This window comes from Pelodiscus sinensis, chromosome 17, assembly GCF_049634645.1.
Source record: "Pelodiscus sinensis isolate JC-2024 chromosome 17, ASM4963464v1, whole genome shotgun sequence".
Classification (NCBI taxonomy): Eukaryota; Metazoa; Chordata; order Testudines; family Trionychidae; genus Pelodiscus; species Pelodiscus sinensis.
Window position 1 is genome coordinate 4099105 of NC_134727.1, and position 144179 is coordinate 4243283.

General features: G+C 42.0%; 1 protein-coding gene across 4 annotated transcripts; it reads left to right on the top strand.

Moving 5' to 3' along the window:
* Positions 1-10550: 10550 nt before the first annotated feature.
* Positions 10551-110693, top strand: FBXW11 (F-box and WD repeat domain containing 11). Of its 4 annotated transcripts, XM_075900140.1 has the most exons (15): positions 10551-10725; positions 21579-21658; positions 31029-31130; positions 60394-60456; positions 62758-62983; positions 84537-84723; positions 85654-85744; positions 95560-95697; positions 96340-96458; positions 97335-97584; positions 98928-99046; positions 99506-99616; positions 100898-100976; positions 102805-102993; positions 108151-110693. In XM_075900140.1, exons 3-14 carry the CDS (start codon positions 31080-31082, stop codon positions 102964-102966), a joined length of 1596 nt encoding a protein of 531 aa, XP_075756255.1. In that variant the 5' UTR covers positions 10551-10725; positions 21579-21658; positions 31029-31079; the 3' UTR covers positions 102967-102993; positions 108151-110693. The 4 variants fall into 4 exon arrangements, with proteins under 4 accessions (XP_075756255.1, XP_075756256.1, XP_075756258.1 ...); XM_075900141.1 differs by lacking the exon at positions 31029-31130 and having other exon boundaries at positions 10552-10725; XM_075900142.1 differs by lacking the exon at positions 21579-21658 and having other exon boundaries at positions 10570-10725.
* Positions 110694-144179: the final 33486 nt, after the last annotated feature.

Genomic DNA, 144179 nt, shown 5'->3' on the forward strand with positions numbered 1-144179 from the left:
CTCTAATTATCTTACCCATTACAAAGATAGCTTCCCCAATTATCACCTCTAATATCATTAGCTCACAGACATTTATCTCCCCCCCCCCCCATCCCCCTTCTGTTCTGAAATTTGATTTGTCCTTTTCATGTGTGTTCATTTTTTTAATTGTATCCTTTGGTATATATGATTGTGACAATTTTCTTCCACTATTTGATCTGAGGAAGTGGGTCAGGCCCACAAAAGCTCATCACCTAATAAACCATCTTGTTAGTCTTTAAAGTGCTACATAGTCCTGTTTTTTGTTTCTTCATAATGCAGGTTATTACGGAAATTAAAGCGCTGCTATATATATGTACAAGTACACCCAAGTCTGCTAACAGAACTGGCGTTCCTTTCCAAAGTTGCCATCTGTTGGAAGGCAAGCCTTGTGGTTGCATGCCAAAAGAGGCAGCGGAGATCTGGTTTCTCAAACTGTTTTGGATTCACTTGACTCTGTGGGCATTGGGGGAAAAAATGCAATCCAGTTTACACTGGTTGGGACAGAAGCGATGTTTGATGGGTTTGGTTGAACATTGCTGGGGTCTGAGAGCAAATCCAGAGCAATCATCCATTAAGTTTGAAAAGGAGGCTGGTGGTTTCATCTCTCATTCTCCTCGTGCTCTAACTAAAGACGTTACGTGCTAAATTGCATTTGGTTTTCTTGTGTCATTTTTCTCTGGGCATCTGAGCTACTCCCATGAACTGTGACTGGCTTGCTCTGTAAGGTGAATATGCCTCATGTCGGGGAGATTGGCACATATTTTCCCAATCTCTCAAGAGGTGGGTTCCCTAAATATCCCAGCTGGCAGGAGGTCGTGTCCACCATGCACAGGTGTCAAACGGCAGTGTGTGGAGTAGAGGGAGGAATTCCCAGGGGGGCAGTAGGAAGGATTTATTACCCTTCAACTTTCTGGGGGTTCGTTGGCTGCAGTGGAATCATGCTGATGTATGCCAGCTGAAAACTGGCCTCTCTGTGGATTTCACAGGGGAGATCAGATTCCACAATCCATGATACGTTTTTAACGGCTGTAAATGTGGCACACAGAATGTGACCCCGTGGGTTCCACGCATCACAAGCTGATTAGCTATATGCTTGCCTCTTCCCTGCTTTCCAAATTCTCCGCCGTGCTTTTATCTGGAGCTGCTACTGAGCAGTATGCTGCGGTCTGCAAAGAGGACAACACACACCTGTGTGATCTCTTGATGTTGGAGCTACCTACACAGCACAAGGCACTGGATCTACTTATCCAGGCCTTCTGTGACCCTCAGGGATGCCATCAGACTTGCAGGTGGGAGGGGCCCCAGCTTTGCACTCTGGGAAAGGCCGGGGCCTCAGGCAGAAGGATGATGCTGTGGACAGCTAGTCCTCAGCGCTGCCCAGAGAGTACCACCCTGGCCCCCCTACATCTCAGGCAGGCCTGAGAGCTGCCCAGAGCATGCTGAGCAGCACTCTGGTGGTGATTTAAAGTGCCCAGGGCTCCCGGACGCTGCTATCACAGTGTGGCCAGGAGCCCCGGGCCCTCTTGAATCATTGGGCCCTGGTGGAACTGCCTCCTTTGTCCCCACTCCCCACCTCCCCCACTTGGTGGGGTAAGAAGCAGCAAGCCCCTTATCACACATGAGCTTTTGTTTTGCACCTTTCACCGGCAGTCTCTTCTCCATTACAGAAATCCTGTCTCTGTGCTGTAAATTCTTCCGGGTGGAGATGTCTTGTCAGAGAGGGACCAGTTAACCTGCAGGAGCTCCATTAGGCAGCCGATAATGTGACAACTTTGGAACTTGCTGGCACTGTTGCCTTGGCTATTGCATGCACTCTCCTATATTTTAGACACTTTCAATTCTGCCTCGTAGAGATAAGGAAAATATCAAACAACTGGTCACGATTCAGTTTCTGCCAGGCCTGAGCTTTACAGATTTATCCTAGGAAAGTAATCTGTCTCCTAATCTAGTTATCTTATGTCATATGAGATCTGTATGAGGAGTGGTTGTTTATCCCTTGGTGTGTGGCTGGAGTTACTGTGTCTATTATTAGTCACTAGGAAGAAGAGTTATTTAAAATCTGTTCTTTTTTCAGCCCAAGAATCATCACTTTTCAGATAAAACATTTTTACTCCAAAGGTGGGAATACACATTTTGATCCTCAGAATACACTTGTTTCTGCTGTTACAGTAACATTTATGATAGTGTCCTCACCAGCTTTATAAACAACAATTTTTAAAGGATCTGTATTTGCTATGTAGCTGCCTTTGTATTCTAGTGTGGCAACCTGTTACTGCTCATTTAATGACCTCTGGTCCACATCTGATCAGCGATACGTCCAGTACAAATATGGTGGGCAGAATTTCAATGTTGATTTTTGTATAATTTTGATGGATAGCTATATTTTCAAGTTTCAAAGAAGTAGAGGAAGTGAATCTGAGGAAGTGAGCTGTATCCCACAAAAGCTCATGCTGTGATACATTTAAGGTGTCAGTGGACTCTTTGCTGTTTTTATATTTTTAAGCTTTTTTTATTTTTATCACATTCGATTTTCACAGTGGGGAAAGTTCTGGGTGAGAAAATTATTTAATGAGAGTTAACATTGAGATTCAAAAAGTATACCTATGAACATACCAATTTTCACCATCACATTTGAAAATATTCAAAGTGAATATATTTAAACTAATTTTTCAACCACCTTTTTTTCTCTGGCTGTGTCCAGACTCAGGGGTTTTTTCGAAAAAAGTAGCCTTTTTTCGAAAAAACTTCACCTGCGTCTAGACTGCAGCCGCGTTCTTTCGAAATTAAATCGAAAGAACGTGGCTTTTCTTTTGACGGCGGTAAACCTCATTTCACGAGGAAGAACGCCTTTCACGAGGAAGTGCTCTTTCGAAAAAAGGCGTTCTTGAAAGCAAACAGCGCTTTTTAGAAAGAGAGCATCCAGACTCACTTGCTGCTTTCTTTCGAAAAAGCGGCTTGCTTTTTCGAAAGTTCCGCGTGCAGTCTAGACACTCTCTTTCGAAAGAGGCTTGCAGTCTAGACATAGCCTCTCTGCCTATCTATACATTTTTATTTTTATTGATGGAAATATTTTTTTCTTGTTTGTGTGTATAGTCATCAATGTTTGTTGCCATTTATTGATAATGATCTAATCCTTTCAAGCCTATGTAAATCAGAGGGTCTATATTTTAGAGGATAAAATAATTTGGCCTGGAGCCAAAAGAAGATATGTACCATACTCACTGAGTTTCTATGGGATGCTCCCAGATTAAGGAGGAAACTCCTAGCCAGTATGCTGTCCCCAAGTCCAGTAAAAGTTTCGGGAAGTTGAGAGGGCTTTGAAACAGCATTTCCTCCCTTAAACAGTTTGCAGTTTCAGTCAACGACAGCATGGAGTGTGGGGAGAGGGGTTGGAGATGAATATAGTGACTCATTCTGTGTGGTTAGCTGGGGATCTGCTGGTTTAACTTGAAACCACGAATGCCTGTGGGTCCCTTGCTTTCGCTACTTTTGCTGGTCTCCCTCCCACACTGCTTGCCTAGTTTCTGTTTTTGTTTATCCTCTCTGAATGTCTTTGTGAATGAGAGAAACACAGGTCCTTATGCTTATGCAGAGAGCAGACACAAATAATGACAGTTGATAACTGAGCTGGTAGAAAAACTGTCAGTACCCCAATTTGCCTCAAAATTGCTGATTTGACAAAATCCACCTTTTGTGGGAACATATGGATTTTGTCCACATTTTTGACAGTTACCCAAGCATTTTGTTGCGACGAGGTCAAAGTGCTGTGTTTTGCATTAGCACTTTGTGACGACGGCATTTCAGCTTTACTGTGATAAAGTCACTGGTTTGGCGCTCTCAAAACGTAACATTTTGATGTTGCTGAAACTATTTTTTTTCAAAATTTCAGTTTTGACTTTCTTGTTCTAAATTGGGATGAAAGGGAAATTTCAAAATGAGACGAGCTTCCTGAGTTTAGACTGATAAAAAGAGTAATCGAGTCCCGCCCAATCTGAAGTCACCACTTCTTATCCACATCACAATCTCAAAGTGGCTGGATGTTTCTGCTGCAATGATCAGCAGGAAAATGAGCTAACAATGTCGACGTTCAAATCGTCATTCTTGGACTCCAGTGTTATACATCCCATTAAGATGAATGGAGTGATTCAAATTTCATAATAGTTGTTTCTGTCTATTAGATTATTTAGACAATATTGCATTTGTGCATATCTAGAAGATTTTCTCTGACTGTGCAGTTGTATGCTGAAAAATAACTGTAAAATGGCATCTGCTTAGTCAGCAGCTCTGCTCTCAGCATGTATGAAGGATTAGATCTGCTGATTTTAGCTGCAAAAAATTAAGTATCTACTGACTCTTCCTTCTGTTAGCTGCGTAGAGTGAACACTGTACAGAGAGAGAGGAAATTCATTCCATCTTGTGCACCATAAGCAGCATCTCAGTCAATTACATCTTTGCAGACTTGCTGAAGTCAGGGGTCTTATGACACTGACAGTATAATTTGGTGTGCAAGTCCTTAGTTACTGATTGTAATGTGCAAGAAGGAAAAAATCTGGCTTGGCTGTCAGATTCCAAGCTGAGTTTCCAAATCTGCAGCTAGAACAAAACTCCCACATAGTTTGATTTGTAAACTGAGCACGCCTGGATTGTCGTCCGTGTGCCCTTATACTGCCACCGCTGACATCAGCAGAGGCATTGGAGCTGGAGTTTTGTTGGTATAAACGAGAGGGACTGCTGGCTGGCTGTCCTTTGTGTATGCCCCGCCATTTTGGAATTCGCTTCCAATTTGGTTTGAAAAAGCTCAAATCTGATGACCTTCAGGGAACATTGCTAGGCTCAGTTCTGTTCCCAGGCAGTTGAAAATAGGAGTGAGTGTGTGAATGTGTGTGTGAGATTACAATTGTAAAGATGGGAAGTTTTTGAAGGGGATTTTTTTGCTGAATTCAGGATGTATTTTTGTTGTGGCTGGCGTACATGGCGAGGCACCCTTAATAGCGTTTTATGCATCTAAATAAATAAATTCCTCTTGATCAGTGGGCCTGAAGCAAGCACTTACATCATTAAGGAAAAGAGACAGTACATGCTATTTTCATTTGTTCATACTCTTTTTCTTAGTCATTTAGAAAAAATGTTGCCCTGATAAAGCATACATTCTTCACTGAGGGTTCTGCACTGCACCAGCCAAGTGTTAGCTCCAATCTCTTTGGGGAGTTAGTCAAACAAAGCTAGGAGAGGATAAAAGCATCTGGAAAGAACCCTTGACACCCGTCCCGCCTCCCTCCTGCCAACTACTCAAAGAACATTGAACAGTTTTTGTTCAGCCTTTCTTCACCCATCCCACCAAAAGTTACATTCAGAATGAAAAATAAATATACAAAATTTCAGCCCCCCACATAATTGTTAGGCATGTACGTTAGTAACTTTCATTCAAAGTCAATTTTCACTGTAGCTGTGGGGTCATTACAGCTACACTGTTATAGCAGATGGTTGGTTGTGACATTTTTGCCCCTGATTTCCAGTGTCTACAGCGGCCCTGAGTCCCTGCTGCGTCATCAGATTTCAGCCTGTGTGACCTTGGTAACCCAAAGCACCTGAGATTTAATCAACACCGCTTTGTCTCCAGACTCATTAACATACTGTTGGCTCCAATAGCCTTTCCTCAGCCACAGGCTGCAGATGCTTGAGCGGAGTCTGTCACTCTGCATCACTGTGAAGGAGCTGGTAGAGCATGATCCTGGCTCTTTGCTAGCAGGCTGGCTGGCTGGCTGGAAATGGGATGCAGACACTAAAACGTCTGGCAAATGTCTAAAGAAGCAGCTCCCTGCTAAGAATGCAGTTTGCAATTATTTTGATGGAGCTGTCTGGGACATCATCCTGTGGTCAAGCAATGTAATAGTTCTTTGTATGTGCCATGGAACTGCCCTGCCTCTGTTTGGAACGGTTTGATCCCTTCTGTCTGCATCTAACCTAGACTGAAAGTTTCTCAGGGCAAAGACCATACATTGCCTTTAGAAGCACACTCTCAGTACTCACACTATTATTACTGGCTAATAAATCTGGGGCCACTTAGATCTTTATAGTTGTCGCTACGCTGCATAGGGCCACTCAGAACCAGAGCAGAATGGGAACAGAATTTAGATATAGCTGCTCCAAAAGACCAGACTACTGTCACTTGAGCTGAAGGAGACTCTTCACTGGATGTTAGCAAAATAAGACACACATTTAAGCATGCCTCATTTCATCCAGCAGAGGGCACTGGCATACACGCAGACAATTCACTCCTGCTACCCTAATCAGACCTTTTGTCTTAAAGAACAGGCCTTTCATAAGTTTCAGAGGGGTAGCTGAGTTAGTCTGTAACTGGGAAAATTTAAAAAGCAGCAAATAGTCTTGCAACTCATGATACCGTCTACAGGTTTTGTTAGTCTTTAAGGTGGTGCAAGACTGTTTGTTGTTTTTTAAGTTTTTCCAGGCATTTCATGGTTCATCTCAATTCTGACAAAAGTGTAATCAATTAATGTATTTAGGACTTTGAAAGCTATGGGGACTGGGAATTTCATGACAAAGGATATAATTCAGAATTTCCTCCTCCAAATGCATAGGTTGCTACAATTTGAAGAAGCAATCTATTAGCTTTCAGCAATCTAAAGTTTGACAGAAGCAAGCATTTCTAACTCCATCCAGGAGAAGGCAGTACTATACATACATACCAGCCTGTATATTACTATAGTAAAACTTGGGCTTTATCACTGTATGTCGTTCAGTTTATGGGGAATCATCTGTCACATGTTGCCACTAGGGTTGTTAAATATTGACTAATTGACTAATCAAATAGTCGATGCATTTTGCATCGACTATTCGATTAGTCGATAGGGCGCCTCCGTCTTTGAAGTATAGCAACAGAAGAGCCTGGGGTCAGCTGGGGACTCCCCCACTGACCCGAAGCTCTGTGCGGCGCTGCTGCTTTGAAACACCATGGGGAGCCCAGCATCAGGCTCCTCGTAGCATTTCAAAGTGGCAGCGCTGCATGGAGCCCGGGATCTCCAGCTGATCCTGGGCTTCACGCAGTGCTGCCTTTTTGAAACACTGCATGCAGACTAATGCTGGGCTCCCCATGGCGTTTCAAAGTGGCAGTACTGTACAGAGCCCGGGGTCAGTGGGAAGTCCCCAGCTGATCCTGGGCTCCATGCTACACTGCTGCTTTGAAATGCCGCATTCAGCCTGGGGACACCCCAGCTGGCCCCAGGCTGCATGTGGCATTTCAAAGCGGCAGCACCGCGTGGAGTCCAGGGTCTGAGCGGCACTGCTGCTTTGAAGTACCCTCTCCCTCCCCCCCTTGCTACCTCTTTCTGATAGAGGCAGCAAGGGGGAAGGAAGCGACTAATCGACTAGTCTTTCACACCCCTACTTGCCACTAGCCAACCAAAAGTAGAATTGTTTTGTTTTTTTAAATGAGAGAGGTTTTAGGAAATTTTTTGTTTTTGTTTCGACTTCTGAATTATGGCATGAACTGAAGGAAAAGCACTATTACTAACGAAGCAATAAAGGTTAAAAAGGTTAAAAGAATGTTGAGAACTTAAATGTGACACACACCCCCATTACATTTTGTAAAAATAATCTTTTATAAAATCTTATGCCAATAGATTTCTAGGGCCAGGTTCGAAACTTAGCATAGAAATGAGAGATCTCATTCATTACCACTACAGCGTTGTGGAGGAAATTCATCCCTAGTCAGAGGCCAGCAATATATCTTAGTCTAAATTAAACCTGATTTTGAGGGCTTAAGTGGTGTTTAGGCGATCCATAGGCCCTGTGCTAGCCCTCTGCACACAGATGAATTTCACTCACTGTTGGTAGGATGCCAGTATTGATAATACTGCAACAGGTATGAAAATGATGATAGGAACAAGTTTGCGCTCCTGGTCTGTGTCTACACTGGCGCGATCTCGCGCAAAAGCGGATGCTCTTGCGCAAAAACTTGCTGCCTGTCTACACTGGCCACATGTTCTTGTGCAAGTAAACTGACGTTCTAATGTGTAAAATCAGGGCTTCTTGCACCAGAACTCTGATGCTCCCGCTCAGGAAGAAGCCCTTTTGCGCAAGAGCTCTTCCAGAAGAGGCCAGTGTAGACAGGCAACATGAATTTCTTGCACAAGAAAGCCCTATGGTTAAAATGGCCATCAGAGCTTTCTTGCGCAAGAGAGCTTCTACACTGGCATGGATGCTCTTGCGCAAAAGCACATCTCTTCCGCAAAAGCGCATGCCAGTGTAGACGCTCTCTTCTGGAAGAATTTTTGCAGAAGAACTCTTCCGCAAAAGAGTTTTTGCGTGAGAACGTGCCAGTGTAGACGTAGCCCTGGTGAAAAAACTTTTCCTTAGTTTGAGAGTGGATTTCTAATGTGAGCACATATGTGACATCTGGAAACCTACTACTTGCAAGAATAACACATTTTATGCAGACTGTCTCCATCCTCAATCACTACTCGCTCTGTAAAACTATGCAATACTTGAATACATACTCAGGGGATGAATATAAAAACAAACAAAATAGGACATGCTTTCCATACCTATAATAGATTTAAAGGACATTTCCCATCACAATGTGGATCTATAAGGTAGACCACATTAACTATTCATAGCTTTTAGACCTTCATTCCTGACTCATAAATATTTCTGTATAGTTTTCATTGATTGTCACTTATAAAGGTTTCAAAGCTTGGCTACTACTAGCAACTATTGTGTAGTAGTATTGTTTCCTTATATATTCTGTCACTGCTTTCTCTCTCACCATAGGCTTTAGTTATTTTCCATGGTAAAAAAACAATTGACTTTAAATAAGCAAATAGTACACTTGAGAAACTGAAAGTGAAACTCACTATAAACAAAAAGTGAAATTGATTTTTAAAGGGATATAAAAGACAAGTAACATCCCTTTACCATATGTACAGATGGAGCTGGCAGAAACCTCAATTTTTTTAATCTCATATCTTAATATTGTCTAGCTGCACTGGAATGTGCTTACGTCTTTAAAGAATCTGGATGTAAAGCTCTGTTGTATTGTTTCAACTGTCATTTTGGATAGAACAGAGAACATTCAGTTGTGCCATTAAGATGAATATTAGTCAAAATCCTTGCCTAAAAGGATTGCAAGGAAGATAGTGCTAGAATCACAAAAAAGCAATGCCAGGAATGTTACAATTAATAAACTCTATGTGGTCAAAAGATACGGAAATGGTAAGTAAATTCAACAATTAGGGATAATGGGTCCAAAGGCTGCTTTTCATCCCTCTGGCAATGCAAAGGGGCTTTAAGTAGGAAGAAATGGCATCTAAAATCACTCCTTTGTTTTAGGGACTTTCCTAGCTGGCCTAAAGCTGCTTTCAGACCACAGTAAACTCTTCATTCTTCATCGCTGCCCCAAATACAAAAACAGGGAAACTGGGATTCAGACAAATATACCACAGTTCTGAATGAAATACTAGAATATTAAACCGTGTGCAATCATAAGGGCCTTATATCTCTGAGAGCGCTGATGATCTTTTCTGTCCTGCGGGTCTCGGTGGGACACGCCGTGGGGCCCGGCGTCCTGCCGGTCTCGGTGGGACACGCCGTGGGGCCCGGCGTCCTGCCGGTCTCGGTGGGACACGCCGTGGGGCCCGGCGTCCTGCCGGTCTCGGTGGGACACGCCGTGGGGCCCGGCGTCCTGCTGGTCTCGGTGGGACACGCCGTGGGGCCCGGCGTCCTGCCGGTCTCGGTGGGACACGCCGTGGGGCCCGGCGTCCTGCCGGTCTCGGTGGGACGCGCCGTGGGGCCCGGTGTCCTGCGGGTCTCGGTGGGACACGCCGTGGGGCTCGGCGTCCTGCGGGTCTCGGTGGGACGTGCCCTGGGGCCCGGTGTCCTGCTGGTCTCGGTGGGACGCGCCGTGGGGCCCGGCGTCCTGCTGGTCTCGGTGGGACACGCCGTGGGGCCCGGTGTCCTGCGGGTCTCGGTGGGACACGCCGTGGGGCTCAGAGTCTGGCCGGTCTCTGTGGGACGCGCCGTGGGGCCCGGCGTCCTGCCGGTCTCTGTGGGACGCGCCGTGGGGCTCAGCGTCCTGCTGGTCTCGGTGGGACGTGCCGTGGGGCTCAGAGTCTGGCCGGTCTCGGTGGGACGCGCCGTGGGGCCCAGCACCCTGCCGGTCTCTCGCCCCAGGCCAGGGCGGGAGGGCGTGTGGGTGCGCCAGGCCTGCCCTGGGCGGGGGGCCTTGCTGGCAGGTGGGATGGGAAGGTGCCATTGGCCTGGGCCTCAGTGGCCCGCCAGCCCCACTCAGCCTGGGGCTCTCCCTTCACAAGACTCCATCTCCCAGCATGCACTCCGAGGGCCGTTCCTGGCGCCTGGCCTGCTGGGCTTTGCAGTCCTCTCCGCGCCGTGCGGCGAAGGCGCCGCGGAGCCTGCCGGGAGTCGTAGGCCCTGCGGAGGCGAGGTGGGAAGCGGGGGGGCGTTGGCGGCGCTTCCTGTTCCGGGCGCGCGGCGGGCACCGCGAGCCTGCGTGCGTCCGGCGGGCGGGGGGCGGGAGCAGCTGGCGGCGGCGGCCCGAGGTCGGAGCCAGGCGGGGTTCGGTTCCGCGCTGCGGCCGGGCGGGAGGCAGGCGCGGGGGGGAGGGGCGCGGAGCCGCCCGCCGCGATGGAGCCCGACTCAGTGATCGAGGACAAGACCATCGAGCTGATGGTGAGTGCCCCCCCCCCCCCGCCGGAACCTCCCCTCCCCCACCCCAGAGTGCCCCCCCCGGCCGGGCAGGAGAGCGGCGGGGCGGGCCTCTGGTCCCACGCTGAGCCAGGAGTAGGCCCCGCCGCGGCCGGGGGAGGGGGAGCGGGCTCGGGCCTTGCGGGGGGGCTCCCCCCGCCCCCCACCCTGAGCGAAGGTGACATTTGAATCCGCCCGGGCTGCGTGGAAGGTGCGAGATCGGGATCATCCCCCCCCCCCCCCCCCCGCCGGCTGCTGGGTGAGCGGGGCTGGGCCCAGGGAGCCCCCCCCCTTTCCTGCCGCGAGACCTTCGGGCCCACGCGCGGGGCTCCCTCCCCCAGTCCAGCTCCTGCCCGCTGGCCCCCAAATCCGCCCCCTCCTCTTCATTGTTCCTCAGAATAACCTCGACCTGTCATTCAACAAACAAGCCACGCCCCTCCCGAAAATATGGACCCCCCCCCATCCAGGATCTCGTTTGGAAAGCCATTGAAAAGGGCCTGAGATTTTTTTTGTGCGGTGGGGAAGATTGGACAAGCAGGTTATTAATTATTTTTACAAATAATCACTGATCAGTGTGGATTATGTGGGCAATTAAACACACACTTTTTTTTTAAACAAGATGACATTCAGCATGTAGTCATTGTCCCCTTTTTGTTCATGGAGCTCTTCCTGAGATGCAGCATCTTGTTTTTTTAACTTTGAGTACAGATGATGATAAACATCCTCTGCAACCCAGTATTTTTGAATCACTTGGTTAAATTGATTACCAAATATGTAAAGGGGTTTGTCTTAGAAGGCAAAGAATTTGTAGCTTAGCATGTAGGTCTATTTTAATCAAATATATTTTGTAATTAATACTGTGTTTTTAAAGTGGCTAGTGTGTGTGTGTGTATATATATATATATATATATATATATATATATATATATAAAATATTTGGGAATTATTTTTACTCCTTATATTTGAGAATGTGTGTTTTATTTCAGTGAGTAAGCATTTACTGAATTGATTTATATCTCTCAGCAGAAGCAATAGGCCTTTTGTGAATTGTTCAGTGCAGTAAATAATTTTGCAAACTCTGTGTAACTTGAAACCTGGGTTCTATAGTTGATTTACTAAATGTTTATTGCACTAAACTTAGGTTGCCGGAAAGTTAGCTGTGGGACAGTGAGAGGGATTCTTTATAGAAATAGTAAGAGCAGTCACAAAATATTAGTAGAATTATGTTAAGATAACTTTAGGGGAAAAATGTTTTTTAAATTAATATCTGGGATAGATTAGAATTGGTGATCAAGTTTAATATTTTGTGTACTACTTTGCCTGCACTAACCATTGTTACCTATTAGATAGAAATGTAATGATGCACAGCTATCCTTGTTTTGTGTTTGTACAGTGCCTAGCACAATGGGATCTTGTCCATGAATGGGACTTCTATGTGCTACTCTCAATAATTATCTTGTTTGCTTCATTCTGTGTGAAGCATCTGGCACTGTCTACTGTTGAAAGACAGGATGCTGGAGTAGATGTACCATTGGCCTGAGGCAGTATGGCTAATTTTCTTTCAGTGATAAAAATAATGTAGATAACAAGATCTCATGCATGCTTTAACTGACCATTGGAAGTGTTCTAGGTGCTGGATAGGCATAAGATGACACAAATTGGCATTTTTAGGTATTTCCACATTCTTTTAGTAATATAGTCTGAGCAAACGACCAGGTTTGATGTTCTGTAAACTTCTTTTATAAAATTTTCATATCATTGGCTGAGCACTGTTAATCTTGTTCTTTTACTAAGCAGAAATTCATGTTATGCTTTCTGCATTTTCTTATCTCGTTGCTGATCACTGAGGTCTGTAGCTGTAGCTATTCTTAAGAGAGTCCTTTCTTGATCCTTATTGATTTAGTAACCCCATATTTTAATGTTGATGACCTCAGAATTGCTTTCATGTTAACAGCTTGTAATGTTGCAAACAATAGCTGGTGAAATCAACCAGTCAGACATCATCAGTTGAAGAAAAAAATTCTAGTTGTCCAGGAATGAGTTCTACAGGAACAAATATAATTGCATATACAATGCACAAGATGAATTTTAGTGGTGGTTTTGTGTCACATAATGAGTAGGTACTCATGGTGGCTGTGTACTAAAATTTAATGGGTGTTTAAGCCAGACAGGTGAAACAATGCTATCTAACTTTCTTGGCAGTCTTTTGACAGACTGACTTCCATTTTAGTATTTTCTGTTTTTTGGCTGTGTTGCTAACTAACAGAAGCAAATAATTGTTTGGAATAATTTAATTGCAACCGTGATCACTTCTGGGAAATGGTAAAAAAGCAACCAAGGGATTTTAATAAAACAACTTTAAAAGATTTTGGATCTCTTTAAAAAAATAAAAATCAAGGCTTCTTTGCATTATGCAATAGGAATCCAATAAAATGTACAGTTACTTTAGCTAATGTATATATGAACTGGCAGTGCTTGTAAAGAGTGAATGTGTGGGGCTGAAAACCAAGGCTGCTGCTTTCTATTAAATTAATACAAATAATAAGATCAAGAAAAAAGTATATTTTACAGATTATTACATAGAAAACAGTAGTTTGTAAATATGTCTACAATTTTACACTTATTTTTAATGCCAGTTAAGGCAGCATTAAAACATACTTTTGACCTGCGCTAAATGTTATACTGAATCTATACAGTCTTCATAAACAAATATTATTTAACAACTTGATCGTGTTTTGCCTCCTTCCTCAAAAGGGATATTTAAGATTCTGTGAAACTGGAAACAAATAAAAAGCAGCCTGTAATAAATAAATAAATAAATAAAAAATAGTGAAGGATATTTGAATAGAATATGCAAGCTATTCTGTCAACTGTTCTTAATGTTAGCCGGCATCTCTAAAATGGAGACCATTTTAAAACACAACCTTTATTTCAGTGCTTTTGTTTCAGAATGCTTCTTGTAAGTGAAATAAGATACAGTCATTAAGATTACAAGGGCAAGCTTTTTTGTGCCTCCATTTGGTATAGAAATTAGTGTTTTGGTTTTGGTTACTGCATCTTTTGTACCAAGGCTGGGAATGAATATGAATTTGATTATATGTGTGACTTTTGTTGTTGTTGAGCAAATGTGTGTTGTGTTCTCAGTAGCAACCGGAATGTAATTCTGAGTAACTGAATTCAGGGATAAAGTAAAAAGATAATGTATCAATATGCTAATTGCATAACAATTTCAGTACATGATGTTCTAGCTTTCAGTTGTTAGCTTGATTGCATTTATTTAAAAAAAATCTAACACTGGCGTGATAACATTGACTTTATTTGTAAAGCTAACTGTGAAATGGCTTATGGTTTCTAAGTTGCAATATTTATTTCAAATAAGCTTTATTTCAACATTCTATAGAACAGCATGGGTTTAAGATAATCTTATTTTACTTTTTTAAATCTTTCCACTTTGACTTATTAACTTTACTAGTACTTAATTGTCTTCACCAGAGATTATCTAGCAATGTCACTTTGGGGTTTTCATGTGGCAATGGTGGTAGTTAATGTTGAATAGCCTTTTTAAAGGCCTGGAGTACTTTGCTTGGAGAATATATTCTGGAAATATGAAACCTGGAAGTCTAACTTGTTTCTAGACTTCAGCAGATGTGCCATCTGGACTGTGAAAATGAAGCTGACACAAGTGCCATAACTTTAATATGAAAGACAGTAAAGTAGTAGTTACCCAGTTTTGGTGAAATGCATTATGTAGACTGGACACAACACTAGAAAATGCTCCGTAAGGTAGTAAGCAGAAGAGATAATTGACTAGAGTGGCCCAAAAGCTTTTTTTTTCAAACCCTGATTTTCACTGAGCACATAAAAATAACTCTTTTGGATTACACTTTGTAAAGTTAGATTACCTTACCTTCCTGTGCTTCCATCCTAAGAAGATATGAAAATGAGCACAGTTTTCGCCTGTCTGTTTTGATGAATTATATTTTTGGCTCCAAATTCTGAGTGGCATTTAAAAACAGTCTATAATGTAACATTCAGTTTCATTATCCTTTTAATAAAACCCATTCTGTGGTATTTGTCACTATTAGAAATGTTTATCAATAGCTATTGATAACTTGTGTATTTTATTTTCTGTTTAAAAGCGTCATCTTCAGTCTACTGCACTGTTTATTTTATCACCATGTTTCTTAATTGATAGCAGACAATTTATTGGCAACTCGTGATTTGCATAATGTGTGGTTATGAAGGAAAGCACTAGAGAGGAAAATGTTGTATATGTAATATAAAATGTGTTTGTAAGATTAATGGTGCACCGTAAGATCTGGTTAAGGGTGGAAACACAAACCTCTGTTCTCAAACCTTAGGTGTACTGATGGATCCATCAGTCCTGTTTATCAAGGTAGGAAGCCAAGCTCTGTCAAAGATTTTTTATTTTATTTTAAGTTTGCTGTCTTCAGGATTTCTTACAACACTCTTGGTGTGCATGTCTCTTTAAAAACATAGATCCCTGCCCTGCCCAAGACCTTATAGTCCAAATTAAACATACCGCAGTGAAATGGGAAGTTTATAGGGAAACAAAGGTGAAATGAAATTAATTTAAGGTTTGAAAAGCACCTGTTTATGCCCTTCCTAAGCATTCATTTTAAAAATGCAGCAGTGAAACACAGCCTTTTATTGCCCAGAGCTTCTGCCCATCTAATACAAACAGCCCAGCATTTAAGTTTTTCGGTTTAAATAATAAACAAAGAACTATAATTGAAGCATCTGCCAAAAAATCTCTCCCACTACTCTTGGCAAAGCCATGCAATGTGTGCTGAAGGTCTTCAATACAGAAGGCAACTGAATTCCAAAATCTAGTGTTTTCATCAGCATCTCCCTCCCTAGTAAATCAGGTGGGTGCTTTCTTAAACTCCCTGTCTGATCAGTTAGAGGAGGTAGCAATCACCCAAACAATTTAGGGTTTAAAAAATAACCCCCCTTCAAGATTCCCTGGGAAACTTATCTGCAACTCAGGCAGCAGCTCTCAGAGCACTGCTGTGATACACTGCTAAGCACATAGTCCATTCTTCAGCAGCTTAATGGTAATAAGGCACAGTCCAATGTATACTTTATTATAAATAGTCCGTCTTGGGGTCAAAGATATGGATAATGGGCATGTCTACATCTGTTCTGGCCAAGTGTAGCTGATAAAATAATCTTGGCAGCAGCTCTTTGGCGTCCTGAAGCAAATGTGGAACTGCCTAGATTTCTAGAGTGTGGACCTGAGTAATAACTAATGAGCGTGCTCTCTCACTGCGATTGATCTCAGTCTTGTCCATTGCTCTCACGACCTACAGTCATTACTTTAACTGAATTGGTGGGTCAGCTACGTGGAGATTAAAATTACTTGTGGTTCTGTCGTGGACTGGGATGAAAGGAAGGAGAACAACCAGATGCTGGGGAAGGAAAAGGCAAATAAGAAACTTGCTAGGAAAGTGGACGATCCGATGCAGCGGAAAGAAAAAGGTGAGATGGTGTGTGCTTTACTGGACGAAGTGATTGGAGAGGAATGACTTAAAGTTGCCAGGGAGAGGAGTTGTCTCTGGGGCAGGAGCTGTGAGAAGACTGCAGCTACAGAGGCTGCCAGAAAGAGTCACCTTTCAAAGACTGCTGGGAGGTGAAGATGAGTAGAGAGTAAATAGATCATTGTCACTTTCAGTGTCAGGAAGGGGAAGGACTGAGCTGGGAAGAAAATGAATAGAAATGAGACTACTTGATTGGAGTTAGCAGTGTGAGAGGTGATGATGGAGTGAAGGAAATGGACACAGAAGGGAGTAAGGTGAGATCTTGGGGAAAATGTCCGGCTCAAGTGAGGAAAAGGGTTTGCAAGCATAAGGAGGATAGAAGGTGTGCTGGGATTAGACATTTGGAGCTGGCGAGGGGACTTCAAGAGGGGAAAAGAAAGTATTAGGGACAGGGAAGAGTGAATCTTTAGACACTGACCTGTATTTGTATTGCAACAGCCATACAAGTTGTAGAGAAGAAGTAGTAACAGAGGCCCAATTCCAGTTGGTGGCAGCTTACAATGAAGAGCTTTGAGTGTATCAGGCAAGACTGAGGTAGTTGCCTGACAATAGATTTGAATTTCGATCCAGAATACTTTGAAACTTTAAGAATATTGGTTGTAGACCTGGTAGACAGCGGTATTGCTAGAACTAGGGAGTTACGTGCCAGTGCATTCCTGTGGTCATCATGCACTGGCATGATCTGAAACTTTCACTTGGGCCTCTCCTTGCTAAAACTGCTTGGAAGTGCATGCTACTGGCAAGGGTGGGCAGGGGTGGTGTCCCTAGTGTCTGCTTGTCAGATGCTGGGAGTGAGTGCCAGGGAATGGCTCGGTTGGTTGGTTGGTTGTTCTGTTCACTCCCTCTGGAGCTCTTGGCACTGTCAGAAGACAGAATACTGGGCTAGATGGAGCTTTGGTTTTATCCAGCATGGCCATTCTTATGTATATCCCTTGTACTTTCATTTTTCAGACAACGTTGATTGTGTCAGAATCTTTTAGAAGGATTCTTATAAGCATTACAGCCGGTCCCCAAGTTACAAACAGTCGATTTACGACCATTCGTACTTATGACCAAACCTCCCATTAAGCTTTCGTAAAGGCGGTCCCCGGGTTACGAACGCGATCATGCTTACGAACAGCGTGGTTGCATGTAAATTAATGGGGTCCGACTTATGAACACTTCGAGTTACGACCAAGTGTTTGGTCCGTAACTCGTTCATAAGTCGGGGAGCGGCTGTACTGCAGATTTGGGCTTCTGGGATTAAGGCGGAATTTTTCATGGCTACTTCAGTAAAACGGCTGAGTGTAGGTTGTGCCCTGGGTGAGACTTGGGGACATGTTGTGGAGGCTGGATGCAGTATCCTTTTCTCTTTCCTCCTTTCCTCCCCGTCTTCTGAAACACCCTTGCCACCTGCTATCTCACACTGGCATTTGTTCTTTGTTGTGTATCTGCAGTAGTGTTGTTGACTTCAGAAGTCACAAGTTGCTCTGGCATCTTGATTTTAATCTTAACCCTTTTTCCTACTGTGGTACATTTCGCACTACTTGTAAGCACGTGGCATAGCGCTTAAAGTGAAACTTATTGCTGCTTTGCAGCTCAGAAGTTCTAAATGGACTAGATGGTGTAATAAGGGTGCCAATCAGAGGGTAAAAAAAATTAGAGAGAATAAGGAAGCATATAAGGTAAGGGTTTGTTGCTCTAATGTTTTTTTTTTTTTTCCAAAGAAGGGATGAGGAAACAATGGAAAGGGAAAAATAGGAATGTATACAGAGTAATTTAAAATGAATGTTTATTAACACACTTCATTACGTTCCTGCCTTTTTCCTATAATGACATGTTCTTTTATACTGATGCTATCTGTTTTATTATTCTCTAGGTTCTCAGTCTGACATTTACCAATACTAGTATTGTTAGTGGTTCATTATTTGTAGAAAATTTCAGAAAAATTGATCTTTTCAAATTTAAATGGAGAAAATATTTTCTCAGTGAGCATGGGTGTACCTTTTCACTTCATTCTTTCTCTTTTTGGGTGATACACCTCTCAGATGCACTCATGTTAGCATTAGGGACATTTTATTGAACTATGGCAGGTGTAAACATTTGCAAGCCTGGGAACAGCAAAATCCTTCCTCCCAATTTGTGATCTCCCTCGTGTGACTCGCCTTTCCTGTATTATTCCATGTACTGTTTTCAACAAGTTATCTACCAGCGTTTGAGTAGAAGATGACCAATGCTTTCTGGTGCTAAAATGCTTGAATTCATGTCATAGTTGTAAAAAAAAATAGTTTGAGAGCAATAATTTTACTTTTATGAACTAAATTTGCTTCCAGTAGAAAGAGTTGGATTAACAGTGGGGGAAATTGAAGACCTCTCAACATCATGGGTTAAAAAGATATTTCTGTATGGGAAACCTGCATAATGTTAATTTACAGGTTGGACCTCCCTGGTCTGGCACCCCCGGGACCTAATTGGTCCCGACCCAGGGAAGTTGCTGGACTAGGGGAGGTCCCCTGGCACAGCCCCATCACCCTGACTATCCTCAGTGCTATCAGCTCTGGCGGGGGGGAGGGGCAATGGCCCACTGCCCCCCATCTCCTGGCTGGGCTGCCATTTGGGTTGTTGGTCCTGGTGCCTCTGCCCTGGCTGGGCTGCTGCGGCTCTGGCCCCAATCCCTGCTGCTGGGGGCTGGCCCCGGGCCCCGCCCCATGGCAGCCCACAGACTGGCCCCACTTCTGCGGGCTGCCCATTGCTCCAGCCCTGCATTGCCAAGGGCTGTTGCTTCCTGGTCCTGCACTGCTGGGGACTACTGTCAGCCATTGCTGCGGGCTGCCTGGGCCTGCTGCGGGCTTCAACCCAGCCCCGTTCCTGGTTGGCCACTAAGCTACCAGGGCGCTCTGATCAAGGAACATCTGTGGCCTTGCTGGATCAGAGATTCCTAGTTTTTAGGAGGTTCAACCTGTAATAATGAATGAAACCTATTCCCTGGGTGCAAACAGCTATAGCCCTCAGAATAGTAAAACAAGCTTCTCCACATATTTGCAGTCATGTGCTTCGACCTTCATCATTAGGAATTAAAAGGTATTTCAACTACTAAGGCCCATTTTCCACAAGTGAGGTTACAGACTGTGATGACGTTTTTGATAAATGGACATTGAGACGAAGGGTCTTTTTACATAAAATACTAATTTGCTGTTGGGGCCAATTTTAAATCACCGCTGACCTGATTTTTTTTTTTTTTGAACCAGTTGAAAGGCTCTCTATATAGTGTCAATTCTGTGAGCCATACAGTTGCATCAGCAATTCTAGTTTTGATACATTTTATCCTTGTATATTGAATTCTGGTCTTTGTGGAGCTTTACAACTTGTGTGTCACTTGTGAATTTGTGAAATGTACACTTTTCTGTGGTAATGGCTATAATGACTTCATTTCATTAACAAATTACTGAGCTTTTTAAAATACGTAGCAATGCCAATTGAAAATGGAATTTGTAGGCTGTAGCAGAAGTTTACACTACATTTTAGTTTAAATCCTCACTCCTTGTGTATGACGAATAGCTTAAGTTTGGTTCATTGACAGTTTATATATAGTTGATTAGAGTCCTTAAAAAGGAAGATTTCTCTGCCCAGATGACTATAACTTAACAAGGAAAATTTGACATTCAAGTTGGGTCTCCACAACACAGATTTTCAACGTCCAAAGAAACTGAGGCCTATGCTGTAGCATATTTCTGGGGAACTTTTAGGAGATGTCTTCATGGTGACTTGTTGCTTAGAGAAACAGGCTATTTAATTATTTTGGGTGGCTTGCTTGCTACCTGAGAAGCTGTGTTGTCCTCTTTACCTTTGAGTCATGTGCCTTGACAGCTTGTGGTTTGCTTAGTTGATGCATGTGGTAACTACTGAGGTCCCTTTAAAATCATAAATTGGACCTAATGTCAGTCTCTCAAATCCATTTATCATTTTGAAATGTTATTTTGCAGCAGACTTATCAGTATGCCTGCAATCAAGTAATGAAGGAACACACAGGTGCTGAAGATCCTTTTCCCAATTAGTTCCAGGCTGTATCAGATTTGAGAAATTAGTGGTACATATGTGTATGTGAATGGCAGTTGTTTTTTCTCCCATCCTTCTTCAAAATCCCTTTCTTTGAATGTGGCACTTCCTGAGGATCCTAGAACAATAAGTGCACTTTCTTGTGGGATGAGTTGATGAGGAAAGCAGAGGTTTTGGAACATGGGGACTTTCTGTGGTCATGAAAGTCTCTCTTCAAGTGCTAGAAAAAGTTTTATTTTCCTAATGTGAGGATGTATCACTTCATAGCATATCTGTTAGAAACTTTAGATTTTTTTTAGCAGTATGTAGGCATAGGGAATTCAGTCTCTTTAGGATTCACATCCATAATTAATGGTGCATGAGGCATAATAAGAGATCTGTAGGATCTGTCTTCAAGTGGTCATGTTCTTGAAGGCTTCCTCTAATAGGTTTGCCCCATAAACCCACTTTATAACCTGAATATCACACCTGAAGGTAGTATATGAACTGCCTTTGATTTTAGCCTTTGTCTTTGTTTTTTTAACAATGGAAAGGTCCTTTTTTTAATTATCTTGGCAAAGAGGATGGTTTATCTTGCACTCTTCCATGTTTTTCAGAAAGACAGAGGTACTACGAATACACTGAATTCTGGCATAATTCAGATTAGAAGAGCTGTAAAGGTTACTTGGTACTAAGGGCACTCAGGAAAAATTGAGTTTGTTTTGGTACTCAGAGGAAAAAGGCAAAACATCTTTGTAGTAAAATGGTTCAAAGGATGTGTGCAGAGGCTGTTTAGTAGAGCAATATCTTAATAGAGAATCTCAGCATTTTGGGTTAAGAAGGAATGTCTCTGCTTTGGAAACCTGTAAATTAACATTCTAGTAACTAATGAAATATATTCCCTGGGTGTAATCAGTGGTTGAGATAATAGTGCTTCATTCTTGTGAGTTGTAGTTTGTCCTCATTCCTCTTAATCTTGGTAAAGCAATTGGTTGAGTTAAAAGCACTTGTTCTGCATTGGTTGATTCAGGGTTGGTTTATTCAGGCCATGGGAAAGAGCAATTTCTTCTCTGTAAATGAGTTTCTTTGTCTTAGATCCACCAATCCGGTGACCCCCACTAAATTTAGTTGTTATTGGAGTCATGGTAAGCTGTATAGGTTGCCTTGTCTTTCTAACAGCATTAGGAGTACGTAATTGGGATTTCGTTCAAGAAAGAAGTAGGTACACCAAGCTGAAGATGATTGGCTGCTCTCTTTTGACAGACAAGTCTGAGAAGGAAACCCCATTCGAATCCCCATTCATTCTGGATTGGTGGATCTGGAGCTCAGAAACAAAGTTTCAGGTAAGAAATTACCCTGTACTATATTTTACTGCTTCTGCTTAGTTGCATTTGTCTGAAAATTCAACCCCTTGCTTTTTCTGCATTATCTCCCTGAAAAAATTAGAGTATGGAAAAAATCAGCAATTTTCCATGTATATTTAGTTTAAAAATGTTCACTGTATACACATATAACTTTTTTTTTACTTTTGCTCATGAATACGTTTTTAGAACAGACTACAGATCATAAAATGTGTAGCGCCCAGTGAATTAGAAAGCAATATGTAGGCACGCATGGATGTTGAAAAAATGTAGTTTATAAGACAACAGTGGAAGGCAAAAATAACTTAGTGGTCTTTCTGGAGGGGCTAAAGACATTCAGACTTTAAGGACCATTTTGGTTTGGCTCAGCATTGTAACACTTAAGGTTTATCTATACTATAATCTTGTGTTCTCTACAAATTAATTTATAAAGGAACAAATGTTTTTCTTTATAGTTGGCAATTGTACTAGAAATCCTAGTAGAGACAGCACTTGGGCTATGTCTAAACTACATTCTGCTTTCGAAAGAGGAATATAAATGAAGCTGATCAAAAATTCAAATGACGCACGGATTTACAAATGTCATGCTTCATTTGCATAATCACGAGAGTGCTTTTTCGAAAAAGGGTTTTTGGAAAAAGAAACTGCAGTCTAGACGGGGTTCTTTTGGGGGGGAACCCTTTTTCGAAAGAATCAGTATACCTCATTTTTTTCAGGAGTATGGGTTCTTTTGAAAAAAATGTTTTTCAAAAGAACCCCGTCTAGACTGCGGTCTCTTTTTTTTTTTTTTGAAAAACCCTTTTTCGAAAAAGCGCTCTCATGATTATTCAAATGAAGCGCGAGATTTGTAAATCTGCGCTTTATTTGAATTTGTGATTGGCTTCATTTACATTCCTCTTTCGAAAGAGGAATGTAGTTTAGACGTGCCTTTGGTGTGTAACATTTTTAAACCTGTGATGAAAGTCTGTGTTAGAGTGTAGGGTGGTTAAAAACACAAATGAGCCAGTTTTAGTGATTGGCTTCTATGAACAGTTTTTGATGAGCTGTAGCAGGTTGATCTTACAGTTAGATTGGTATATATACAATGCTTTTGCTCGGTTGTAGTTTTCAAGTGACCAAGAACAGATTTCTCTGAGAGACTGACATATCTCTGAAAGACTACAGTGTTAGTAATAGGGACGTGAAAGGTGAACCGATTAACTAGCATTGCTCTTAACGGGTGATGCTTACCATTTCCAGTTAATCGGTGGGGGCTGGAGCAGCTCTCCACCAACTGTGGGCAAGGAGCTGCTCTGGGCATCCTGAGTGCTGCTTCAGGGCATCATAGGCAGGGGCTGCTCCAGGTGGGGATGGTGGTCGAGCCAAACTGGGCTGGAATGATCCCTTACCCCCTTCCAATCGGTTAACTGGTTAAACGTCATGTTTTACTGGTTAATCAGTGAAATGGAGTTTTACATCCCTAGAACTTACATATGCTTTTTAAAAAACCGCTCTGAAAAGTATTTGTGTGTAGTAGAGCAGTGGGGGGGGGGGGGGGGGGGGGGGGGGGATCTGTTTTAATGACACTGGAGATTGCTGGACAGAAAAAAGGGTACTTATGTTAGCAGAGAGCCATCTCGGCTTTCTACCTGGTCTGGCATCTAGCTTTACATTACTGTAATGGACTTCTCTTAATAAGATACTCCATATGTTATCAATGCATCCTTTGTCCCCTCGTGCATATTTCGTGACGGTGGTAACATTGAACTCTGTATATATCTCTTGTTAGCTTTTCAGGAGTCTCCCATTTCCTGTATTTTTAGGTTTGTCTGATTTAACATGAGCTGCCATCCAGTTTTGATACTTCTGGGACATCTCTGTGTTCTCTTCTAAAGAGAATCATTTCTTGTATTTAAAACAAAGATCCTTAAGAGAATCAATTTTTAATACAGAAATAACTTTTGTGTTTAGGTCATGTGCTCTTATGTGATCTTTGTTTTGATGAATTATACACTCATTTCCTTGACCTGTAATCATATAAAATTCTAGTTAGGTTTAACAGATCAAAACATAAATTCATGATTTTCCTCAAAATGGTGTCTGCAGCTCTTGGGTTTTTTTTTCTTATTTTTTTGGCTGTCTAAGGTCTTAGTTCTGGAAATGCTTCTTTCTATTGTATCTTTAGTTTCCGAACTGAGGAGGATAAGTTTAACTTTCAGGCTACCATTATTAATTGAAGAAATATTTGCCATTCTTTGAAATTGGAGATCATCACATTTTTTGGGTCCCATTCCCTTGCGTGGCTGAGTCTCTAGTTCTGGAATTACAGTTGGGAATAGGCTAGTCATGGTGTATGCGGTAGCCATTATGTTTTTTTTTTTTTTAAAGCATAATTCAGAAGTGAGCCGAATGTGGTTTTTGAAAAATGAAGAAATCAGAAGGGGGGAAACTACATTTCTGAAAGCCTTATGCAAGCCATTTAAAATACAAATTAAAAATTGAATCAGAAAACAAAGCTACACTTGGAACTCGAATACGTTAATCACTTTAATTTATTCAATTTCAATACATGTTGGTTTGTATGAAATTGTATTCACTTTTTGAAAGCTAATAAAGGTCTATTCATATTGAAGTGAGTGTATCTATGTGTTTGTAAAGTTAGCCTCGTATGCAAGTATTCAAAGCTTCAAGGTCTACATTTTGCTTGATATTTAAAACTTGCAAAAATAAGCTTTTATAAAACACAACACCAGTGAAAGTGCTTTCACAACTTTTTAAAATTAAAATGTGTTTACATTTTTTCCTGCAATATTTGAAACCTGAAAGTGAAAACCCTACTTCATATTACGTTATGCAGAGGCTTTAGTTTGATCAATTTTGCGTATGTTAAATTACACAGTTCCTTGTCTGCAAGACTATTAGAACATGTTAGTTATCGAATGTTAGCTAGTACAACTAGCACACTTTAAATGCTAACAGACAAGTCCACTGATATGAGACCCGAGCCTGCTCTTTAACTTGTACCATAACTTCTAAGATGGTTTCCAACCATAATTTTCTAGTTGTCTAACTGCTGTGCAGTAAGCCTTTGCGATTCCCTACTTTGATTTTTCCATCTGTCATCTTATTTCTCAGGCCTAATACACTGTTAGCATGATCTGCTAGTGTTTCTAGACAAATAGATGATACCACTCTTTCTAGTGTATATGAGAGTAGAAGGTAAGGCTATTTTAATGTAACACAACCTATGTGATATAACACAGCTGATTTGCCAGTCTGGAATGGAACGTGCCTTTTTAAAAATTTTAGAACACCATTGGAGTGTGTGTGTGAGAGAGGTAAGTAAGTTAAATGTAGACATATGCTAGAAAATACAACTTTGTCTGAAAAATCAGTTAATACCACTTCGGGACATGGATGTTATTGTATTAGTAGTATTTTCTCTGGAAGTCCTCTTGGATCTTCATCAAAACAAGATATTGCATCTCAGGAGTCTTATACCGATGAACAAATTAAAATGGAGTAAAAAAATTTTTATGCTCAAGGAAAAGCACTCTCTTCCACTGCACCCATACTGTTTTTGTAACAAATACATACTTTGATCTTCAGGAGCAAAGAGGGACTGCATTATTGAGTCCTGTGCAGAAGATCCCTTTGGAGTAGGGAGATACCAAACAGATTTAGAACTATTAAAACTTGTAAATAATCTACTTTCCATTTATGGCTTACTTTAAACTAACGTAATGTCTTTGTACGTGCAAGGAAATTCTACTCAATTTGAGTGACAGTTGGGAAGCTGTATTACTGGACTGATTTTTGAATGCCAGTCATTTGGTTTAGCTGGGCAATTAACTAATGAAGAGACTCACATCAGTTTCTTCATTGGTTTTTTTTTAGCACTTTAAACAAAAAAGAAATGACCAAAACTTTTTTACAAAAATCTTTAAGATGAATTTAATTTTAACAGAGCGGATATGGACTGACTTCTGAGAGAATCAATTTTAAGTATTTTACTTAATCTCAAGTACTAAAATGGAAAAGTGAATTGACTTGGTACAAAGAAAGCTTTCTTTACTTGTGGAATAAAAGGAGAAAGTAACTAAATGCCCTTCCTGAGTTGAACTAGATCTTTGATTTTATAGCATGCATTTGGTACTTCATGTTGTTTGGAAATATTGTGAACATACTAGTCAAGCTATATTTGATTTCGGACTTAGAACTCAATATACGAGTTGCATTTTGCTTAGGAATTGGTGGTTATGTGATGCCAGTATTCAAAAAATACTTTCTGGGAACTATGCATACGTTGCACAAGCACAGGAGAATTTGGTTTTGATATTAAAAGGGAAAGATCAACTTTTGGTACCAAAGTTCTGTTGGTCTGACATAAGTTGACTTGCATTTTAGAAGATTTTAATAGAAATAGGTTGCACAAGACATCTTGAGTTTTGTGTGTGTATTTAAGTGCACAGAATGAAAGAACGCATCATCATCATTAAAAGATGAGTAGACCATGTCCATATTGGCTTGAGTCAGTACAATCTCATTTTGAAAGACAAAGCTGTTCTTTTTGCCATAGAAACAAATGTCCAAATATTTTCTGCTCTCTCGGATCTTGAGAGCTTAATTGATTTACAATATGTGTAGTTGAAAAAAATCATTCCAAGGTTGGGACCGTCAATGCCAAGTTTATAATAAGTCTTAAATTAAAAGGAATGATAATAAAAATGTCGGTACCCTTAATTATAGCAGCATGTTACCATGGCTGGATACAGAATAAGCATTGGTTCCACTTTGGGGGACACTTTTATGTAGAGCTTTCCTTGAATATTGTAGGGGATGTTCTAAAACAATCTGATCTTAGTCAGAATTGAATGACAGAAGTTTAGAAACATTCTGATCTCCCACTTTTAGAATATATATTTTTTAACTTTTGAAATAGGTTTCTTGATTTAGGCTATTTTTGTTAAAGAATTCTCCAACTCAGAATTAAAGCAACAGTGTTTGCATATAACCAGCTGCTCTAGAACTGTTGATGTTCTGCATACAAAGGTTATGTGGGAAGCTGTGTTTTATCCTCTCCTTTAAGGGTGACCCAGATCAATTCTGGTATATATGGAAAGAAAGAAAATTCCCACAAGAAGGCCTAACTGCCCGTCTTTCACAAGATGTTCCACTACTGTTTGCTGTGATGGGCCATAGGGCAGCAAACACTTCTACAGGTGGCCTTATTTTGTATTTAAAAAAATAAATATTAGAATCTTGAAGTGCCCCTTCTGGTGACAGGCAAATTAATTTGTTTGTAGGAGGTTAACTGATTTTTATCACAGTGAAATTAATGTAGCTAATCATAGGAACTTCTTAAAGACGAGAGCCCCAGTTCGTTGAACAATGCATTTTTCTGTCTTGGTTATTGATTTATACCTTCATGTTTGAAGGATAGTATTGAAAAGAGACCAATGCTTAAGCCCTATTACCCCAAATAAAATAATTCACCTGGAAAATTGTGTGGAACTATGTAGTGTTCCCTGTAAGCTGAGCACATGGATGGCTACCCAGGGGAGATTGATATGCTGCCGAGCTGATTAGCAGAGCCCACACAGCCGGCGGCATATGTTTCTACTGGTGAAACACATCTGCATGTGCTTTGGTATCCATAACAAAATTTATTCCACACAGGAATGAAAAAAATAAGAGGGAACATAGCTTAGGAGTGTGTGACTTCCTGACCAACCATTCCATAACAAGGTTATTTTTTTATGCCTTGAAGCATGCAATTTGATTAGCCTTCCATTAGTCTTCTTACCTCCAGATGTTGGTTATCACATCATTTTCACTTACAAGAGCATTTACAATTTGATTGTGACCATCTGTCAGTGAATTATCCAAAGGGCCTGTACACTGTCAAGTATTACCTTGAGCTTTACATTTTTCAGCCACCAACTTTGAGTGACTTCTAAGCATAAAAGTGTCTGACCAAGTTGTGATGTTGCTTCATAATAAATTTCTCTGTTAAAACCTGTCAAACTGGTCTCTTTGCAGTCTCGTATCCTTAGCTTTTCCAGTCTCTTCTTTTGTAAGTCTTGCCAAACTTTTCACCCTTTTTGTTGTTCTCTAGAGCTTTGGAATGGCTGTGCTAGTAGCTAGGAGTATGAAACTATATTTTATGCAGGAAGAAACATAGGTTGCCTCGGTTGTGGAAATTTTCCCCACGCACTCGGGCCAATGATCTTGTTTTGATATACTGCAGCCCTGCTCTAATGTTTAGTGTGTTTCATGTAGGGATGTAAAATTCCTTTTAATCAGTTAACCAATTAAGCATAACATTTGTCCGGTTAACTGCTTAACCGGGATCCTGCTCCAGCCTACCCAGTTTGTCGGTTAACCAGTTACTGGTATGCATCACCCAGTAAAGGTGATGCTTACCAGTTAACTGGTTACATACCTAGTTTCGTTTATAGATGGCTCATTGCTGCAGATTTTGGGGTGCGTTTAACTATTAGAGGAGTTTTTAATAGGTACTATCTGGGTATCAAATGTCTAAGATGAACTCTGCTCCTGATACCAGAAAGGAATGATTAATTCTCCTTTTTTTTTCCTGTAGTGGACAAATATGACAGTCTGAGAGAAAGTAAATTCACTTTTACTTTCATTTGTGTGCCTTCCTCTTCACTCCTCCCTTTCTCCATCTTGATTTGAAACGTCAGGTTGTGGGCCATCACAAATGTCTAAAGTCCTGTTGAACTGAAATGTGGAACCTGCCAAATTAAATCCAAATTATTAAAAAGCAAGAAGTCAAACAGCTTCATGTTCGTTACATTAACTGATAGGCCTATTTGTAGCTAGCAGGTCACTGCACCTGATCAAAATCAATCCTTTTTTGTTCTTTACCAAAGAAGTGCATCGATATTTCGTTTGCATTTTCCTGTTGTGCGTTATTGGAAACTGTTTCATGTTTAGTAACTCATAATACTGCCATAGCTAAGAGTCTTAGTTTTTCTTTCATAAATCCCTTAATTCTGGAGTTTGTAACACTGGAAGAAAAGGTTCCCATCTGGTTTAAACGTGGCATGAAAATAAGCAATGTTTCTGCCCAATTGTTTAGCTAAATTGAACATTTATAAATTGCACGTGGGTCTCCAAAGCTTTATAGTCTTTCAGTCGTTTTGTTTTTACATACATAAAATGTAGCAAATGGGCAAGACACAGGACTTTGCTCAAGTTGAGCCTAAAATGACCAAAATATTTAAAAACTTTGTAATATACCTAAGATGTTTACAAACTTTCGTCAATCACTGACATATAGGAAAAAATCAACATTTGAATTGGTTCCCTCCCCACATCATATATGATCAGATAAGCAAACCACTAAGCATGTTCACACAGTGATTTAAAAAAAACAACCTGGCACCAAGTCTCAGGGCTGTGGGTCAGCTAGCTCAGGGTCACAGGGCTTTCCCTTGGGGAGCTATAAAATTCGGTGGAGAATCGAAGGGTCTGAGAGCCTGGTTTCCCAACTGAACCTGAACATCTATCCTAGTCTTACACAGCCTCGCAGTTAGAGCCAGCTGACATGGGCCAGTTGTGGTTGTGTGCAAAGTTCTCAGAAAAATCTCCGGTAGCTTGGTGAAATCACTAGGCAAGAGGCTAGAGTTTCAGGAGAACTGCAAACATTGTGTATTCAATTTAATATCTTATCTTTTTATTAGAATTAATGTTTAGATTTAAAGGTTACACATTTCTAGTCTAAATTATTTTTGAAAATTTTCACTCACTTGCTAGTATTTCCTGAGATTAGGCATCTAAACTCCCTCTGCTATAGCCAGTGAATTCACTTTTTTAGATTAGTAATGTTTGTAGTCTTACTTCTATTAAATGAGATGTATACATCTACTCAGTTGTATCTTTACAGCCCAAATACATCCAGGATCATAGAATAGAAGAGAGAATTTTGGTAATTTCTGAAATTGGCCACAATCATGGTATTTTTGGCTTAATAGTTTTTGTTTTTTAGCAGTGTTAAGAATTTTAATTTGAATGGAAAAAATAAGAGAACTTAGAAAATATGGCCTTAACTTCTCTTGCTTTGGATTCCCACTCTCCTCCCCGCAAATTTTGGCACAGTAACTGCTTTTCAGATGTTTTCGTCTGTGGCCCCGGACCCCTTTAATTTTGATGTACTAATTTGGGAAGTTATAAATTCAATTTGACTTGGTGTTTGTAATAAAAGATAAATAGGGCACTTGTGAATGTGAAAAGTCATTGAAAACTAGGACGCTGCCAAGCTTGGAGTTGGGTTTACCAGCTGCTTAGTGATGAATAACTGAATCCATTTTGATTACTTTATCTGAATCTAAAGTGTACTGCTAAATCCTGAAAATTGACTCTGTGGAATACTGCATCATGAAATGCCAAACTTTTGTGTGACTTCCAGATCACACATGCCCCAGTTTGCAAGTACACAATTCTTTTTCTAATCACCAGTGCCAACAGCTTGCAGTCTGGTAGTTGAACTCTTTTCTTTCTGATTTGTCATTACTAGTCATCTTCCCTTGCTTATGCCTATGGTGGAACACTATTTTTTGTCAATAACTCATTGAATGATAATAGCAACACATGTATAACTGAGGGTTGAATTTTGCACTATAGAATTTGTACTTTTGTTAAAAATTGTAGTTGAAGAAGAAGATTAAAATCTTTTCTTATGCTTCTTTTTATTAGAAAATGTGGTCAAATTACAATGACCATGAGTGGCTGCATTAATGCACATGATGCTAACGTGCATGATGCAGTCCAGTATAGACAGGGGCAAGCTATGTTTGACCTAGGTACATGATTCATGGCTGAACCTGAAGTCTGACTTAAGTTTTGTGTAATACTATGTTAGTTTAATCCAGCTCCTCAAGTTTATATTTTATTAAAATATCCTTTTCTAGCATATCCTAGGAGAATGCAAAAATAAAATAAATAGAACAAATTGACACTAAAACTGGCAATTATGACGGAATACACACACAAAGCAAATTAAACAGGTGCCACTTTTCTGTAGTCACTTTTCTGACTATAACAACACTTATTCAAGAGCAGAATATATTGAACGTGAATTACAAAAAATTGAATACTGTGTCCCCTCAGCTATAATATTCAAGTAGGCGCTAGGGGTAAGCAGTTGGGAAAATCACCTTATCCTTCATGTGACAGAGTTTGCATATTTTAAAATCTTAAGTAGTTGTTTTACTGTTGGCCCCTAATAATTAACACAGAAGTAAGCACGTACATATCCACTTTAACATACTAATGAGTTGCCTGCATTAAGTGATTTGTTGTGGCATCTAACTGCTTCTTCTCTTCCTTCCTTTTTGTCACCCTGCAGTGTTCTGTGCCAAGGTCTTTGTGGCTAGGCTGCTCCAACCTGGTAGAGAGCATGTGCGCACTGAGATGCCTGCAGAGCATGCCCAGTGTCAGATGTCTCCAGGTGCCTTTCTTCTTTCTTGTTGTAAATGTGTTATGCGTAAACTGTGAACATTGTTAAACTCAGGGCTCTGTTTAATCAAATTGTTAAGTCTGCTAAATGTTTCTTTTGTGTGCATCCTTCTCTGAAATCTTCTACTTAACTATTTTGTAGAAGTCATTAAGAGAGCCCTGTATGAACTTGATCATTTTTTCATGGGGGGTGATGAGCTTTTATGTTCATTGCTTGAAGTTGTGATACAAATAGCATAGTTGTGCATGTTGCCTGTTGCATTTTGCTTTTTCATTTTTGGTTTTAAAACTTGTTTTAATTAGTTTTGCCAGTTCTTTAAAAACTAATTGCAATGTCCTACATGGTTTAGAGTACAAGTTTTGATTTTTCATTGAGAGGAAGAGATTTTTTTACTAGTGTGGTCTTAGTTACATCATTAAGTTACTATCATTGTGCATGTTTGAATACAGAACAGTTTTGTTAGCAGTGTGTTCTAGATCTCTTTTGACTTCTTTATCTAACTTTAATAAAAAGTAATCTGGTAAAGATGTGAGTTTCCTTAAATACAAATTCCATTGCTCTTAATTTGTAGTAAATTGCATAAATCAAAGCTGCCTAATTTATAGGCAGTGATGGGGCTGGGGGAAGGGATTGAGGGGAAAGAGTTTGTTTCTGACTGGTTAGAGCTAGTTTACAAAATAGGAAATTTAAATAGTCTATTTTTGGTCTGAGTGAAATGTTTTGAATCCCTAAGAAACATAGTTTGGAAAGTTATACAGAGCATGTGTAGTAATTATTTGTATAATATTTTCTTAAATACTCTATACTAATGCATACAATATTTAACAGAGCACACATATACTCGGTATATCTCTCCTCTTTCTGTATTTGTGGAAATTTATAGCAGCGTTCAGTGGTGCAGCATTGTTTCGTGTGCACAGGAATTTAAGCATGGAAGGAATTGCTTTTGTGAATGGAAGTCTTAGCAGTTCAGATTCTGTTTGAATGTAAGTGAATCAACCAACTATAAACACCCTTCAGTGAAATAAGAGTATCTAACTAAACATGACCTCTGAGTTCAAGAAACTACTTTTTTTAGTTAGGGCGGATTTGGAAGGTTCTCATTTTAAAGTTTCATAGTGCTTCTATCTCAATACAAATGTAAACAATACCAGGAAAACTGTAATATTACTTTGTTTCAGAAGACTTATGTTTGAAAACATTGCTAAGAAACCAAAAATAAGAGAATTTTCTTCCCTGTAATGTGTCTAGGGATGGATAGCGTAATCCAAGATGAATCAACGTTGTAAAACCTAACCAAAGCTTGAGGGAAGTGGAAATTCCAATCTGTAGAGAGATAGTTCTTGGGTTGTTTGATTAATGATTTGGCTTTACTACAAGCCAATCTCCACCTTATCTCATGCTTGTGACACACCCAGAAGTAGGCAGAAATACATTTTGTACTTAAAATGAGAGATTAACAGCAGGGGTTCTCAGTTTTCCATGTGGGACTCCAAAATCAGTTCCAGGCTTTTGTCATGACTATAGTCCGTTAGTTACCGCCACAATCCTTTGTGAAGCAGCGTGGAATTTGATTCACAGCAAGAAATCATGCTTGGTTTGTGAAGGGTCTGCTGGGAAATGCTAAAAGAGATGACATCTGCTGTGTGATGTGTCCTGTGGCCTAGCGTGTTGTTTGAAGGCCTGTTAGAAGGTGGTACTGAGTGGGGTTTAGGAAGTTCTTGACCGCTGGGAGCTGTGTGGGTGGAGGAGCTGCTTATGTACCACATTTACGTGGTATTCCTCGGAGCACAACACCGTGTGGGAGAGGAGACGGTGGGTAGAGCTTCTCTTCCCTTAGTTCCTGTGTGTCTGAGAGGCCTTTGATGTTATCACAGCCGTCCTCCACTCTTGTGACCCTGCTTGAGACGAGACGTTTGGGTTTCAGAATGGGATGATTTTCTAGAGCAGTGATTTGCAAGCAGGTTTCAGGGGTTCTGCCAAACTAAACCAGAGAGCGGGGCCTGTGTTAGACACTGGAGCACGAGCCTCCCACCTTCAGCTTAGCTTTGTGGGGTCCCTGTGGTGTGCGTCCCAGGCAGCTACCCTAATGACAGCCCTGCCTTTTAATGTAGTGGAGATGCAGGAAAAGAGGAGTTTTAGAACAGGAAGGCTGTGGAATTATCATCAAATGTTAGGGGAGAGCTCAAAGAGAAAAGCTGGGGGCCCCTCCTCTAAAGCTACACTTATTTCTGAACCCTTCAGCATGTCCGATCTCAAGGATAAACTGTTGCAGGATCCCCACATAGTTGCAGAAGTCAACTCTCAGAAACACAGCCGACCTAGCTCATAAGTTCTCACTGCATGTTATTCCACACACAAGTTACACTAGGGATGTAAACTCCCATTGAAATGGTTAACCGGTTTAACATATTGTTTAACCAGTTAACCCCAATTAAAGCAGGGGAGTGCTCCAGAGGTAGCTGCAGCGGCCTCTCCTCGCGCCGCTGGGCTAGAGCATCCCCCAGGGATTAATCTTAACTGGTAAGCCTCACCCATCAAGTTAAATGTACATAACCAGTTAATTCACACCCCTCATTTACGCTCATCATTTGTAGCATCCATAATATTCAGATATTGCTAGACCTCTTTTACCATTGAATCTCAAATAGCTTCAAAACTATCACAACCTCTTTTGAAATCAACTCAGAAATTTCAGTCATCGGTATGTTCAAAAAATCATTAGCCCTCTGGTATTCCCCTCCCCCTCCCATGAATTTTTATCAAAGCGATTCACAGTATCAACACGGGTACAGATGGGATGTGCAATGGATATCTTTACTAGTAAATAGGGAAAAGATGGAAAATCAGAGCTATTACCAAGCAACCTTTCGTAGTGTCATCTGACATTGAGATGCTATTGGTCTCTATACATTGTAAAGATAGAAGATAAGACTAGAGGAAAAGATATATATTCCCTTGTGTGCGGTACATTTATTATATTGGACGCTGACTTTGGCCATATTTCTTTTTTTGCTATAGTTCACAACTAAAGGAGCAAGTTAAGAAATACACTGTGTTTTGTCACAGTGGAATCTGGAAATGTGCTATAACGTTGATGTGATGTACAAGTATAATTCTGCAGTAACCTAGCTAGTGATTCTTTGATGCCTGGCCATACATCATGAAGCACTAAAAAAAAAAATCTCAATTTGTGATATTTAATGTTTGTGAGCTCTCATCCGAGTTTGCTTTAATTCAGGGGTCATAAGTTCCTGGCCCGTGAGTCATCCCAGAGCAGTTGCACAATCCAGCCCAGGACTCCCAGAGGCCTGTCAGTTACTGGCCCCCAACTCCTGCCCCTCTTTGCCATTTCCCAGTCCTCTCCCCCCCATGTCACCCCTTCCCTTGAGGATGTCCAGTGTGCTCCGTTTCCCCAGGGCTCCTGCCGCCATAACTGCTGCTGTGGCCCAATGCCAGGCCTCCCAGTGATCTTTGAAGCCACATCCTCGGGGACAGGATGCCATGGAGGTGGAGAGGGTGGGGCTTTGGGGACCAGTAATGGATAGGCCTTCCTGGCCCACCAGAAATCCTAGGCCAGATTGGGCAATTGTTCTGGCTGGGGATGGTCTACTGGCTGGGAGTTTGAGACCCTGCTTTAGTTTTGGCTGCCTTGCCAAATAGTAACTGAAGTCATTATATGTAATTGACGTGAAATATTCATGTCAGAGTGTAGCACGCGCAGGATATGTTCAGTATCAGTCTTAACAGATGCCAATAATGGGTGCATGTGATGGGATTATTGTGAAATTGATCAGAATGGATTCAGCTTTGTTTGCAAGGATAAAAATGTTTTAACAGTCTCTGACTCGCATTTGAACTCTGAGATGTACTTTGTAGAAATTCCTCCCTGGTATTAATCTTGTATGTTTCAACTCCTGTTCTGGGTGAGCTCTGCTGACAATTTGCATGGAAAGTGTAGGCTGAAATTTAGTGGGAGCTGTAAATGGCATAAGATTTGCCACGATCCTCTTTAAGATTCACTGACAATTCATATTTGACTCGAAACATAAATGTCTGTTACAAAATCATGAATTCACAATTAAAAGATATAATTTCCCTCTGCTGTCTTCCACACTGGGAATCTGCACACTGGGATACTGCAAGTGAACCTGACTTTTTGTTCATTCTTAGGTAATAGCAGACACATTACTTGTCCTTCACATTTTCTAGGCTAGATGCCTAAAAATCATGTTTAGGTAAAAATAATAGAATATAAACAGTGGCAGTGCTTCATGCTCAGTGCGACAAATAAAACAGGGTATGACTAACTGCAGTTTCAGAAGGGAATTAAAAGGGGCCCCTTCATTCGCTGATGCACATAGGAATTACCTATGTAAATCCTATTTGATTTATGGGCACAAATACCTAGAATGAGGAAGATGTGAAGACTGCAGTGAGCCTTGGTTGAATCATGACCTTTTCCAGCTTGTGTAATTCTTCAAGAGTAAAGTATGAGCAGCTTAAAAGATGAATCCTGAGATGAGCTTTACTCTTACCTTAGTGTGCATAATGAAAAATGTCATTAGCATGCATGCAATTAAGAGACCCTTGTAAAATCTAGCAACCGGATTTGACGAAATGTCCTCAGAAGCAAGTAAATTGAATATTGTACTCCAAATGAGAGCTGGCCACTGTTCATTTATTTGCTGTGCTTTTTTAATGCAGGGAAATTACTTGTTTTTAATTGCTGCTGCATGCTAATCAGGCATCTTCAGTCTGTCATGGATTTTCCACGTTGAATCAATTCAGTATATGAAAAAATTCATTTTTTTTGTCTACATGCATTACTTCATATTTCTGCAAGCTCAATTTTGTACCATGCTACTCTGTTGCTCAGTACATTTAAAATCATTTGGAGATGCTCAGTTATATTTACTGATTGAAATAGTGTAATTGGGGTTTATTGTTAGATGGTTGTAGTTGAAATGCTTTATGTAAGTATTTGCTCTTCATGCCTTTATAAATATGGGAGTCCCATTTTCTTAGTCACTCTACAAGCTTAAATTAGACTGCCCCAAAGGTTTACCACATTGGTGAATCCTTGCACCTGTGTGCAAAAGACAAATAAATTGACTTCTATTGTTCTTCTGGCATGGATCAGATTGCAATATCCAGGACCTAAATGAGAGAGCAGTAAACTTGACCTACTTGTGTTGAGCCACTGGTTCTATTTCTGGTTGTGAAACATAGTAGTTGATGTAGGAACATCCATAATTTTGGGAATTTATCGTAGTCCTGCAGCAGAATAAAACTGACTCAGTTCTGCTTAGTTTCATTGCTGCCCAAAGGGATTCTGAATAGGGATGTTAAATATCAGTTAACTGAATAGTCGATTAACCTCATGAATTTTTATCAGTCGACTATTCTAGTTCTGAATATCCATGAACACTGACAAGGCCTGTTGGCAAGTTAAGAGCAGCGGCAGGGTAATGGAAAAATTTAGGTGTAGTGATAAGATGATGATGCTACATTGTTTTACACCTCAGTTCACATTTGGATGTTTTCTTCACAGTAGTACAGTCTAGAAACAAATGGGCTCTTGAATTCTGTAGAAGTTGTTACTTGCCAGGTAAAACTTCCTACTTACCCTGCGTAACACAAGATTTTTTTTTTTCGTATTTAATACTAACACTAGTGTATTTTGTAAAGGAAACGAAAGCTTAGTGTGAAACTTCAGTCTTAAAACAAAGTGGAGTCTGCTTTTTTGTGAATGACCGAAGTGCATTTAAATATTTGATTGCCTAAACTCCATTTTGGTATTCTTTCATAACAAAAATAGCTTTCCACAATCTTAATATGGTATTTCAGGCTATCATTCAACCATCAAATACCAGTATAGTTTTAACCTCTCAGGTCTAGCACCCTTGGGACTTTTGCCCAGTCCTGAACCAGGAAATTTACCAGACCAGGGGAGGTCAATACTGACGCCTCTGCTTCTGCAGCTGTGGGGCTCTGCTGTGGTGGCAGCAGAGGGGCTGACACTGATGGAGCGAGGGTGGGAGAAAGGTGCTTGGGCAAAGAGGCACCGGCTGTGCTCCCAGCATCTAGCTGCAGGGTTCCACAGCTGCCCTACCTCTTCCCAAATGCGACTCCTCATCCCTGCTCCTCTCCCTCCCTCCCTGCATTTGGACACTGCAAATAAGCTATTTGCTGCTCTCCTGAAGGTCTGTGAGGGTAGGGGGGGGGAGTTGCTCCATGTGGCCCTCCTGCCATGGCGCGCCCCTGGATGCTCGACTACGGATTTTGTTGGACGAGGAAAGTCGGTTTATATCAGTCTAACCTGTATGCAAATGGAGGCTTTTCACACATGAATCATAACACACATTCTTTCAGTTAAAGACTAAATACCGATAGGCTTTCGTTTGTGGCTTTCAGAGTTTTATGATCATTAAATCTCACTACGTACCTTTTGAGCAAGAGAGATGTTATCTGACAGATTTTAGATGGACCAGCTGAGGTACAGAGAGGCTAGGTGGCTTGCCTAAAGATACAGTGAGCTAATGATAGGCGGGGAACAGAAACCAGCTCTCTTGACTCAGTCCCTTGATGTATCATTAGGCTGCTTGCCTACAAACCCTCTTTAACATCTTAACATCACAAGTTGGAATGTGATAACTGGTGGTCTCTCCAAGCCCAGTGAGCAGGCTTTTTCCTGTGCTGTTTTTGTGGGGGTGCAGTTTTAAGAAACAGGTGATTTACAGCAACTGAAGGAAAAGTTCCTAGAAACTGCCAGAGGCAGTTTCATGTTTAGATACTGAGTTAGGACATTCAGTTCAATTCATGTCATCGCTCAGCATTACGTATCCTGGCAACCTATCCTGAGGCCAGTTGATCAAGAACCAGTCTTGTAGCAGCCACAAACCAAATCTAACCCCCTCCACCTGCAGCTTAACCTGTGAGTAGTAATTTTGGCTCTGTTAACGATTTCCTCGATGGCCTTGGGTAGACCCTAAAAATATTTTTCTCATTCTGAGAGGTAAGAATTATCATTCATTTTTCACATTGAGGGTTTTGTGCGAATTAGTACTGAAATGCTGATAGATTAATATTGATCTCAGGAAGAGGAAATCAAATCTGACACGCATGCTCAAATATCAATCTTAATTAGAAGGCCAAACCTGCAGGATCCTCCTACAGTTGATGTAATTGTTGCCTTGTTAAAGGCAGTTATTCCTTCAAAAGGCAGATTATTAGATTTTGTGACTGTAGTGGCTCTCTTGCATACACCTGCTTTCTATCTGAGCCTGGATGGACAGTATTTAAACACCTACCTATCAGTAAGAATCAGAATTACAGGCTGCTGCTTTTGTATCCAACTTATTCCTAAATTCTGTTTCATTTCCAGACCAAGAGCAGCCAATGAAGTAGCCAGAGACCTTTCTGAGAGGAGGTCCTGATAGGTATGCATCCAGGCAAAATGTCTGCTTTTTTAAAAATAGGCTGAGGATAAGATTACCAGGAAAACTCTTTGACACAGTAGTGATTTTCCCCATCTTCCCAGATCAGTATTTCCAAAGGTTTAAATTGATCTATCTTGAAGAGGAAATGCTACCAAGGGAACATTTCAGCTTTCTTTTGGTACCCAAGCAGTCTGCCAGAATTGAGCACTTGTGATCCTGAAGTCAATGAACAATATTGCAGGAAACTAAAATTTAGAATCAAGTCTCTGAAATTCTGGACTGGCTGTTGTTTCTCAAGACACATGTATAACTTCTGTCAGTATAGGAGAAACACATTTTCACAGACTACAGGTGGTAAGATTTTTACAGCCAAAATGACAAACCAAGTTTGTCTCCAATCCCTTTCCTCCCTCCAAGTGCAAGCCTGCTGGGTATTCATGTCTCCTGCATAGGTGTATTAACATAGATCAGAGTCCCCTGATGATCTTCACTATTGTGGGCAGGAAAAATCTTTGCAGACCCCTCTTCACATTTTCAGTGCAAGATTTGACTTGACTTGCAATTATCTCCTGATATCTTCCAAGGAACTTTTCAAGTCAGGACTTCTAATTGGAGTCTGTTCACATCTGGCCAGCACACTTGATTGGGAAGCTCATTTTTCTTAATTTATACTGCTGGATTTAGCAAGAGGCATATGGAATATAGTCGCTGGATTTTGGAACCATCTGTCTGGCATTCTTTGAAAGATCATTTGAAACATCACCATCTTTTGGTGATAATGGCTAATCCTTCCTTATGGCCTTTGAATGAATGAGGGCTTTAGATACTCTTGTCTGCACAAGACAGCAGCTTTTCTGCTCAAATGTGCTAAAAGATTTTTCCTCCCTGGGAAAGAAAAGCTCAGCTCTACAGATGATTGCTAAATAGGCAGGAGGTGGAACTATCTGAGCCTTTCCTAGTGATATTTGAAATTGCTAACGTAGGAATTCTGAGCTCCCAGTTATGCACCTGCTCATATCCAAGCAGTCCACCATAATTCACAGGTTCTACTCCATGCACAAGGGCAAAGGAGGTGGTAGCACTGTATCCTTTCTTAATGCTGGCCCAACCGCACTGCTATATGCTTCTCTTCCATTTGCTTTCCTGTCCAGAATAGCGTGGAAAAAAAGTTAGCCTTGGTGATTATGGTAATTATCAGGGCTCGCCGAGCCGCGGCGATCCCTGCTCACCAGCTGCGCTGTCCGGCGTTCTGCATGTGCGAGGATTGCCCGGACCCGACTCGTCTGGGATGTAATCTACTCACCACTGGTTGAGCCCTGGTAATTATAGTGTGCTTGGGTTTCAGGCATCTTGTTCTTCCAGCCAGTCTTTGAAAGGATGCTTTTGAAGGCCTTCCACAAGGAAGCAGGGGCTACTGTTACAGTAGCTGTCAGCTCATTAGGTGAAATAAGGAGCAAGTTAGTGAGCATAGTGTACAGTTTTCTCAAAATTATAATTTACTTAATCTCAGGTCTTCCTATGAGAACCATTTTGACTGCAACTGTTATGCTGAAGGAATAGCACGTGGGACTAGATTATCCGTGTGTCTTTAGTACGATTTCTAGCATGTTGCCCAATTGCCATAATGATGGGCATCTATAATTTCTTTTGAGAAACTGGTCAACAGTATCTCACTAAGGATATTTTCTGTTTTTATTTAGTTGGATTTCAGAATTTCTCCTACTTTCTCCAGGGACTGACTTCAATAATTCTTCCTTCTTGGCGTAAATACCCTTCAAATAAATGACTATATTTCTATCCCATAATAATTGTTTAGTCAGAATCTGTGCTCTCTGAATCCTTCTGCCTCAGTTACTTATAGTTCTTTGAACTCATGTAATTTGCATCTTTCTAGCACAGAGGGATGTAGAACTAAATGCAATGCAGTATCAGCAGAGTTGTGTATAGACTATTTGACATGTCTTTATTTATATGGTCCCAAATTGCTTTGGTTTGTTTTTGGCTAGATTAGGTTTCAAGCTCATGTCTAATTGGACTACTGTTGTTTGCCAGGTCTTCAGCATTATTACTTTCTAGTTCTCTTACTTTCTGCTGTAGCTGTTTCATTTGTTCCCCCCACCTCTGCATCTGTATTTGCTTACCTTATTCTGAGCAAAAGCTTCAGACGGGGTAGCCGAGTAAGTCCATAACTGGAAAAACTTAAACAACGAATAGTCTAGCAGCACCTTAAAGGCTAACAACACATGGAGATGGTATCATGAGCTTTTTTTATACCTGTATTTCTGATCTCAATAAGCCTCTCTTGTACTGTGTCCTCACCAAGTTTGCAATAAAGATTTCATTCGCACGCATTCCATTTTTTAAATTGTTACCGAAGATCTCAATGATCTCTGATAAAATACTAGACCGCTCTGCCAGATTTGGGGTGTTACCACTACTGCTGTATGTTTACGGACCGTCAGCCAGTTTCCAATTCATGAGTATGTTTGCAAATGTCAGTTCAAACTAACTTTGCGCATAAGATTTAATGAGCTACCACAGGCTTTATGCTGACTTAGTTTTCTTGGAGATGGATAATTCACTTTTAGCGATTTTGTATATATGGATTTGGAGAAGATACAAGTGACTAAACATCCGATTATTCTGGAATTAGGGTTTCTGTAATAAAACATGTTGCAATTTTGCATCTTCTGACAGCAGCTTTTTATTTATTAAAATGTTGCAATAGTCTAATTGTAGTCTTCGCAATTTTCTGTTACTTTTGCAACCTCTTGGGAGGGAGGTAGAGGAAGTGCTTCCTGATGTGTACTGGAACTGTATTGAGCTTACTCTTACTGTGTGTTGATACTTATTTAATAAACAAATGTATAATGTAAGACTAAGGCTTATACTCTTCCTTTGCCCTTCGTTTCAGACAGTATATCATAATAAACTTTGTGAAAGCACTTCCTTAATTGTTCCTTGAAATGTGTGATTCTATTTGCTTAAGATTTGAAATAAATGTGTTTTATTGTTAAGTAGAGGAGACTGTTTATTTGCTCTCCTTGTTTCAACATGTAGCGAGTGTGTTCTCCTGCCCTACCATCCTTGTATGAACTAAAGCATCCTCTTCATCTTCCTGACCAAAAGAGCACAGGTGTCAATCTGTGATTTTTATCTTATAACTAGGAAGCCTTTTGCATTAACATTTGTATAAATCTTATCTGAGTGTTTTTCCCGATGCATTTTACGTTTACAAAAATTTTTACTAAGACAGTGGCCAAATTTTGACTGTTTGTGGGGGACTTTACCTGTAACTTAGGCAGCTGAAAATTCTTCCTAACTTGTATTAAGTGGAACAGTTTATATTCATTACAGTCTGTGGCGCACAGGTGCAGTTGGTAGAGACTGCACACTGAGATTATTCATTAGGTTATTCATATATAAATATGAGCATTTCCAGATGACCTGTAACCTTCACTTGTAGTGAAGTCTTTATCTTTCAAGTGGGGATAATTGCAATGGCCTTTTTTAGGAGGTTGGGGCTTTTGGCTTCCTGGCAGACTCTGCTAATTTGTAAATTTCTGATCCTAGTCTCCCAATTGCACCTGATGTAAGTGGTTGTAACTTGACACAGAGTAATACTTGCACAGGCAGATCTAAGGATTTTTCAGTGGCTCTTCAACCTGCTTGTGGTTTGCAAAGTAGAAGAGTCCTGTCAAGGACTGCAGTGTCTCCCTCTAAACTGCTTTCCAGTTTGCTCTGCCTTTGCAGGTATGCGTGCAGAGAGAGACCTCTTTGCTACCTTTGAGTTGTTTAAAAACTTTACTAAATTCATTTATTAGCTGTTTTGTCATCTATTTGCACGTGGGGCTGCTTTGTGTGTTGTGTACCAAGGGCAAGACTGTTTCTTTGCGTACTGAGAAACTTCACTCAACTTCTCCCTTCTGCACCAGCCATTTTCAATGTGCCTAGCCAAATAGACGATAAAAATAACCAGCTCAGGAGGCTTAACTCTTAGCTCTGTCAAGTGTAGTAAAGTGAAAAAGTCTTTGGGGGTACTGCTTGACAAACTGATGGTGGAATTCTTCAGTAAATTCAGAGATCTCTCTCAGCCTCATAGAATGTTCCAGATTTTTGTGGAAACCCATCAGCCAAGTATGGGAAAGCATCGCAGAGGCCGATGATACTGGAGCCAAAGCACATGGCTCTAGATGTAAATTTTCTGGACAAAGCACTTTCCTGACTAAATAGTTTGACTCCCAGAATCTTTACTAAAAGTGTCTGATAGCTTGTTCTGCATGGTAAAATGGTGGCTTCTTGCCACATGAGGCAAGTGAGTTAAAGCAATCGAGAAAGTTTGAATAAAAGTGGTCAAGATCCTTAGCACAAATTGGTTCCTGTCTCCACCCTAAAAAAATAAAAACCCACAGAGGTGATTAGATGTGCATCAGTTTCCTTCGCAAACGTAGATGAGTTTTCTCGGCATGGGCTAGGCTGTGATCTCCCTCGCATCCTGTTTTAGTACCCTAGTGATCAGTAGAGTAGTTCAGTACCTTAAATAAGCATGACCCAAACTGGTGAAAAGCAAGAGAGAAATACTTCAGGCTATCCTGACACCCGTTGATCAGGAATTTTCACTCCTCCTTGAGTCTGTAGCAGGGGTGTCCAGCCTGTGGCTCTTCTGAAGTTACTATGCGGCTCCTTGCTCAGGCACTGACTCCAGGGCTGCAGTTACAGGTGCCAACTTTCCAGTGCTCAACTCCTGGCTCCACCACCACCTCCAAGTGTATTGCGCCCTTGCCCCTCTGAGCCTCCTGAGTTCCATGAAACAGCTGATTGCAGTGGGGAAGGAAGAGGAGGCACTGATTGGTGGAGCTGCTGGTGGGCAAAAGATACTGGAGAAAGGAGAGGAGGCACCCAATGGAGACTGCTGACAAATTACTGTAGCTCTTTGGCAATGTACATTGGTAAACTGGCTCCTTCTCAGGCTCAGGTTGGCCACATCTGGTCTATAGTATCTTAGCTTCTATGGATTTCCGCCATATGCCTTCAGTAAAATGCATTTTAGGGCTGGGGCGTTACCTTTTGGACTAATTCTTTATGCCAAAACTTGTATCATAAGTGTCTTCATTGCTGTAGTGGCATTTCATGAGAGGATTGGTTGTTAAACCTCCACTGGTTGAGGAAAAGCGAAGTGTGTAAATGCGAACATGATCCACACTTCGGAAAGTAATTGCTTTCTAATAAAAGTCAATTCATGCCCTTTCAGTCATCCATCTGGAAGTCTGGACAGACGTGATCATTCCATCATAATGTAAGCACATGTGCAAACGAAGGCTGAGAGCTACATCTCCTCCTGTTTTTAGTGACTTTCTGTTGGGCCAACTTCTGTTAGTAGCCTTTATAGACATTCCTTCCATTATTATCCAAGAGTGTGCTAGCTTAGCCCATAGACAGGGTTACAATTTTTGAAAGAGTAGCTGTATCCCAGTGCTAGTGGTCATGACTTGTCCAGTCACTCTGATAGCAGCTTATAGGACTGGGGAGCTTGATATTTTTATGGAGCAGGACAGGAGACATGCCTCCCTGAAAGAGAAAATGCTGGGTATTGATGTACACTGTTAATAAAATCCCTTTTTAGGACTTGTGTGCTTGCTTGTGTTGAAGAAAGACAGTTTTAATTTTCAGTAGATATTGGGGAGGAGAGAAAATAATTGTTTCACATGTATATCGTTTCTTGAGTAACTTCAAAAACAAGGAATTCCGTTGTGGTAGGCTGTCGTAATAGTCATCACAGAAACACTTTGTAGAAATTCATGGTTTTTTCCTTGTGATTTGTAATGAAATGTTTTTCTAGCTGTAATTTTACACGTTTGGAAATGTATGTTAATAGAGAGAGACCTACTAATAAAAATAATAGAAGAACTTGTCTGCCCAGGAGTGCTTTTTAAAGAATTCCTTATCTAGTCAGCTACTTGTAGAGAGGAAACAATGAGTAAAAATTTAGTTAATAGGGAAAAAATTCTACTCTTTAAAATCAATATATTTTTGTTTGGAAAAACGGAGATAATTTGTGACGTGTCAGTTGGAAATATGTCTATGTTGAGGGAAAGATTGTGTTGCTCTTGGGCTGGGATATTGAACACAGTTTTATTAATGACAAATAATACATAAAGTTTAAAGAAATGGATCTGATCTTCCTTGCTTTTGACATTGCAATGGAATTTTTAATTGTAGGTTTGTGACATGGTAGTTGGAGGTTAATGCATACCGTATATTCCGGCGTACAAGACGACCTCTGATGTTAAAAAACATCCCCCCAAAATCGGGGGTCGTCTTGTACGCCGGATGCACCGCCGCCGGAGCCCCTCCGCGGCTTTGAAAGCCTCGGGGGAAGCCGGCGGGGGGGCATCCCAGGCGCGCATGGGCTGCCCCCCCGCCGGAGCCCCTCCGCGGCTTTGAAAGCCTCGGGGGAAGCCGGCGGCGGGGCATCCCAGGCGCGCATGGGCTGCCCCCCTGCCGGAGCCCCTCCGCGGCTTTGAAAGCCTCGGGGGAAGCCGGCGGCGGGGCATCCCAGGCGCGCATGGGGTGCCCCCCCCCCGGAGCCCCTCCGCGGCTTTGAAAGCCTCGGGGGAAGCCGGCGGCGGGGCATCCCAGGCGCGCATGGGCTGCCCCCCCGCCGGAGCCCCTCCGCGGCTTTGAAAGCCTCGGGGGAAGCCGGCGGCGGGGCATCCCAGGCGCGCATGGGCTGCCCCCCCGCCGGAGCCCCTCCGCGGCTTTGAAAGCCTCGGGGGAAGCCGGCGGGGGGGCAGCCCATGCGCGCCTGGGATGCCCCGCCGCTGGCTTCCCCCGAGGCTTTCAAAGCCGCGGAGGGGCTCCGGCGGGGGGGCACCCCATGCGCGCCTGGGATGCCCTGCCGCCGGCTTCCCCCGAGGCTTTCAAAGCCGCGGAGGGGCTCCGGCGGGGGGGCAGCCCATGCGCGCCTGGGATGCCCCGCCGCCGGCTTCCCCCGAGGCTTTCAAAGCCGCGGAGGGGCTCCGGCGGGGGGGCAGCCCATGCGCGCCTGGGATGCCCCGCCGCCGGCTTCCCCCGAGGCTTTCAAAGCCGCGGAGGGGCTCCGGCGGGGGGGCAGCCCATGCGCGCCTGGGATGCCCCGCCGCCGGCTTCCCCCGAGGCTTTCAAAGCCGCGGAGGGGCTCCGGCGGGGGGGCAGCCCATGCGCGCCTGGGATGCCCCGCCGCCGGCTTCCCCCGAGGCTTTCAAAGCCGCGGAGGGGCTCCGGCGGGGGGGCAGCCCATGCGCGCCTGGGATGCCCCGCCGCCGGCTTCCCCCGAGGCTTTCAAAGCCTCGGAGGGGCTCCGGCGGGGGGGGCAGCCCAGGCGCTCCTGGCGGCTTTGCTCCCGGTGCCTCTGGTCTGCTGGGGACCATCTCCAGCAGACCAGGGACACCGGGAGCAAAGGAGGCGGAGGGGCGCTGGGGTATAAGATGAAACCCTATCTTTTAATTAAAAAGATAGGGGGTCGTCTTATACACCCAGTCGCCCTATACGCCGGAAAATACGGTAGATTAGGGATGTTAAAAGTAGTTTAAAATGGTAACCATATAACCGTTGAAAACTTCAGTGACACAATTGGGACAACCACCTGTGACTTCTGGCTTTGTTAGCCCTGGATGGTATGAGTATAGACAATAAATATAGTAAAACCTGTGTTATCCGGCACGCTTAGGGCTTTGTCTAAAAATTTCAGTTATCTGAGGGTCCCATCAACCTAGGAAAAACCAATGGACAATAATAGTAAAACTCAAATTTTTAATATTGGTAGTTTTGTAGTGTGAGACAGTTGGTCTCACATGTCTGTTTTGAGTCAAAGATGATTAGTACTTCTTAAATAAAAAATTGTTAAGCCAATCATGGTAAACCAAGCCAGGCCTGTGGGCCTGAAGATGTGACAGTATTGTGGCTGGGGGCAATGCTGGTTAACAAAGTTTTCTGGTTAACGGAGTGCCAGATGACAAATGTTTCACTGCACCTGGAACTCCTAACAGGTAGTCAATACATCCTAGGAACTGCCTTTCACTCTTAAATGTGCAGTTCAGTCATTCAACACAAGAGACTTTTGCAGACCACCCTGCAGTCACTTTCCTTCCTTTTCTAAGTTTGCTGATAAAGAAGCTGGCAAAAATGCTGGATTTCAAACTACTAGTGCAGCTGCTATTTTGGATCTCTGTCAGGCTCCAGCTCAGGGCCTGGCACAGACAGCAGTTACTCATCTAAATCATGTTCTGTTCATAGATAAGGTAACTTCTTCCCTTTTCATCTTTTTGGACCTCTGTGGCATTTGATTGCATTGATCTCCAAAAAACTCTGTGATGAATACAAGCCCCTTAACATGACTCAGACTGAATGCAGAGATTGTCTAACTGTTCCTCTATCTCCAGAGCCTTCATCTCCAGAGTCCCACAGTTCTTACTCTTTCCCGTATTATTCAACATTTTTTTTGAAGCTGATGTGGAAAATTGGTGGACTGACTAGACCCCTTCATCTAGTTCCTATTAAATCTAGAGAGTCCCATCATTCAGCATTAATGCCACGCAAAACCTTGCAGGAAGAAAAGCCAGTGAAAGCTGAACCCAAGCAAGATTGAAAAAAGCAGTATGAAGAATCAGGACCCGTTAGCACCTGCCACTCCTTAATTGTGGCTTTTAAAGTTCTTTAGGAATTCTCAGTGTTTTTGAATGTCCAACTACCATGAGTACAGAAGTACATTTACTTTGGTGACTGACCAGGAGGCTGTGATTAGGAGGAATCTCATGGACTGATATAACTCTGTGAGTGAACTGTCAAATCTATAATAGTGTAAATCAGTAAAAGAATATTTTCAGTAACCTGACTGCAAGAATTGGAAGAACCTTACTGGAAGCGAAGTTGGGTCTTTAGAAAAAAATGGGCTGTATAGGAGAGAGAGCCCTGTTTTTGGAACAGCCAACTGTTTTTAGTCTTTTTTTATTGTTATTCATATTTCACTATTGAAACTGTTGCATCTTTATATAGACTTCCATGCCCACCCTTGTTTGTGCTTACAAAAGAAAATTTTAAAATGAACAAATTAAAATGAGAGCTACCAAAGAAGATTTGCATTCTGGAATTTGGTTAATTGTATTGATTTCCCCAGTTTCCACAGTGCACCCTAATAGTTGAAGTAATTATAGATTTAGTCTTCTTTACATTAACAATTAAAACTGCCAATCACTGGGAGGAGGGGAAAAAACAAGGAAAATATATTTTAAAAAAAGGGGGAGGGTTTGCTTCATAGGGAGAGTGAAAGGGATTGTGGAGGAAAGGAGTGCAAATATCTGAGTCGGAAAGCTGGGAAGAACAATGTGTGGTGTCTGTAAAGAAAACCGTCTTGAATATATGGTTAAAACTCTAGCTTCTTTGATGTTTCAGTCCATGCGCATTAAATACTGCATGAAATTTTGGCACTGCAGACAAGCGGTAGTTTTGATGTGACTGTGAATCACTTAAATTATCTTTTGTTCAGCTCTTTTTTTTCAGAATGCAGTGTGTGTATTTGTCAGTTCATTTGCTTAGTACTCCTCTTTGATTTGTATTTTCCTTCCCTACAGCACCATTTTGGTGATGGACATAATACTAAAACGGCTTCAGAGATTTTAGCTTGTAGTAAATTGCATAAAATGGAGGAATATGATTAAAAAAGCATTGGTCAAATATTTTAATAGTATACAGAGATTAGGAGACTCATAAATTGGGAAGAAGGAGCTGTTTAGTGATCTGGTACAATTTTTTTGAAGTTAGGTGAATTTGGTGCATATATAATTGGGACATGCATAGCTCTAACTTAATACAGGCAACCACTGTTCAGTCTTCGTTGCACAGCATTTCTGAGCATTCCTGCGCTCTGTTGTGGGCCATTCTTGATTATTGTCGGCCAGTTGTCAGACTGGTGGTTTTGTGGACAAATGGGGTTTAAAATGAGGTCAGCTAAACTTCTTTTCACACTGAACTCTGGATTCTGCCCGTCTCTCACAAGGAGCTTTGAAACAATGCTTACATCTTCAGCTAAGGCCTCTTAGATTTCAAATATATTTACCTCCATCCAGAGTAATGTATTTTCTAAATTAAAGGAGTTATGTGCCTCTGTGCCTTCAAGAGCGTATTAGGAGTGTTTTAACTGCACTTTGCTTCAACACGTTTACATATTTCATAGGCAGGGCTGCCTGTCTTTTTCTGTCTCCTTGAATTTAGATATGTCTTAATATGGTAGTTCTGATAGAATATAGAAAATATTCCTCCATTTTATATCTAATAAAGAGATATTTTGAAAAGCGCAATAATATGTCTACTCTGCTCTTGATTTGTTCATAGGGAAATTAAAAGGGTTCTGAAAAACCTTAGCAGACTTTCTTTTGCTAGTCAGAAAGCATTTATTATAAAATGCTATTTTTAAAAAAGTCCATTTAATTTTTACATCTTTTTTGAAAGAATCATTTTACTCTCATCACACAGAATGCCTTTAATTTCAAATTAGTATTTTAAATAGATGTATATAAATGGGTCTGAAACTAGGAGGAAGAAAAGTGTGCTTATAGGAAGGAGACATAAATGGCAATCTACTGTAATACTTTGCTTAATACTTAGAAGGCCTGTATTTTCTGTTTCCAAAGCTTATTGGAAATTGGATGGAAAAATTAATTAAGTGAACCACAGGAAGCCAGGTTATCGGATTCTTTTCACATGGGGGGACTGGGAATAGCATTTTGAATCCAATAAAAATAATTCAGAGAACTAAATCTTGAAATAACTTTGTTTTTTTGTAAATTGTGAAGTTCTATCCTGAAGTTGTACCTATGTGGTGTGCGAAGGCAGAAAAATCGATGACTAAATAGTCCATTAAACTCAGTATCCTGGATATTTATTCTCAATTCTGAAGCTAATGCTCTGTTTTAAAACATTTTATTTTAAGTGAAATATGATACATTTTCCATTCCAGACAGCAGTGGGGAATTATTAGTATATTGCACATCATTTTACAGAGCCCTTTCTACGTGGTTTTGTGGTGTCCATATATCTAGACATAAGGAATTGGATTCCAGAGGGAGCTTGATTATCTGTCATTAGACAATAGTACTAAAATGTTCACAGGGTGAGGTTCTGGTTAAATGTCTTGTTTGGGTAGCTGATTAGGAAATAATGTTTATCGTTCTTTGGAAGTGTGCATCTTCTGTATGTGACAGGCTTTATTCACAAAAACAAAGGGAGAGTCTCTGAATGTGATAACAGTAAATCATTGCTTAGAGTTGTACTGGAGAGAAACTGCAGTGGTAGCTGCTGATGCAGAGCAAATGTGACCTACTGAGATTCTGATACAGTATTGTCGGAGAGTTTCAGAGACTGGCCATTTACAGCTTGACACTGTTAGTATTTTAAGAGTTTTCTGTGTGGATTCAGCTCTTTTTAACCTTCAGTTAGAGCTGGAGATCAGGCACTATGAAAAATGTTTGCACTAAGCTTAAAAAATGGACTGTAGCTATCTGGTAGATTTTAAAATAATTTCCCCTTTGGGAATAAGGTGATTCTCCATGAGACTAATGCTTTTGTTTTGAGAGGCCAGGATGGAAAAATACATTTTAAAAGGTAAATTTGTGGTCAGATGTAGGCAGTATACCAGAAAGTATGTAGTGTGCAGGCCTCAATGGTTCAGTAATCAGAATGGTGCAGGGATGACTCACCAGCTGCTACGGTTATATAGTACAGTACTGACTGTCCTTGTGCAAGATAACACCATATTCATGTGATAGGAACCAGCAGTTTGAGCCCTGATCTTTCTACTCCCGTCACCTTGAATATCATGTGTGCTAAGCCACAATTCTTGTATATCTCAAATACTGTGATGCATTGAATGTTTCAGGCTTGGTGCCACAGATTATATTCAGATGGATCCCTCGTGGGAAGTAATCAGGAGACCATTTTTAATATATTTAAAGGGACACTATCAACTTGAATTCAGATTTTTTAAAAAAGTAAAGTACTTTCAGTAACTATCCCTGCTTTTGGAACCACCTCTGGCTTCCTGTGATTTTAATACATCTGTTTCTCCATCTTCTGAAATCCTCTCTCGTTGTTGTTACTGAGTGAAAAATACAGGCAAGCTAAAAACTAACTGAATTTATAGGGGAAAGAATGCAACTGACAGTATAAAGTGCTGTAAAAAGTGGTGTTAAAAAATCGCATCTATTAAAAGTAATCATAAAATTGTAATCCACAGATATCTGATTTATATCTGCAGGTATCCATGGCTCATTTTTGCAGATTTTTGTATCCGCACAGGGCTCTATCCATCTTAATATTTGTAGCAATAGTAGACATAAATAAATTTATTTCAAGTTGACTGTGCCCCTATTTAAAGCCATTTACCCATTCTGTTCCTAGTCTAGACTAAGGGTCTGTATTTTGACATGCTCCCCATTTCTGAAGTTCCATAATTAGTAAAGTTCATTTTATCATTAAAAATGTTACTGTGTGTTAGTATGCTCTTTAGCTTTTAGAATTCATCATACTCCAAAATCTAGGGGTTCCATTTAAACCCACAGTAAATGTAATACAGAGTGTGGTAACTGTGATCTTTTGTGAGAGTTTTCTCGATCTGGAAATATAATGAATACTTTTACTGAGAATTTCTTAGATAAAGTGAATGTAGCAGTAGAGGTTCAGCCGATGGATGCATCTTTAAAAATAAAATAAATACAATTGTGTCTTTTACCACCAAACATTTCTGCAGTAATTAGTTGCTCAGTATATCTGAAACTGGGGGCAAAATTTGAAAACTTTCAACTCAGATTTTTAAAACACTGGATTTTTCTGTTCTTTAGTACAGTAACTGAAGCTTACATGTGGCAAGAAAAGATAAAGTATATTGTAAATGGTTTTTAATACATTATATTTGGCATGTTTGAGTCTATTGCTGGCAGCAGCAATTCTTCTAACAAGGGGAAAAATGCAGTGTCCTGTGTATAGGACTTCTCAAATAGACAGTGAAGCATCAAACTTATTACATATTGAATCTAATCTGCAGTCAAATTAATATATTGACAGAAAATATGCGTATTAAATTTAGTGACATATGGCAAGTGCTGGTATTCTAGAAACAAAGTTAAAACACATACAGTGCTAATTACCAAATATTACATCACAGTGAAATGAAACCGATAACTTGTTTAAAAATGTAAGATATCTGTCTGCATCCCTTTGACTCTCTGGGTATGGTAGCATGAAGAGAGATGCTTGAAGGTATCAGACTCAGATGAGCTCAGTTCAGACAAACTTTTTTAGTGGAGAAACACAATGGCCACTATTTTGAAGTGCATGCTGATTTTGAGACCATGTGCCCGCCTTGATGTTCCCTAAAAAGGTCTAGTTTCTGATGGCTGAATTTTCAGCAGAACTTTCTGGAAATGAGGCCCTGTTTAGATATCTCAGATTTGTCACCCCAAATCACTAGTCATTTCTGAAAATGTCAACGAGTGTGTTTTTTAAAATAAGTTCATTAGCATTGATAGTTAAGCCCAGAAGGGACTATTACGTTCCTTAAGTCTGACCTGTATCACACAGAATGTAAAATCATTACCTAACAACTCACGCGCACTGAGCCCACAATTCTGGCTGAATTAGAGCACTGGTTTTCAACCCGTGGTGTGTGGGCCCTAAGGTTGCTGTGGGCTATGACTTAGGTTTCCAAAGGGATCTGCACCTTCATTTGAAAAAAATTAGGAGGCTGCAAATGGCTGAGGTTTGAAAACCAACCACTGACTTAGACTATTGCCTTTGGACAGGCCCCCAGCTCCTAATATAAAATGTCATGTGGCAGTGAATCCCTTGGTGGACTTTCTCACTGGCTGTTAAAAACATAAGATAAAAAACGATGCCTTGTTTTCATTTTGTTTGTCTAGCTTTCACTTCCAGCCCTTGGCTCTTGCTATGCCCTTGTGTGCTACATGGAAGAGCCCTATAGTTTCACATGCCTTCTGCTTTGCAAAGTGCCAGTCTGAAGTCTTAACATTTTTGCTTGGCCCTCCTTTGGGACAGATTGTATTGTTGCTGTAAGTTAAGGATCTGACAACTATACCGAAACAGACGTCTGCCAACCAATGCTATAGGATGTTACACGTTTGCTCCTGAGGAAATACTGTTTCAAAACATTAAAATTTCTGCACCAAAAATCAAAATGTGAACACGCTGTTCTATAATTTTGCAAATGTTGTCGGTCAATAAATAAATGTGGAAGCTCCAGTGTGGCAGTGGGGAGCACAGGCAACTGGCTGCGTGGATGTTGGAAGTCACCCTGCAGTCATTTTTATCCTTTCCCCTCAACGCCAGCTGCCTTGGGAGAGACAGACCCACAGTGAGGCTGCACATAAGAGCTGCCTTATTGGGTCAGCATGGCCTAGGAGAGGTCAAATTTGACTTGGCTACGTTGCTATAAAAACTGCTTGCACCTTGTCGCCTCTAGATTTTACAGCAAGTTAGCTAATGTGTATTGGTGGTTAAATGCCTTTTTTGGTAGTGAAGATAGTCTTCTGATTTCATTATTGATTATTGCTAATGGGAACAGAAAAGGAATGATCCAATCTCTACCTATAACCAGGGTGGAATCTCTGCCCACTTCCTTCTGCTGTAGCTTGCTAGCAAATGCACGAACAAAATTCTTTCTGACGAGAGCGAGTGAATCTCTTCATTGATTGATACAACCAAATACTGGCAGATCTCCATTGATGCCTGTAGGTACCTGGAGTTACTGCAATAGTAGCATTTCTCTGCAGGGTGGCATCTGTGGACTTTCCTGCAGGCATTTACTCTAAACAGTATTTGTTGTAAGAAAAGTGAGTTGAGTTAGCATCTCCTTATATAGTCTAAAACTTGTGGTTCTTCAATTTTTTTTATAATGCAGACCGTTTCTTACTAATGTCTTATAGAATCATAGACTCTCAGAGCTGGAAGAGACCTCAGGAGGTCATCAAGTCCAGCCCGCTGCCCAAGGCAGGACCAATCCCAGCTAAATCAACCCAGCCAGGGCTTTTGTCAAACCTTTATAGACACCTTCACAGTTGTAAGACTGTCTCCCATTCACACTCACAAAATGTCTGTTCTTATCAGGATGTCATTCCTGAACTCTGCTTAGCAAATTATCAAGTTGGAAAATTCTGACCGCTGCTTTTGAAACATTTTGTTAATTTTCATGGTTGCTTGAATCCACCCACCGTTCTTTTTTCTCTAATACATTACAACCAAAAGCCATGGAAGGGCGTTGACATATTTTTTCAGTATAATTTTCATTGCATAGAGGCTACGTGCTGGGGAGTTAACTAGTTTTCTGTAGGATCGCTTTTCTGATTTGGTCTGGAGAGAGCTGTTACAAAGTTGTCTCTTTAAATCTAATTGTAATTAGCAGGGCTCGCCGAACCGTGGCAAGTCCTGCTTGCCAGCCACGCTGTCCAGCGATCACACATGTACAGATCGTTCTGCGCGTGCGCAGATCGCCCGAACCCGGCTCTTCCTGGTTGCAGTCTACTCGCCATGGGCGAGTGGATTGCATTATTTGTCAAGCCCTGGTAATTAGAATGATATACTACTCAGGGAAGTCAAGAATTTCCCACTTACTGGTTTGTTGTTATGGCTGGATTCTGATTCAGGTTGAGTTAGTGTAGCTTTTTCATTAGTTGCCTGGTAGCAAATAAAAACTGCTCACTCTGCTGCTGTTCAGAAGCTGAGAAACAGTGAAACAGATGAGATTCTAGTCAATTTCACTCTGCTGCTGCTTAGGAAAAATAAGTGCCACAGATGGTAACAATGGGAATTTCTGCTGGGGAGGAATACCAAAAATGGAAGTTGGGGGGAAAAGTACTGAAGCAGCTTCCTTTCGCTTTGGTCGGATGCTCTGGGCTGCAGTTAGGTTGGGAACAGAATGTTTGTTCTCCCTTCCAGCAGTCGAAGGGGAATAGGCTGGAGGGGAGCTTTTAATTTCAGACACCTAAATGCAGTTTTATAAAAAGGGTGGAGTCCTTACTAAGTAAGGTCCAGGAACCAATAGGAAGGAGTTCCATGAGCCGCCTTTTGTCCAGTAGCTCAGTTATGTTTCTATAGGAAAAGTTGGCTTCTTCCTTGTTAGAATTGTGATTTTGATGCACAATATAGGGGAAGTAATAGAGCAGTATCTTTTTTACGTATTATTTGTATGGTAGGCCCAAGGAACCTTAATCTGATATAGAAAGGGAGAGAATGAAAAGAAGCCAGAAGGGAAATAAGTTACAAAAGCAAGAGATGTTCGGGTTGAACCTCTCTAGTCTGGCACACTCTGGTCTGGCAACTTCTGTGGTCCGGCATGATTTTAGTTAGCTGGATGTCTACTTTATCATGGGTGTGCCCAAGTTTCTTGTGGTCCCATAGAGTCAGTTTACAGGCACCAGTTCTGGCTCTGTGTGCTGTACTGTTATTCAGCTCTAGCTGACCAGTTAATGTCTCCTACGAGCCCTGTAAGCAGTAGAGGTATTGATAATGCTGCTAGACAATATTGACCTCCCATGGTCTGGCAAATTCTTTGGTTTGGCACCGGTCAGGTCCCAAGGGTGCCGGATTAGAGAGGTTCAACCTGTGCTAAATTGTACATGAAGAATATACTAAATACTTAAAACCTTGTTCCTTTCACAAACAGGAGTTGGTCCAATAAAAGATATATCCTCACCCATATTGTGTCTCTTATGTCTTGGGACCAACATGACAACATGTCAAAATAATAAAATATATTGTCAATTGCCCTTTGAATTTAAATGTAACGTTTTTTAAATTGCTGGTGATATGGAGATAGTGATTAGTCTTAATCCTCAGATTAGGTGGTGAAGTAAAACTTTTCATGTCCAGAGTTATCAGCTCTTGTAGTCTGGTATAATTTTTTTTCCTCAGGAAGGAATTAAGCTATTAAACATGAATAGAGTTACGGGATATCTGTTGCCTATGGGCCAAGAAGCTTTTATTGTCCAGACATAAAAAGCAGCATTTGTCAGTTATACCATATGACTTGACAATGGTTAAACTTACACAGTTTAATTATACACATTCTACTCCTGTGTACAGATAATTAAATCTCCCTTTTAAAATTTTTAATGTCTCTTCTCTTGGTCAGTATTTTTGCTAAATGGGACTCATTAAAGCAGGGAGTGCCATGCAAATCTAGCTCCCTCAGGCAATGGCAGTGGCTTATATAACGCAAAACACAAAAACAAAATTAAAGCCAGCCAGCCACCCACCAAATAAATAAAAATAGGCCATTTCCCCTTCCCTTGTTCACACACTTTTGAATTAAGACTTGTGAAGAATGTAGGGTTGCCTTCGTCATCCAAAAAGTAAATGTCTGGGGCCTTGTGGGCCTATTTTCCTTTGCCTGAGGGAGCTCATGTCTGTGATCTTAGAATAGTTAGGATTACTCACCAAACCCTCCTAAAAGCTTAATTTTATTTTTTTTATTGACAGCTAAAAGACCATACTAAATCAGTGACGGAATTTATAAATGCAAAGTATCTTGCAGAAATAAACCTTTTATCTGGCATAGATATTTAGTGTCTTCTATATGAATACATGAACCAGCATATTGTTCGTGGGTCACACAAATAACACGAGATCGTTTGAATAGTTTCTCCCATCTTTAAAGCATCAACGACCAAAGCTATGAGTATGCATAACTGAAGTGATGGGCTCTGCATCTCTGGCTTTAAAAATATATATCTTGCTGTTGTGTTCTTTCCTAGAAAAAGCGAATATTAAAGTTGCAAAGTCAAGTGCTCTAAAGAGGAAATGTCAGAAGTAAGATTGCCTTGGAAGTAAGTTGTTACTATCCTTGTTTACAGATGGAGACCCAAGGCACAGAGACAAAGGTTAAATTAGTACCTTTGAAATATTTGTTGGTAGCTTTCCAGCATCTTACCGAAGTGCTGTGGCAGAGAAAGGATTAGAATTCAGTCTCAGGTTACATTTTAACTGCTTTAATTAGAAAATGATCCTTTCTTTTCTAGCATTCCCCTGCCTTGTTCCCACACCCATCATACATCAGTTCTGCTTTTCAACTCAATAACTCTTCCATTTCACCTGCCTCTCTTGTTCGTTTCATACAGTTTGATCCTTACTGCTTAGCTATGTGGAGCTCAGAACCCAAACAATGAAAGCATGCTCTTAAGATATATGCATGCTGTTTGCATTAGGAGCTAAAGGGTCCATCTGAGGTCTCAAGGCTCCACAAAGTTTTTCTGCGAAGGTTAAAGACCATTGGGATTACAGGGATAGATTGAAAAATTGGAAGTCAAAGCAGGTCAAGGAAGATCAAGGCAGGATGCAAGTATATGCGTTAACTCCCTATTGCATTTTCCACACACATTCTAATAATTTTCCTAGAAGATTCTTGGATGATAATATGCATATAGTAATACTGGAATATCCTTTATATCCCAAAGGAGCTCAGTTTTATCATTATCACTACCTACTGGTTCAGTTAGTTAACACATTTCAGTAGCCATCATCTATGGATATATGGTAGAACATATTACCCAGCTCATTCTAAACCTCTCCTCTAATAGATCAGGCATTTTTTTTAACGTGTGCTAGCTGATTGAGTTGAATCCTAGAAATTTCAGTGTAATCAGCTAGCACAAATTACAGCTGTACTCTCCCGGTCTTCCACTAAACTTTATAACATGTTAGCGTTCCTATAACACACTCTCATTTGTCTTAGATAAACTCTCTGATGGTATATAGGCTGAAAAGTAAACAAACTGGTGGTATCTCACAAAGAGGGGAAAGGCTAAATGTTTGCCAAGTAAAAACACAAGTCAGGGAGAGGCTCAAAACTTGACTTTTTTAAAGACAATATTACAGACTAAGTGTGTTGAAGGCAGCAGTGTCTTTGAAAATGATCTGCAAATTTAGTATAGCACTGCAAGCATGCTCCTCACTATGCAAGATGCAGGTGTCAAGACAATCTGTGCTCTGGACAGTAGGGATGTAAAATCCTGTTTAGTTAACCAGTTAAACTTTGCTTAACCATTTAACTGATCAAATGGGGGGAGGGAAAAAGGGGCGTTCTAGTCTTCCCCCTCCCCACTGGTTAATCGTAACTAGTAAGCCATACCTGCTGAGGGGGAGGCTTACCAGTTAACCGGCTAACTATTCACGTCCCTACTGGGGTGTATCCAATCTAGAAGATTTATTGTAGGTCTAATAGTTTTGTTGCTTGATTAGACTGGGCTGAGGAGCGACTGGTTCTCTTTATGGAAGACAAGGAGTGAGTGAGCAGAGCATCCTTTTAGTCACTGCTCATTTTTCTTAGTGGTGAGGGAAATGAAGACAAAAGACCTCTGAGCCCTTTGTGTTGAGGAGGGGAAGGAGCAAGAAGCAGGAAAGTAGCGGGCATGGAGTCCAGGTAGAATGGCAGCTCAGAATTGTATTATTTGGGGGAAATGAGAATTATTTAAATAAGCTGGACTTTTTGAGGGGACTGGCATGCAGAATACGCCAACCCCAAGACAGCAGATTAAAAGAGCCTTTGACAGACTTTTCATTCCAGTGGTCTTTTACCTGTGAGTTTCTATGTTAGTATGTAAAACTAAGGCTATTTTTTAAATTTATACTTCACATTTAAAAAGGAGATGATCAATATTCTTTAAACAGGTACAGCTGATTTATTCCATTGTTAGTAGTTCTTGGGTATTGCACCTGTACTTCCTGAAAATTTATCACTTCCTGAGATGTTTTTGGCTTTGTGTCATTATCCTTGACAACTCATTGAGCTTGTTTTAGTCTTCCAGTACCACTTGATTGGTATGGATGAACAGTATACCAGTAATTATCAATTTGTTTGTGCTCCTTCTGGATGGCTGTGCAGTAGCAAACAGAATCATGCATAAGAAGAGGTCTTAACGTTGGTGACAGTGCTGCTGCATTTAAAAACCAGATACAGGTCTAACAAACAATACATTTCAAAACAAGAGACACAAGTGTGTAGCTTTGTCAAGTGTAATTGTGTTAAAAATGTCACTTCCATGAAGTATATTCATATGTTTAATGGATATAAATAGGATTGCCTTTGCCCGTGTTTGGACTCTCCTCCACTTTTTGCTGTACAGTACATGTCTCTGCTGCTTACATCATAAGCAGATGAATTTTCTTTTTTTCTTCCAGGCAAATTCTTCTTGCTGGTTCCCAATGTAATTCTTTAATTATGCCATTTCTCGGTAACAGGAAACCAGGCAGGAGGGACTTAAATAGGTAAAAAGGAAGCTCTACAATTAAGAAGGGGAGTGTGGAGTGGATAGGGTCAGTGAGTGTAGCTTTATGGGTATTGGTGCCTTATTTTTCCAGTAAGCTTCCTCCTTTGGTGTTGAAATAAAGGTGCTCTCTGTGAATCACTTATCACATGACAAAAACTGCGTGGAGGAGGTGGTAAATGTGTTCAGAACACAGCTAGTACTCTGGAAGGAGGAGTGGCTCCTTAAGCAATTGTGTGCACAGTTTCTATTGAAGAGAGAGGACTTCCTGCATCCCTGCCTTCCAAAAACCAAGGCAGGGAAGCAGGATAAAATACACAAGTGGAAGTGCATATAGGACCCCTCTTAATTCCACCTTTTCCCCTGGAACAAGTGAGGAGAAGGGTTTTATAACATCAAAATATACGTATCTGTATACATCTCTTATTTTAATTTAAAAATACAACATTTTTCCTGATAGCCCCTTTACCAATCCATTATCAGTTGGCCATTTTCTTGTAGGTACAAGTGATGGAGGGGAAGAGAGGGAATGGGTGTGAAAGGTGAGTCCAGTGATGAGTGATTGCATAGGCTGGGGGGGGCGGGGAGAGTCATGACTAAGTCTGGATTAAAGAGTGCGATTGGTGGAGTGAGTGCATGACTGGTGGTTTCAGTGACAGAACAGAGTGAATGTGAACAGGTAGTGGAGAAGAGGAGTGAACTGAGGGAAAAGCAGAGTTAGAGGGCAGAACAGAGTATGGGCATCGGAGGAGGCAGATGGCAAGTTTTCCATAAAAAATAAAAGGGAAGAAAAAAGGAGAAAGTGGAGGGAGAAGAGAAGTTTGGAAAGAGATGTATACTGGTAAAAATGGAAGGGGAAAAGTTGCAGCATTTCTTTAAAGAAAAATAGAAGTAAAGGGAAATGATAGCTGCCAAATATTTTTGGATATTAAAAACTATAAATGGTGATCTATGATAAAATATTCTGTAGAGAACAGTCCTCTCTGTTTCATTGGGCTGGCTGATCTCTGATGGCTGTTCATTCTAATACATGATCCTATTACATGTGTAAGAGTCTACGCACTGGATTTTTTTCTGCCTTAATGTATGTATTTTAATTTCACATCAGAAACTGTGTGTTTAACCACTCCAGAGATTTTGCTTATTTCCTGAGGGAGCTTAATTGTCATTCATAAATAGATTTATTTCCCATTGAGCTGATCATTTAAATGGCTAGATGAGACCCTATTGATGGACGTTGAAGAAGGATCAGAAATTGAATTATCTTCCCTGTAAATTGTATCCGAGAATACATGCTAGTTCATGGAAAACCTAAATATTTATGCTATCTAGGTTTTATGTGACTAGAAATCTCTCCTAATTTAATATTCTTTAGGAAAATATGGTTTTTATTTTTTTCTGGATATGCGTCTCAAAATGTTTGCACAGGCATGGAATTGCCACAAAATTGAAATGCATGTGACGGAATATGTATATAATATTTGTTTTTCTCCCTCCCCCCCCCAGAACACATCAGTAATGGAGGATCAGAATGAAGATGAATCTCCAAAGAAAAATACCCTATGGCAGGTACGACTGAGGCTCCCAAGGGAAGGCAGTAAATGGTAGATAGTTGCCGTTATTTTTAATGTTTCTTTGAGAGAGCTTCTGAATGATCGTCTCCTGCAAATTGAATGTCCTTGTTACTTAATGCCCTTGTATAATTAGCTCAGAGTGGGGTCTTCAGGTAGAAGATGTCACTGATGGACAATATATTCATGACTTGTTCTTTTGAGATTTTAAGAACTTTCTTCTCTCTACCTTGAAATGAGACAATTGCAGCATCAAAGCATATATTACAGTACAAATTCATAAAATAGAGGCAAAGTGCAATGGCCATAAATGGAAAGAACAAGGTGTAGCACTCTCCTACCAGTGCAGGAAAACCGACTATGGTGAAATATGCACACTAGATATTGGTCTCTTGGGGAAGGTGAGTGTTTATTCCAAGTTGGTTTCAGTTCTTGATGGTATCATAGTTGCTTCCTTACTTTGGATTTAATTGGATCAATTATTGCCAGATAGTAATCACTCATCTCTCCTGAGACATTCATCCTGCTGTATGGAATGCAGCATAGACTAGAGTTGACTCTAAAACAAGGAGGAAGTCTTGTGTAAAGGCAATCAAATGGTCTCGGCCTGAAACTCCAGCCATCACTAAATCTATAGTTTGTTTCTGTAAAATAACCTGTCAAAATTGCCTGTCCATAAAATCTTGTCCTTTTTAAAAAGCAGATTGTAGGATAACTTCTCCTTGTATGCTGACATTTTTATATTTAAATGAATTTAAAAGCTGTGAAGTTTACTCCCTGTATAAGAGGAATAATCCGAAAGATGGTATAGTGCGTAACTATTGTCAGATATAAAGAGGTAGATGAATAAAATACAGAATGTCAGTAATAAATGCTTCTTGAGATATATTTGTTCAAACCTTACCCTTGCAGACCTGGTAACAAATCATGTGCAGAAATGGCTACGCTTTTTTCTGTGAAAAGTAAAGGGAAGAGGAGGAAAATCTCGGATGTGTGGGTTCTTGGTTACGTGCTCACCTTCAATTCTGTTCTTTTTGTTTTCCTTTTCTTTATGGTGTTTCTAGCCATGTTTGTTTCTTCCCAGAAAGTAGTGAGGGCAACAAGCATTTCCTTGCTTATTGTTGAATTTTGCTTTACACAATAGCAACACCCAGCAAAGAAAGGCACAAAACAGCCACTCTGCTTGTTTAAAGGGTGTTTATTCTTTAGTTTGGAGACGCTTTGGAAATGTAAGGAATCTTAAAGCAAACTGAAATTAGCAAGTCTCACTGCTTTTCTTACAGACTCTACATGCATACCTAAAATGTTCGGAGGATCACTTTTCACATCTAAGTGCCTGCAGATATCACAGTGGATTAATGCATAACTCGTTTACATCTAGATGCTCTAGTTTCACATTTTTAGGGCACAAATGAAGATTAGCCTGTTGTCGATACACTATAGTTCCTAATGGAGCTGTCCTATTTCTTGTGATCATTCTTCCTGCCTTAATGCCAGGATGTCATCCTATAATAATGCTTGTTGTGTGATTCAAACACTAGGTGGCAGTGTATGCATCATGATGGTTAGAAATTCTTACCAAATATTGGGACTGTTTAGAACCAAGTATCAAGTAGACAGTGTTGCCTTGAACTTTTTCTTTTACTCGAGTCAAAAATGTAACATCTTTATTCTGTAGTGTATCATCCATGACAAAATCTATTGTGGCACCCCACTGGAAACTTAAAATCCTAGGTCCCGTTTAATGGTCTTAGGCATTTCCACACCCTTAGGTGACAGTAGTATCCTTAGGCAAGGAGCTATAATTTACAAATTTGTCAGTTTTCACTGATGGAATATGAAATGGGAGGCACAACTTTTAATTTTATCCTTCTGTTTGTTATCAGCAATTCATATTTTTTTATGATTTAGTGTTGTATAATTACATCCTTTGAAACCAGTGGATGTTGTGGAAGGAATACACCAGTAGACAGTAATGGTGTGAATAGGAGAACTTTTCCCCTATGTTGAATGAGCATTTCATTGTGTCTTTAAAGAATCATAAATGGGAAGAGATTTTTAGTTTTTCGGTGTAATTGATACTTCATAAGAGAAAATTTTCATTAATCCCATCTATGAAAGCAGAATGTCCAAGTTAATCTTTTTGCATAGAAGATTGCTTTAATTATAGACTTGAAAATGTCATTCAGTTAAGATGCACTACCTTGCATTCTTGCTCCTTTTTTACAGTTCCAGTTACTCTTACGTGGCTATGCATACTGATATTGAAGCATTACCTTTTATCTCTTTTCTAAAATAGATAAGTAATGGAACTTCATCCGTGATAGTCTCAAGGAAACGACCATCGGAAGGAAACTACGAAAAGGAAAAAGACTTGTGTATTAAATATTTTGACCAGTGGTCTGAATCAGATCAGGTTGAATTTGTGGAACACCTTATTTCACGAATGTGTCACTATCAGCATGGACATATTAACTCTTATTTGAAGCCCATGTTACAACGGGACTTCATCACTGCTTTACCAGGTAACACATCTTGTATTTATAAGAACTTGGAGAGAAGTGCATATTTTGCTATAGATAAATGTACATTACAAATGGTACACATTTTTCTGGACAGCCACCATATTATTTTCTTCTATAAATAAGTTTCGCAATTGGGTAAATATATAGTGAAATAACTTGTCAGACATTTCTGTGATTAATTGAACTGGCCACTGGATGCCAGTATTGTTCCACACAAATACATTTTAACTAGTATGTTTTAAAGAACAGTCTGTGTTTAACTTGGATCTGAATTGTTGTAAAAGTTGCTTCTCAACTGCAAACTTTATCCTAGCTTTCTTTTCCATGCCAAACCCTATAATGTAGAAAATACCATTAGATTGCATGGCTTTGGTTTGTGAAGATTATACTGCATTTTTTGTTTTGTGCTAGGTTTCTCAAATCCTTTTTTAAAACTGGACTCAAATCTTAAAGCTGTCTGCTTTGATGAATTAGTCTAGACATCTGGGCTTTCTTGCTACTGACTCTTAATCAGAAAAGTTAATTGTAAAATTTTTGTACAGTTCAAGTTTAGTTCCTTTCTTCATATGCTCAATCTCTGAACTGTGTCTGGGCAGCAGAGATGTAGCCTTAATATCTTGTATGTTAGCAGACTGTTCAGACCTCTGCATGTTCTATACAAGTCCACAAAGAGAATGGAGTACTGCTGTTCCAGGTGCACATAATCTCTCTAGCTTTAGATTTGTTTCTGCTTGGCAGGCAATTAGTATTTCATAGTAGCCTGAGCAGGACGAGGAAGGAGTTGGTTCCCTGGGTTTTGTTCTGATTTCTGATAGTGAGAGGCAGCTATTATTTTTTAAAAGTATGAATTCAGCATGCGGTGCCTTAATTCAAGTAGATACAATAGAACCACTGCAGGAAATGTGAGAGATGAGAAAAACCACCTGTTTGTTAGGAATTCAAGAAACCACCTGATGGAAGGGTCCCTAATCATTGATGTAGTTTAACAGTAGCTAATGAAAAATTGAGACACTGTTTTGAACTTGGTTTAACTAGTCATTGGAAAAACCTGCTAATTTAAATCCATGTGGTTATGGTGAAAGTGGAATGAGTCAGTTAAGGAAAATTGCTTCAAATGCTCTGGTAGTGTAAGGTAAGAAGTTGCTCTGCTTAATAGTTGTCGGTTTTCTTTTACGTTCTTTTTCCCATGTATTTTATATTTTGAACAATTTGTGCAAAATTAAGTCATACTTTGCAATTACCTACAGATACCAAATTTTGCATAAACCATCCTGCTACTTAAATTAGTTGAATGCACTACTTCTTACATTGGAATATGCGGGGTGAAAGGTTTAAATAATCATGTTTTGGTTTTCATTGGAAAAACTTCATGACTATTCCGATTAGAGATCATAAAAATATTTGCTAACAAAACTAAAATCGAGTTGCCTATTCAACTGTCATTTTAGTGCAAAGAAAACTTGTACTGTTACAAATCACAAAATAATTCACATTAGTCACGGAAAGACTAATGGAAGCGTTACGAGTTTCTGATTCGTATTTGCTATGCATGATAATTATTCAATAAAATGAATGTTTGCGGTTGTAATCCTACAAATTTAAACTGTTTTTTACTTCCCTTTTGCAAGCACAGTAATAAAAAATTCTATTACATATATTTAATAGCTTGAACTTTCCTATAAATGTAATGTACGCAAAATGACTTTACCCAATCAATGATGGGCCTTATCTGCTAATATATGTATATTTTCTCTCCCTTGTTTTCTTTGACCATCTCTTGCCCTGTCTTCTGCACGGAGCAGTTCTAAAAACAAATCTAGAATACCAAATGGCTGTGCACATCATTGTACTTATTTGTTAGATGAAACCAGCACAACACACCATTATTTCTGATGTTTGAGTCAAACAGGCCTGAGCTACTGAGAAACTCAGATAGTGAGACGCAGCAGAAGGAACTGATGCCATGCTGAGGGGGTGAATCTGTCAGCTGGATAACTATAAGAATGCAAGCGGTGCTATTGTTTTCTACCTGTCTATCTTTTTTTCTTAATTAAAATTGTAACTGCTTCCCTCTAGGCATGTAGAGTATTGTTAAGACCTCAGCCCCTCTGGGAAACCTGAAAACCCAGTAAGGGACACCATAAGAACTGAAAAAAGGAGAAAACCAAAGATGCCCGCAGCTAGTGATATATTATGAGATGTGGTCTAGTTTTGATTATAAACATACATGTTGGTATTTTATTTAAAAAGTTACTTACACATAATTCACCTCAGTTCAAGTCTTCATGGAAGAATTCACTACTCAAGGGGTGTTTTGTGTTGCATAGTGGATAACAGTCCCATTTAAGATGGATGCCTCATTGTACGTGCACAGCAGTAAAAAACACTTCCTATACTAAATCACTTGCAGTCTTAGGAGATAAGATGAACAAAGTAATGGAAAAATCAAGTATTATCCCCATTTGTATAATGAGGACAAAGTAGTGAAACCAACCGGGAACTCACCAGTTTCACTCTGCCGTTTCCTGCACTTTTTTCATTGGGCAGAGAGAACGTTCTAGTTCTCCTGGCAAGTGTAGACGTGCCAGCTCAAAAGGAGGTGCCATTCCCCTAGAGCAAAGGTGAGGGGCTGGGCTTCGGTCATTGCTGACAGAGCAGGAATGAAGGAAAGAGAAATAGACCAGGAAAAAATGCAGAAAGAACAAAGGTAGAAATATGGAGGGAAGGGGGAGAGGTGAGATCAGTTTTATGAGACGTTACCTTTTAGATAGGATTTTTCAATCTGATTTAATTTTGGGTTGCGTCTTTCTGGCAAAAAAGTGAATTTTCTAGTTGTTTTGAAGAAATGACACCACACTGCTTTTAGATACCATAGATTTCCTGCCCCAGCCTCCTTAAAAATGAGGCATGCCCGGTCAAGGAAGGGTCTCTTCAACAGGGTCTGGGAAGAAGAGAGGGTACCGGAGGCCTGGAAGAAAGGTATGATTGTGAAGTTACCCAAAAAGGCGATCTGTCCATCTGCGGGAATTGGAGAGGCATTAATCTGCTGTCTGTGCCGGGAAAGATTTTCTGTAGAATCCTGCTACAGAGAATGCAAAAGGGCATTGAGAAAATCCTCAGGGAAGAACAGGCTGGCTTCAGAAGTGGAAGGTTGTGCACGGACCAGATCTTTGTCCTACGCACCATAGTGGAGCAGGCAATAGAGTGGAACTCTTCGCTCTACGTTAACTTCATCAATTTTGAGAAGTCGTTGGATAGCATCCACCACCCCTCACTCTGGAGGATTCTACAAGCATATGGGTTCCCTGAGAAGGTCATTAATACCCTGAAGGGCCTGTATGCTGAGAATCAATGTTGTGTGTGACATGAAACCAGTCACTCTGCTGTTCTTCACGTGAAGACAGGGGTCAGACAGGGCTGTGTAATCTCACCTGTTATCTTCCTTGTGGTCATTGACTGGGTGATGCGCAGAGCCACTGAGGGTAGATCAAGGGGAGTGCTATGGGGACCGACTGCTCAGCTTGAGGACTGCGACTTCGCAGATAACCTGGCGCTTCTCGCGCATGATCAGCAGGACATCCAAGAAAAGACCGACATTGTTGTCCGGACAGCCAGAAGCGTTGGGCTCAGAATTCACCCTGGCAAGTCCAAAGTGATGAAACTGAGGACAACTTACACCGATAAAACCACCATCATGGGTGAAGAGTTAGAGGAAGTAAATGACTTGAGGTATCTCGGCAGTTACATCTCGGCAGACAGCAACATCGACAAAGAGATTTCCGTTAGAATTGCCCTGGCAGCGCAATCCTTCAAAAGCTTAACAACATTTGAAAGTTGTGTCTGTTGCAGACCAGGACTAAACTGAAGATCTATAGGTTGAATGTGTGCTTAGTCCTGCTGTATGCCGTAGAGACTTGGAGGACTAACAGGAAGATTGAGAGCAGACTCAGAGGCTTTGAAGGATGGTGCCTTTGTCGTATCCTCAGAGTCCGCTGGGAACAGCATGTTACCAACAAGGAGATAAGCCAACGCACTGGCATCAACAATGTTGTGGACGAGATCAAGCAGAGACGCCGGAGATGGCTGGGGCATGTCCTTTGGATGAGCGAAACAAGACTCCCTCATATGGCACTCAGATGGACTCCACCTGGAAAGCATAAAAGAGGGAGGCCATTGGGCACCTGGAGGAGGACTGTAGAGGAGGACATAAAAAGGAAGGGCATGACCTGGGAAGAAGTCAGCTGGCTTTCTCAGGACTGTGAAGGCTGGCGAAGATTCGTTGGCGCCTTATGCTCCATCAGGAGCGAAGAGGACTAATAATAATAAATATTAATGCCCGGTCAAGGCATCTATACCATGTGGTATTCAATTCAGAAAGTTGTTTTTTGAACGCATCCTTGAGTTTGCAGCTGCTGTACTTTTAATTTCAGTGTGGAATCTAGATTCCAAGATTTAAAATGATCCGGATCACTTATTCATATAAAAGGGAGCCATTTAAGTCTTCATATATAAATACACACACATATTATGTGTATATGTAAATAGATACATTAAACTGTATCCTCCAAAGTTTGCCTTTCTGTTTCTCATTCTCTCCCTTTGCCCCGCCCCATCTTTGCAAAGAGGGCATTCCAAGGCAAATGCTTATGTTTTCTGGTCAATTGCAGCCAAAGTTATTCTGTAAGTTTGTTTGCTGGATTGTAGTAAGAAGATTTAAAATGTTAGCTGCAAGGAACTTTGAGGCTATGTCTACACTCGCGGCTTCTTGCACAAGTACGGCTGTTCTTGCGCAAGAATCTGCAGAGCGTCCACACTGCCCGCCTGCTCTTGCACAAGAAAATTTACAGTACGGCGTGGTAAGAGAGGGCTCCTTGCGCAAGAGCTACACTCTTTTTTAATAGGTGTAAGCCCTCTTGCTCAGGAGCTCTTGTGCAAGAGGGCAGTGTGGACTCTCGGCAGGGATTTCTAGAAAGCCCTATGGCTAAAATGGCCATCAGAGCTTTCTTGCGTAAAAGAGCATCCACACTGCCATGGGCGCTCTTGCGCAGAAGCACAGCTCGCACATGGCAGTGTGGACGTTTTCTTCCGCAAGACTTCTTGCACAAGAAGCCGTGAGTGTAGGCATAGCCTTACTGTCAATAAAACTTTAAAGAAATATTCTGAACAAATATTTACCTTGTATTAAAATTAATGTACATTTTGAATTTAGACTTCTGAAAATAAAGGGGGCCCTTACATTAAAAAATGTTTATAAAATGCTAAGTTCAAGTCCCTGTATGTTTGAAGGTAACATTCCTCTAAGGAGTTCAGTGTCTTCGTACTCACACTGATCAGTTTTGCATGGTTGCTCTTTTGTTAAAGAAAGATTGATGATGATTCTGACAGCTGTAGTGCAGATGTGACATTGACTGAAGCAACCTTATAGTATTAATTGGGCTTATCCTAGCCTTTAGCTTTTTTTAGTATGATTGGAGAAAATCTCATGTTCTATTTATTTATTTTTAGATAAAGCATAAATACTGAGAGTTTAATGAAGGAAAAATAGGGTTGCTTTCCTTCTTGACCTTGGATTTGTCCTTCCTTTCGTCCTGTCAAACCATTTTTTGTGTATTGCCTTCTTTATGAGCGTCTTATACAAAGTGTGTTTTGTCGTGCACAGGAAAACACTATCTTTTTAATTTAGCAAATATTCCTTTTTTGGAAGGATTTGGAACAAATATTGGGGGCATACTAGAAGAAATAGTATTTATATTAAACATGAGGGGGTCACTGGGCTAATCTCCACTTAGAGGACTCTGATGATTCTCTTGCTTTGTAAAAGGCAAGTTTGACGTAATCCAGACCATGAATTGGTAAAGGTCTGGTTATACTTAATCAGTGTTTCTTAAACTGTGTTCTGTGGCACACCGATGTGCTGTAGAGAACAACAGAATTCAAAATGGTTCCTCTTAAAGGGGCAGGCGACCTTTTTTTCTCAATAACTCCCCCCCCCAACCTTTTTTTTTTTAATGAAAAAGATACATGTCAACAAGATTGCTGGCACAATATAATCCTTGGTGTTCTCATAAAAAAATTGTTTGGTGTTCCTTGGTCTTAAAAAGTTTAAGAAACACTGTACTAAAGGTATTTAAGCACTGTACCTATATACCTTTAAAAAACTGGTCTTAATTTCTTTTGGAGTGTTTTAACTTTATCTTGTAGAAAAGTATTCTCTTTATGTAAAAATGTATTTCTAGCAAATTAAATACATAATTTTGTTCTTTAATCATGATTTAAACTTAGATTTACTTCTATGTATTGTGAAAATGCCTCACATTATGATGCTTATTTTACCCTGCTCTTCTGGAGATTTTAAAAATTGTGTATTAAGTGTGTATGGTATTTGTCTTGGGTCTGTGCAAGCATACTTTCTTACTGTCATATTGCTGTGTGAAGGTTCTTATCCACTCATTCAGAATAGCTTGCCATTTTAAAAGTGGTACATTTTGCTTATTGGAGCCCCAAACTTGTTGACTTCAGTGACTAAACAGATCCCTTCATCCACAGAGATCCCCACTGAAAGCTGTGGAACACATTGATCACAAGAGTTTGTTTTATGCATTTCAACTTGCAGAATTCATTATTCATGAATTGATAAAAAGGGGTGACATTATTCGTGCTGTTTTTCAGTTGCAACATTTTATGTTGCTTATGCATTATTGTTAGAGGTGAGGTTGTTAAGAGAGCTGCAATTATGAGATCTTACTGTGCCTGAACTTGTAGCATGTGAAAGCTATTGATTCAAACCATTTTAACACTTTCTTCAAGATATAAACTGTATGGCATTGTTCAGTGCTAGGGCATATATATTTTTTCCAACTTTGACACATTTCATTTTAGCCTCATTGTTGGAGATGGATTAATTCCATAAGAATTTAAGAAAGGCGTTAATTCCTTTATTTCTGTAATTATTTTGAGAGAAAGTTAGTGTAGAGTACCTGTCATTAACACACAAAGTCTTCAGCTTTTTGCAGTGTAATAGAATAAAAATCAGAAATAACAAAAAAAACAAAATATCCATTTTTATCTAGTTGAATTTACCCAAACAAGTCAAGTTTAAGCCTCTTTGAAACGTTCAGTTTTTGTAATCACATATCAGAGAATTTTGTAGTAGAAGTTGATCAGATCAATTGCAAATATTGCCATTTTGGTTTCAATTGTTTATAGGAAATGGATTAAAAATGGAGGAATTGAGTAGGAGATTTAGAGGAATTGAAATTTATTATGAGTTTCTCTTGTACCTAGCTGCCAGTATATGAGTGAGTGACTTGAAATAAGTATTATTCTGGATCTATGATGTGCCTGTTCAGATCTTCAAAACATAGTTGGCAGTGCACGGCATCTTTTGTAAACCTTAGATTTCTGAGAAGAGCTGTAGCAAAAGGCTCACTGAAAGTTAAGCATATCAAAAGGACAAGCATATCAAAAGCATATCAAAAGGGAAGGTTGTCTTGCACTAGGGTTTGGACTAAAATTAATATATTTAACAAAATTAGGGTTTTAGGATGTCATTGAACATTCATGTGGAGTGGAATAGTTTGCTTTATAGGTGCTTTTTTTTTTTTTTTTTAAGGGACCAGGACATAAGGTTGGGGGAGAAAGGGGACTGGGTTACAGTAGGGAGTGGAGGTGTTTGACTCTGGGGAAGGGAAGGGGATTGGGTTGGGAGTATGCCCCTGTGACGGGTCTGCCGGGATCCTCACTGCGTCTGGCGAGGGGGAAGGTTTGGCGGGGAACGGTGCGGCGAGCGGCGAACACTCTGCCACTTAGCAGGGAGGCGGGAGAAGCCCTGCACAGCCGCCGGCAACAGGCCAGCTGGGGAAACCCAGCTATTGGCCTGCAAGCAGGGGCGGAGGAGAGGGGGCAAGGTATCCGGCGGGGGGGAGTCAGTGGGGAACTGCGCGGCGAGCAGCGAACCCTCCGCCGCTTTGCAGGGGAAGCCCCGTGCAGCCGCCAGCGACGGGCCAGCTGGGGAAATTGTGTTATTCCGGGGACGGTCGTGTAATTCAGAAAACATTCCCTAAAAAAAAAAAAATCGTGCTATCGCGAAAACGTGTTAAGTGGGCATGTGCTAAATGAGGAATTACTGTACCCGTCATAACCTATCGTGGATGTGAGCAAGATAGAAATTCTCCAGGTTCAAGATTCTAAAGCTGTAGGCTCAAGGAGAGGTCTTAAAGCAGCCCAGCACTGGAAGGTAGAAACTCACCGTGCTCCAACTTGATATTAGAAAATCACTAGGGATACTTACATTTCAATTGGCTATTTGTGCCTGTTTGAAATCTGAGCCTGCTGTAAGTCATTGTGATCTACAGTTGGGACCATTTTGCTCTTGTATTATGTATCCATTATATTTAATGAGCAAGTGCAAAAATCTAAATTTCCTAGCTTTTAAGAAATTACTAAAAATCCTACAGATTCTAACTGCAGATGCTACCTAAACCTGTGATCAGTCTCTCTCCCCCCCCCCCCCCCCCCCAATTTTTTCATCTACCACTGCTTTTCCTGCCTTTTCTGTTCAGATGGTGTTTCACTGAAATGCTGTATAGAGCCTTACACTTCAGTATAGCTTTTTGTGTGGGTGTTGGTGGGGTTAACCAAATGCTTATCATAAAAGCTAAATTTTATTAATCTGAAATTAAATGCTACTAAATGGGAAGAAGGTGTCAATTGTGAAAAGCAGAAATGGTGGGAGAGTTCAAACTACTCTTTTGATTGAAAAAGTGATTCCCTTTAAAATATAATTTAAAAATATCCCTGATTGCAGTCACCTTTTCAAACCCAGAGAGTTGCTTGGGTTTAGTAATCCCTGAGTTGCTTCTGCTCTTAGAAACAATGCTGAAGAATCTAAAGCAATTTCAGGTTTTCAGCAAATAAATTGTGTCCTAATGTGGATTACTGTCTACAAATCCTCCTTTAATATTTCAACGGGGAAAAGTGTGGAAGAGATTGTAAGCCTTGGCCTGCACAATTTAGCTGAAATATTGTAATTCTTCAAACTCTGTTGTGATTTAAGATAATCCACCCTGAATGGATGTGGGAGGGGGCGGGGGAGAATGAGTGGCTGGCTTTGGAGGAATGAGAGGTTGAAAGCAGCAGTTTTAAATTGCCCCCTCACCCTCAGGAGCTAAGCTGCATTGTGGCTATTTCAGTCTCTTTACTTGGGAGCTGTATTCCAAATGTAACTCACTTTCTTTATCTGCAAATTGACTGCTGGTTGATAAACTGCTACTGAAAGATTAGTGGGGCTCCAATAATTCACAGAACTCTATTTGAAAGAGTGAAGGTGGAATGCAAGCAAAAATAGCATGCTGATTGGTTGAGAGAGTATTTAACCTTTTCTCTTTTCTCATTGTACTAGGCGGTATCCATAGAGAAAGGAGATATTTGATATATTCCCATAAACAGGGCTCGACAAACCGCTGAATCTACTCGCCTGGGGCTAGTAGATTTCATCCGGTCGCTCCGTGCGCCCCATTCACCAGCACTTCGCACATGCGCGGTGCGGAGCTGGCGAGTGGCGCTCTCAGGGTTTGTCAAGCCCTGCCCATAAAAGTACTTTATACACATTTTATGAAAAACAAATGAGCCATGTTGGCACATGGGTGTTCTGCAGTGGCAAGAAATACCTTTGTTCTCTGGGGAAGCTCATATGTATTTGCTTCATTACTTCTAGCTTTCGGAGTCCTGACTAAGGCCTTGTCTATACTAACCTCCACCAGAGATCTAATGGCCATGACTTCAGCTATGAAAATAGCATAGCTGAAGTCAACATATTTACCGTGGCATCTTGTGTGTGGTAAGGTCGGCATGTGCTGCTCTCATGTCAGCGTCAGCTACTCTTCTCCTCCTGGTGGAGTACCAGCATCAAGAAGACACACATTTATCACGTCTAACAGACATGATAAATCGGCAGCCGGTGAATCGATTGCTGCAGCTATCAATCCCTGGCATAGTCGAGAAAACCCCTAAGCTGAACAGAAGAAAAGAATTCTGCAGTCTCATTAGTCTCCTGCTGACCAAAATGCATGTTTAGCCAGATCTGATCACATAGAACTGGGGGACTTTTCTCCATGCCAGCCTGGTATTGCTCTCCTTTTGGCATGGCCTCTGAGAGTGAAAGCTGGCTTGTTTCTGAGCAGATGGCTTGAGTTCTTGCAGCCAAGGAGCTGATAAGGAGATGTATAAATTCAAGTGGAAAAGCCAAAGATAAGTTTGTGCCCCAATAAACTGCTTGACTATGTTCCTCACCCCTTATCCTGAGAGAGGTTCTATCTTTTTATTGTACCAGCCTTTGTTGGTGAGACACACAGAAACTGTCGAGGCACATGGAGCTCTTCTTCAGGCCTCTGCCATCAATAGATTTTTCTCCAATAAAAGATATTATCTCCCCCGCTTTGTGTGTCTCCTGTCCTGGGACTGACACTGCTATAACTTTCAGTTGCATTCTTCAGTGAGTGTCCTCTTACCCTTTCATGAATATATCAAGAGAGTTGAATTAAAAATATCTAAACAACCTGTCAGTGATGAGATCTTTACTACATTTATAAAGGCAACATTTTGGCGATGGTGCTTGTGAACTCAGTTTTTGGACATGGAAGACCATTTTCCAGGTGATAGTGGCAAATATTCTCCATCTTTATGCTAAGCAGTGATCATCAATTCAAGTGACATTAGTCCCTGCTGATATTTTCTTATGCTTGCAGTCCTGTTCTAGCTTCAGCAACAATCTAATCTATTTTCATTCAGGGAGTGAAATTCACCCCATTCTGGTGTAAATTCATTTAATACAATTCCCTCCTGCACAAATCTTTATTTTTGCTAGCCATGGTATATACATTTTGTGTACACTTCATACTGCTTGTATTTTCTCATTGATTTTGTGCGCGTGGTTTCCCAGACACATCATTAGAGCTTTGTCATTTGTTGAGTATCTTTAGAGAAGACAGTTGTAATTTTTCTGCTTAACACACACAGTCTAAAAGACTATCCTCTCCCACCCACCTTTCTGTAGAACTGAAGAATTGTCGTTTCGTTGTTGTGAAGAGGCTGGTACTTCACACCCCCTGCTGGATGCAGAGTGGCTTTTTAGTACTTTGAAGTTCTTAAATTTCATTTGTATGCAGGTGCACACAGTGATCTACATGAGGTAGATCTTCAGAGTACAAATCTTTCTTGAAAGAAGTGCATTGTGTCCTACAGGATCATGCAATTAAAGTAGAAACCGTAGGCTTGCTTTTTAGATCTTAACTAAGCTGTGCTAAGGCTTGACTAATTTCTCTGAGTAAAGAGGGTAGTGAGTGTGGTGCTGCCGCAGTGATGAACATTTAGAAATATCAGGAAAACGTCTAGCTAAGTATATAGTGCATGAATAACTTGTGTGTACAAGTTCCAGGCATCTTACTCTAAGCTGTAATAAATTAATCCCATATTTGGCTAAAACTGTGTTAAAAGCTAACTGTCAAGTTATTGTTTTTTCAACCAGGTAATTTTGTCTGAAATAATTAAGCTTCCTTTTTCAGACTTCAAAGGGAAAAGTTTTAATAGTCCTTGCTAGGAATAGTGTCCATTCTGAATTTTTACACCTGTGTGAACTCAAGGAAAATGGAAAATGTTTGTGGTCTCTGGCTTCCTTTTTCTCTTCAGTGGAAAAAGTGATAATTATGGTATGCTTTTCTAAGAGCACTGGTCGAATGTTTAGTCTACAGGGTTTGTTCTTACAGGGTTAGGTTGTGGTTAGTAAGTACTGTTGTTAAAGGAAAAATGGTATAGCATTCCAGCCATAGAGGCAAATCTTTACTGCTTCACAAAGGTGATAGGGTATTGCCAGAGACTGTCAAATCAGTTTTGTTGCAAATACCATGTTGTTTGCCCTACAGTTCTCACTGATTCTTTTAAATATGCTGACCATGTTTCTTTTAATATGTCAAATATTATTTGGACTAAAAAAACACTAATTCTTAATAAAAAATGGTGTAATTGTCAGAGTAACTGATTTCACCTTTGTGCTGTATTCATTTAAAATTAAATGAAAGTTAAATGGATTTTACAATACTTAGCATGTTCTTATGCAAATCATAGGTTTGTAGTCCACTTACTTCAGTCTTTGTAATAATATCGGAGATGTCCTTTGCCTAGAAAAATAAGGTCCCTCCTTCAGCTGTTTTGCATGTACTGAAGCTATGCAAAGCTGTACACTATATTGAGCAAGTACAATCCTGCCAAAGTTCTTTTGAAATTTGTTTCTAAAATAACAAAAATCTGTGCAGTACAAGCTACTGTTTCGTATCCAGCTTGAATCAGTTGCATGGAATTGACATCCCGCATTTGGGTTTCATTTTCCTACAAAGTGATATTTACACATTGAGCTTTGAAATCTCTCTGGATTTTAATTGTTTTAATTTATTACTGAAATTAAACCAAACCTTCATATGGTACCTATAATCAACAGCAGCTGCACTTTTTCACTGGTTTATATAAAACAACCAGAACACTCTCTGAGGGGAGTAATGTTGTTGTTTTGTTTCTCTGAAAAGTATACTAATAAAGGCTCGACACCTTTATTAAGGAAAATGTTTAATTTATGGCCTCTTTCAGTTCCAAATGTGCCTTTTCTAAAATACAGCTGTGAAACACAAAATGTGTATTTGTAGCCTTTTGATTGTATTTTGGATCTGAACTGAAATATGTTTTAAAATATGAGCTGAATGAGAAATTCCTGCTTGCTCTTGGCGGTAATTGAGAGTCTGTAGTAGTATGTAGGCATGTTACAGTTGGATTTATTGGGATAAAGCACATGTCCATATTTTAGGTGGATATGATAAAACTAAATGTGGACATCACATTTATCATGTTAACTACTACGTGTAGCAAAGTTGAATGAAAAAGGTATTCTGGGCAAAATATTTCCAAGTACTTGTACTCTACAGGTGGCTTTCAAAAGTGAAAGCTTGGTGCATTTCAGTCACACCAAAGAGATGCTGCAATTCCTTCCTCCTTAAAAAGGAACATTTTTTTCTTAATGAAAGTTAATTGAGTTTCATTGTGTGTAACATCCGTGACAATCAACAAACTCTAATTTGTCTAGTTTTATTTCACAGTAGATCCATAGGACACAACAGCATGTTTTATTGTTATTGGCCCATTAATATACACCTCCGGTGTGTTGCAGCTGTGTGCTTTGTCACCCAAGATGTGTACTAATGGACCATAAACAATATCAATGTCTAATAGTGCTATTGGAGAAATGGTGGTCGGACCTAGCTTCCATTCTAGCACTTTATTTTAACCTCTTTTGCTTGAAAAATAGTTTTGACCTAATAAATACCACAACTACCTTTCAAGCAGTGAAGAATTCTCATTAAGCCTGAACAGAATTAATCTACTATGTGGTTTCAAGTGCAAGTTAGTAACTTTAAAAAAAAATGTTACTAACATTTGTGTTTTAGCGCCAAAATAACTTTTCTTCCTCCTCAAACTTTTTATGTAGTCCAACCTTCAGGAAGACTCATGCTGCCCAGGGTTATGATTGAGTTAAAATATTTAAAACTTATAGATAGTTTGGATCCTACTTGTATTGAGATAAATAGCAGTTTTTTGCCTCTGACTTTAGTGGTAGCAGGATTGCATGCTGGATGCAAGAGCATCTTCCCTGAGCTGCATTTTTCAGTATAGATAACATGGCCTTGAAGAGACATTACTGCAGGGATTTATCAGATAATCAATTCATGTCTGGAAAGCGCTCTCTCCGCTATAATGGCTAGAAATTTATTTGTTTAAAATGAGCTGTAGATCTTGCAGAAGATGAAGACACTAGCTTGGTGGTGTACCCGTCTGAGGTTGCAAGGTGGGGTGCCATAAAAAGACTGGCTGCTGTTTTTTTCTTTGGAATTCAAAACTTAAAATATCAGGCTGTCAGATTTTTAGGGTTTTATTTCTTTGACAAGTGGAGTGCATTGTAGCTTTTGAATAATACAAGTGTTTTTGAGAATAAGACATGAAAACTTCAGGAAAGAGCCTTTTTAAATGACGCTTATGATGACTTTTTCTTTTTCTACCCATTGAAATCTCATTACTCTACCAAATTTGAAAACATAGATAACTTCGGACACTGACTTGTCCCAATTTTCATAGGTTCATATTTTTGAAATCATCATTATTTGTAAACTAGGCATGAGTTTCCGTCATTCAAGCTGATGCATGGAAGATGGCGATGTTAGTTTCATCCACTCATTTCACTCTGATTTTAATCATCGAATGATCTCTTCATCACTCTTAGGGTTGCCAGGTGTCCGGAATTGACCCGCACAGTCCGGTATTTTTGGCTCCTGTCTGGTAAAAAAAAATTCAGAAAATACCGGACATCTGAAATGTCCAGTATTTTCTGAACCCCCCCCCCCCGGCCAGGGGTCAGAAATACCAGACTGTCTGGGTCAATACCGGACACCTGGCAACCCTACACGCACTCAGCAATTGGGCCCAGTTCTTTCCCCCTGCCCTCCTCCCCGCACGCCGCTTACCTGGTTCTGCAGGGGAGCTGTCTGGCCCGGAGAGGGAAGGAGGAAGCTTTTTTTCGAGCTCAGTTTTAAAATGTGTTAATGTGTTAGTGCCATTGAGAGTAACAAAAGTGGCACTGACTCCTTACCCATGGAAGGGGCTTCAAAATTAATTCGTACTTAATTTCAGTGCTTTTATGTACAAGACAACGCAAGGAATTTGGACTAGAAATTAAGCATTTGCACATTTATTGAGCTCATGCTATTAAAATGTAATTTATTTAGGTAGCAAAAACATCTAACTGTTGTTCTCCAGAACATAAAATAACCAAGGCAAGTGTTCTAGTTTATTTCAGGCAGGATAATTATTTTATTTATTGCCAGGAGATGGCAGTAAGAGATAAATTTACACAATTTAGTTTTTGGGCTAACTTGGTGTGAACTTTTGTAGTATATAAGTCCTGTCACTTCTGTCCATTTGGAATTATTTCTCTACGTTTGACATTCTGAAGGAAGATACATTTCACACCCTGTTTGAAAGACCGGCACTTGATTACATTGCTCAGAAGTGTTAAGAAAATCAATGCCTGCTCTTAACTTTCTTCAAGTATATGATTGGATAATTACTGGATTAACTTGAATTATACATGTTAGTTTAAGGTTAGTCGTAAAGTTACTAGCACCCCTATATCTCAAACAGAAAAATGCAATGTTCAGATTAAACCTTTATCTTTTTATTGGGCTAATTTATAAAATACTGCCTTTTTTCTTAAACATTCATTCAGGAGAGAAATTCTGACCCATATCTGGTCCTGCTTGCATGTAAGTTTGGTCCCCACCCCCCACCATAACGTTTGAAGTCAATGTAAGTGTTGTTCTGCAGGGAAAAACATTTTAAAAATGTACCTGCTTGATCTCTAACCTAGAAGTGTCCCCATTAACTTGTTTCAATCTCTTGTTCTTATGTGATAGTCATTGGTCACTTGCACTGTGCATGTAGCTGCCTTGCATGATTTTCTATTCACCCACCTGTTAGTATTTGTTCTCATGGGTGAATGCAATATGGTTGCCTGGTGATTGAAGGGCTGTCATGTTTAAAAGAGCAGGTAGCTTTTGTGGTAAACTTTATTAACCAGGCTTTGAAAAAACCCACTTGTCAGTGACAAGTTGGAAACGTTCTCATCTATTTCTTCAGTCTCCTAAGCCTTCATTTAAAAAGAAGTTCTAGTTCTTGCAGCTGTGTAGCAAGCACCCTTGTGGCAGAAGGGAAAGATAAAATTTCTGTAGTTAACTGGAGTTTTGGAGTTGTGGGCTGACAAATACAGACTTTGCAGATCTAAAAAAAAAAGCTAATTATGTGGGCACCAGAATATTGTAGCTCATTTTACAAATGAGTTCTAGAAGTGAGAGTACCTCCTAGTCCAGTCCAGCAGTTAAATGTACGCTTATGTTGTAAATTATATTTAGTTCCTTCAGTACACTAGGTTATGCTCTTTGTGATCGATTACAAAGAATGTTCTTTAGACTTGAGTTTTTACAGTTAATCCCAAAGTTTGTATTTAGTGATGTGGCAGGGTGTAATACAACTAAATTATCAGCTAAACTGTGCTAGAACACTTACATTGTATATGGATTTGTTACTTGTCTAATCATTTATCTAAATACTCTCATTGTTAGGTACATTCACATTTTTAGCTTGTATTTTTGTTGAATTACAGGAATAGAGTAAACTAAGCAAGTCATTTGAAGAGGCAGGTGGGTGGGCGAGTTGGAGTTGGGGCTATGTATTGGCTCTTGAGATGAGAATGATACAGCAGAATGGGAGTTTGGGAACTTCTGTTTATACCGTTACCTCTACATTCCACTACAATGTTACATTATTGGGGTAAAAGGATTAATTGCCATATCCAGTGCTTCATTCACTTTTGGAGCTTGAATGCTAATGTAACAGGGATTTTATTTGTCCTTTGTCAAATGTGTGATCGGTTTGTCCTATGTATTGGGGGTGATTAGTATCCTGCATTGAGAATGTGGCATTGCATTAATTTTTTGGACACTAGATGTAGTTGTTGTTCTGTATAAGTACTGTTAAGACTGTTGATCTGAGCTTAAGTTAAAAAGTTGACTTAAGCAGTGGTGTTGAGCATTTTTCTACTGAAATCTTTTTTAAAAAAATTTACAAGTATTTTAAATGTTCCCCAAGACACAAGTGTATTTTCCCTTTTCTCCTCCACCCTCACAACCTCAAAATCTGAAAACTGCCCCATCGGTACAGCTTTATTGCCTTCTTTTATTTTTAGCCTTTGAAGGTGTTCTGTTTGCCACAAATTGATACATTTGACAGCACTAATCAAATAATCAGTTCTTTTAAAGTAACTGAAAATGACCACTTCATGACTTAATGTTCTCAAAAAACTAATGAAATAAGAGCACAATCAAGTGAGAGAAGGATCTTTTGGCAAAATTGTCCCGAAGAAAAGCAGAATGTAGAACATTAGAAGTGCAATATATGCTAGAATTAGTGGAATTGTCACATGGATTTGTTGAGAACAAATCATGTCAAACCAGCCTTACTGCTTTCTTTGACAGAGTTACTGACCTAGACGATGGAGGAGAATCAGGCATGCTATCTTGACACATTCTTTTGACACATTCCCACATGAGTGTCATAAGCAAGCTAGGAAAATGTACTCTAAATTACAATACCAATAGGTAGGTGTACAATCGCTTGAAAGACTATAATCAGAGAGTAGTTATCACTGGTTCATATCTAGTGGGGTATTACTATGGCATCACTCCTGCGTCCAGTACCATTCTGTATTTCTGTTAATGACTTTTTGGGGAATGGAGTGGAGCATATGCTTATAAAATTTGTGGATGCACTAGGCTGGGAGGGTTGCAAGCACTTTTCAGGACAAAGTCAGAATTCAAAAAGACCTATGCTAATTGAAGAATTTATCTGAAATCAACCAGCGAAAATTTAATGAAGACAAGTACAAAGTACTGTACTTACAGAAAAATAAAGTGCACCTAGAGAATAAAATAGAAAATAGGGCATTATTGGCTAGGTGGTAGTATTGCTAGAAAGGATCTGGGGGGGTATAGTGAATCGCAACTTGAATGTGAGCCACCAGGGTGGCGTAGTTGTGAAAAAGGCCAATAGCATTCTGTGGTATTAACAGGAGTGTCATGTGTGTGACACAAGAGGTGATTATCCTGCTCTACTTAGCACTAGGGAGTCCTTGGCTGGAGTACTGTGTCCGGGTCTGGGGATGATGCTTTAGGAAATATGTGGATAAATTGGAGGAAGCCCAAAGGTGGGTAACAAAAATGGTAAAAGGTTTGGAAAACTTGACCTATGCGGAAGAGTGGGAAAATGAGGTGTTTTTAATCTGGATAGGTGATATTGGGGGGGGGGGGGGGGGGGGTCTTAACGTCTGCAGATTTGTAAACCTCTGTTTTAAAGAAGATGGTGATGAATCATTCTGCATGTCCAGGGAAGGTGGGTCAAAAAGTAATAAATGTTAGATATTAAGAAAAACTTGTAGCAATTATTAAATTTTCTTCTGAGGATTCCATGTGAGGCTGTGGAATCCCCTCACTGGAAGTTTAAGAGCAGGTTGGACACACTGTGCCAAGCATGGCCCAAAGGTGTTAGTCTTGCCTCAGCTAACTGGCTGGGCTCAACTTCCGTTTGTTCCTTCCAGCCCTACAGTTCTGTGAGACTGTAATTTATATAGAAGGCCTAATTTGACATGGTTGTTGAAAAATGCATATTATTATCTGTAGGAAGTGCTGTTTGTTGCATGAATATCAATTAAAACTGCTTAATAGTCATTTACTCTGCAATTTCCTCTCTTCCCATCACCGTTCATTGATTTCCACAAAGCTTGCCTAATTAATATGCAATTCAGTTAAGGACTCTAAAAAACATTCTTAAATAGATCTGTCTTCCAAATTAATACTGTTTTCTTTGCTCTTCTGCACTGCTAGATCTAAACCAGACCATTAGGTACAGTAGCAAGAGAATAGAGTTGTCGTAGCTTTGACCCAGAAGTTTTTCTTTTATACTTGGCAAAAAACTCTTCAGGAGAATTTGCATCCTAATTTGAAATGCAACTCGAAATATACATCTTTGACCTTCTGTTTAAATTCTTTCTTACATGCATCTGACGAAGTGGATCTTTGCCCACGAAAGCTTATGCTCCAACACTTCAGTTAGTCTATAAGGTGCCACAGGACTCCTCGTCGCTTTCTTCCTTTATTCACCTTTAAATGAGCACAATCTGCTTATTATATAGTACTCTCAATTAGGGATGTTAATTTTCGAATCCTCAGCTAATCAAGTAGCTGATGGAATTTCAGCTACTTGATTAGTCAATGGAGGGGGTGCTTGCTGCGCCTCTGCCTTTTAAATGTACTCAGAGCCTTGCGGGCCATTTCCCCTACTGCACCTTTGCCTCCCCTACCTCCCTGTTGAGAGGCTGCAGAGGGGGCGGGAAGTGACTAGTGGAGTAGTGATTCGACTACGTGATAAGCCCAGGCTTATCGGTAAATCGACTAGTTGCTTACAGCTCTACTCTCAATAGAAGTTAATATTTAGACTAGAGATAAGATGTATAAAGGGATGCTTGTAGCACCTCATCTAAATAATCAAATACATGGACGGATTGGGTGCATCTTCACTGACTTGAGAGGAGTTTTAGCTGTGTACCGCTAATTAGCAAAAACACCTGAAAGTTTAACATTGTAGTCCACCTGTTCAATAAAAAGTACATTATCTAATGGTTTCTGAGACAGGTACAGAACAGTAATCTGTATCTGCCTGAGTAGATGGGCTAAATTCTGGACTTTTGTGTGTTTGGATTTAGGTAAACGATTCTAAAAAGCAGCTATTGCAATATGCCTCTCCCAGTAATCAGACCTTTCAAGCTAGAAACTAACATTCTTTGAATATATTTACATCTGCTGCAGTGTAAATTTACACCTGCAAGGGTAGTTAGAAAAGAACAACCTCCTGGAAGAATGTCTTCTCTCCGTTGCTGAACAAATGCATTAACTTCTTTGGGTAAGCCAGTGTTTAAGAAACTGAGATGGAAACTTGGAACTCCTGGGAACAGACCGAGAAATACAGAGCTAAATGGCTTTATGCTTTTTTGGGGGAAGGGGGCATAGCTTCTGGCATCTCTTGCAACCAACAAGGGAGGTCTGGTATAATTTTACTCGTTTGGTATAATTTTACTTTGCTTGTGAGTCTCTTGTGATTCGGTTGTCACACAGATGGCATCGTTAAAGTCGTTTCGACCCGGAAGTTTAGGTTTGTCGGAATCTGATGGTAAAGTGTGTGATTTAGTCATGGATCCTGTTAGGTATCTTCTTTGGTTTCATCCCCTTCCAGAATGGCTGCAGCCAGGGCTGAAACTCCTTTCTACACATGCACAGCTGTGAGTTTGTGTCAGATCTGTGGTGTATGTGTCTGCCCTCGACGTGGCTGGGGCCTGGGCCCAGAGCTGTCATGTCTCTCCCCCTTCCCACCCCCCCACGTACACTAAAATGACTGGAACTCTTCCCCCCCCCCCCCCGCCCCCAGTAACGAGGGCTGGAGTTGGAATTGTTCTCTCCCCTGTAGCAGCAGAAACTGTCAATTGTTCCCCGTCTAGCTTGGGCTCCGAGTCCCCCTGGTAGTTAGCTCTGGTCATTTTTAGTAAAAGCCATGGAGAGGTCGCCAGTTTCTGTGAACTTTTGTTTACTGCCTGTAACCTGTCCATGACTTGCACTAACAATAATCATGATGCAGTAGTAACGTTACTGATGGAGTGCCATTTTTGCCATCAGGAGCACTGGTGCAAACTTATTGTATCATGTGCAGCTGTTATTGTCCTGTATTTTAAATGTCATTCAGATGAATGGAGTAGGATAACTGATTCTCTTTTTACCTTTTCTTAATTTACAAGGACTTATCTACGCTGCAGCTTAAGTGGATGTAACTTATGTTACTCCAAGATGTGAAAAAACACCTGCCTGAATGATGCCAGTTGAATTGTCTTAAGCAGTGTCTCCGCTGCGCAATGTCAGAGGGAGACGCTCTCCTATACACCTAGGGTTCTGCCTTTTGTTGAGGTGGAGTAATTAGTCAACAGGAGAGTGCTCACTTCACATTGGCACTGCTGCAGTGCGGTAGTGAAGCCAAGGTCTCGTGTGGTCTCTTTAGTATACGGTTAAGAACCTTTAGCTTCTGAAGTAAGTTCAGTATGTTCTCAGCTTATGGTAACAGCTTAATGGAAGAGACTTGTTTAACCTTGACATTAAAAGATTTCTTTGCAGCATCCTTTCCAGTACATCATCTTACCACCTCCCAAAGATGTCTGCATTTGTTCAAGAGGGATCTGATCATATACTGTGTTCACTTGCTCTACATTGCCAGGGTAGGAGTTAATCATGAAAAGAAAGAATGGTAAGAGAAGAGAAATACGAAATGTTTCATTTGTTTTGCCATGTAGCAAACTGTAATGTTCTGAAGGAGTTCAGCCCATGGTTTGAAGTCTAGAAGCCACACAAAAATTGGACGAGTCATGCACTGTGTTTAATTCTGGTTTACTCTCATAGCCCTGCTTTCAGAGAGTATGCAAAAGATGCTGGAATAAAAAAATTAGAAACTTGCTCAAAATGTTGGTTCTTGTGTCAGTTTGAATTTAGTGCTTCTTTACTAGTCTTTGCATTTTCTTATCTAATTCCTAAGCTTTGATTTTCAGTGCAGTTGGAATGTTTTCCCTCAGGTTATTAGTACTTCAAGTTTGATTTATTAGATCATAATGTCTCTATTTTTTTGTGCAGTGTAAGGTACTTTGTCCATAACGATGCAGCACTAAACCTTTCTATAAAATAAATATTTGTGTTAGTCCTTCTCTAGTGCCTTAAGTAGAGCCATGTTATCTTTTTCCTGAGTGTACCACACAAGCGGAGATCATTTAGTGCTTTACTGTCAAGTCTGACGTTTTGATTGTTCTTGTTTTTTGTAGAGCAAGGCTTAGATCACATAGCAGAAAATATCCTTTCCTATCTTGATGCCAGATCACTCTGTGCAGCAGAGCTGGTGTGTAAGGAATGGCAGAGAGTCATCTCTGAGGGAATGCTATGGAAGAAATTGATTGAGAGAATGGTGCGCACCGATCCACTGTGGAAAGGGCTCTCTGAAAGAAGGGGTTGGTAAGTACCACTGCCATATGTAAATGATTTCACCCAACTTTGTAGGTTATCGCTAACAAGTATCCTTCATTCAGGGTTCTGCCAAAAGGCAAATGTATATGGTATTGCTGGTCCTCTTAAATCTTCCATGGAAAAGTGTGAGGGGTGGAGCGAGGGAGGGCATTACGATAGAAGGGCACATAAATTGTATTAAAAATCTGTTTAATGAGCTCCCTTTTTTCTTCAGATCTCTTGCTTGGTTTCCCTCACCATGCAACTTATTGAGTTTTTATGGTAAATTTTACTCTGCAAAGTCTCAGTGTAGCAGGTTTTTTAATATTTATCCATATTTCCTCTGAACTGTAATGTGTCATACTGAGTATAGAAAGCTACTACTCTGTATGCTTAAGTACTTTCTCAAATGACATCTTGCCACTTAAACTTTTGTGTAATGGCTAATAAGAAATCAAAATTTCATTTCTTTCTTAGTAATACTTGGTTCCAGATTTGGGAAAACTGTTTTTCCCCATCTTTTGCAAGTGTCTGACAGTATAGGGAGAGTTTCCTTAATGTGTTTTCCTCTCTCGCATCTTGATTTACTGCATGCTGTAATAGCATGCTTATGAAATTGCAGACTGACTCAAGAACTGGCCAAGGTGGGAAATCCAGCAATCTAAAAAAAGCTTGTCAGAATAGCAAATTCCTATTTATAGAACACAATGAAAGATAACTATTTTCTTCTTTGAACATTTTTAAAGTACAGTTGTTGTTGAGGTGTATAGCCTGTTAGATATTATTTTGTATATGGATTAAATGACTTTATAGTATCAATAGTAATGTTTGAAAATGGATCTCCATCATTTTAGTTTAGTGCAGAGTTATCCATCTAGCAGGGAGTTTTGGTTTAACATATCACAATGGGAAATATAACCTTTTTTTCTTCTTTGTTAGGGATCAGTACCTGTTTAAAAACAGACCCACAGATGGCCCCCCAAATTCATTTTACAGGTCATTATACCCAAAGATAATACAGGACATAGAGGTATGTTTTCTAACACAACTTTTGCTATGCAAATAACTTTTTAAAGTTAGTACATTTTCTTGATAGCTTGTTTATTACTCTGATCTTTTTCTGAACATGTTTTTAAATATAATGCATTATGTAATTGATTACACAGTTTCTAGCACTAATTCTGGTCTGTCAGGAAAATGAGGCAAACATGTATAGTAATTTATTGGCTACAAAATGAAGGTAACTTGTTAATGACAACATTGGAAGCATGCTTCTTTCTGAAAGGTTTCAGGACATTTCAAAAATTAACTGTGAAGTCTAACTTAACAGTATTATAATATTTAATGGTCCCTTGCGGCCCCAGATAATGACACGTGTTCTGAAGAACCAGATTTTCTATATAATTTCATTATCCTAAATTTTAAAAAGCCTAGATTTAAACTTTTAATATTAAACATTCAAATACCAAGATCTGTTGAATATTTTCATTCCTCCTTCCCCAATTTTCACCAACTCATGATAACAAATACAGCTTTCCTTACAAGGGGTGCCAAATGACTCTTAAGAGTTTATAGTATGGTTACAACAATAAAAAGTGTGTTTTAGGGGTAAAGAAGAGGCAGATACGACTTTGGTTTGACAATGTGATTTTGCTTACCTTGTGAAAGTTAAGGCTCGTTTACTTTTCAGCATATATTTGATAGATCAGGGTCATTGGTGTTCACTTAATAGAAGCAAAGCTTAGTCTTATTCCATTAGCTATGTATCCACCATAAAAATGTGTTACTTAGACCAAAAACTGCAGTGCATTTATTTCAGCCAGGTGATGGACATAAAAGTTATTCGTCCAAAATGTAATTAGTGAAGAACCACGTGTTTGGTTAAGGCAGATGTGAACTAATGGAATCATTCTGTTATGGCAAATGTGAGTTTGTGAAGCTGGCATTTCATGAACAAAATTATTCAAAGCTACAACCTGTCTGTAAAATGTAGCTGCCTCACAAATCAACTCTGACCCTCATTTTTAAATATATTTGTATAAGCTACTGTTAGCAAGTTAAATGGTATGTTTCAAGTATAGATCTGAACATAAAATTAGCTGTGATATTAGCACTTATTAGTTGTGCACCACACACCTTGACCTACTTGATCAAGCAGAGGGGCTTCCTTCTGGTACTGGTTAACTTTTGCTTTAGTGTGATTGGCACCTGGCTTAGGTTGTAGGCTTTCCTCGGTTGTTTCAGTTTTGTTTTTTGCTGGAGGCTGTCTCCTCCAGTAAGAGCCAGATCCTGTTCCTAATTGAAGTAGCAAAAATAGGAGGATTTGGGCCTTAAATCCTGTAAGTGATTATTCAAGTGGAGTCATCTTAAGATTTGAGCTCATGTACCGATTCATATTTGAGGTAGAGTGTACTCTAGTCAAACACCTAGGGGTGATAGAGATAAACACTGAGAACACATTTGGAAGTGTACTCTTTGTTGAGCTCCTGCTAACAGGCAAAGGAAGAGTTTCCTTCTCTCCACTCCCGCCTCTCCCCCCCCCAAAAAAAGATTGGGGTCTGTAAAGGAAGAAACTTTTGGAGTAGGTCTCTGGTGACCCTATTGGAGCAACCAGGTAAGGAGGAGAAACACTCCACTGCCTGTCTGCTTATCCATCACTCAACAAACAGGCCACTTTCAAATGTGATTTCAGGTTTGTCCCCATCTTCTCCCCCCTCCCCCAAATCAATTCAAGGGGTTCTGGTGTTTAGAGCACTGACACAAGATCCACCCTCACTTCTTCCAACTAAGATCTATACATGGGCCCAAATCTTGAGATGACTCCACTGATATAATCACTTAAAGAAATGCTGTTGGTTGCTCTTTACTAACATCCATTGAAATCTATGGAATGGTTTTTTATTTATATGTAATTTTTCTCTAGATTCATTCGATTTTAGTTGATAAATCAACAAAAGCAGTGTGAAAATACAGAGTGATTTGAGATGATTTCTGGTTGCCCCCTTAGCCTTGTTTTTATTACTTGCAACCTTTGTAAATCTTTGTTCATTGGTCGGAGTTAGAGAGATGAAAGTTTTTAAGCTGATTACCCTAACTGATGGGAAACGAAAGGCCATAAAAGTGCCCAAACCCTACACTGACATTTTTGATTAAAATTGTCATTTAACATTGGCTTTTCTCTGGGGCTCCCTAAGGTTTTGAAGAGGTGGTTAGGTTAGCACAGAAAGATACACCAAGGTCCAGGGACTGGCAGTCGAAGCTGCATAGTGTCAGACTTCAAAATAAGGAATACTGAGAGTCAAGGCAATTAACCATTGAAACAGCTTTCGTAGGGATTTTGACTTTATCTCCTGGACTCTCTAAATCAAGATTAGAGGTCTCTAAAAGAGATGCTCCACCTCAGTCAGAGAATATGGGCTTGCTGTAGAAATCGCTGGGTGGAATACTAAGGCATAATGTTTATTCAGGTGCTCAGTCTAGATGAAGGTAGTTGTCCTCTCTGGCTTTAAAATCTGAGGGAGTTGAGGGTGCGAGGTCTCGGCAGGAGGGTGAGCGGGATGGGGGTGGGAGGTGACTGAGGGGGTGGGGGTGCGAGTGCTCGGCGGGGGGGTGTGTGTGAGGGGGCTGGGGGTGCGAAGTCTCAGCTTGGGGGTATATTAGTGAGCATCTTCAAGAGATTATGCAGAAGACTGCTATCTGAACACCTTTCTCTCAAAAACCACACACACACACACACACACACACACACACACACACACACACTTGGTTTTAGGGGGCTATTCAGGGTCTGAAGAATTTTCTGTCTTTGCTGATTATTAAAAGCATTTGTTACTCTTACTTCAAACTTTGTTCTGTAATATCTGCCTACAATATTCTTTGTGAGATTTGTGATGCTTACCTTTCCACAGGCCTTCAGAATTCAGTATTCATATTTTTGGATCGCTACTTGTTTTCCTGTTGACTGTGTGGAGGCAGGAAAAGAGAATAAGGGAATTTGTATGCAGCCATCTTGGTCTTGTTAACAAGAGAGCAAGAGTCAGGCTAAGTCTGTGGCCTGACAACGCGAGATCTGTAATTAGACGCTGCCTTTGCCTCTCGCCTCCATACGGAGATAAGGATAGAACGCTGACTCTAGCAGGGACCTTGAGATAAGGAGCATCTGGGTGGAACTAAATAACTGTTAGCCATTGGTGTTTGTAATGGGAAGGAGACTAATTGTTATTGTTATTATATCTAATAGACAGTTTATAAACTGCTTCATAATTGCTTGTATTTGAAGATCTGCCTCGGGGGGGCTCCCCCCCGTCCGAACCAGTTTTTCCCTTGCTGCAACCCGTAATAAAACTGCCTCTGGCTACTTGTTGCTTACTAACTCAGAGTGAGGACAATGTTTTCTTCCACGCTGTCATGTTAGCTCTCAGAAGGCATATTTTTTATAAGTCATTTGCATAAAGACTACATTTAAGTATTACAAAATGTACATGTGGTGATTTAAGAAGTCCTCATTAGTCAGTATTTGACATTTAAGGTTCAGGGATAAACCAGACCCATTGTTAAACTATTTCTAAGGGGATTTCATTAATTTATGTAGCTGGTACTAAATTGGGTTGTAAATGAGGATAAGTGCAGTAGAAAAATGGTCTGTCTTGATTGGATTGACTAACAGAATTCAAAAAATAATCCAGAAGCCAAATTGAGGATGGATCAAAAGCTTGTTTAATTCTTTCCCTTGAGTTCTGTTAGCATTTGGGGTTGAAAGTCTATGCAGCCACAAAGTGATATTAGCTGGCAAGGTAATACAGCATATGATCTGGCAAGTTGAGGCTCCTTTGCCTCTCTGAAAATGTATTAGAGCCAATATCTATGTGCTCCCTGCCATACACATTTTCAGAATATATTGTTGCTTCTATAGTCATTGAATGAGAAGGGACTCTTTAGAGAATGGAAACCAAAGTTTTGGAAAGAGGCATGCAACTCTCCACCTCTATAGTGAAGAATAAATGAGGCCAAATATTTAATTAGGTTGTATTTCATAACACGCAGACCAGTAATATCAGGTGTTTCCCAATCAATTGTTGCTGAACTTTTCACACTGAGTACTTTAGGAACTCCTAAGAAAGCCAGATGTGGGTTTGCAAAATTTGTTTTTGTGGAGATCATCTGCGTTGGCCCAGTTAGACCTACACTTGGAAACAGTCCACAAATATTGTGGTGCAGACAAACTGTTTTAAATGGACTGCATTAATAGGCAGATTGTCAAATAGTAGGGTAAGCTTTATAGTTTTGACTCCACAATGCCAAATCTCTTGACCTCTTCCATATGATTTATGAAGCTGGGCCAGTTTATCTCTTTAGAATGAGCACAAATGCAATCATGATCTGACAAGACTATTATTTTTTACGTATTCTTCCTATCTGGAAATACAGGAGATGTTCCTTCGTCCTTGTTTCTATGGAGACAGCAGTCTGCTTAATTAAGATGAGGCTACCAAATGAGATTTCCTCAAAGAATTTAGGAAAGAATCCGGTCAACCATCAAATAGACACCGTGTGTTCTTCCAAGAGTTAAGGGAGTTCATATTTTTAAAGATATTAGCTAGCTTTTTAAAATCTTAGGCATCAGAGAAGAGGCTCTTCAGTGGAGTCGTAGGGTCAGGTGCGGAAAGATCTTCACTCTTTTTTTGCCACAGTTCGTGTGTAATTTCAAAGGTGTAAAAATTTGTGGGTGGCAATAATTAGCATATCTGAGTGAGATGACTCAAAAATAGTTGGGAAATCTGGTTGGCTAGCATGCATCCAAGCTCTCTTCCTTTTGAGAGCTTATCATTGAAGTAATCAGTGGGAGGTTTTTAAAAGCATACAGGTACCTAAGTTTCTTTAAAACTGTTGCCAAATAAGGGGTTGTTTGTGAGTGTTTCTAAGAAGTGAAGATGTGCTCAAGCATCAGTGATGGTGGCCAAATTATTACCTACTTAAATATATATTTCTAACTTTATATTTCTAGTGGTATCACACAGCTGTTCAGTGACACTAATCTCAAATGCAAAGCAAAATGTATAAAATAGTCTCTCTCTAATAATTCTGTCCTGCCAGTTATTCTGCAACTATTGATGCATATGTCATTGCAATAACTCATATGTTTGTCCTTCCTGCTTTCCTTATCTTGTTTTGTAGGCTTTTTAAAAAAATCTCTCTTTGAGAGTTGGATATGATGTAATTACATTGTTCAGGTATTATCTTACCAAAAATTCAGCTATACATCTTCTCTTTTGATATTTTGGCCTTGGAAAGGGTTCAGAAAAGGGAAACTAAAGTGATTAGGGGTTTGGAACAGGTCCCATATGAAAAGAGGCTAAAGCAACTGGGACTTTTCAGTTTAGAAAAGAGGAGACTGAGGGAGGATATGATAGAGGTATATAAAATCATGAGTGGTGTGGAGAGGGGGGAGTAAAGAAAAGTTATTTATTAGTTCCCATAATAGAAGAACTAGAGGACACCAAATGAAATTAATGGGTAGCAAGTTTAAAACTAATAAATGAAAGTTCTTCACACAGCGCATAGTCAACCTGTGGAACTCCTTGCCAGAGGAGGCTGTGAAGGCTAGGACTATAACAGAGTTTAAAGAGAAGCTAGATAATTTCATGGAGGTTAGGTCCATAAAAGGCTATTAGCCAGGGGATAGAAATGGTGTCCCTGGCCTCTGTTTGTCAGAGGCTGGAGATGGATGGCACGAGACAAACTGCTTGATCATTGTCTTCGGTCCATCCCCTCCAGGGCACCTGGCACTTGCCACTGTCAGTGGACAGGCTGTTGGGCTAGATGGACCTTTGGTCTGACCCAGTACGGCCATTCTTATGTTCTCTCCCTGCTCTCAAGAAGGCATGACTACTTCTGTCTGGAAGGTGTCATGTTGATTTAATCTCCATGTATTTCAGTTTTGAAATATAAGGTTTCCAGAATCCTTGCTGGGAAATATTTACCTTCGTATCTGTCTTTCGAAAGGTAGTTTGTGTCTTTTCGGTTTCCAGCCCTTATCGGATATAGTGCCGTATCACTTGAGCAGCTGTCTGCTGTCTTTATTTGGGAGTAATTTAAATTATTTAAAAGTTTTTACCCTGATAGCAGATTTCACTTTGGTTGGCTTTGCCTTTGCTAACTGTTCAGTGATGTAAACAGACCAATAAATGAGAGCTTCCTAGAAATGTAGGACTGGAACAGACGTCATTATGTGAATAGTCCAGCTCCCTGCAGTGTGGCAATACTAAGTACTATTGAGACATTTTTGACAGGTGTTTATCTGAAACCTCCAGTGACAAAGCCTCCCTACATAATTTGTCCTGGAGCTTAGCCACCATTACAATTAGGAAGATTTTCCTAATGTCTAGATCTTCCTTATTGTAACTTTTTTTTATACTTCGCACTTGTGTGCGGCCCCCGACTGAGGGTCATTTGTCCCCAACCCAAAAAAGGTTTCCCACAAATTTAAAATTGTTCTTTTACTTCCCGTTTTCTACCCCATTAATAAAAAAATTCTATTACATATATTTCATGTCTTGAACTTTCCTATAAGTGTAATCTATGCAAAATGACTGTGCCCGGTCAGCAACAGATCTCACCTGCTAGTCTTTGATATTTCCACTCTGGTTTCATGATAGTCTCCTCTCATTTTTTATTGTGTGAGGGTACAGTATTTTTGATAGCTGCTTTTGGCTACTGATCTCATGTTTTTGACTTAGTTTCACACACGTCTATAAACAGAGGCTGTGTATATATGCTGTAGAAAAGCTAATATTTCCCAGCATTTCAGTTGGTTTGGTATATAGTTCTGGGAACTAAGTTTAGAGGAAGTTTTATTAATGGCTTGATGCTTATTGAGGGGACGTATTTAAAAATACAGGTAACATGTTGCAAAGGTTTTGTAATTTAAGTGTGTGAAGAAACCTTGGATTTCTGCAGCACTGATTCTGTAACATTTGCCGTGGTGCATAAAATGTAGTAGCTCCTTCCACACACACGCTTACCCTCTCTGCATATTCAGAACTCATTTTAAAATATCTGCTTGGGGAGATTGTTGGTAAAATCTGTCAGCTTCACCTTGGAGTAACAGAAATTTCATGTTGTCAGAAGCTTTAATGTGGTTGCAAGTCCTGTATTTAACATGCTCCTTTGGTAGAGGGTCTTCCTAATTGCCCACCCACTCAGCTGCATTTAGTCATCTTAAATATTATGTCTCTATACTCACATCTGGTTCCACTCTATTGCCAATTGTAGTACTGCTGTGTGTATATTCTTTGTGTATTGTGGCTAGTTTCCCAGTATATTGAAAATTTACGCCATGTTAAGGAGGTTTTACAGGTTCTCAAAAACATGAAATATTTTCCCACAGTAGCCACGCCATATAATGTCTAAATGAAATGGCATCGATCGATAGAAGTAAAATACACACCTGTACGTGACTTACTGCTTTATAGTGCGCAGACCAAGGTATAAATGTTTGTTCTTCATTTGTAGCCAACAGTTACATATGGCAACCTTATTCAATAGCTTCCAGTGGTGGAATTTTGAGCATTGAACTTAAATAGAAACAGTGAATGAGTTAAAATGAATGTTTTTTTTCTTCTGTTTCCCAGAACATTAAATGATATTGCCCTGCACAGAGGGCAGGTGCTTAATATCACCTTTTTAAATAAACATAGCTGAATAATGTAAATAAAAAGTAAATGGCTCCCTTTCCCCCTGCAAAAAACTGCAAACCAAACATAAACAGATATTGTAATGAGCAATCTGAGCTCTGCCAGGCACACTACAATATATACCCAAGGCCGAATCTGGCATGGTGCTGAAAAAGCTCAGTCCATACAAGCGGAATATAATTATTTAATACTCAGTGTACAAGTTGCTGGCTGTCCGTTTGAAAACCTTGGAAGCATTAACTGACCAGTATTGCTGATCTGTTCATGAAAACTGGATTTCTGCCTGGATTTTCTTGTAAATGTCACTTAAGGGTGGGGCGTGGTGGGGATGATTTTGTAAGCATGGCTTGCTGTTTTGTTTACCACCATCTCTAATGTCGTGTCAGCCAATTGTACCCTTCTGGCACTTCAGGAAGTGTGTTGTGGGGTAATTATGTACGTATTCCACCCAAAGTGTGTTAAAAGATTAGGATTGTTAAATATCAGTTAATTGATAAGTGCACTCTGGCTCCACTTCCAAGGAGCCCCCTGCCTCTCTGCGCTGCTGCCTCTGTATCAGAGGCAGCAGCGCGGGGTGCCAGGCGGGCGTTGGTCTGCAAGGGGAGCCAGTTTAAAATCCAGAGGTGGCAGCAGCCCTTGTCCGGGGCGGGGGAGAGAGGAATGAGCTCCCGGATCCCGTGCAAGCTGGAACTGAGCCGTGCTGCCTGGATCCTAATACTCTTTAAATGCAGAGCCGCAGCGGGGGTAGGTCTTGGACCCAGTGCAAGCCAAAACTGAGCTGGGCTGTAGGCTAGCCTACTTAAAAATGTACTGATGGGGGGAGGGGAGGGAGGGTATGCGTGTAGTCTATAGCATTAACCTATACGCTTTTGCTATCGGTTAATTGGTAAATCATCTATACTATTACATCCCTAATATAAGATACCTTTGAACAGCAATATTTTTGAAAAATTGGGAAATAAAATTTGTCTTGATTTGTTCTTAAAGTCAGTTTTTCTCTTGGGTGATTTTGAAATCTTTTGAGGGGAAACCCAAAGGAGGGACACACAACAGTTCATAATTGGGATTCAGAGTTGTGGAACTTGAGTAGAATGGAGCTAATAAATTGAGCACGGCATCAAGATATCAACAAGTAAGATCTCCAGAACAAATCTCCAGTTTAGCAGCTGCTAGATTGCTACTCACCTGTTTCTCTCTTCCAAACACTGCAATCTGTCGTTCGACTTACCTGTTTTTCCTTGTGTAAACAGAGAATGAGAAATATCCCAGTGTATCTAAGGGTTCTATATGTTTATTTGTTTGTTCCACTGCACTGAATCTTTGATTACTCTTATAAATCTTCCAACTAGGATCCCTGATTTCTTTGAAATGGCTCAGCATGTTTCCTTTCGCCAATGTAAAGTTGATTTAAAAATAGAACGTAAATCTGCTTTCATTGTTTAATTGATTGCAACCTATTTGCTAAAATATACCAGATTTAAATTTTATATTTCCCTACCAAAGTCTACCCCACAAAATCAAAGTGAAAGGCTGAAGTATTTCATATTTAAAAAATAATTTTAGGAAGAACATTTACTGGATAACGTCTGACAGAAAAATTGAAGGCAATTTTCCAATAGCTAATTTTCATTTTTTTAAAATAGTCTGTTTTTTAAAAACCGTTTTGAACCTCCATTTTGGACTTTAAACAAATGTGTATTGTTGTTCACTCTATCAAATGAGACTGAGTGTTTTGTGATGTTGCTGAATTATAAAAATGGAGGTTTTGTTACTTATGTCAGATGATGGATTAACTAAAGGAGCAAACTGAATTTTTCACATTGGGCAAAGTCTACGTCAAGCATTAGGGAATCTGGTGTAAGTTTGGGGGTTTTAACAAGTAAAAGTTGTAACTTAGTCTTAAAAAAATGCAAAAGTTGTAATTCTAAGTAGTCATATTTTAAATATTTGCTATTAGAATTAGAGATGCTCATAATTTAAAAGTACATAGAAAGTTAAATGCCTCAAAAGAAACTCACATTGTCAGTGTGCATGGAGGAACTGTGCTCCTGGTAAAAAAAACCAAGTTACATTTGTCACAGAAATCCTGGTTTTAACAAAGGTACGTGGCTTTATTCATCACTTGGTATAAATCGTTCTCCTCTCTCTCTAGACGATAGAATCTAACTGGCGATGTGGCCGACACAACTTGCAGCGAATTCAGTGCCGCTCTGAAAATAGCAAAGGGGTCTACTGTTTACAGTATGATGATGAAAAGATCATCAGTGGCCTAAGGGATAACTCCATTAAGGTAAATGCACTGCCCTGGTCTTTCAGGAGATGTGTCACTCCCTCCATCTTGGCGTCAGACTTGGAAGTGAGGCTGTCAAATGCTGCTTATATTCTTGGGGCACCTCTCCACTGGCTTTTGGTGGGGCAGTGTTGGTTGTATAGCACTTTCCAAGGATGGCATATTTTGCATGATCTGCAGGGGAAGCTGGTAATACATCCCTGCTTATGTTTTACTTCCTGAATGCTGTGGACTGCCAGTTATGGCAGTTTTGACCAGATGGAAAATCAGCACTTTCTGTGAAATCAGGTTTACTATAAACAAAATGTTTTGTGCCCCCTGGCTTGGCTGCGTCCTATGGTGGTGTTAATAGTTTGAATTATTGCTAATGCTTGCTGTTTCCATATGAAACAAAATGTTTTCTTATGGAGGACAAACTCCTGTCTGATATCCTGGTTGGCAGGTTTATTGGTCTGTCCAGCATGTGCTTGTCTCCTTGGCAAGGCAGGGAAACGTAAAAACAGAAGAGACGGTTCATGGTCCGTATCTGAAAATTGCAGGAGAATGGGCATGGTGGTTTGCTCATAGATTCTCTTTGCCATCATTGGTTCTCATCACAATAGTGGAAGCCAACGTTTGGACCCATCTCTTTGTTTTTGACAGATTTGGGATAAAACAAGCTTGGAATGTTTGAAAATATTAACAGGGCACACTGGCTCCGTACTCTGCCTGCAGTATGACGAGAGAGTCATTGTAACTGGATCTTCAGACTCTACAGTGAGGTGAGCTTCAAAAGTGTCAGCACAACAAACTCAAGTCTGGGTAGGGGCGTTTGGAATAAATAATCCACTGCAGCTACTGAAGTGTAAGGACCACTCCACAATATATATCTAGTACTGTGCCATTAAAAGCTATACTAAAGGCACGTGAGAAGATTGTATGCAGTATTTTGTAGGATTCCAACGTTTTAGAGGCGCATACTTGTACCATCTTGACCTTCAAAAATTTTGAAAGAATGTAAACTCTCAGATTCAAAGCATAACTTCCAAGTTTTTCCATTAGGAAAAACGTCCTCGCGGTCAGGGTGGTTAAGCACTGGAATAAATTACCTGGAGGTTGTGGAATCTCCATCACTGGAGATATTTCAGAACAGGTTGGGATAGACATCTATGAGGGATGATCTAGATGGTGCCTGGTCCTGCTGTGAGGGCAGGGGACTGGACTCGGAGACTTCTCGAGGGCACTTTCGGTTCTAGGATTCTATAAGCCAACACCTGACTGGGATAGGAAGAAGCTTCTCAGGAAGGTGTGTTAATCCATAATTGCTCACTTGAGGTTTCTTACAGCTTCCTCGGAAATATCTGACCACTATTGGTGATGGGATATGGACACAGATTCACTGGCAGTTCCTGTATTATTGGATTGAAATGTTTGTGTGAACTTAATCCTCAACTTCTGTTTGATTTGTCACTTTTAGACATAACGTTACTTCTGGAAAGAAAGTATATGAGTTAGCAAATTTGGCCTGCCAGAAAAATACAATGGTTGAGGAAGGCTGTCCCTCAGACTGGCAGACCACTCTTCAGTGGGTGCATTTCCTGTTCGTAATTGTATAGTCAGGATATAATTCGGGATAAATTTCATTTTTTTCCCCTCAGAGTTTGGGATGTAAACACCGGCGAAGTTCTGAACACACTGATTCATCATAATGAGGCAGTGCTTCATCTACGTTTCTGTAACGGCTTAATGGTGACGTGTTCAAAGGACAGGTCCATTGCTGTTTGGGATATGGCATCACCTACTGATATCACCTTGCGTCGTGTGTTGGTTGGCCATCGTGCTGCTGTTAATGTGGTAGACTTTGATGACAAGTATATTGTCTCTGCATCAGGTGACAGGACCATTAAAGTAAGTTGGCACAATGAGGCCTGCTGTGTTTACTCGGGAAGTTACAAATCAGTGATTAACCTGTGTCCACGAGTTTAAAAAAGTCCACTTCAGGAAAACGTCTGATTGTTAAATGTGAGCTTAAAATCCGATTTCCAAATGTGCGTATGAGCAATTCTGTGGCTATTCCTTTACCATTTATCTAGTCATTTCCTGTTAGATGTTAATGCCTTTTTGAAAATAACTCGGCTTGTAACGCTTCTGTGGCTTCTGTCATAAAGTTATAAAAAGCTTAAAACTCTCACAATATGTTGTTAGGTCATGGAAATTGGCTAGAAATTAAACATGGTACTTTTCTGTGCATTTTTCTAAATGATTTGTGTTTTATATAAATTGGCAAACTTGTCCTAGTCATGGTATTTATGGGCAGCCGCCTTTCTCCACCATACCACTTCAGCAACTAAACAAACTGTTGCTATGTTTGAGGGTTTAAAAGGATGTTTGAAGACTGAATTACATGTCAGAATATCTGTTACCCACTCACTAATATGAGACACACACTTCCATACCTCCCTCCCTTAAACCACAGCTGGTCAAAAGAGGGTGTTTTTGGCAGTTATGTCCCACAGTAGGAGTGCTGACACAGTTTTTATAGTGGGGGTGCTGGGAGCCATTGAACCAAACGGTAAATCCTCAATAGAATGGAAACTCCTTCAAGCTAGGGGGTGCGACAGCATCCCTAATTCTAGCACCAGTGTCCCAGAAGATGACAATTTTAAATAAAACTCCTTAAAAAATTCACAAAGATTCTAAACAATTCTTATAATGTTAAGCCCATCTTCTAATCCCCGAACTGTTCTCTCAGCTTGGAGTCAAGTGTCCGTGGTCTTGTTTCCAGTAAGCAGTAGATTGCTGGCTATGTCAATGATTAAAAAACAGGTTAATAATATTCAACTTGCCTTTTGTATCTAGAACCTTGTTACTTGGATCTGATTACTAGCCAGCCAAAATTTAAATTGTCAGAATTTTAAAATTTCATAAGCAATACTTGGTTTTTTAAAAAAGTTCAAACATATTTAATATATTAAATTTAAGATAAGTGAGTAAATAATCAGACTTTTGTGTCATACAAGTGTGGGAGGAGCCAGCTGAGTTTGGAGTCCCATTCTGACACATATTGTACAAATACAAAATACACCTTGGTCTTAGCCTCTGGGGAATTTAGTCTAAGTTTCTCTTCATCTTCCCCTCAAAGTTCTACTTGAGAATCCTGATTTTTTTTTTTTAAGGGAAATTTTAATGTAATTTCTGTTTAACATTTAAAACCTTCCCCAAAGATTGATTGTTTTAATTTTTTTACACAGGTCTGGAGTACAAGCACATGTGAGTTTGTTCGTACTCTAAATGGGCACAAGCGTGGCATTGCATGCCTACAATACAGGGATCGACTAGTTGTGAGTGGATCATCAGACAACACCATTCGGTGGGTGGAAGATAGTTGCTAAAAGCATATTGGAGAGAGTGTGCACTTACCAGTGTAAACAGGGATTTTTCCTAGGCCTCTTGAAACTGTTCTACATTAATTCCCCCCAGTTGAGTAGCACAGTCATCCTCAATTGGTTCCCAGGGGCTATTCTCCCTGCATGTCATCATCACAAGCTTCCAACCTTTACTTTTAGCATGCATTGAACTGAGACAATGATCGATCCAGTTCAGTGAGGCAGACAGACCAGCAGTGTGTCTGTGTACTCCCTGCTGAAGACTGCATACAGGGGCCTCAGGCGTACTCTTGCAGTCACCTTTTTGCAGTGCAGCTTGGGCTGAGTTTTTGCAGCACCAGTAAAGATTATGCTAAAATGGAAATTTCAGCGTGAGTAAGCGGATTGGTGTGCTAGTGTCACAAGTGACTTTCTCAAAGATCCGTTTCTTCTGCTTTCCTAAGGTTGTGGGATATTGAATGTGGTGCCTGTTTAAGAGTATTAGAAGGCCATGAAGAACTGGTTCGATGCATCCGATTTGATAACAAGAGAATTGTTAGCGGAGCCTATGACGGGTAGGTGCTTCAAACTCCCTTTGAGAAGGGTATTCCTGGATCTCCTGCAGAAGCACATCTTTGAAAGTTCTCATCGCAAATGCACAGAATAAGGATTCTCTTTTGGTTTATATCTTGCTGTCTAAGTGATCTGGTTACAGCGGATCTACATTTAAACTGGGTGTTGCCCACTTGGTGTAGATTTCAGCAGTGCAGACTACCTATATCCTGAATGTATTCTTCTGAATATTATACATTTAGTTTTATTCTGTAGCTTCTTCCAGTGACTTGTTCTTAGAACTCTTGAACTCTGTTCTTGGGGGCGGGTAGGTAGATCTAGCACCCTGGAGAATTATTTGTTCTCCTAATCAAGTTTATATGGATCTGCTGTACAGTTCACGCAGGTTAGAATGGACAAATGTCTTTAAGGAGTGTCTGTTGCAAGTAGACACCTCACTTTGTTTCCTCCCTGCAGAGGTCACTCCTTAGGAAAGGTCCTGCTTCCCAACAGGCCTGCCTGCCTTTTTACTAGACATCATCACTGCAACTGTTCGTATTTTGAGGCGATATATCGCCGAGCTCACAGCATTTTGAAATTGCAGCAGCACAGTCCAGCAGAAAGGCAGCGATAGCTCAGCGCGATAGGATAGGAGCCTTAAAGTTAGTGGTGTGGGGCTGCCAGGAGGGCATCAGGAGCCACCTGGAAACAAAAATGGCGTAACGATTGAGTGAACTCAGTGAAATTGTACAGGGATGTGCATTATCCTATTGCTTTGACCTCCTTGGTAGCTTGTTCACCACTGGTATTGGGCTGAATTGTAGTTCAAGTGAACATCTTAGGTCTGTGGAAGACAAGTCAGGAACTCCTTTCAACTTGGTTATTTTCATTCTCACCGTCAATCTGTAATCCTAAATTGATTCCCAGGAACTGTTCTCCCTGCATTTCATTGGCCTTGTGGTCTTCTCAGTTTTAAGACCTTTGGGGTCTTTTCAGTTTGAGGTTCATATGCAAAATATTCCCCAGCTGTGGAAGTGAATATTCTGTGTCATTCCTGTGCTGGGCAGGCAGCAGTAAAGGTCCCTTTGTCCTAGATGCTCTGCTCACACAAGACAATCCGTGCTCCCAACAAACACAGTCATAAAGTTTTAGACCTACACTAATACTGTCTTGTTGCTAATAGGTTGGCATTGGGGAGATTCTAACATTTGCTTTCTGTTGATGCAGATGTTTTTGTAATGCAGATAATTGAAGCAACATTTCTGTTATAATAAAATAACCAATATTCTTGTTTTGTTTTATAGCAAAATTAAAGTGTGGGACTTGCAAGCTGCTCTTGACCCTCGTGCCCCAGCAAGCACATTGTGCTTGCGGACATTGGTGGTATGTAAACAGGGATACATCTGGGGCTTTAGGCAGTAATACTACTTTATATTTGGCAAAAGAAGGTTTTAATGTTAAATTTTATTGCAAATGCATTGAGTGTGTTGTGGGTAGATAAAAATTCAGCACGTTCTGCAAATGCTGCTATAACCCCAGAGCTGGGAACAGACTAAGAAGATTGGGCATGCTGCTGTGCGCGCTGATTTCTTGTTGACTCAGAGCATAGAAGAAAAATTGAGCTGATAAGCTCTTCTGGCTTGGTATCCTCCAATGGTCTAAAAATGTAATCAATACGACATTGCATCCAAATCATTCTGGGTCCTGGTGTGGTATTTTAATATATTATAAACTTTGTACCACTAACTTCAAATAAATGGACTTCTATGAAATGGAAAGAGTTTGCAATACTAGCAGCCTTCCTTTATCCTGTCTCCTAAGTGTAGAAATGGAAAGAATAGATGCAGACGGTAGGGGATCTTGAGGTGACAGGATTACCACAGGAATGCTAGTCGTTTTAAAGAAGGCCACCATATTTTAAGTGGCTACTGTAGATCATCTATTTTTGTAATAGAGGCTTTAATTCATGGCAGTAGTCTTGATTTTTTTTTTTTTAAAGTCCAGCAGGGAATTGGATAGCTCGTGTTATGGGTCATTGAATGTACAGAGTGTTTCTCTCCAGAGTCAAAGCTTGAACCTTGTTTGAGTCTAGTGACCAGAGATCTTTGCTGATATGGTATCTATTGGATGGCTTCGGCAAAATGGTCTTCGTTTGTCCACATTTTCCAGAAGAGCCTGCAGCACAAAAATAACTCTCTGCAGTCTTAGCTTAGAAGGAGTGTTAAATGGACACAGAGACTCCACTGACACATTATTTGTGTACGATACAATTACAGAACGTGCTCACTTCAGGCGCTAACTTATCGGTATGGTACCTTTTGGCCTGTCCTCTAACCGGTTATAAAAGGGTTCAGTGCCATCACTTAGGATGATGGATCGACAGAGGTTTGCAAGGTACTGTGTGAGTGCAAAGCCTGATGCCACATTGGTATTGCTGTTTCTGTGAAATGTTCCTACAAGGGACCACATACACATTTTTTTCCTCAAGAGTGTGTATTGAAACACTGCCTACTTGGGCTTAGAGTAAATCTCGGATGGGCTTGTGAAGTGGCAAGTTAGGAGCACTGTTTAACATACTGATTTTTGTGTGTGTGCGCACAGCAGATAAACCCTGCCAGACTTTAAAAAAAAAAAAAAAAAAGTTTCATTCTCTTAGGCTACATCTACACTGCGGTACTATTTTGGGATACTGGAAATATCCCGACTTGGCTATTCTGCATCTTTTGAGCGTGCCCTTTATTTTGAAATATAACAGGCTCGCTATTCCGACATCCCTGTAAATCTCATTCCACGAGGGTTAAGAGATGTTTTGGAATAGCGCTTTATTTACACAGTGCCAAATTTCGAAATAAGGTATTTCAAAGTTACCTGGAAATATGCTACACATTTTGCCTAGTGCAAATTGCATAGCTTATTTCGAGGGTGTGGTTTAGATACATCCTTAGTTGGCAATCTGTCCAGGCAGCTTGTAATTCTCAGCCTTCATCTCTCTTGCTTCTCAACTTCATAGTAAAATTCATGGCCTACACAAACTTTAGTTTGAAGCCACTGTATTTGCTGCAATTTTTAAATAGCAGTAATTCTTCATAGACCTGTGTATGATCCTTGACCAAGTTGAATTTTCATCTGTAATTTTGTGTCCAAATGAGTATTAAATTAGTGAAAGATGATCCATCTCCTGGCCTACTAACTAAACTCTTACTGTTTTTAGGAGCATTCAGGACGTGTATTTAGACTCCAGTTTGATGAGTTTCAGATCATTAGTAGTTCCCACGATGACACAATTCTGATTTGGGATTTCTTAAATGTGCAACCCAATGCCCAGAATGAGACACGCTCTCCCTCCAGAACGTACACTTACATCTCCAGATAACAGTCTGCACTTTACTAGCCTCTGAAGGTAACTTTGTTACAATAAATGGTTTCTGTACTTATGTGTTCAGTCATTTGCCTGGTGCTGGTCCTTGTATTTTATATATCAGCTGTCATTTTGTGCTCCTAATGCATCTGTTAATGCTGCTCCTGTTTGATCAGAAAGCCATTGTATGCTTATTGGGCTTTGGTTCTTAAAGTGTAAAACATCAGAGTATCTCATTCATCTTCTACATCTTCACTGCAGATCCTCCTGCCGTTAAGCAGGTGGTTGTAGTAGTGACCACTATTTTTTGCAACACCCTTACAGTGAGACATGAAAGAGTTTATAGCTAATGTATAACCAGGTCATTTAAGAATATCTTCATTTGTCATATCTCACACTGCAAATGATGTTTATTAAACCAACAGTTCTTAAATGGCACCAATATAAAAGTTTTGTTCCATTTAAAAATAACCAATGCTTTGGCCTTTAATTTTAACTACTTTCCATCAGAATTTGTATTCAGTATTTTGGCATGTATGGCGTGCTTCCTACCTAGGCATTTTCTGGTGAGACTGGGAGGGCTCTTTCAGAGCCTAAAGCTTAACACCGTGTGTGAGGAACCTGGCATCCAGTAGCTAGGCCGAGGGCACTAGGAGGTGGGACCTTCTGAAGTTCTCAGAGCTGTCCTGCTGATTGCGTCTTCAAATGGGAGCAGCGTAAGGCCAATATGAAGCACTTTTCAATATCCCAGTCTCAGATTCTGTCCCAGGCTGGCTCAGAGAGGTTGGGCATGTCACTCAGCACCATTCCCTGCGGTAGTAGTGTGGAGATGCGAGTTTTTCCTTTGAGAGGGCACATCTACTGCAGAGCAGATCTGCCCTTTGTCAGAGAATATACAATGAACTGTAAGTCAAGATTGTCTTCATATTTCTACTTTCATTGGGTGCAGTGAGCCTTAATGGTCTATAGCATGTTACAATTTTTCATGTGGAAACTCATGTAATGGAGGCGTGCTTGTTAATTACAATTGCATTGAAAAAAGCATTCTCGCACGTAACCGGCTACCACTTCCTTTGAAACAAAGTAAGTGTCTTTTAGAGTTTAGTTAGATTGTGCTCCTCATTGATGTTTTTATCTTGGTTCCTGGGACCAACCAGCACTGCCCATCAGTCTCCAGTAAACTAAGATGTAATGTTCATCATAAATAAGAATTCCCTACAGTAACCACAAGTAATAAAAAAGTTCTCTAAAGCATAAAAGTACACCGTCACAGCTATCAGAAGAGACTCACATAAAGTTTGTTTCCGTTTCTCTACAATAGTTAATATATATTTAGTTGCCTAAATATATTGGATACAAACTCTTCAGTAGCTCCATTTGCTAGATCAGTAAAGTCTTTTTCTGAAGTCATTCATCTTAGCAACAGTTGCGCTTCATATTATAAATAGCAGTGAATATTGAGAGCTGGAAACAGCGGTTGCTATACCAGATCAGAGCAGAAGTTCCTACAGTCCAGTATCCTTTCTCTGCCAGTGGTCAGTACCAGATGCTTTAAAGGAAACTGACACCCCTTGATCCAGTTATGAAATACGCTTGCCCATAGGGCACGAGATTTTTCTCTCTCTAGAAAAGTGTTTTCTTATCAAATGTATCTGGATAGTCTGATCCATATAAGTGAGAAGGACAAGGTGGATGGGGTAATATTGTTTGAGCTAAAATGAGTCCAATAAAAAAATTTCCTCACCCAAACCATGAGACCAACGTGATTACAACAACATTTAATTGCCATATATATATATAAATAAATGTCCGTTCCTGCTTTAAGTCTTGTTAAGCTTATAGCCTTGGTATTTTGTAGTAGTGAGTTCCATGAATTATTTCATTGTAATAGCTTTTTGGTATTTTCAAGGTGGGGATAGCCTTCTGCTAGTGGAATGTCTTTTCTTTACCTCATGAAATTCCATTTTGCTTTTGTTGAGATGTAAGCCATGCTAAATTGTAGTTCTTCTGATATGCATGCCCCATGGGGGCCTACTAAACTAATAACATACCATATGACCATTCCAAAGAGAAACGGGCTGGTTTCTTCCAGCCACCTGAACCCTAGTGACTCTCTTTCTCTCCTTTGAGAGTACTACATTGGTCTAGAACTCCCTCAACACTCTGTGCCTGGAAGGACATATAGAAGGCCATGCCAGGCTGATTTTCCTTAACAACCAGGACCCCAGTAGCCTATTAGCCTACAGGATAACAACCTTCTCCTACTCTCTGTTCTAGACATGAAGTTCAAGTGGAAACAGTGCACAATGCTGAAGGCTCAGAGTTCAAATTCTGATGATGCCAGACTGTTAATTTTTCACCCTTATCCTTAAGAAAACTAAACAAACAAAAATCCCAAAGAATTTTTTTTTTAAAACCCCAAACCCTGTTAGTAAATTAGTCACTTGAGTTAAGAAATGCTAGTTTTATGGTTATCTACACAGTCTTTAATTATGCAGTCTCTCTGAATGGAAGTGCCTAATTTATCTTTCCTACACCAGTCATTAATTTGAATACATCTCTCTTCTGTTCACTTCTACTCTATATCCGTTTTCATAGTTGAAACACTGTAATAGAAAAACGTAACAGTTGGCTAAAGGAAATTATAAAAATTCATGACCAGCCTTTGAGAAATTAAGAATTGTGCTGCAAGACAGTCAATGGTTGGTATGTGTACAACTCTGTTCTTGGCTGTTTACACTGTCCTTGAAGGAAACCACCAGAGGTCTGAAAATGATTTTGTTTTCTCTGCTAAAATTCATTATTTGTGCCAGGTAGGCGTATACTTAAAAAGAATGTCGATCTGGCAAGGAGAAAGAGCAGTCTCGGAGCTCCATTAGCTTGTTCCCTCAGTGCTGCCTACCAATGGCTTCTCTGCTTCTTACACTTTTTAAAATGTCCTTTTTGTTGAGTTGTGGCAGTATTAACACAGTGCCTTCAGGGATGGAATTGCCTACTCAAAGTTGAAAGTGGTGGTACCTCTAAGGAGGCGATCTTACTCCTATTAAAATGGGCGAAGATTCACATTGTCTTTCATGGGTGTTGGATCAGGCCTAAGGCATTTCACTCTGCCCCAGACAGCACAACTCTCATGTAACAGGTTTCACGAGTTGGTATTTGGGAGCCAGCAATCACTAACCATGTGGTTTATACCCTGCCCAAACCATTTCCTTTTCTTTTATTGGCCGAAGCCTTTAGAACAAGCTGCTTGGTGGAAACCCCCATTTTCTTGTTGATAAAATAATGCTCCACCAGTTGACACATATCAATCACATCTTTTTTTTATCAACAAAAGACAGATCGTTATAATGGCTTCAAGGTTGTGCAGAAGTATGATTGAGATAGTTATATTGTATTACCTGCCAATCATGAAAGCACAATCTTATTTCTCCTGCCTGTCAGAAGTACAGGTACTTCTAAAAGTCCAGTACAGTTTATTCCGATCAACTCCTTTGTATTTTACTCCCATTTGGGCAACTGTCTACCAGTATTATTTTCGCCTTTTCTCTTGTTCCCTCGCGCTCAAATTCACTTTGGTTATATTAAGATTTGTTGGTGCCAAATGAAATGTTTTGACACTGTTAGCAACTTCCCTGCAGAATCTATACATTTGACACAGTTTGGAGCAGTTTACATGTCTGTTTTGTCCTGTTACAGAGAGAACTGAAAACATGCAAAGCTGCATGTCCTGTAGCTGCATGGTCTCAGAGTGACAGTCGCTTATGTAATTATTTCTTGGCTAGCAGGGATCCCACAATGGCACGTTCCTGATTTTTTTTTTTTTGTAATTAGAATCCAGAAACATAAATCTGCATAAAATATCACTTAAAAGATCCAATATTTTATAGTGATATTAAATAGAACAATTGTATGTGCTCCCATACATTGTAAGTCTTTGCATTCTCAAAAACAAGCTTTGTACCCATTTTTACAAGGCTCCTAATGTACATGCCGCTTCAAAGTGGATCATTTTTGACAGCCCTGGCAGGGGGTTATAAGAAAGTTTTATTGCCTTCTGTTGAATTCCTTTTGTTTGTTGTAACATGATAAAAATTGTTACCATATGATAGTCTAATATTCTTGTATTTAAGCACTGGGGGAAAAAAGATGTTTTAACCTTTCAGCTGTGAAAGTTTCATGAATAGAACAGTTCATCAAAGTCTGCAGCATGTTTTTTGGGAATGGAAAGTGAAATTTGACCTTAAATTTAATTATTTTAAGCTTAATTACAGTAAGAATTTTCAGTTTGGAAAAGTTATTTAATGAAAAAGTGTAATCATATAACTGTGTGAAAAGGTAGCTCTTGTGGAAATATTCTAATCTGATTTGTGGGATCATTTCTCAAGATCATTAAGTCTCATTTTCGTGTGTTGCTATAACAAGTAACTGAACTTAATGGTCCTATTTAAAACAGAATAAAGGTTAGTTTACATGGTTGAATTGTTTGATTTTTAAAAAGTGGATGATTTCACAAAGCCAATTTTCCCAATGCGCAACTGTTTAGTTCTATGATTAAAAAATCAATCCATCCAGCATATTTTTTCTGAAAGTGGATAACATTTAGGTCACTTCTGTATAGTAGTGTTGTTTGCTGTGGAGAAAGAGGGTTGTTTCCTGAGGTCTGTTTGAGAAGGCTGAAATTCTGACCTTGAACAAGACCTGTTGTGCTGACTAATCCACTTCCTCAAAGACCCAGCAAAGGCTTTTGTTTTGTATCAGTTTTTGAAGTGGCTATGTTTATAGGGCTGAATTTTCAAAAGCTTGCAAACCCCAATCTGCATACCAGTTTGGTGTAATGGATTGTCTAGGTTGCAAAATCATTGGAATTAAAATGATGCCCTACAGTGGTGGACATTGTCACCTTGTGAACCTCTAAGGGTACAGTTACCTTGCAATGAAACACCCATGGCTGGCCCTTGCTGGCTAGCTCAGGCTAAGGCACTTGGCAGTTTTAGCACCTGGGACCCTACTCGATAGCTCAGTGGTGGGTGTCTAACTGTAATGTGCTGACTGGTTTATTTAGACATCTTAACATGCACTGAGTGTGCAATAGGAGTGTTCTGTGGTGGATATCAACCAACTTCTGCCATATGTCAACAAATAATTCTACGTGGCCTGATTGTAGTGTCCAGTGTTTCAGTTTGTCTTTATCTTTTTCAGGATTCCACAATCTTGAACTACTGGATATTTGGCTACTATATGCCTGAAGATGTTGATTCACAGCTCAAGTCAGAATTGGTTAGAGGTGCTGTGTAGATGCAAAGCAGCACAATTCTGTGTCTCTTAATCTTTCCTGCTCCCCTTCAGTCCCCAATGGTCTCCTCTACGGAACTTACTACAAATTCACTGACTTCAAGTAGATGAAAATCAGAAGCCTGTCCGTCACTGCAGTGAAAAATCCAAAGCTTCACGTGTAAATTGTCCATACAAACTGAACTATGATGGCTTGTTTCCCAGAAATAAATCAGAAGTCAAGAAAGGACTTGGCCTAATTTATATTGCTTTGCACTTTTGTCTGACTTTAAAGAAAAATAGTCTCCAGTGTAAGTTGGGTGCCAAACACATACCCAGAATGTACAGAGCTTTGCTTTCAAAGTCACCATGCTCCTTTAGACTTCATGACAAATTCAGAGCCTGTTTTGTTTGATAGGGGCGTACATTGGACTATTAGAAACATTTCTGAACGGATCAGTAATATTTTTGGATTACAGTTTTCTGGTTTCTGCACCAATAATTTCTTTTAATTTAAAGATTACCTGTAAATCAGGCTAGATTATCTAAACTAGTTGTATAGCACCGTCTTTTTTTTTTTTTTTCTTTCAACTGTGTCCTGTTATACAGCCGGCCTACTCTTCCTAATGTTTGGTATAGTAAAATCTTTTCATGTGTGCTTGCCTCATAATTTCAAATACTGTATAAGCATGTAGATATAATGTACATAACCGTTTAATCTCCAGGTGCTAGAAGTCAGGGTCTCCTGACACTACACACTAATACAAAATGTGTTAGCACTTGGCAGCAGGACATTCTAACTCTTGGCACTGAAGGGACGACTAAGAATTACCTAGATATATTTCTCTGCAAAAGGAGGTTTTCAGTATTCATTAGGATTTTTTTTAATGGGAGCTACATATTTTAAAATGTAATTTCTAAACTTTTAAAAAAATTAAACAAGTTTAATTTATGTTCTGTATCTTATATTTTGTGCCGCAGTATTTACAACACTTATTTTTTTAAACTGGTAGGTTGCCACACATACCTACAGGTCTCCTTTCACAGCATTATTTTGGCTGCTCAGTGGGGAAAAAAATGCCATCAGCAAAAGTTACATGTATTTAAATATGTCATTTGTAACAATCGAGGTGGGGTAGAGGCTCCTTCAGAGCACAACTATGATGACCAGACTTAAAATTCAATTTAAGATCACATTCCCATAGCAGTTACACGATGGCCTTTGGGTTCCATTGTCAACATTGCTCTTCGTTAGCATATCCGTATTACAGAATGTTTAGTAGTTCCTTCTTACATTGTCATGGTTCTCCTGTCTCTAATTTATACAGTCATTTTTATTTAATCCTATTTTTCTTTGTGAAAGTAAGTATCCCGATAAATGCCATCTTTATAGTGGTGTCCCCTTTCGTTGCCATGTCTGACTGCGGTTTTCAGTCATTTTCTTTAACGCTTCGTTGGAAAATGTGCTAAATCCACGAGCGTGTAAAATCTACCTACTGTTCTGTGGGGGAAGTATGTTGTCACAGAAATGTAGCCAGACATCATTTGTTGTGTATTCCATCTTCTGTTGGCAGCACTTTTTGGTTTCAGATTTCCCCTTTTTTGTTTGAGAGGAGTTAAAGAACATTGGTAACACTTTAGATGACGGGTGAGTTGATACTCAACATACAGTGCAACAGCTATGGTTAGATATCATCGACCTGTAAGGCAAATTCAGAATAAAGTGCACATCAAATGTTACGGAAATGTTAGAAAAGTGCAACATATGGTTAGTCCTCCAAACCACCCTTTGCATTGAGAAAGGGGGGTTGGGATCAATGTTTAAATTAGGAAATTCCCTCTAACTTGCTACTACAAAGATATTTATTTCTTCAAGATGATGATCAGACCTCACGAAGTACAGAAGATGACTTGTTTTGATAAGCGTCTGTAAGATCACCTTTTGGTAAGCTTTGACAGTAGTTTGTGAAAGTGGCTTACTTTACCCATTTCATCTAATAGCTTTAATATTAAACTTTTTAAAAAAACAAAAACAGAAAACATCGGTTGCAGCCCTGAAGAAAAAGCTTTTTTGTTGATGAAGAATGGAGTCCTTTTTTATGCATGTGTAAGAATAAATTCATGTTTTTCCTTGGGAGATAATGGTATTTGAACATGCGGTCTCACCTTTGATTGTGCTTTTTGTACCATAGCAGTGGACTTTGTGAGTGGCACCCAAGGAATTTGACTCCTACCTGGCTACACTCTGGACTTTGTTTTGCTAACCCTAAATGAGCAATTGTACATTACTGCTATATTAATGTTTCAAAGCACTGGGATAGTCTAATTCTAACTTGTAATTATGTTTGCCAATGACCTGTTTGGAAAGTCTGTGTATGAACAGCTGATTGAAACTGGTAAATTGTACAGATATTGTTCATGATCTAAAGCTTTGTACCGTGGAATGTGCTTAATAAAAAAATTGAACTTCATTTGTCCAATAAATTGCTAAGTAACATCATCTAACCCAGTGCCAGTATCCTGCACTAGTTAATCCAAACTTAATGCACAGTTGAAATGCTAATTCAAAGCTAATGCTCGTAATAAAATGTTCCTATACTTTATTGTATTGTGTTATAAAAGCTCTTCTAGCAGATCCGTGCTTCTAACCAGTAAGACAATGATGTGTAATAATTCTATGCTGGCTTGGGAGTTGTGTGACGCATGAAACCGAAAGCCAAATACTTTAGGAATTTGAAGCAGCCATGTGGCGGCACAACTGCATGGCTTGGAATGTGTTAGAGCATTTCTAAAATGTTTGCCATCATTCCTTTTGGTTCTTGAGACTTTTGATCTGTAGCTAGTAAACACGTTTGTTCCACGTCCAAACTGTTTCACAAGCAGTGCGGAAAGTGTGCTCAGGATCAGAGAAAGTGATTCAATATGCCTGCTTTACTAAGATTCTACTCTGCCTCATGCATTGACAGAATTATCAGCTGAGTTCTGATGGCTTACTCTGAGTCCTCGTTGGATCTGTGGTGATAGTTGGGACTAGACTATCTACAGGGGCGGCCTGTGACTATAGGTGGGCTTGGCCGTCGCCTAGGGTGCCGCCTTTAATGGGGCGCCCGATGGTGACGTCACTCCATTGATGGCCGTGCAGGCAGGGGTGCCGATCGTGCATTCCTCCTGGGGCGCCTGCTGCTGCAGCCTGCCTCAGGCCGCTCCTGATTATCTAGCACATTCCACTAACACAGTCACATCCATAGAAATATAAGAGTTTGCTGCCTGTTCACAATGGCAAGTTGTGGTGGCACAGTTGCCAAATATAATGTAGAAGCCCTGTTCAGCTGTGAATCTTGTCAATTAATGATGCAGTTATGAGTGAGAAGGTGTGGGAGAGTTGAGAAACCTGGAAGAAATTCTATACAAAGTTGTGGAAAGCTGGAAATTTAACCTGTGTGGGCTGGTCAACGTGGGTGTTAGTTAATTCATCACTGACAGAACTGTCTGTACAAACTTCTTACCTATACTTGCACTCTGTACCGGGATCACTCCTCTGCGAGTGGTGGCACTTTTTGGGTTAGACTGAAAAGGAGAATCCTTATTCTTAGTGTTTATTAAAGATGTCATAAGCTCCCCCTAAGACTAATGTCCTGGCTAGATCCCAGTTTCTCTAATTACATGCCATCTCCCTAAATTTCCCCCTGTAGCTTCAGTTGGCTAACATGATTCTGTCTCTCCCATCCTGGTGACTATTGGATATTGTTCAAAATAGCTCTTGACTTCCACTCTGAATATGAATGCGTTTTAATGAGAGGGAAGCGATCCCCATGTATATAATCTTCAATATGTTTTCAGCTCATTCTAGATTACAGATGCTAAGTAAAAAGTTACAAAACACTAATTTTTCTAAATCAGTCTGAGATTAGTTTAAAAAAAAAAAAACCTAAAATTTAGGATGTTGCAGGTCTAGATGCACTCATACTAAACTTCTTCAAAAGGATGTATATCTGGTTTTTACTAGGGTGGCCTCTGGCTTTTCTTGGCAGTCAGCTCTCTGTGTGCTAGAAAGTAACATCTGAGACTTCTGCCTTGTTCCCAGTGGAATTTTGTACTAACTTAGTGGAGACGTCATCTTTGCTTGGCGTTTTTACACCTTTGTATGCTCTCTGGTTTCTTCTTGACTCCTTTTTCGTACCATAACTGAGAGCGTGATGCTGTGCTATACATGATGCAGCAAGAGTGGAGGAAAACATTGGGATCAGAGCACAAGGCATCATGCAGCCAAAAATGAGGAACATCTGGAGGTAAGTGGAAAGGAGATTGAAATATAACCCAATTTCAAGGTGTGAGCTAGCCTTGTGAATTAAAGAAACCAAACAATTCATAGCAGCCGTGAACTCAATTCTTCCCCTTTCTTTCCCACTTGTTCCTTTGTAAGACTTCAGTGTTACTGGGCACTATGTATAGTTGCCAGGAAGGATATAAAATCTCATCTAATCAGTTAAATGTTATGCTTAACTGATTAACAGCTTAAATGGTAGTGGATGGGCAGGCCCTGTGGTGGGTAGAGCAATATTCTAGCCCTCGGCAGTTAACTTTGACTCTTCACATCCCTCGGTGCCACTTGATAACCTCTGGAAAAAACAAGTTTCAAATGTTGATCTGTTTTCATAAGGAGATCACTCTTGGATGTATTCATTTTGCTGGAAGGTTTTTTCGGTTCTCCTGGTTAATCCAGTGTAACAAACATCGTTCAACAGGGCAAAACAAAGGGTAAAGTGCAGCTTGTTCTGTGTGTGTTATGGAATGATGGTTGGTTTTAAATCTTGAGAACAAGGTTCTATCTGCTGTGTGTATACGAAAGATCTTCTGATCCCCGAAGTCTAAGGGGAGTTGCCCTGATCTCTCTGGCCGACATTCTCTCTTCCATCTCAACTGTGCTGGGCACGAATTTATCTGCAGGTCAGCAGACAGACACTGTGAAGTTGTCTGCCTTGAGAGGCAGTGTCTCGGACAGAATGTGGAGAGGAGAGGGGCTTAATATATGTGAATTGTAATCGAATTGTGATGAAAGAATGTTGTAACTTTCAGGTGAAACTATAGTACTCTCAGCATCTAGGCTGGTGGATTGGTGAACTCAAGCTGTAGATGTCATTTGTAACTGCAAACAAAGAATATTTAGCATTGGGGAGTCTCATGAGCCACTTACTTCAGTTCAATTCCCTTAAACTCTTTTCAAGGCTCCACAAACTGAGGCTGGCTATTGTAGAAGTACAATTTTGAGCTAAATAATAGTGTAGCATCTTTCCACATCTCAGCAAAGTTCTAGGAAAAGGATCTTCATTGAATTAGATTTATTTCAATTGGGGATGTAAAATCCCATGTAATCAGTTAACCAGTTGAACATTGTTTAAACGGTTAACGGCTTAATTAAGGTGAGTGAGGAGTCCCAATGAACAGCTGGTAGCAGCTGAAGTGCCTTCCCCCCAGTAATTCCAGAGTGTAGACACAGCTTTTGTGTTTGTGTTGTACAGAGAATTAGGATCTAAACTTTACATGCAGTTGAAACATGGGGCTTCTGAGTGCAGCATTGATACTCTGTGTGGATACGTCTAAACTGCACAGTATCCCGAAATAGCTACCCCACATCTTCACAAGCCACCCATTATTTTGAAATACTTTTTGAAATAACAGGTGTGCTATTTTGGCATCTTGGTAACCCTCATTCCGTGAGGATTAAGGAATGTCTCGGAATAGTGTGGTGTTTCAAAATTTGGCGCACTGTAGATGTGCCAAATTTTGAAATAGCTTACTTCGAAATTCAGTCGAAATAAGATACACAATTTTGCATAGCGCAAATTGCGTATCATATTTCGAATTTAGGGTTCTGGGTAGATGCACCCTGATAGATTAAGAAACCGAGCTTTATTAGCTATTTCTCATATTTAAACAGTCCTCCTTTTACCCTAAAATAGGTCTTAGAAGGGCAGCCATGTTAGTCTGTGTCTGCAGAAACGAGTGCTGTAACTTCAACTTGGAGACTAACAGATGGATTGGAGCGGAAGTAACAGAATCGGGTATATATAAGGGAGAAGTTGCTTGTACTAATGAAGCTAATCAAGTCAGGGTGGAAGTGGGGCATTCACAACATTTGGGGTGGAGGTGTGGAAAGGGGGGAAATGGCCTTTATAGTGGGCTAACCGGTTGAGCTCTTTATTCAATCCTAAATTGATAGTGTTGAATTGGCAAATGAATTCAGTTCAGCTGTCTCCCTTTGTAACCAGATTTTGAAATTCTTTTATGGAAGGATGACTACTAGATGCTAATTAAATGGGTTTTACCCACGAAAGCTTATGCCCAAATAAATAGGTTAGTCTTTAAGATGCCACAGGACTTCTCCATTTTCTTAAAATAGGTGCTTCTCAATTCTTCTTCTCCCCCCCCTCCCCCCACACACAATAAGGGAAGAGAAGGGCACTTCAGACTCCCTGCCCTGGGACCTTGTTGGTGCTGCTGATCTTGCTTCATCGGAGTTCACTCAGTTGCCTTGTCAAGGTGACGCGTGGAGGCCTTGAATATAGAATGAGAGCTGCTTGCTCACTGTCTGTAGGCCAACCTGCCTTGAATATTTTGGCATAGAGGATGCACTGAGCAACAATGAAAAACCAAGAATCGTAACTATCGTGCAGGAAAGGCAGAGCGAGGACATTTGCTTTGTTGCTAATGTGTGTGTGTGTGTGTCCACACCAACAAGTTATTCAAAGCAAAATTCAACTGCATAATCATATGCAATAGCTAGACAAACAAATAGGTTGGTCATGTGGATGATCAGATTAAATCATACACCACTGGGGGGGGGGGGGGGGTTGCATGTCTGGAATGCTGTTCTACAGGGTGGGGTAGTATATTAGGTGCCTGGAGCTGGGTATGAGCTGGTGAATCAATGGGGCACTTGAGGAAACTGATGTACAAAGTAGCTAGAGCAGAGTTTCCAGACTTTTTGCTGACATGACCCCATTTTAGTGAAAATATCCTGCCAGGATCTCAGCCAGCACGGAGGACCCCATATTGTCAAGTGGCAACATGGCTTTGCATGCACCATACATGTGAGATCACCCAGAACGGCGGATGCAGTTACGCTCTACAAAATGGCGGCGTCTGCACAATATAACCGCACGTGTTCGGGTGCATGCCAGGTCATTCTGTAGAACAAAATTGCATCCTCCATGCATCGTGACCTTGAACGAGGACATGCTGTGTGGAGCAAATGGTATCTGCCATGCTGCAAGGGTCTCTGGGACCCCATCTGCTGATGGCAGGACCCCATTTGGGTTTTGAACCCACAGTGCAGGAACTACTGAGCTAGAGCATCTCTTTGTCTTGGCAGGTTCAGAACAGCGTGCTTTTGTTCTCTGTCTTCATGGATTTGCTCCTCCCCCCTTCGCACCACTACCACAGTGGATCTTTTTCACAAATCTTTCAGCTTCCCTGCCTTTAAATGTTTTTCCATGGGACACCACCATCCTGCTCTCCAATTCTGTCCTGCTTTTTTTTTTAAACCATTAAAAAACCCACCTTTGCAGCAGCAGTCACATCAGCTGAGTGCATATCTAAGCACGATGCAATGCCAGTCAGAGCTGTGCAGCGCGGGTTATGTGCACAATGGCCTCATGAGGGTGCTCTGGACATTTCAGCTGAAGGTGTCACTGGCTATATTTTCCAGGGCACTGAATCTATCCTCCTCTTCTCAAACGTCTGTGGTGAATCACTGGCGCATGAACTAGATGTAAGAGCGTTACAGAATCATAGAACTATAGAGCTGGAAGAGACTTCAGAAGGTCATCAAGTACAGCCCCTTGCTCTAGGCAGGACCAAATCAACCCGGCTAGGGCTTTGTCAAGCCGAGACTTAAACACCTCTAGGGACGGAGACTCCACTACTTCCCTAGGTAACCCATCCCAGTGCTTCACCACCCTCCTAGTGAAATAGTTTTTCCTAATATCCAACCTGGACCTCTCCCACCACAACTTGAGACCATTGCTCCTCGTTCTGCCATCTGTCACTACTGAGAACAGCCTTTCTCCATCTTCTTTGGAACCTCCCTTCAGGAAGTTGAAGGCTGCTATCAAATCCCCCCTCACTCTTCTCTTCTGCAGACTAAACAGACCCAACTCCCTCAGTCTCTCCTCATAGGTCATATGCTCCAGTCCCCTAATCATTTTGGTTGCCCTCCGCTGGACCCTTGGATGCAAGGAGAAGAAAGTGAATGCCATTCCAATCTTCGTTGCCAACAGCTGCTGGGCATGAAGGCAAGGAATTGGTTTGAGCTTCCATTTTCAGAGGGATTGCCCGTTGTTTTGCTGGAGCATTCACTGTTGAGGGAGCAGGGCATACTGAGCAAAGGCTGCTACTTTTTGCTATAGAAAGAGGGAGGACAGGTCTAAGAGAAACTGGGCCATGTCTCCAGCCCAGGAGCTGACGAGTCATTTGGCATCAACTGCAAGACTTGGCCATAACTCGATAAAGGCTTTTTGTTCTTCCTCTTCCTTGTTCCGGTCAGACGTGCTTGAATGGAAAAATTGATTAGGCATCGATCGATTCTTTATCTGGCTTTTACTGCAATTCATACTAAGCCAGCGTATCAGAGGCAAATATGATACTGGAAAATAGCAAATTCCTAATACAATTGAAGTAGATAGGGTCCAGCAAACGGGCTTCAGAAGCAGTTTCCACCTTGCATGGAGGGATTGCTGCTTAAAGTCTGAAGTGCACGTCAGTCAATTCATGACCTAAAGTAAGGAAGGATCTGCAACAATCTGGGTTTTTTCCCCCTCCCTAATTGCAGAGCAAAGTGTGCAAACAAGCTTATAGGAAAAATTACAGGATCTTCCTGCATGGAAACAGTCCTGGGAGAATTCTGCAATTTTACTATGGTTCCAAATACAACAGTCGCAGAATTCCCCCGGGACTGACTGAATGGATCTATGGGACTTTGTATCTGTCAACCTACCTCCTTTTCCACATGGAGACTCAGTCCATATTTACGCCCAGCTCTGGAAATGCTGTGATGAGAGGAAAATGTCTAGGGTCAGGCTCAGAGCAAATTTCCTTTAGTAACTTGCAAATGGGAACTCCCTTAACTCCTGTACAGCGTGTAAAAGTTTTGGAATGTGTCGGTAATAAAAGAATATCTAGGCCGGGGTTGTAGTTGTCTGGTTTTTGTCAATCGTTACTTCGAGTTCATTTGGGCATAATCAGCCTCTTTGCCTGCACAAGCCTGCCTCTCTCCGTGCTGGCAGGTTGAGACTTGTGGGAGGCTGTGATCGCAGGGAGGGAAGCAGTTTGTTGAGTGACTTGGGCAAAACCAAGAGAGCTTGGCAGAGGCCTAAAACCTGGCCCCCAACCTGGCATTCCACAGGAAGAAGGTGAAGAGTGTGGAACATGGGGGATGTGGTCTTGGCATCCTATGCCTTTGAGCAAGCCATCTGCCAGGTTCTGAACCAACTGGAGATATGGTTCCCCCCAAAGTTTGAATTGCTAGGTAGAGGGTGTTAGGGCCCAAGCCAGGAGGCCGTCAATGGGCATATCGCCATGGCTGAGTCTGACTATAGCAGGAGTCCAGCATAAGGATAATGCCTGTAGGTTTATCCAGAAACAATGAAGTCCTGGCTACCGGTGGGGACGCTCTGAGTTCGATTTAGTGAATCTTAACTAGACTCGCTAAATCAAACTCCGGAAGGTCGATGGCAGCCATGTGAAGACAAGGCCTAAGGGGCTGGAATTGTCAGTAGCTGAAAGGATTGACTTGCTGAAGAGACCGAGGTCCTTAGAGGGGAAGTGAGAGGCAGCCATTCTCCTCAGGCTCTGGAGAGCCTAGTGTATCCCCTTTCCTACATTCACATCTCTAAATTCCACAACAGTCCACGCACCTTCCGCATGGCCTTGGAATGCTCATCAGCCCTGCTCCCAGTGGTCACGGTACTGCTCCCAGTGCACCAGGGCCTGTCCCTTTCCACCAAACTGACTGCATGCTGCTGCTCTTTCTACTGCCTCCTTGATTGTTCACCTTGCTTCATCAAATGGCATCTTGGCTTTTGTCTCACCTAATACATGGCATAAACAATGGTTACTTGGAAACCATATTGGAGAGCGTGCAACCTGCCATTTTATGGGCCTGTTTTAAAAGTTTAAACAGCCAATCAGGGAACAGGAGTAGCACCAGGTGGCTTAGGTGGTGACGGGCAGTGTGTCAAAATGAGCAATGTGTGGAGACCCATATTCTGAAAACTGCTCTTCTAAATCCTTGGCAACCGCTACAAGCAGGGGGACCGACACAATTGCCTGGCCTCGGGGCAAAGTGTGTGTGTGTGGGGGAGCTCCATGCTCCTGTGGAGGGCGGGGCCTCTGGAAGAAGGGGTGGGGCTGGGGCAGCCAGCCCTCAGTGCCACCCAGAGCACACTGCATGGGGCTCTGACAGCAATTTAAAGGGACCACGGCTTGGCCCCCTCCCCCATCATCAGCAGGCTTGCTGATAAGTAGTCGATGTGACTGAAGAAAAGCAGGATCCGTTTATAAACCAATTGCATGTCCCTGCAAGACCTTAATTCTAAGGAATAATATTAGAAATGAAGAATTCAACCATCTCCAGTCTCATGGTAAAGGTGAGCAATGAGCCAGCCAGTCCAGTCCTCAGCAGCGTGTAAGATGGGCATTAACATGCATTTTGTGGCTTGCTTTCAGTGGATGGAAGAGGCCAACGTAGGAGGAGTTGGAAGTGCTGCTGTAGCCCTACTGGTCCACTTCAAGCCAGCAGGTGCAGCAGCAACCCCCATGTTAATGCTTGGACGAGAAGATTGCAGAGTGGCACAATTTGGGTACCAGATACTGTGTCATTTTGGGTGAAAGGAAGGAAATACAACGGAGACCAGTTGGGTGAGCTACGATCTTCTATTGCGCCAACTTCTGTTGGAAGGAACAAGCTTTTGAGCTACACGGAGCTCTGCAAGCCTGGGGAGGAAGCACAGTGTAGGACTGATTGTCACTCCATTGAGGACTCTTCACACTAGGCAAGGTCAATGGCTTTGATACCAGCAACAGAACTGAGGGCAGGGGGTGACTGTTGGAAACGTGCCCTCATAGCTCCACGCTCTTAGGAGCTCACCCCAAAGAATGGCTGAGTGGCTGACATCACGGCACTCTTCTGAGAAAAGAGCCAGGGACCCAACAGGAAGTTACAGGCCAGCTGGTTTTATAAGAGATGCGGGGAAAGCTTTAGACACGACTTGAAGGTAAACGCTTGGGAAAGGAGTGCAGCTTGGCTTAAAAGCCAACAGAGCTCCAGAACCAGAAATGCTCTGGTTTCTGGCTGGCTGGAGGGTATCGCAGCAAGTGCATGCGCAGTGACTGGATACAGACCTGTTACAGCGGATTGGAGAGTTTTCTGTCCCCCCCCCCCCCCCCCCCCCCAATGGCAAATGTCATGTTCACGTCAAAAATTTCTGCAGGAGAATTTCAGCGTTGCCAAACCATTTGACTGTTGGAAAAATCAAACCGAATGTTGCTTTGGGCTGCAATTAACTGATGCATTTTGGCATGTCACAATAGTGAAGTTCTGTTTTGGGCTAGTTCCACGTTAGCCTGTGTTCACTTGTGCTGCCATGATTCCTCCACTGTCTCATGCACCATCTGGTCTATGCCTGGGCTCCCTAGGTAGACTACATCTTCCATGAGGCACCACAGTCTCCCTTCTGGCTGAACTCATCAGTGGCCCATGGGAGTTGACCACAGTGCATCTTGGGAGATGTAGTCTGGCTGAGGAGCCTCGCTCACAGAAGCAAATGAGGGCTTGAGGCAATTGAACTGCACCTCCCATGGGGTTTTGTGGCCGCTCAAGGGACGCAGGTGAATGTTGGACTAAGCCAAAATGAAATGGAATCAACATTTTCTTAGTTTCTATTCTGCAGAAGAATTCAGTATTTCAACTTAGTCCCAGCTCAGGTTCCCTCCCCCCCAAAAAAAAAATTTCCTGAAGGACAGGAATTTTAGGTTCTATTCTCCATGCCATCCAGGATCTCTTCTGACGGTACTTGCAAGCGCTTCCACCACCATCTCTCGTGCATGCTGAATGAGCCATTCTTCTCAGCTGAGGGGGAGAACATATGGGCTCATACCATATTGCACTGTGCTGAGCCATTCAAACCTTGGGGTTTATAAGAGGTAAGGAATTGGAGACACAGAACTTGGTAAGTGACCACAAGGCGAAGTGAGGAGCAGTTACCAATGGCAGCCAAAGCTGTGTGCAGCTAGGCCTGTTTTAGCACCGTCTCTTGCCAATTTCCTTTTGGACCCTGTTTCTGGCTATTCCGCCTTTCTTTATGACCTTTTGTTCTGTTCTCCTACAACTGCCTCCCACCCTTGGTTCTATTTAATTCTGCAAATACCTGTCAACTCCCCCTGCCCCGCCCAACCATCTGATCTCTTTAAACAACAATAATAATATTAAACAAGCAAAAATCCTCTGAGCATCCTGTATTCTGAACCAGCTGTGGCTCTGTCTCCCTCTATTAGCAACAGGACTTGACAGATATTTTTACATATACAGCTGTGAAAGGAAGGAGTTGGGTTGTTTAGCCCAATTAGTGGACATCTATGTTTTTTTCGGACCCTAGTAGACCTCAAGGTTTTTCAGACCTAAGGGTCCCAGGTTCAACTCACCCCAAAGCAACGTCTTATTCAGCATCAACTTTTCAGTTCACTTTAACAAGCTTCATTAAGGGAGAGTCCATGGTCTTGGTGCCAGGAATTGAGAGAGATGGCTGCTGGAAGAGCAATGAGCAGGAATTTTGAAGGGGATATGAAAGCAAGGTGTATGCTTGGAAGCTTATACTTGGTGCTCTGCCTTGGGGCTCATTCATAATAATGACGGAAAGAACTGGTTGGCTTTGCCAACAAGGAGAAGACAGAGAGAATGGTAGAAGGTTTCCCTTCCAGACTCAGAGAACAAGCTGTAAAACATGTTCCTGCTACTTGTTTACATAAGAACATAAGAACGGCCATACTGGGTCAGACCAAAGGTCCATCTAGCCCAGTAGCCTGTCTGCCGACAGTGGCCAGCACCAGGTGCCCCAGAGAGGGTGGACCGAAGACTGTGATCAAGCGATTTGTCTCCTGCCGTCCTTCTCCAGCCTCTGACAAACAGAGGCCAGGGACACCAATTCTATCCCCTGGCTAATAGCCTTTTATGGACCTAACCTCCATTAAATTATCTAGCTTCTCTTTAAACTCTGTTATAGTCCTAGCCTTCACAGCCTCCTCTGGCAAGGAGTTCCACAGGTTGACTACACACTGTGTGAAGAAGAACTTTCTTTTATTAGTTTAAAACCTGCTACCCATTAATTTCTTTTGGTGTCCTCTAGTTCTTCTATTATGGGAACTAATAAATAACTTTTCTTTATCCACCCTCTCCACACCACTCATGATTTTATAGACCTCTATCATATCCCCCCTCAGTCTCCTCTTTTCTAAACTGAAGAGTCCCAGTCGCTTTAACTTCTCCTCATATGGGACCCGTTCCAAACCCCTAATCATTTTAGTTGCTCTTTTCTGAACTCTTTCCAAGGCCAAAATATCTTTTTTGAGGTGGAGACCACATCTGTACACAGTATTCAAGATGTGGGCGTACCATAGTTTTATACAGGGGCAGTAAGATATTCTGTCTTATTTTCTCTCTTTCTTAATAATTCCTAGCATCCTATTTGCCTTTTTGACTGCCGCTGCACACTGTGTGGAAGTTTTCAGAGAACTATCCAGGATAACTTTATGGAGTTTATGGAGTCTTTTGATAGGGGGTGAAGTTTCTCAGCTCCGGCACGTTCACGTGAAACATATCCATCTGTTAATAACTTGCCTTTTGTACTCAAGTGCAAACAGGGTGGCTTGCCTGCCGAGCTCCATAAACTCCCCTCTGATCCCGTGCAGTAGCCAGTCTGGTAAATCTACCCATTGACTGGGTGGCCTTTTATCTTCAGACAGGTTTCTAATAGAAACAGCTTTTCTTGTCTGAACTCTTAGAAGAATTGCAGTTTCATCTTTTTCTTGGCAAAGTTTCTCGCACATACAGTGAGACGCCTGTATCTCTTTTGTCGCTTTTTTCCACAGTCTTAGCTTTTTTATTTTTATTTTAGAAAGCTTGGGGTATTTATTTTAATTTGTGGGAACACAGTGTCCATAAGAAAAGTGAATTCCTTCCGTAATTCTTCTGTTGACTGGAACGAGAACTGCCCATTAGCGTGGAATGAACGTAAACACGTTCTCCCCGGCTCTTGCGATTTGATAATGAGACACGCTTTCTCAGGTGAAAAAGCTGGATAGGAAGAGTAAAAGGCCAGTGTGAGATGTAGCAGGGCCAGATCTGAACATCTCTCAGCAGCGAGGTGCTTTAATATTTGTAAATACTAAGACCGAGAGATCACTATAACCATCTACACTGACCTACCGCATAACCCAGACCGTGGAATTTACTTAGCGAGTTTTACATGGAGCCCAACAATTTAGCTCATCTCTAGCTTGCGTCTCTTACTACTCTTTAAAACCATAGGGGAATCTAGTTTCTCCAGTGCAGATGGCTGGCTGCTTCCCATTGCTCTTCCTGGCAAAACATGGCTGGTTTAATTTGGGAGTCTGTGAACCCCTCATTCATGCCAGCTCATGGCAGGTTTTAGTCAAATGCATTCTTACCGTCTCTCTCCGACGCGCACACATCCGTGGGTCTCGGCGCGAGCTCCAGCCAGAACACACACCCTTGCGGCAGCCCAGCGACCAAAATGTGAAGGGAAACATCCAAACCACCAGCAAACATTTCAGTCAGGCATTGAGAAGCAAGATGCAGGGAACGAGCCAGGAGGCTGTTGCCCCAACACTCTGTCTTCTGTTCCACAGACAGAAAAAACGTGTGTCGTTTTTGTATGTGGAGCTGGGATACTTTAGTCATGACTGTATGCTTAGCTGGATTGGGGGCTCAGGAAGAATGTGTATAGTGAGGGTGCTGGGTGCCATTGAACTACACGACCTCTGGTGGAAACCCCATGAAGCCGGGGGCGTGACAACTTTTTGGCACCTCTGAGCTGGATAGAGAAGTCTCTGAACACCGAGGTACATCAAAGCAGGTCACCTAGACCGGGTAAGCCTTGCAGAGCCTTTGCTTGTTGCGTTTGCCCCACTGGAGCATGTATTGGCCTGCTCACCCATAGGTAACTTTCCCTACTATTGGCATCCCCTCTGAATGTGGCCCAGGGCATTTGGTCCAAAGAGAAATGGGTCAAGAGAATGAGCTGGTATCTGGTGGGCCCGACCGTGGTGTGGAGAAACAGGACTGTAGTTCTCCGTGCTGAACCGGTGGTAAGTGTTTGCTTGGCAGAAAGGTCTTTTGCCCTCAGCAGTGCACCTGGGGCTGTCCCCCTTTCTGGTCTCAGTCAGGACTGGCCATGGAGACCCTCCAGGTTTCTAATTCCAAGCGTGATTTGGCCAGCGCTCTTGCTGGGGGGGGGAGGGGTGACTGCCGCGGAAAAGCTCCAGATGGTTCCACAATGTATCTAAAACTCTCCTGCTCGCCGGTCCTCCGTCACCCTGGTCTGAGCTGCACAGCATGGTGCTGTCGCCTCACTGCGTGGTGCCCTAGCCAAGGCTGCTGCCAACGTAAAGAGCTAAGCTGGACATCCCAGCTCACAATGGCTGAGAGCGCGCTCAGTGATGGCTTCTGGCCGTAGAGCAGCTGATGCTACCGGGGCTGCGTGAGGGAAAGCTGGAGGACAGTCTTCCCTACTCCATGGTTGCTTCAGTGAGCCTGTGGGCTCTTGGAGAACAGTGAAGACGGCCTGAAGGACTCCACCAGGAGAGAGGAGCCCTGAGCCATGCTGTATATATGTAGACAAGCCAAGGGAAATAAGTTGATTGACTTTCTTTAACCTCTCCATTAGGCCCAGGGTCAGTTTGTGTCTGGGGGAAGGTTTAATGCTAGGGCAAGAGGTTGCTTCATTTTCTCTGAGCTTGATCCTAGCGCCTGTCGGACAGTGGGACTTGGCCAGTCATGGCTAGTGCTTGGAGCAGGAGTCCGGAAGCCAGTAACTGGAGCGAGGGCTGGCCCCCACGGAGATTGGACAGGCACCGCTGTAAGTCCCCCTTCCTGACAGAGCCTGGCCATGTTGTCCATTGGACACGGTCCTAGAGATTAACTTGGTGGACACCATCCTGGCTTCAGTTGCCTCAGCTTGAGACTGTTGGCTGGAATATCGATGGCAGGTGACGGAAAGGCCGCGAGACTCCATCTCCACTGGGTTCGCCTCCCTGAGGAAGTCCTCCCCTTTGTGCCGCCTTCCCGTTTTATACGAGTCAATACATCTGCCGCTGGAGATGCGCCGAGACGCACAGCTGCCATGCGATCGCATGTGGGCCCCTCAAGGGCTGGCAGGATGCAGTACTGCTTTCAGCGTCAGTGCTGGGCAGAAGAGGGCTAGACCGAGACCACCGCCTTGGGCCCAAAGAGGACGGGGAATGGCCATTCCCCTTTTCTGTGGGGGACTTGGAGAAGCCCAGCAGCCTGACCCAAGGGCAGATCACCACATGGGTGGAAAGAACCTTGACTCCTACTGCAAATGAGGCGGCTGATTTTGGGTTGGTTTTCCTTGACGATTCTCCATTGAGGCTAATCCTGAGGCAGGGCTGCTGAGGGCTGGCGGGAAGCATGGGGCCGATGCTCTGGGTGGTGCTGAGGGCTGGCTACCCCCAACACCGCCCTTTCTGCTCCAGGCTCCTCCCTCTACAGAGCTGCCCCCTACCTTGTCCAAGACCCTCCCCTTTTGGGAGCCACAGAGCTGGTCCGCCCCTGTGAGTCTGTTGGCCCCCTGATCTAAGATCAGAGTCAGTCCTTGAATTTTCCAAAGGAGTGTCACCCCCGGGCAGTCACTGGACTCTTGAAAGAAGGTAACACCACAGAGAATTCCCTGCTCCCCTGACAATCCTGAGACCAATGCTTTCCCCACGGACGGTGCAAGGGCCAGCTGCTCTCATTCTTCTCCCTGCCAGCATGTGGTGACGGTGATGTGAACACACTAATGGCAGCTGACCAGAGAATTCAGCTGCCCCCTTTGAACAGGCCATATGGGCTGCTCGGGCCCTGCCCTAACTAGTCTCTCGGTCTGACAAATGGCACCGTGAGCATGTTCTGATTCGTCAACGCCTGCTCCCCAGGTGCTATTGCTGATCGCTTGCACCCGGGCACCAGTGCATGTGCAACGAAATCAGAGTTGAAAAGAACCCGGAGTCCTGTGGCTCCTAATACATTTGTTAGTTTTTAAGTGCTCATGGGCTAGGGGAGGGCTGTAAAATCCCGTTTAATGGGCTAACGAGTTAAATGGGATGTTTAACTGGTTAATTGATTAAAAGGGGGCCTGGAGTGCCCCCGCCCCTACCTGCGATGCACCCAGGCCCACTGCGGACAGGGGCTGCTCCAAACAACTGGAGCAGCCTCAGTCCGCGGTGGGCCCCGAGGGGCTGGATCAGCCACCTGCTCGTGGCACGCAAGGAGCTGCTCCAGCCCCCACCCATTAACTTGTTACCCTTTCACATCCCTAGGCTGGAGCCCATGGAAGCTTTATACCCGAATACAGTGGTCCCCAACCTTTCATGGCTGCCGGGCGCAGGGCTGCTCACGCTCACTTTTTTGTCTTTAAAGTGCCTTAGGACTCCCCATCATTGTCTCTTGGTGAAACAGACACACGTGGCTGCCCCTCTGCTAGGCAGTTAAAAAGAGTGAGATGTCGCATCCTGGCTAGGTACAGGCAATTTTGCCTCCTTGGCTCCAATTCTGCACCTGTGAGGTGCTCGCCTTGACAGTAAGTAGAGTTCTGCACAAAAAGAATCCGTTATATTTTAAAAAAAAAGCAGCCATAGGCTGGAGGGCTTGATTGGCCTCCACTCAGCTGATGCACGGTGAACACGGTATCTTGTCGCATGCATGTTCATGCCGTTGGATGGCAGCTGTCGACTGACACATCCAAGAGGGGATGAACCCAGGCGTGTCTATGCCACAACTCGCCTCTGCCTCCAGAACAGGACAAATAATCGGAATGAGAAAGTTTAGAAGATCTACTGGAGTTCTAAGAAGTGAAGCTCTTTTGGGAGCAACCCACGTGCGTTCTGAACGTGGTCCCCCTACTTGGCAGTCCCACGGGTCCCACCCCGACAGACAGCGCTTTCCTTCCGAATCGCGTTTCGGGCCACACAATCCTTCCTTCCCGCTTTTTCCCAGACAGCCGCTTTCCATAGCATCTTAATGATTCCTGCTGCAATAACAAACAGGCAGCCCCGAGAATAGCTTCGCACTTACGGGCTGGTGCCAAGAATCTCGCCACTTGCTTCTTCCTTGGGTGTTTTCCTTCCAGTCCATCTGCACAAACAGAAGTGGGCCAGTTTTGCACCTCAGGAATGAGGAGATAAAAAGGCAATCATTTATTTTTCCACCAAAGTTAGAAGTATTTTATAGAAGTTGCTAAAGTTTTTTGTTTCAGGAAATTTCATCATGTCTCCAGGAAAAAAAAGAAAAGAAAAGCGTCTAATTAGCCTCAGATTTTTCTAACTCCCTTTTCCCTTTTTGTAATAGGAGGAGGGTGAGGTCATCTGCAGGTCACAGCAGTTCGTGTTGTTTTAGTGCACCTCTGTGCATACCTAGTTTCTGCAATCGTTTTTCCTTTAAAAACAGCCCTTGGCCCGCTGTTGTAACAACCAGTTTCTTTGGCAAGCCATGTGCATTCCGCTAGCATATGGAAATATTTTTTTTAAAACACGTACCAGCGTATTGCTTCTTATAGGTGGACGCTCCATCAGAAAAGAAGCAAATGCTTCCAGCATAGTTCGGTGTTATATAAAATCCGTCCGTCTTCTAATGGAAGGCTGCCTTTTCCCATTAGCTAGACTTGAGGGGCAGCTAATGTCAAATAAAAGACGGCTGGTTATCAAATTAATACATTGGTTTTGCTTTGGGGGAGGGGATTTAATTTTCCCCGCTCCCCAGACTTCGGGCTATCTTATACGTATTGATTTTTCACGGTATCCATTGACACAATAGAATCTGCTTTAGAGTGATCTTCTGGATGAATGGGAGCGAAGCCCCATTGGCCAAATGGTATTAAACTATGCAACAAGCATTGTACCAAGTGCTAGACAAACCCACACGGATGGTTTCTTGTTAAAACAGCTTATGATCTAAGCGAAGACCGGAAAAGTTTGGGAGGAAGGAAATATCATTCCACATTCACACTTGGGAATCAAGGCCTCCCAGGGACTGTTTGTGACAGAGCCAGGAATTAAGGCCAGACCTCCTGAGTTCCAATCTAGAGCACTCACCATAAGACCATCCATCTTCCCCATGCTAACAGCACATCTTTGCTTTCTGTTGGTCATTTAAGGGCAGGAGGACAAGGTAGGCACTAGGCAGTGCATCTGCAGTGGTGGCAAATTCCACCGGAGTTGAGAGGAAGAAAAGTTTGTAAGACTATCACCCGTGTCACGCTAGCAGGAGTCCAGACCTGGTTAATGCCAGATGAATGCCCTCAGTAGGATAACAAGGTTACCTGCATATTTTAGTCCTACATGGGGAAGAACTCAATTGAAATACCGTGGTGGCTCTGTGGCGTCTGTCTAGAGATGAAGTGCTAGTTAGTGTCTGCGTGTAGGCGTATGCGTGTGAAAGCGCATCTCACCAGGACCAGAAGTGCTAGGTTTGTAAAATTATTACCTAGAGGCCACAGGCAGACCAGGGAGATTGGGCAGGTAACGTGGCCAAGGAGAGAGACAGAGGCAATTCGTAAGCCAATGTCTGGGATACAAAGAAGTCAAGCAAGCTTGGGGCCTCTGTCAGCAACTGTACAAAATGTCTCCTTAAAAAGCAATGAGGAGAAAAGCTTCCTGGCCCTGGAGGAGAGGAGAGAGAGGGCATCATGTTAGGGAAAACAGAAATGGGAGAGTGGAAGGGACCCAGGATTAAGCACATGGATGTTCTACCACGTAGCAACCCGCTGCTGGGTCAGGATTAGACGCTGCTGATGTGGATACTGGCTCAGTCACGTTGCGCAGCCCTGTCCTGGGGGGACCGTACAGACGGACGATGATTGATCCCGAGGTTAGACACTGCCAGCAGCTGCACAGCTTGCCACGCCATGATGCACTTATTGGACTGAAATGGCATTTCTGCTCTAGGAATGCTCCCTTCTCCCCAGCCTCATCTACCCAAGCAGGGCTCAGCACGTGTCAAAACAAGATCAAGGTTGAAATCTGAATTGCGCGCACAAATCAAGGCATTCAAACAAGTCTCTGGAGTGTCGGCAGTCCCTGTGAATGGTAATGCGAGTTCTGAGGCGCTGCTGTTGTGGGACTTGCAGTTCAATTCCTGTTGGCCATGTCAGATCTGTGGTATTAAGCTAGTCAGTTCACTGTCCTGCCATCCCATCTGGGTGCTCAAATGCAAGAGGAAAGAGCATCTGGAAAGGGTTTAATTGCAAAAATCTAATCCTCAGTATATGGACTGAAAGGGATTTTTGTCAAATTTAAAAACGCCTCATCCTCAGACAGAGAGTAAGTCTAGACAAAGGAAGTATTCTCTGAGCTCCAGAGAGGGGTCCTGGCCTGAGAGTTTGGTCCCCTGGAGAATGCGGTCCAAAACGTTTCTTGCATCTAATACAGTTTTAGGCATCAGTAAACGTTATATCTTGTTTTTTTTCTTGTACCCATGGCTGACTTTAATGGCTCGTTGCTTGGACTCACTTAAAACGTGTCTTGCTGTAGTTAATGCACTTGTTTTATCTAATCACTGCTGTCTCTCAATAACTTTTCCGGCATACTACTCCCTTAAAGGAATAACAGGCTTAAAAGATTTGTACTATCCAGCAGTGGACTGGGCAGTACAGGACATGCGTTTCGGGGGGAAATCTGAAACTGGGGATGCATTGGGGCCACCCCCAGAGTATAACCCAGGCTGGTGAGATCCAGTGTGTGACTGGCAGGCTGTTGTTACATGGACCCTCAGATTGTGGGGTGTGACTATTTGTGAGCAGCCGGGGGGAGGTGTTTTAGCAAGGCACCCAAGGTTGCAGCGAGTGGGGTGACACAGACTCCCACTGGCCTTGACTGTACCCTGGTATGTCTCTCATGCTCCTTGAGCAAACGTTGACCTAACTTGCTTGAGCGCTTGCAGCAGAGCTGGTGTTTCACACGCAGTGGGATGCTGGGAAACGGGACCAGCGGACAAAGTGCCGAATACACCTCAGCAGAGCCCTGACACACAACGCCATGGCGTGAGCCCACTGTCCAGTCTGGGGAGTGGACTGCTGTGACAATTGTCTGTGCCCCAATGGGTCTCTGATCCTGCCCGGAGCCTCTAGGCGCCATCTTACTCCAAATCATACTGTCAGTGTTGTAGCTGTTGTTCCAGGGGTTAAATGCTCTCCCGTGTGCACAGATGCGCGGCTTCTGAATCTGCTGGCAAGCTGCAAACTGCAAAATGAAACCCCGTTGCATAGGATCTGTTTACAGCTCCGTGTGTGCTGGTGCTGATCCATCAGCTGCTCAGGCCGCTTGGGGTGAACTGGGAGAGAGGCCCAGTTCGAAAGCAAGTTAGCAGAACTTCTGCCTGCTGTTCTTGGATGGGCTCGCCTTTTGCCCTCGCAGTTTCATTTTTTTCAAGAGACAATCCTGTGTCCAAAGCCAAGGGGTCGTTTTCGAGTGGGTTAGGGTCAGGTTTTCAACAGAGCTCTACTCCCATTGAGGAGCCAAAATAAGTGGGTGCATCTTCAAAAACTCTGCAAACTATGTGCTGCTGCCCATGTGACCCAGTGTGTCTGAGTACCTGGAAACCTGCCCAGTTGTGTGGATTCGAAAGCACTGATATAAATTTCTCCTGGTTAGCCCGTGGCTCGCCTAGCTCCTCAGAGATGAGTAGTTGCCTATTGTGAGTTATCTCGCTCTTTCAGTACATTGGCGCCATTTTCCGCCATAGTCTCGGTTCTCAGTTTTGCTGTGATCAGAGCTGGCTAAACTGTTTGTTTGAAATTGTAATTTGAAATTTAGACCTTCCTTTCTGGGAGTGGACTTCCTGCAAACGCTCCAATTTGTGTGACTTTGTTGTGGAGAATTCACTGGGAACCTGTTGCCTCCTGTGAGCTGTGGATGTGCTATTTCCTTTGACTAGCTTTTGACTATTTGCTCTTGGTCATTCATTGTGTGTGGGCAATGACTTGAGATGGATGATGTATTTTCTCCCCCACCCTGCCATGATGGGGCAACTGAAAAAGCAGTGAAATCAGCTCAGTGCTAAGACTTTCAGCTCTAATGTAAGTGCAAAAAACTATACATCCAAGTGAGACTCGGGGTGGGCGTGTTCTATTTCTTCCACCACCTTCTCCACAGTTTGGAGGCTCCTGCAACCCACATCTGCGGTTTTCATTGGTCCAACCTGAAATGTTCCAGTGAGGAAATTGACTGTGTTATGCTCTTTCTTAACCACTGTGCTGATTGAGATGACTCCTAATGAGAAGACCCTTTAAAGATGCTATTCGGCCAATCCAGACCCATTTTGGGAACTAAGGGTAACCAATCAGCCAGAAAAAGATGTTGCTACCACATATTGGGTAAATAGCTGGTGGTAATCACAAGAGTGGATATAGACGTGAGAAGCAAAGCAATTTTTGTATATGGTGGAATGTTTAAATGCTAACAGGCATCGAATCTCAAAAACAAAATAATGAAATCACAAAAAAGAGTCATAATTCATAGAAATACAGTTCAGTTCTGCCCGAAATGAGTCAGCTTCTAAATACAATCGATAGTTGCACTACATACCGTGACAGATCCAAACCAGCAGGCTGCTACCCTCTAATGGAAGGCAGGTATATAGGGCGCTGGATAAATGGCTCTCTTCGCCATATAAGCTCCTAGAGACTGCTGCTGCCTAATGAAGGCAGACAGACACCTGAGGCTAGTTAATGACTTGCCTGAAGGAGTCAGCTGATCCAACACCCCCAGTCAACGAAAGTCTGTGGGGCACAAGGTTTCCCGCAGAGGGAGGGACCGGAAGGAGGAAGTGCAGTACAGAAGAGCTGGGTGGGTGAGCTGAGGACTGACTAGCAGGTACCAGAGGGAAGGTTCCGGGAGGGATCCTTTGGGGGAAGTGGCTCAGGGAAGAAGCTACCAGATTGGAAGTAAAAACAACCCTGTTTGGGCTGCCTTAGGGTCCCTGGGCTGGAACTCAGAGTACGGGTGGGCCTGGGTTCTCCCCAAATCTCCCTCGTGCTAACAGTCTGCCCCTGGGAAGGGAGACCAGGACTCTGGAGGGGTCTTCACTCCGAAACCATCAACTAGCCTGTGATGAGGATGGCTCAGTCGGCTGTGGTCCCTGCCTCTAGCAAAGAGAAAGAGGCCGTGTGGCGGGCCACAGCGAGCCTCTGAGGCCAACGCTATCCGCCAGCAGTGCCAGACCCGGGGGCCTTGCCACAGTACTCAGAATAGTCCAGTGGGAGAACTCTTCAGCCTCAGCTGATCGATATTACGACTTACCCCCGAGCTCTTTTGTCTTTAGCTTAGGCGGAAGTCTGTGGTCGCAATGTTAAAAGTTTGTTTGTATCCTGCACCACACCCAAACGCATCACTTATTTGTAGAGTGGTCTGGGTTGGGAACTTTTTTTCTGTCTGCTGCTTTTTGGTGCCCCGCAGGTAGTCAGACACTGACTCCCCATGTGTGTGTTTGCCGTCTGTTTGGCTGCAGACAGAAGTCTAAAGTACTCACGGTACAGTTGTCACGATCGTTGTGCAGTCGCTGAGAACGGCGCCAACACATGTAAACGGCTTCTATGACAGTAAAGACTTTGGAGAAGGGCCGTCGAGTGTCTTGTATGAATATATCATGTGAATAACAAATAGCCAGGGCTCTTATGAAACCCCCTGTGTGTGAATTCTAATGCAGCAGCCCCTCTGAGCACACAGAAGCAGTCGCAGCACGTTGCAGATGTTTTGAAACATTTCTCCTCGCTCTCCGAATCGGTGAGGGATGTGGTCAGTGCTCTGTTGCCACCATCGCCGGGGTCGCGGCTGCACGCCTCGAAGCTCCCCACACCTTCCTCGAGGCCTTTGCATCGCTGGTGGCCCAGGTAGAGTATCAGCCTCTGTGCCCAAAGGGGAGGCTGAAGGAGCCTGCACTATTATGTAAGGCACAAGCTTGTCCCGTGCCATCAGCCAGCTGTGATTGAGAAGGGAGGACACTGAACTACTGCATGGTCCCATGTGCTTGACTGCTCATTTGCACGTTTCAGCTGCCACCAGCAGGAATCCGTTGTTGGTGTCACTCGCTGCTTTTGTTCCTCACAAACAAGTCAGTTTCCATTATATCTGCTTGCTTCTAACCACAGTGCAATAAAAATACCAGGAGGTGTAAGCTGTCTCTGTCCCTGTCTCTATCTGAGATGTGCTGCTCCCAAGATGTTTCAAAACCTCTTCACCCCCGACCCTGCTAGCTTTGGATTCTCCTCAGCTTTTGCCTTCAGCCTTCTCTTTTTTCCCATGCCACTGAACGCTGAAGTAGAGTCACATCCACTGGCAGCGTGAACGTTTGGCAGCCCAAGACACACTGTTTTCAGCGCCAGAGCCCCTCTGAGCATGGGAACGAATCTCTTCTTTTCTCGCCAATACGGGTTTTGAAATAGAACTCATCTCTTCCAAGAAGAGAGCAATATCTTAGGCACACAGATGCAACATTGGAGTCCAAGCTCCACAGCATAAGTGCCCTGCTTTCTCCCCAGTGTTGGCTTTGCATGAGCAACGTGCAAGGAGAGGCACGAATCTGCTGCCTCGTGATCTGCCACGAGGTCGGGGGCTGAAGATCACGTCTGTCAGGAGCTTTCTTTGCCACTTGTATCCTGTGGTGCAACACTTGGTGACCGGAGGAGAAGCTCAGTTCACACTTCAAAGTTCAGTTACTCGGAAACAAGGATTGCAACGTTGGATGCGTTCGTTGAAGCTGATTTTGTCTGTAAGTGTTGCTTTGGAAATGGGGCTAACCCACTGGGGCTCTGAATGTCTTGTTTTCGGACAGTCCCTCTCCCGACGCTCTCCGCAGATTTGACTGGGTCTTCATTTGCATAATTGTCCCCATCAACAGCGGCGTCTTGTCGTTTTAGTCCCAGGCCAATGTTCAGCCGCTGATCGGACAGAGCCCCAAAGTTTTGCACTTGGCAGACTGATCGAACACCATCTGCAGATGGGTCATGAGGTCAAGAATAGCTAATGTTGGCTCATTGGATGCTGGTAACTCAACAACTGACAGATTTCCTCCCCTCCCCCCAGTTAAGACAGCACATTGCTCTTTTGGGTCTTTCATAGAAATCCATCCAAGTTGAAGAGTGGGGCAGCTGTCGTATTTCATCAAGCTCTATCAACATCTGGACTGGACAATATATGTTGAATTGCTGAATAGCTCAGCACCCAAAGTTACTGGTAGTGCTGCCTGCTGCTGCTTTTGTTCAACTGGTTTGTAGCGATTACCAAAGGATTTGAGAATAGGCCTTTTTTATAGGATCAAAGAGGTTTACCTCATCCCGTTGCAGCCTATGGCTTCATTTCTTCATCTCAGCAATGGATGTAAATTGCAGCACGGGAGGCCATTAGGAAAAACTTCTTGTCTGTCGGGGTGGTTAAACACTGGAATAAATTGCCTAGGGAGCTGGTGGAATCTCCATCAGATTTAAGAACAGGTTAGATGGACATCTACTGGGGATGATCTAGATCAGCAGTTCCCAAACGTTTTCAGATGGGGACCCATTTTGGCAATTCAGGAAGACTTGGTGACCCAGGGCAATTCAAAAAATGTGTGACTGGTTCCTTAAGAGCCACCTGAGAAGACACATTTCAAAAGGGTCACCAGGTAATGGTGACCCATATGGTCCTGACCTATAGGTTGGGAAACCCTGATCTAGATGGTGCTTGGTCCTGCCATGAGGGCAGGGGACTGGACTTGATGGCCTCTCGAGGTCCCTTCCAGTTCTAGTGTTCTAGGATTCGTGTGTGTCATTCTCTGTGCTCACGCACAAACGACCTGCAATTCCAGTTGAGGGCACCAGAGACATCACACTCTTCATAACTGGCTGTTGTCTTGTCTGGGCATGTTCCAGGTTCAGTGCCAAGAGGCTTTGATCTTCCTTCAGCCACCACTTTTAGAATATCTTGGGCTGCAGTTTCGTGGGCAGCCGTGCACTTTGTGGTAGCTCCTTTGTGGAAATCTCATGCTTGGTTTGTCACTGCTGTTATAGCTGCAGCCAGGTCATAGTTGGTCAGAGCCCCGTCTTTCAGGCAAAGAGGCTGTTTCTTCCCACCGTCCTTGTTGAGAAATTGCTCAATCGCCGTTCCATGCCAGACAGCCCTGACAGACCTGGCTGGCTGGTGTACTACTTCATGACTATCAACTAGGGCATGATGTATTGCTGGCTTCCCCTCCACAATCCTGGCTTCTGCTACATTTACGCAACCCATCTAGCATAATTCACACGACCACACTGGAACGTGGTACAGACAAGCTTCTACTGTTTGTACCAGTCTTTTGCCAACCTCCATCCAAATCAGCCAGTTTCCTTAAATGATGGCTCTCTTTGTGATTCCCCCCCCCCCCCCCCCCCAGTTTGGATGTCTGATAATGTTTAAACGATACATAGCACAAAAAACGGTCACCATTTCCAGCCTCTCCTACCATCTTTGTGATGACCTCCAGCTATGAGCCTAACATGGTAATGATGGCTTACCCTAATTGGTTTAGTAAGGCCTCTCTTCAAATCGAGCCGGTAGTTTATGCAACTCAACAAAAGTTGGGCAGAGTGACTGTTTGCATGAGCAATGTATGACCAGGTATTCATCTGGTGGCCTTAGCCACTGCTGGGGTGCTGTGCAGCAAGAAAGCAGTATGGACAGATTCCAAATGGGTTCTTTGTCAACAATAAAGGGAGGGGAAAAGACAAAAGTCTTTCATACGGGTGGCACGTTTTGTCGCCAAAACGGTGTATTTTTCCTGACAAAAGTCACGTTGCAGTGTAAACGCTCACACTGTTTTGTTGACAAAGGCAGTTTTTGTCAGCAAAGGCACCAATGTAGACAAGACCTTAGAAAGTCAAGTCCCTTTATGGCATCTCAAGATGTCAGGACACATCTGTAATCAACAGTCCTTTTGAAAACCCTGGCCTATAATAGATGCCCTTGATCATTGTATCATAGGGGTGCCTGGAGGCCCCAACTCAGGTCCTGTTTCCATTGTGCAAGGTGCTGTACAGACCCTGAGACAAGCCCTGTCTCAAAGAGCAAACATTCCAATAAAGTATTCAGACAACCGACAGGAGAGGCTCAGATGTAAGGAGACATACCCATCCATAGTCACTTATTTGTCCTTTTCAGTTATTTGGTTGTATTCAATTCCCTTTTTTAAAAGGACACTGGATTTTTCTTAACCTAGAAGTGGTAACGGGAACACATTGTGTTGAATGGTTTATGATTGTGCGTCTGGTTTCTTTTACTCTCCACTGTTTAACACACTGTCTCAGTAATGCATTGTCTTGGCTTCTGCGCGATCAGTGATGATTTGGACTCCCGGACTGGGCTATTTCCTTGCTGGGAGAGACAGGAATGGAGACAGACCCTTTGTTTCCTCGTCTATTTTATTGGCGAGTTCTTCACACCCTGCACCAGGGATTTTTATTGGCAAAGCTGCGTCAAATAGCAGGTGCAGAACTATTTTCAGAACTCCAGCAAGAGCAGTTCTGTGTCTCAGCCCCGCCAGCCAAAAGCAGAGTCTCTGCTGTCCAACACGTCTTAAGACATTGAGGTTCAGGGAGTCTAAATCTTCCCCAAACACATTCCGAGCCTGTGGTAAGAACACGTCCTTGGCTCGTCACTCCGTGCTCGCTCCCCCCGCGAGGTTGTGGCCCCCTGGCTGTGGCGTGGAGCAAGGGGATTCACCCCTTCACTTGGTGCCAGCCCATCTGGGGTTGCCTTACGTACAGTGAGGGGGCCTTTGGTGCTTATCATGCCTGACTGGAATTCCTGCCTTTTGGACAACACAGGCCTCTGTCGGCCCCCTGTTGTGCAGACATTTATGTGCACCAGGCGAGGAGAGTGCATAGTGGCTATAAACCACAATGACTATATATAATACAAGGCCGTGGAGACTTGTAAGTGTTTAAGTACGCCACTCCAGCCGTATGGGGAGGGGAGGTTCCCCAATCCCGCTGATTTTCAGTGGGGGTTAGGTGCCTAATTCCTGTAGGCTCTTTGGAAAATCCTGGCCTGAGTAAATGTCTCAACTCTTCCACACGGGAGACCCAATTCTTGGTTGCTCTAGGGCCCTCTGGCATCATCTCGCTGCCACTCAGGGTTCCCCTAGCACCCCACTGCCCGGGTAATATCCCTGGTACATGGAGCCAATACACCAGGGGCATAGCTGGCTCTGCCAGATCAAGCTACTGATGTAGAAGCCCTGCTAACGAGGTGCAGTCAGGCAGGATGGAGGGAGTGAAAATAGGAGTCTGCATGACTGGAGTAGGCCAGTGTCCTGGCAATTCTGTGCCTGGGCAGTGACCCAGAAGGCCCTGCACTGTTGTCCTTACTCCACCAATAGAAGCAGCACCAGCAGCTTCCATTGTATCCCACTACTGGCTCCAGCACCTGACTGGATCTGGCCCGGCAGGTCGCCTAGATAGCTAGTTCCTATTTCTACCACTTTTGTTACAATTCCCTCTCCCCCTTCCCAGCATTGTCCTTAATACTGGGCAAATGTTTGACCGTCTTCTAGAACATCGGGTGGAAATTTTTTGGCCCAAGCTCTTTTTCTATGGGAAAAACGGCTCAAAACTAATTTTTTTCCTGACATTTGGTCAAAATTTGCCATTTCATGGTGAACATTTTCAAAATGGACAGCTTCCATTTTTTTCCCACACTGTTTCAAACACGGGCTCTTCCATTTCTGTAAGTGAGAGGTGTGTGTTCATTCCTTCTGGCAAACAAAACTTTTTTTTAATTTGATTTGAAACTTTTCTTAGAAGAAAAGAAATGTAATGGAAACGTGATGAATAAGCAATGTTAATTTCTGTTGATTTTTAAGTTGAAACATCCCTTACGTTTTGGCAACCGATTCTACTCTTGTCCTTTAGGATTTTCCTTTGTGTACGTCACCATCAACATCATTCCAAATGTTGTCAGTAAGACAAGTGTAGCTCTGTGAGCTGGGTTTCTTCATTACTATGTGCTCCCTCTGCTAGCTTGGCTGCCCAGTTACAGAATAAAATCTCCTAGAGTAATACAAATGGTGTTTTTTTCTTATTCCTTCATTGTCCCAAATAAGGAATTCAATGATATTTTAGTTACATAATAGAAAAAGAAGTAGTTTGATTAAAACTGTAACATTGTTATCGTCAATGGGTGAACTTTGACAGATTACCTAGCTACGATGTTAGGATGACCAAGCTTCTAGTTTCTCAGATTTGGGCTGGAAGGCAGCAGGTTTAGAGCTAAAGGTTAAATCAGGATTGAACATTTCAGGAAAGCTACAAAAAAATAGAACGGGGAAAACCAACTCTGGCCCTGAAGGGAACATGCCCAATCCCCCTGTCCAATTTGAATGATTTTTGAGGAGCAAAGCTCCTTACATGGAGTCTGCACAACTTTCGCCTTTTAGTGCCTAGACAAGCTGCCGGAGCATTAAGTCAAGCGTTGCCAGGTAACATTCCAGATGTGTGTCCCCTTTAAGAAGGCCCAGAATTCGGGCCCTTTTTTATAGTGGCGTGAAAAACAATGCCTCCAAACAAGTCAAAGTTCACAGCAATTGGTGAGGATAGCGCCTGTAGAGAGGACTTCTCAGCAGGCTCCAGGCCTGTGGCGAGCCAGAGGGCTGTGGAAATGTTTTTCTTTTTCAGCCTTGGAAATAAATTCCTCGACATCCCGTTATAGCTTTACGAGGAGGTTCAGATCGTCACGTCGTTTAATCGCCAAAAGCCAGGTGGGGAAGGAGGATCGCTCTATACTTTACAGTTCACCTGCTTGCAACGCCATGGGTAGGTGGACGGGCCTTGGACTTGACGTAAACATACAGGCTGGGTTGGCCACAGGAGCCTATGGGAGTTAGGCACCTTACTGGTAGCATTCCAATGGGATCTGGGTAGAGGGGGGTACTTTTGAAAATTAAGTTGCAATTTTTACTTTTGGTAACAGGTTTCGTGTGTCTCTAAGGGAAACCAAAACAAAGGAATGAAAACAAGGCAGCATTTGACTGCTGTGTCCTTAACCTCTGTTTGTCAGCAGCTGGGAATGGGCAATGGGAGTGAACACTTGAGGATTCCCTGTTCTGTTCACGCCCTCTGGGGCACCTGGCATTGGCCACTGTCGGCAGGATGGTGGGATCAATGGACCACCTTCCTCAGGCAATGATTTTGACCTGCCACTTGTCAGTACCTACAACAGGCTGCCTGGTGTGAAGGAACAGTGAGTAGTTGCTGGAGATATCGGACCGTGATAGCTGGTTCTGGAAAGGATCCTGCCTGGTGTAGGCCGAGGCAGGTTGGGCTGATGAGAGTTGAGGACCTACTTTGGGCTTTTGTTCCCAATAAAGTAGGATCCGAGTGTCCTGGTTGGGTTCTGGATCTGAAACCAACAGCCACGCTGGTGCTTGAGTCAGACTTGGAGTCTGAGTGTTCAGCTCCGGAGCCTGCTGTTGTGAAAGAAGGCTGCAGCTTGACTACGTTCATGAAAAAAAAGTCTCCGTTCTTAGGTCCGGATCTCTCTCTCCCTCGCGTGCACACATGTGGGCGCGCACACAAAACATCTCCCAGGCCTGGGTTTCTGTGGGGAGGAGTGGTGCACTTGGCAATATCTTATGCATGCGCTACATTCACGGCAAATATTAAGTTAGATGCCTCCCCGGCCTGCTGTGTTTTCCTCTTGAGTCTTGGCACTGGTGCCTGAGGGAAAAGTAATTCCCTCCACCATAAAACAGACACACCTGTAGGGCCAAAACTAACTCCGGTGTGACAGCTGCAACACAGAGTCTTACTCAAGCTGGAGGGAGATGGCCATTGGCACCAGGGAGAGAGATCGGGTCTTTCTAAGTTATAATTAGCCAACATGCCATAAAGGTACCAAAACCCAATCGCTGCTGCTCCTGCAGAAATATGTGGTAAATCCCTCTTATTAACATCAGTGAAGATTATCCAGAACGAAGAGGCAACCCTGCCCCCTTCATAGCCTTATTAATTACTACCTGTTTCCTTTGAACAGGGCTGGCCGTTTGACTACATGGAAAGTCTGAACAAGTGGCAAACTGTTTTTGAGCCAGCAGGACAAAAAGAAACATTAGATTTGCATTAGCCTTTGAAATCAAAGCTGTTTTTTAATGACCTATCCCTCCAGAGCCAGTTGACCAATTTTCTTCAGGTTTTACTGACACATTCTCCTGGGTCATCTGACTTTCTGGGGGCCCAAGCAATTTTTTGAGCCAAAGACACTGACGAGAAGGGGGGAGCTAAAACCAGAGTTTTATAATTGAAATAGGATGTTATCTTAATGTCACTCCATAATAAACAAAACTATGTTAAGCTACATTATTTTTAAAAAACCCCACTCCTCCCACACTAGGAATATGCAATATTACCTTTGAGCAAAATGGCCTCTCTGATATTACTAGCGCAACCTTAACTTAAGTGTTTCTTGATGCTGCCCATTTCACTGGAGCTACCTGAATGCTGCGTTAACATAGGCGTTGAAGGCTTTGTTACGGGCACGCTTCACTTTAGGCAAGTAAGTATGTGCTGGAGCAGAGTCTAAATAAGGACTTCAGCCTGTTATTCCATTAACATTTAAGACACAGCCACACTGACTTTCAATGGGATCTGGATCAAGGCCGTGGTCTATAGGCTGCAAGATGTAAGTGGCTTGGAGGTGCATGGTACAGTGCTGTAGAAAAATGAGGCCATTACTTCTTGCTTTGGTTCAAGGCAAAGGTGCTTGCTAGCATGTGCTAACTGGTGTCCCCGCAATGGTGGGTCTCAGACACCAATGGGTCACGGTTGCAGGGCCCTAAGCAAACATACATGTTTCCTAGCCTGGTGTGGAAAGGAGGGTGGGTGTCTGCTCCTCCATCCTCACTCACCCACTAGCTCTTGTCCTGTGTGGCTGCCCTGGTTCACCACTTTGAGCCCTGTGATCTGGTGCCTGAGGTCACCATGCCCCTCAGGTTGGGCCCTGCCACACCCCTCAGTCATGAGGGTCAAAGAACGTGGTCATGGTCCCCGGAGCTGCTGCTGGTGGGCTTGTGCTTCTCCCCTTCTCCCCTCCCCCAGGCTATTGCCTTCGCACAGGGCTGGGTTGAAGTGCTGGGGTGAAAGATGCAAATAAAGAAGAAGATGCCCTAAAGAAGAAGTTTGGCCAATCCAGAACTCATGTGACATGCGCATTCATCTGAGATGGCCCAGAAGGGACCAGGCTGCATTTCGCATTACTTGCCATAAATGGGGACTCCAGGAAAGCTACCACCTGTCATAGGATCCGAGAGCTAGTAGGGAAGGCAGTGGTTGCCTATTCTAACCCCTTTCCACAATGCAGGGTTTTTTGTCATTTGACTTTTCTGATGATAAATACCGATGGATTCAAAGGAACTGATCCTATTTCCATTAAAGCGAACAGCCTTGCGATAATGGGAGTTGGAACAGTCCCCGTATGTCCACAGACGCTCATTTCCTACCTAGCTGTTCATTAAGCTAACTACTAACCACTAGGTGTCGCTGCTATGGCAGAGAGAGAAAGTTAAAATAATATTTATCTGGCAGTAAATATCCTGACTCATAAGGAAGCTGAGCTATAAAAGTTGTGGATAGTTTGGATTGCTTCCAGTTAAAAAAAAAAAACACATTTTTCTTTTTTTACTAAAAATATTGGATTCAAGTTCAAAACAGTCATTTAACAAATAACCTGGCCTTTTATATGAGACGATGAAAAATACTTTGAAGTTTTATACCAAGTACGGAAACACAGTCTGCGGCCCTGCGCACCAAAATGATGGGAAAAGAATCCGATCCAAAGTGCTACAGTGTTACAGAAGAGTCATTAACTAGTGAATAAGACACATTCAGGAAGACCCAGGTTTTTGCTGATCACCCAGAATGAGAGAGAAGAGACTGGTATGAAATAATGCAATGAATAGAGATACGTTCTATCGTGCCTTTCAGCTCAGCTATAGAATGTTATTTGGAAACCTCTAAGTAGAGATACAAGAATCACGTCACTTGGGGATAAGGATGGGGGCCGGGCTGAGGTGGTGGGGAAGACGACTTTTCCTTCGAGGGGGCCAGCTGTCTCTTGGCCAACTAGGGGATCCACACACCTGCATGCACAGCAGGTACTGTGTCATGGTGCATGTATGTGTCAACTCCTATTGGCCTGTAATTGGAGGTAACACAGTGTAGTAAGGGCTCAGCTGTTTTGGCTGGTTGGACCCTGTCTTGACCCCCCCAGGGTTTGTCCTCACTGCAGCGTTAACTCAGGATTGGCACGTGGGTCTGAGCCTACGGACTAGCCTCGCTCAGGGGGCGCTGCTGCACCACAGCACACAAGAGTGTGTCCATTTGACTGCCCCCTTACTGCTGCCATGCTCGCTCTGGCTCCTTGTCCTGCCTCTGCCGCCCTCACTGCTGTGGGCAGCAGCCAGGTTGAGGGCCAAAGGGGACAAAGTTCTTCCACAGTTCACTGGGCAAGCGTCCTCGAGCGGCTGAGCCAGGGCAGGGCTGAGAACGTGTGGCCTGTCCCCTGGTTTTCAGCACTGCTGTGAGCTGAGCTGCTCTCGGATTGTGTCCCGGAGCCCTGTGGGAGGCCTGGCCCGTCCTTTTTGGCACACGGAGGGAATTATGGGAAGGCATTGGAGCATGCTCAATGCTTGAATCATTTAGCCTGGGGCCTCATGGCACAGTAGGCAGGCACCCAGCAGCTGGGCTTTGTCCTAGCCCAGATGGAAAGCCACACCGCACTCCGGTGAGAGAGGTTTTACCATGGGGCAGGGAACTTTTCCTAGGTCTGGGGCTACTGGCCCACAAAAATCAGTCAGGGTGTGTGCACAAGTAAGAAGTAAAACAACAAAACCAAAACAATGCCCAACCCCTCACTGACGTGTCCCCCGACTGAGGAGAGAGACCCTCCCCACATTCCCCTCACACGAGGGCCCCGGCTAGTAGATTTTGTGCGCTCCAGCCCTGTTGTGGGGCAGCAGGGGGCTGCAGCACCAGCATGCGCTCCCCAACACTGGGGGGCGGGGAGCCCTGAGCTGCAGGGGCCGGATCTGTCCCCCGGGCCTTAAGTTCCCCACCCCTGATGCACAGACAGGGCCTGGGTTAGGAGCCACGTGGGAATAAGAGCCCGATTGAACGCTGCCGGCCAGGCCCTCGTGGTGCCATCTGTCCCAGAGGTGGGTGTATCTGAGTGCTGAGTGAAGTGATTTATACGTTTGGAAGGCGCTGTGGGATGAAAGGTGCTCCATCATGGGAAGTTATTAGTGAAAATGAAATATGTAACCCAGCGCAAAAGTATCCAGGCCAGTTCCCACGCTGTAAATAACACCGGCGGGAAGCTCCCCCAACAGCGAAGTGAAGCTCCTCCCCCCCACCAACTCAGGTACTGCCCTGTGGGTTCTAGCTCGAGGTGAGACTCCAGCCAACGAGAGAATGAGACACAAATAAGGGAAGGGCAAGAATAATTCTGTTCCCTGGCTGGAGTCACTGACAGCCTGAAAGCCACAGCCCTTGGGATAAATTACGACCTTTCAACTAGTCTAGAATCCTTATTAGAAGGGAGGGATCCGATGAGGAAAGTGAGAGGGGAAAAGCAAACACCGTGAGTCATGGCAGAGAGAGGTTAGTTCCCTAGAAGTTGTCTCACCACATTAGATAGCATACCTCAGAGCCCGAGAGTCTAGCAAATAAATCAAATGGGCTTTTTTCTTGTTGATAAAACACATTTTCTCCTCAGCAGTTGGATTTAATATTTCCTGGATCCACAGTATTCTAGACATGGAGTGAGGATGATTTTCCAGGACAGCTCAGCTACCCAAAGAGGAAAATGGCTCTCTTAGGGCCCTTGGCAATAGGCTATTATGGCAGACTCTTTGCTCCCGGCCTTGGCTTGCGCCAGTTTTGCAAACCATCTCCCCGTTTGCTCCCGCTCTTGCTCTGTCACTGCAGGCCTCTCTGCAGTTGTGGAATATGGCAGTTCTGGGCTGTCTCAGGCCAAGGGTAGCAGCAGCCACTGGCTGTTCACAACTCTTCCCTTGCCAGCAATAAAGTGCGTGCAACTTGTGCATGGTGACACCTCTCCATGCATGCAGATGGAACCACGCACTACAGGCTCCTAGGTCCGGGGGTGCTGCCACTGCAGAGTGAGTAGTGAAATGCAGCCCAGAAGCAAAACAGACTTCACACCCCAGAGTGAGAGCTCTGACCCCATCAACTGAAGAACAGGGCTCCTACTGCACGGTAGGTCCTGTGTCCATGTCGATGTTGGTTCTTCTACATCGATGCAGCTTTCACTGGCTCCTTTCCCCAAATGTAGCTTCCCCATTTTTTTTTCTAAAATGGTTTCACATACAAAAATCTTGAGGTGGTGGAAACTGGCCTGTTGGCATTGATTTCAAAGGAGGTGTGTCAGTTTACATCAGTCTGGAATCGGGCCCCCAGCCTTGTCCACGGTTCATAGGATCATAGAACACTAGGACTGGAAGGGACCTCGAGAGGTCATCGAGTCCGGTCCCCTGCCCTCATGGCAGGACCAAATACCATCTAGACATCCCTGATAGACATTTATCTAACCTACTCTTCAATATCTCCACAGATGGAGATTCCATAACCTCCCTAGGCAACTTATTC

Bases quoted from the DNA above. Each gene is read 5' to 3' on its own strand.
- FBXW11 (XM_075900142.1), top strand. From the start codon at position 10,681: ATGGAGCCCGACTCAGTGATCGAGGACAAGACCATCGAGCTGATG. The intron at 62,984-84,536 runs GTAACACATCTT...TGTTTTTTGTAG, and splicing joins CTTCATCACTGCTTTACCAG to AGCAAGGCTTAGATCACATA. The intron at 99,617-100,897 runs GTAGGTGCTTCA...TTTGTTTTATAG, and splicing joins GTTAGCGGAGCCTATGACGG to CAAAATTAAAGTGTGGGACT.